The sequence below is a fragment of the Microtus oregoni genome, unplaced genomic scaffold (genome assembly GCF_018167655.1).
Source record: "Microtus oregoni isolate MIOR12 unplaced genomic scaffold, Mior012 000020F_ref0000438, whole genome shotgun sequence".
Lineage (NCBI taxonomy): Eukaryota > Metazoa > Chordata > Mammalia > Rodentia > Cricetidae > Microtus > Microtus oregoni.
The window spans coordinates 35,211,863-35,344,403 of record NW_024543079.1 but is presented as its reverse complement, the minus strand read 5'-3'; the positions used below and the strand labels follow the sequence as shown (position 1 = coordinate 35,344,403).

Sequence of the window (132,541 nt, the reverse complement as noted above, 5' to 3'; positions counted from 1 at the left end):
ATTCAAGATATCTGTCAAAGCAGGGCCTCTGGGGATCTTGGGAGAATAGGGAGATTCTGGTGTAGCTCTGCATGCTGCTGCCACATAAGAAAGGAAGACACACTCTCCCCAGGAACCCCCTTGAAGAGAGCTGGAAATGAAAGAACTCCAGGAGGATTTTAGCCTACAGAGACCAAAGGGATTGTTTAAATGCATCAAACTGCATTTACCACCACCACCACCACCACCAAACACCACTACCACCAAACAAATACCACCACCAAACACCACCACCACCGCCACCAAACACACCACCATCACCATCACCAAACACCACAACCACCACCAAACACCACAACCACCACCAAACACCACCACCACCACCACCACCAAACACCACCACTAAATACCACCAAATACCACTACCAAACACTAGCACCACCACTAAATACCACCAAACACCACCACCACCACCACCGCTACCACCACTTTATATTGGAAATAAATCTTCAAGGAGATACAGTGCGTTACAGAGAAATGAGGAAGTGGAAACGAGGCCTACCCTGAGGACCCAGTCACATCTGGGCGAGCCTCCGGCAGGGGAAGCTGACTAAAAATCCTTTTGAGAGATGAAAAGGGCCCCTCTGGGGGATTATTCTCACGCTAAGAAAAGAACAAAAGAAGTTGGGCCCAGAAACAGAGCCTTAGCTGGCAGAAGAGGTTGAATGGTCAGAGACCCCACAGAGCCTCGCTTTATGGACTCTCCTGCTGAGGAAGGCTGAAGGGACAACAGGCCACCATCTGGCTTGATATTTCCCAGGAAGGGGAAGGTGGAGTGTGCAGTGGCCACAGTGCTCTGCTCTCTGAAGCTGGCTGCATTTCTTCCAGGACGTCCCGCCCAAAGGACTCCTGTCTTTCAGGGCTGAGTTCCTGTCTTCAGTGGGCATAGCCTTCACGGTGCTTCCTATAAGGCAGGAGTTAGTGCTGCTCATGGGCTCCTATTTGGAACCTTTGGTCTCCTCTGAGGGTGCTGTTTTGAGGAAGTCTGAAGGTAGCGACTAGCTGCCGGAAGTAGGCCATTGAGTGCCTTAGAAGGCGACAACCCTGTCTATTTTCTATCTGCTTCCTGTCTTAGAGGAGCCACAGAATTGTCTTTGTCACAGCTTCCTTGCCCCAGATCACTCCTTCCTAAGGCTGCTTGGGCCAGGCATTAGGGTCACAGTGATGAAAAGTGCGTGCCCCAGTTGTTTCTTTGAATGGCCTGTTTATCCTTCCGCTTTTGGTCACCTGGATGTAGCCACTCAACCTCAGACCATGAGACACAAAAAAAAAAGTTTTTGTTTACAAATTATCTCAGGTACTCTGTTATAGCAAACAGGAACCGGGGTAAGATGCCAAGCCAGGGGCTAGAGAGACAGTTCCCTGCCTAAGTTCAGAACTCTGGATTTGTTTATGACTTTTTCAAGGGACCTCTGGGACCCACCCAGCCTTCCCTGTGCCCCCAGAACTCCACCCATGTGGCGCAGTGGTCTTTTCCCATGGCTCAAGTCTGAACGAGCTGGCGCGTTTTAGATTAACAGCTGTTAGCCTGACCCCATTTGTTCTCACAGGCTGGAGAGACCCAGAGAAATCTGAGAAGTAAAGATTTTGTCAGGGAACTCTCCCAGTGTACCTTTCACGGTGCTCTCTTAATTAAGAGTCCCCTTTTCCATGGTGTCTAAAATATTTATATGGTACAGTATCTGGAACCATCCTTGGAGACGGAAGAGGGGAGCAGCTCAGAGCTCCTGATTACCCACACACAGCAGATCTCGCTAGACGTCCACCGTTCACTTGAAACACAGATGGATCTGGTAGGAAGCGAAGAAAGCAAAGAGTCATGGGTAGATCACCTGGAATTGTTCACACCCCCAAAATATGTCTCCTTTCCCAGGAAGTATTTGGGAAGAAGCCTGAAGCCTAAACTCAGAAGTCACCCCGCTAAACAACACGCTTTATCACGCACACAGACCCGAACTGTTTCAAAGCAGAGGGAATGAGCCATAGAATTTTCCTAGGGATCGTTTCAAGTTTCCTTGGCCCAAGGTTAGCTCCTACTGAAGTTTCCCGTCTCCTTGGAACAGCCTTCCTTGGTGTGAGCCCATGCAAATGGAATGAGCACTCCCAGTTGTACTAGCGTTCATTTGTAAGACATCAGCAGTATGCAGGCCACTCTTTGGAAGGTGAAGGACAGGAAAAGCAAGTGTCGTGAAGCCAAGAGCTTTCTAAGAAGCATCTTATACAACAATGCATTAGTGGGAACAGGACAGACTTACAGAAATCAGTCTGCCTCGCCATTCACTTATAAAAACAAAAGTCGCGTGAGCCAGCCTACATGAAGAGTGACTTCAAAGAACCCAGGCCTCTCAAGTGAAGGAAATGAAACAGGTCCAGAGGGCTCTCTCTCACAGGCCCTTGCCTCCCTGGCCCTCTCGCTTCCTCCCTGCTTCTTACACTTCCTCCTCTCCACTCTGCTCCAGTTTGTGACTAACAGTAACCTTTGACCCAGTATCTATGTAGGATTAAAGATCTGTATCCACGATCGGCTCACTCCGACTCTAAGTGCCATCAGTGTGACCAGACATGAGATAGGCCAGTGTTTCCGTGAGGATGAGGGGTAAGCAGAAGGGGAAATAATTTTGAATCTCTGGGAAGTTTGTTGGTTTTCTGTTTGGGCTTTTTGAAACAGGGTCTCACGTAGCATAGGCTGGCCCAAAGTTGCCATGTAGCTGAGGGTGGTCTCAAATTCCTGATCCTCTGGAGTGCTAGGATGATTGGCATGCACTGTCACACCTGGTTTAGGAGTATAGGCGTGTGCCAATGACTTGCTGAACACTCACCTGTTGGCCCTTCTACCCAGGTTTGCGGTCAGGTTCTACCAGCCTGGCACCCTGAATATCTTTGAGAGATCCTGGACAGTGGGTTCCTGGAGTCAGGCTCTCTCATACTCCTCATGCCTTCCCAGGTGCTGTCTTCCTCCATTACTCCCTTACCACTCTCTTCCCTTGTTGCTCCCTCCCATGGTGTTGTTAATAGTGATCTGGGAAGATTTTGCCCAGTGGTATAGCCCACCTACCTACCGTCCCTTGGCCTCTGACATTAAGCATACAATCGAAGGGATTTTTTTATACATATGTTTCTTTTTAAATTTTTATTTATTTTTAATTTTATGCATGAATATTTTTGCTTGAATGTACATCTGTGCACCACGTGTATGCCTAGCGCCCACGGACGCCAAAAGAGGACATTGAATCCCTTGAAACTGGAGTTACAGACAGTTGTGAGCTGCCACGTGAGTGCTGGGAACTGAACCTCAGTCATCCGGAGGAGCAGCCATGCTCTCAACTGTTGAACCACCTCCCCAGCTCCACTAGTTACACACACAGGGGCTTCTTAACTCTCAAAACTTTGCTCAAGTACCACCTTCCCTGGGGAGGGTCTCTGCCACCTTTCCTAATCACTACTGTGCAGTTGGTTGTTTTTCACCCTTTGCTGTTTGGGGGCCACCACCCAGCTTCCAAATAAACATATGGAGTCTTTCTCTTTCTTATGAATTCCCGACCTCAGGGTGGCTTGTTTCTAGCCAGCTTTTTTTTTAAATATCCCATCTACCTTTTGCCTCTGGGCTTTTATCTTTCTCTATTCTTTTTTGTTGTTGTTTGTTTGTTTGGTTGGTTGGTTGGTTTGTGAGACAGGGTTTCTCTGAATAACGGCCCTGGCTGTCCTGGAACTAGCTCTTACAGACCAAGCTGGCCTCGAACTCACAGAGATCCACCTGTCTCTGCCTCCCAAGTGCTGGGATTAAAGGCGTGCACCACTACCATCCAGCTATCTTTCTCTATGCTGTATACCTTTCTTTACTTCTTTGTGGCTTGCTGGTGGCTAAGCCCTGGAGTCCTTTGTTCCTTCTCCTCTTGCTCCTCTACCTTAGAGAAGATAGATTTCTCCTATTTATTCTCTTGGCTTGTCAGCCCTGCCTATCCCTTCTCCTGCCTCGCTGTTGGCTGTTCAGCTCTTTATTAGACCAATCGGGTATTTTAGACAGGCAAAGTAACACAGCTTCACAAAGTTAAAAAAATACAACATAAAAGAATGCAATACATTTGTTCTAGATTAGATACCATGAATGGATTCTCTCATTTACTTTGACTTGGATAAATGTAACCTTGTATGTTTAAAGTAGGAATTTTCCAAGCCAAAAAAAAATTAATTAATTAAACAATTTAAAAGAATGTAGCACAGCTTTCCATCATTAAACAAATATTCCATGGCATAGAATTCAACACATCTTAAAATAATATTTCCTAACACTACCACCACCATTGGCCCTGCTTCCTCAGTGGTCCTCCACCATTTTCACTTTTAGATGCATCTACCAGGAGCATCCTGCCACGCTGAGAACCAGTGCTGTCTGCTGTCCTCATCCTCATCCACCTGCCTGTCGGCGAGCACTCAGCACACAGGTGACAAGGCAGACATGCATTTGGCCGTGTGGGATACTCCCAGAGAGGAGCAAGTGAGTATTCATGAAGGCAATATGTGGACTGCACGGCACGTGTATAAAGGCCATTCAGACCCCCGAAGCGCTACAAGCAGCAGCTCATCCAGTCCTCACAAAGTCTAGTCCCGCTCCAAGTGGGTAAGTGACTCATTCAAGATCCCAGCCGGAAGAATGGTCCCTTGGCACATCTGCTTTCTTCCTCCTGAGCAGCCGGGCCCAGCAGAGAAATGATGCCCGCTGACCCTCACCTAGACTGACACCTGAAACCAGGTGGTGAACCTGAGCTGAGGCTGGCACATGTCCCAGGGTTGGGTGGAGTCAGCTTCATCTCATCCCTGCAGTCTTCCCATCCTTGGTCTTAGGGCCAGGGTGAAAGCACAGTGCCCAGTTATCCCAGGCCAAGCTGTGGGGCCGACAGAAGCTCCCCATCCCGTATCTTCCCCTCATAGCGCTGGCTCTATTTGAAGCTTGACTGTGACGAGAAAGCCTCTGACACTCGCTGGCTCACTCAGCAAACATGTAATTGACACCTGCCATGCCAGAATTGTCCTCAGCACTCAAGAGGTAAAATCCTTAAGGCGTTACAGTCTAACAAAACCTTGAGTGTGTATTCCCGTAGTGAGATAAGGTGCTGAAGAATCAGCAGGTGGCTTGCACGCTTGAGCATCTTGGCCACAGGAAAAGAATTCTTTTGAGCCAATTTAATACAATGAAGTGATAGAGAGATGAGTGCTAATTTTAAGAACTGTACAGAGGACAAAGCTACGGGATTGGGGGGATGGGGGCAGTGCTCCACAGTCTGTGTTTGGAGTAGAAAAGCTCACATATCCCACCTACCATACACATGGCCCCCACATGCATATATTCCCCCCCACACACACTGGGCACATGCACTCACCATATTAATATTAATATTAAAAGTTGGGGGTGTCACTCCACCTCTGGCATTCATCCTTGGGGCACCAATGGTGCGCCAATGGAGCAGAAATTGCCTTCTCAGGCCCCCTCCCCTAGTACTTGAAAATAACTTGTTTAGCAGGATGGTGGTAGCGCATGCCTTTAATCCCAGCACTTGGGAAACAGGCAGGCAGATCTCTGTGAGTTCAAGGCCAGCCTGGTTTACAAAGTTCCAGGACAGCCATAGCTATACAAAGAAATCCTGTCTCAAAACAAAACAAAACAAAAACCAAAAACACAAAAAGAAAAAAATAACTTGTTCTTGAGTGAAAAAAAATGGTGATCAAGGAGTTTTTTAAGTTAAATATATAACAAAAACCCCATTGTAACTAATAATTCAAATAAAAGTTACATGCACACAGAACATATAAACAATGAGACACTGTATATGTATAAATACAGGGAAAGAGGAGAGGTGTAAGCTGCCAGAATTTAGGGGAAAGTGTTGGGGAGAAATAGAACCTTAAGAAGCCAGTGAGAAACTAACGCCGCAGCGATGACCCAGTGAGGGCCATGAGCAGAGAGCTTCGGAGCAGCGACACTGTGAGCAGTGGACTCAGAGCACTGCATGTGACCTCAGGAGAACAATGGCCTCGAGAGACAAGAAGAGGAGTGATGTAGGAGGGTCTTCTGTCTATTTGTTACTTTCATTGGTTAATAAAGAAACTGCCTTGGCTTTTTGATAGGGCAGAATTTAGATAGGTGGAGTAGACCGAACAGAATGCTGGGAAGAAGGCAGTGAGGCAGACTCCATGAGCTCCGGCCCATGATGGACGTAGGTTAAAATCTTCCCGGTAAGCCACCACTTCGTGGTGGCACACAGATTATTAGAAATGGGTTAATCAAGATGTGAGAGTTAGCCTATAAGAGGCTAGAACTAATGGGCCAGGCAGTGTTTAAATGAATACAGTTTCCGTGTCATTATTTCCGGGGCTAAACTAGCCATGCGGGAGCTGGGCGGAACGAAAAGCAGGCCTGCTCACCTCATCACTACAGAGGAGGGGTGGAGCAACGCGGAGGAAGTCCAGCCTTGGCATCCAAACAGCAAGTTAAGAAGACTTTTCTAAGGCAAAGGCTGCCTCGTAGATAGAAATGATGCATTCTGTTCTGAGGAAGCAGGTGTGGGTTTTCTGTTCAGCTTCTCATCAGGACGCACACCGAGGGAGGCCTGCTGTCTGCCAGCTCTCTGTCACGGTGACAGCTCCCCGAGAGAAGGGGTTTACAAGAAGCCTTCTTGGCTGCAGCTTCACGGGATCCACTTGGCCCCTCGGCGTGGGGTTTGTGGTCAGGTAGCATTTCACGGCAGGGAGCGCACGGAAGAACAGGCTGTTCACACCAAGGTGGCCACAAATCAAGAGGAACAGGAGGAGCATAGATGCCACTATTCTCTTGGAGGACCCAGGACCTAGCTTCTTCCCAGCTGTCCTCACCTCTGTAAGTTTCCACCATCCCCCAATGTCCCGATAGCATCTTTAACATACTGGCCCTGGGGATACACTGCAGATCCAAACTATAGCAAATGAGGACAGTAATCTTTGTCCTTTTGAATTCTCCCCACATCCCCAGTGCTTAAATAATGCCGGACACCAAGGATCCTCAATAAACAATACTGACTGAGCTGTTGAAGGCACACAAGCCAAAGCAGCCGTCCCTGTTCTTGTTACTCTACTTTAGGAACAAAAAGTCTTCGGTCACCCAGAACAGAAGTCAAAATGTCCAGTTTTTAAAATCAGCCTGGTGAGATAGCAACACTTAGAGGAGAGAACAGTGCAATTCTCCTGTTCCTCCAAGGCTCCCATAATGCCTCCGGGCAAGAAAACAATACCCAAAGGCAAAGCTGGCTAAAGAGATGAAGAAGCCTATCCGAGATCACAATGAGCCATGCTGTACTTCTGTTAAACAACTGTTAGGTTTCTAGCTATAAGAACAAAACATGAATATTATAAGCCATTGTTCTGACAAGCTGAAATGCCAGGGAAGAATTTGGCATAAGAAGGGGATAAAAAGGTCTGTGAAGAGTAAATGACCCCACCCCCCGAGCTAGCATTCAGTCTGAGGTAGCACCAGAGACCCCTCAGGAGCTTCAGCTGGGGCAGTAGCACTGTCTCTGTGGCTAAGGGCTTCAACCGAGCTGTGCTGGATAAAAGGAGAACAGAAACGGCGGTATGCTAAACTGCTGTGGACAAAGACTTGTCTCACGTGTGCCTCTCACGCTGTCCTTCCACGGAAATGAGGTGGCAGAATGAATCATAGCAGCAGCCAACACAAATACGTGAAAAGGAGAGAGAGAGAGAGAGAGAGAGAGAGAGAGAGAGAGAGAGAGAAAGAGAGAGAGAAAGAGAGAGAGAAAGAGAGAGAGAAAGAGAGAGAAAGTAGAAGCAAACTGGTTTGGTCATGGCACAGCGGAGCGAGACATGTTGGGATGATGGGGACCCTAGGAAGGCAGCCAGTGACCTTCGCTATAGGTCATTTCTGAAGGGCGTCTGTGGACAATGAGCTCCTCGTACTGAGTCCAGTGAGGATCTCAATGGAAAGACTTCTTATCAGCGCTAAGATACCTGAAGGGTGATGCTGCCTCGGGCATCCTCGGTCGTGGTAGAGCCAGACGTCCTCTGAAACTTCAGGAAGTTCTTGGGAGGCAGGCATTCTTACTCCACAGATAAGCCTAGAAGGAGGAAGCTGTATCCTGCAATCCAGATGAAAGAAACGTAGGAAGATGGTATCTGGACCGTTCTGGGGATCACATGGAAACGTAGATATCTTGGTAGGGACTGTGGGGAAGGATGCTGCATTTAAGATAAGCATTCCGCCCACCCAAGCCCAGAAGCCCCTCCTCCCACCACTGCTGTTAAAGCAGAGTCAAAGCCTTGGGCATTGCAAAACTAACTTAAATGACCAGGTTTGCCCAAATTCGGTCATCGTGGCTTTGGTTACAAGATGCACAGGGTTTCAAAGATGAGAATAAATTACAATTTTCAAGTTTTGTGTGTAGCACACTAGAATATTTAACTTGGAAATTCAAGTGCTAGAACAACATGAACATTTTAGCTCTCTCCTGATTAGAGTCTGTGGACAGGTACTAGCCATCACCTAGGTATTGTAATGAACTTAGAACCAGAGCTTGGCATACGCCTAAAATCCCAGCTTACAAGGCTGAGGCAGGAAAATCAGGAGTCCAAGGCTGGCCTCAGCTACAGTTAAAGGCCAGCTTGACTACATGGGACTCTCACAAACAAACAAGAAACAGAAACCCAGAACCAGGCTTCAGCTTCTGTTAAAGAGTCACAAGATGAGCACGCATTCCTCAGGTTGAAGATGACAAACTCTACCATTTTATGCCAGGGATTACACGACAGTGTCTACAAAGAACAAGGCGTACAAGGGACAACCTTGTGGAGCTGCTAACATCTGGTTCCAGGCATAGGGTTGGCAGGAGTTCCTGAAATGAGGAGAAACATTCTAGGCTGAGGAAAGAGTAGCAAGTTCAAAGCCATCCTCAGTGGGAAAGCAGCGTGTGGCCATGTGTGCCTGGAGCAAACAGTGGGAATGAAAGATGTTTTACATGGCCAAGAGTCGAAACCCAAGATGAGCTGAGCTGCGTGTTTCCCATGGTGTTTCAGCCACACGGAATGTTTTTCCCTATGTGTAAATGAGCTTCGGACTCCGGGCTGGCCAGGGAACCGACCCCACCACCCTCTCACGTGGAGTTTTAGAGAAGAGCCAGCTGGGAGGAGTTGCTTGGAGGAAAGGCATGCTTTGTGGGCCAAGAAACCTCGGGAAGAAGCCAAACAGGGGTGGGCAGGACAGCACAGCCAGCAGGATAGTCCATGGGCCCCTTCCAGCCGGCCCTGGAACGCTGACCCTCTGCCAGAGCTGGCCGGATCTCTGCAGTTACAAAGCCAACTCTCAAGGATTCAGCCCTGTGAGACCTTGATTTCTCTCCTCCCTGTCCTGGCCCTTGACCCTCCTCAGTACACAGAGATGAACTATCAGCATGTTCTCTCCCACACTCAACCTACTGGACCTAATCACTTCACGATGGAGACTTCCCCAAGCCTTCCTACTGTGCCTTGATTGAGAACAGGCCTGAGATGTCCAACCCTTCCAACAAGCTTAACCAATTCCTCCCCACACTCCAGTTGCCAAGGATGGAGGCTTCGGAAGCAGATGAGTGACTCTCCACAGAAAATGTAATTGCCAGTGTCCAATCCGTTGGCCATGTTCTGCGGGAACAATAAGCTAGCATCCAGGTGTGCAGGGAGAGTGTCTGAGGACACAGGAGGAGGAAGAAGACGGGTCACTCTTGTATTGTGGGTTATGCTGAGGAGTTTGGGATTGCCTTCATAATGAATGGAATGTCCTTTGAATTTACTATGAGGGTAGACTGGATAGCCTTGAAGTAGAAGCTGGTGTGGTACCATCCTTTATGTGTGTTTGGATAGATGCATGTGTCTAGATACACATATCTATATATGTGTATATATATGTATACATATACATAGATAGATGTATACATGTGTGCACATGAGTATACCCCTCATTCACTTTCAATCTTATTTTTTGAGGTACGGTTTCTCTCTGAATCTGGAGCTCACTGCTTCAGCTAGACTGGCTAGCCATCAAGTTCCAGTCTCCAGTATTGGGATTACAGGTATGTGCTACAGTACCCAGATGTTCACATGGGTACCAGTGAGCTGAACTTAGGTCTTCATGTTTGTGTGGCAAGCACTTCATCAACTCAACAACATCCTCAGCTCCCAGGTAGCATTTTAAGAAGATCAATGAGAGTTCAGGAAACCCTGCAAGGAATTCAAGAAGAACTCTATGGAAGGAAGGCTGTTAACTCTGTGTGCAGTAGTAACTCAGGGTAGTTAGAGCCACACGTTTAGGAAAGGTAGGCCCAAAGAGAGGAAAGGAAGAACAAACTTGAACCTGAAGAGCACATCAGGAAACACTGGCACCTGTGAGTTCTTTCTATTCATCGGGGGGTGACCTGCAGAAGTCAGCAGAGTCCAGGTCTCAGAGCTGCACAAAAATCTGGGGAAGGATGGTGAGGTGTAGCCTAGCCGCATGCCAACGATGCCATGCAGCAGGTTAGGGTACAGCTGCCCATCTTCCAAACATAACATTCAGCTGCTGCCATCTTACATTTCTTTCTAGAACATGCACACACTTCCCCCAAGGCCAACCTGAACCTGAGTCTGTGTAGGGAAGGGAATTCTGGGAAATGTGTAGCTTAGTTTGATTGATGGAGTAGGAGCTCCCACAGAGTAGGAAGCGGAGAACTGAGTGTAGCATAATTTGAGCACGTTCATTGATTCTGGCTGTGTTTGCCATAATGAAGGCTCCTCTGAGAGAGGGTAGCAAAGGGCTTTGCTTCCCTTTCTTTGCACTCATTCTTTGATGTAATAGGCGTATTTGCCTTCTGTTTTTCATGTTCAGATCTACAGGGTTAAATCCTTTCATGCCCAGATCAAGTACTTTGAATATTATGGGGAGTAACCAACAACTTCTGGTTGGATTTAAGGCCAGCTTCACAGGAGGAAGCTCAAGCCTGGTGCTGTAAATCTGCCCAAGAGCCCATCCCATGTCTTGGGAGCCATAGGTGAACCTGTCACTATGGTTTTGCTACATGCCATAGCATCTCACTGCCTTCTAAATACAGATCTCTGTCTGATACATTAGTGCAGGTCTCAGTCCCCATCAGAGAACTGCTTCTGTGCAGGAGACAGAGGTTAACAGAGAGATGCACAACCAAAGTGTAGACAGAAAGCAGATATGGAGTGTTTAGCCACAAGGCTTCAGAGAACATTGAAGAAGAGTAGGCGGAAAGATTGCAAGAGCCAGAGGTCAGGAAGGGCTGTAGCTAAGCAGGGTCTTCCGGAAACAATAAGACCACTGCACTCAGGGACTAAGAGCAGCTCTAGCTGCCAGCACACAACCCGTACAAGATCAAGCCAGTTAACATTCCAGCATGGGCTTCTGGGGCCTGGGTGATGCTGGATACTGGTTTTAGATCATAGGTAAGCGATTAAACGCTTCCTACTTGATTTATGAAGCTACCCTAATTTGAATACTCACATTGAATACAGGAAATGAAGCCAGGAGATTATAGACAGCTGCATTTAGGAACACAACTGTAAAATCTTGTCCTGAGTCTTAGCCATGTGCTGAGACTGGGACACTGATGTGTTTGCTGTATTTTAAGGATAAAAATCTGGTTCGAGTTGGTTGGTGGTGGCGGCACATGACTTTAATCCCAGCACTCAGGAGGCAGAGGCAGGCTCTCTGTGAGTTCAAGGCCAGGCTGGTCTATAAATTGAGTTCCAGGACAGTCAGGCTACACATAGAAACCCTGCCTTCAAAAAATTTTAAAAAAAAAATCTAGTTCAAAATCAGAAATTATCACCGGGTACTTAATTCGTTACAATAAATTAAAACTCAAAACCATACAATAAAAACGTTTAGTGCAGAAAGAACTGCTGGTCAAATACCAATAACTAATCTTAATTATAGGGGCTGGAGAGGCGGCTCAACAGCCAAGAGCACTAGGTGCTCTTGTAGAGGGCCCAGGTTTAGTTCTCTGCACACACATGGCAGTTCACAACCACTTGTAACCCTAGTTCCAGGGGATCTGACTTCCTCGTCTCGGTACAAAGCCATGGCACACGTACATATATGCACAAAATACTTGTGCACATAAAACAAAACTACAGTATTTTTAAATGAATTGCACAGTAAAAAAAAATCAAGAATGAAATTGTAGACTACCTATGTGAGGGTGCAATATTTGTGCAATGCACAAAGACCTCTTCTATTCTGAGACCGGAGCTTTTGCTGGACCTCACCACCAGAGTTAGTAACACACCGTTCGGTCACGTAAGACTGGTGTCCTACTGTGTGCTCGGCCTGTTTGCCTAACCTGCCTTTAAGGGAACAATGCAACAATCAACCTCACTTGCCTTGGATTTCCCACGTGATCAACTTTTACAACCTAAGCTAATGCATAGCTGAAATTTTAAGTTATGTACTCTAAGATGCCCTCAACCTAGAGTAATGCATGCATGTGAATGTGCATATATGTTATTGTAACAAATGCTGGAAACAGCAAATAAGCTGGAAGCAACTGTACAAAATGAGTATCTGCCATGAATCCTGACGACAGTATGTCGATATTGCTTGACAGTGTGTGTTTGTTTGTTATCTGGGTCAGTTGGAGTCAGCGACTTAATCCCTCATTTGTTTCCCATGTGATGCTTTCTGTGTTGTTCAAAAAACGCAGAGCAAAAGTCCTTTGTTGGGGACAGACACACATAGAACAGACAGACACAGACACAGGCAGTGATTTATAAGACCGCATGCAGGCAGGCACGGATTCAGACCCACACAACAAACAGATGGACAGGAAATGGCAGAAGATTCAAGAGAGTAAAGAATCCAGATCTGGGCTTGCTGTTGGTTAAACTACTCCAAGGGGGAAGTGATAATAAATTTCTTTTCCTGAATTCCACACTGATACATTTTGGGTGCCTTGAGGTTGTTATTTGATGTGTGTGCACCCATCCAACCTGGGAGTGGACATATGATCTTTACTAAAACAGAAACCTCACTTCCTGTGGGCACAGCAGCGTTGTTAGCTAAGTGAGTGCATAAGAGAACTCTATGGATTGAGTATTTAACTCTCTCTCTCTCTCTCTCTCTCTTGCAAACACTTCCAGGAACTTATTTACTTTGTTGGTTATTTCTTGGCAAGAAATGGCAATGGATTTCTCATTGGGGGTGGGGGATTGCACTACAGAGTAACTTAAATATATTCAATATACAAAAGATCTCTCACAAAATAAAAGATAGCATAAAAATGGTGGTGGAGAGTATGAGCAGAGGAAGCCCCGACTCCTCTTGATGTTGGGCTGTATGTAACACGAACCCATTTCTCCCCAGGTTGCTTTTCATCGTGATGTTTATCACAGTAACAGAAGAAAGGAAACTCAGACTGCGGGGTTAGGGCAGAACCTGGATACCTCTGCTATAGGCCTTAGACGTTATCCGATGGCATTCTTAGCCTTTGGGTTAGGGAAGGCTGGAAGTCAGTATATACCAAAAGGAATGACCTAACAGTCACAAGGATGTTGCATTACACACAATAACTGGCTATTTAGGGGATAAGAGAGTCCAAGAAAATTTAGATCTGGATCTGAAATATCCCAACTCTCCACATACAGTCAATGGGCCGGGTATAGATGTGGCCGTTTTTGGTTTTGGTTTTCTGAGATCTTAAGTAATTTGCAACAAGCATCACCACTGTTGTAATTCAAACAAACAAACAAAAACTAAAAAAAACACCATGCTAGAGAAAGATACCACGCAACAGAGCTCACTTGGAGGGTTTTTTATTGGGGCAGAGGAAACGGAAACGGGGTGGGGGATGAGGGGGTGGGGGGGAGGCATCACCGGCCTCTGGGGACAGGAATGGCAGGAGTGAGTGAAAGGGAAAGCGACAGAGTGGGAAAGAAAGGAGGTGGGCAAGGCCACCTTATATAAGGGAACTGAGTCAATTTTGACATGAATATGTACTTAAACTTTTAGTGGCTGCAGCTGACGATCCTGTCAGGCCCCTAAGGGGAGGCCATTACAGATGTCTGAATGGTGCGGTGGGACCTCCTTCAGCCAATAGCCTTTAAGATACCTGCCCACTGTGGATGTGGTCTCATGCACTATAAATACAGAGGAAAAGCGTGCCTAGGAAAAGCGTGCATGGGCCTCTTGGCTGCTGGATTCAGTTCCAGTTCTCAGCACACGCAGAGGACTGTGGATCGCTACCCATTCTGTGAGTTTATCCCCAAATACTAAACCTTTGTTATACTCCATTCTGAGCTGTTGTGAAACTCTGTTGTACGCCAACAGAATACTAATAACCACAGCCCAGGGCAACTGTTAAATGTATCTCTCCCTGCCCATGACATTTATTTTTTATTTACTTGGGGGTGGTGACAGGTCATGCATGTGGAGTTGGTTCTCTCCTCCTACCACGTAGAATCTGAAGATCAAACTCAATTACTAGGTTTGGTAGCAAGTAGCAGCCATTCTGCCTGCCTGCAACCCATCTTTTCGTCTTTGCATCTCCACAAACATTTTCTGCAGTACTGGGAAGACAGGACCTTAGCACATAGTATGCAAGAGTGCTAATAAGGAGCGCACACCAATCTTCCTTATTGTTATTATTTGTTCTGAGACAGGGTTTGACCAAGCTGCCAAGGCAGGCCTTGAGTTTTCTATCCTCTGGCTTCAGCCTCTGGAGTAGCTAGGACAACAGACCAAGACTACCAGGCCCAGCTTTGACAAACATTTCTCATTGCCACTTACATAAAGGCACCCACGCAGTGCTGGAGCGTGGAAGTCCCCTAGGCAAATTAGGCACCAGTCACATGAATATGTAGTTAAATGTAAACGTCATGGAGCAAAAGTGAGAATGATGCTGGGGGAGGGGGGCGTGCGTTTTCACCTGCGAGCGATGCTGGTGATGGGGGGAGGTGTTCTCACCTGTGAGTGATGCTGGTGATGGGGGAGGCGTTCTCACCTGTGAGTGATGCTGGTGATGGGGGAGGCGTTTTCACCTGCAAGCGATGCTGGTGATGGGGGGAGGCGTTCTCACCTGTGAGTGATGCTGGTGATGGGGGAGGCGTTCTCACCTGTGAGTGATGTTGGTGATGGGGGGAGGCGTTCTCACCTGTGAGTGATGCTGGTGATGGGGGAGGCGTTTTCACCTGCGAGCGATGCTGGTGATGGGGGGAGGCGTTCTCACCTGTGAGTGATGCTAGTGATGGGGGGAGGCGTTCTCACCTGTGAGTGATGCTGGTGATGGGGGGGGGGCGTTCTCACCTGTGAGCGATGCTGGTGATGGGGGGTGGTGTTCTCACCTGTGAGTGATGCTAGTGATGGGGGGGGCGTTCTCACCTGTGAGTGATGCTGGGGGGGCGTTCTCACCTGTGAGTGATGTTAGTGATGGGGGGGGGGGTGTTCTCACCCACAAGCGATGTTGGGGGGGCGTTCACACCCGTGAGTGATGCTGCTGATGGGGGGAGGCGTTTTCACCTGTGAGTGATGCTGGTGATGGGGGGGGCGTTCTCACCTGTGAGTGATGTTAATGATGGGGGGCGTTCTCACCTGTGAGTGATGTTAGTGATGGGGGGACCGTTCTCATCTGCACTCAGGGTTTATAGGGTCTTGCTGCCCTAGGACCAGAAGATCAGATCTGAAGGAATTAGGACAGTTTCATTACAGACCGAAGTCCAGTCAGGGGAGGGGACAGGTTTCTCAGTCACCCTTCCCAGGCTTCTTCGTAATCTGTGATGAGGTGCAAGATCACATAGGTTGGGCTTGACTAAGGTTACTGCGTTAGTCACTGGTATCTCTGATGTAATGAAATACCCTGGCAAAAGCAAATGAAAGAAGGAAGGGTTTGTTTGGACCCAGAGTTCCAGGGTACAGCCCATCATGATGGGGAACAAGGTGGGAGGAGCTAGATGCAGCTGCTCACACTTTTCCACAGGCAGGAATCAGAAGGGAGCTGGGGATGTGTTGTAATGATGGAGGAAGGTCATTGGTTAAATAAACTGCCTTGGCCCTGATAGGTTAAAACATAGGTGGGTGGAGTAAACAGAACAGAATTCTGGGAGGAAGAGGAAGTGAGCTCAGACTCCACAGCTCTCTTCTCGGGAGCAGACGCCTGAGAGAGATGCCATGCCCCACTCCCGGGCAGACACACGCCATGAAGCTCTGACCCAGGATGGACTAGGCTAGAATCTTCCCGGTAAGACCGGTTCTCACAGATTATTAGAAATGGGTTGATCGGGATATCAGAATTAGCCAGTAAGGGCTAGAGCTAAAGGGCCAAGCAGTGTTTAAATGAATACAGTTTGTGTGTTGTTATTTCGGAGCATAAGCTAGCCAGGCTGCCGGGGTGCTGGGGATGCAGCCCCGCCGCTACTCTTATTACTACATTGTAAGCCTTTAAATCCAGGCATGTTGGCAATCAATATTATCCATCACACCAACTTGGCAAGGCATATTTTATTTCTTTGTCATTTTATATATGTGTCAAGATGCAGATTAGAAGCCAGGTATGGTGCACACATCTGTGATCCCGGGACTGGGGATAGAGAGACAGAATTGCTGCAAGTTTGAGGCCAGCCTGGCTACATAGAGAGTTCAAAGCCAACCTGGCTACATAGTGAATTTGAAGGCAACAGATTAAAACTTTACTTTAAAAAAAAACTTAAAATTTAATATCCATGTACTTGTCAGTCCAGCAGTCCCATCTCTGAGAATGTATTTTAGCCTTTGTTTAAATCTCTTTTGAATGGTGCTTATTGGATTATGTGTTATGATCAAAAATGAAATATAAATATAACACAACTTTGAATAAATAATAGTGAATCCTTGGCAAAGAATATTATAAACCACCATGAAACAGTGAATTCAAGGGATGCCAACTTCACTGTATGGGTTCTCACAAGACACTGCTAAGACCATGCAAGATGTAGAAGTGTTCATAAAATCACTGTAAAAAAGAACTAACCATGAGTGGGTATATAAGCACAGTGTGTGTGTGTGTGTGTGTGTGTGTGTGTGTGTGTGTACACATAGCATAGCTAACAAGATGTTTGCTGGTTATAGGAACATGAAGAAATACATGAATGACACAGAGGTTGTTAACATAAATTACTTGGCAATCAGAACTCAGGGCGGGGGGGGGAGAGAGAGAGAGAGAGAGAGAGAGAGAGAGAGAGAGAGAGAGGTGGAGAAACATACACAGAGAAAAGATGGTGGGAACACTCACTGCATTAAGAAATCAGTGCAACTTAGGTGAGGGCAACACACCTGTAACCGACTTTTGTGAGGTGGAGGCAAAATGATCAGAAGTTGCTACATATCAAGTTCCAGGCCAGCCTGGGCTACATGGGACTCTGTTTCAAAACAAAACAAGGGGCTGGAGAGATGGCTCAGTGTTTAAGAGCATTGACTGCTCTTCTAAAGGACCCAGGTCCAATCCCCAGAACCCACATGATAGCTCCCAACTGTCTATAACCCCAGTTCCAGGGGATCCAGCACCTCCTCTTCTGGCCTGTGGGCAGCAGGCATGCATATGCTACAGAGAGACATGCAGGCAAAACACCCATACACATAAAAAGATTAAAACAATGAAAACACGAATCCCACAAAATCAACATCAGTAATGTTTTATTTGCATTGTGTCTCGGCGCGCACACACACAGTGTCACCATTGGTGAGGTGCCTGTGCTATACCATAACGAGAGAAAGGGCAAGCGGCTGGATTCATGCTCACAATCATAACACTTGCATACTTCTGTGCATATTCTGTACATTTCTGTGTTAAGTACTGTCAAAGGGCATACCAGGTAAAAGCAATGAATCACTGCCTGATACAGTGGGATAATTTTCACTTTTTATGTCTTTGTGTCGATGCATTCATCACAATAAACACATATTGCACAAAACGTCCCGAGACATCTATAAGGAAAGATCCTAAAATAACATCTTTCCTTCTCTTTATTTCTCGATTCAGCCTGGAACTGAGAATGGCCCCACTTGACCCACTGTGGCTGTTCCATGTGTGCAGACGGCTGAGTCTCGCCTGTGGAGGAGGTTGTCGTTACATCCCACAGATAACCCAAGAGCTGGTCAAAGGCTGGGTGTTTGTCTAACAATTCTGGCCACATGATAAAGGATCTGGTTGGTCTAGAAAATGCAGATGAAGTAGAAAGGGACCCTACAGTTCTAGACTTGTATACCCAGACCTAAGTTCTGCCTGCCTAATTCATTTAAACACATTAAAATATAACACTCATGGCTTTATAAAAGTATCTGTGTGTGCCTTCCAGACCCGGAAAGGAACTGAAGACCAATGTAATCTAGTCAATCTGTTCTAAAATTTTATTTTTATGTGTATGAATGTTTTGTCTACATGTCTATCTGTATACCACATGCCTGCCTGGTGCCCAAGGAGACCAGGAGAGGGCTTCAGATGCCCTGGGACTAGAGTTACAGATGATCAGGAGCTGCCATGTGAGAGGTAGGAACAAACTCTGTCTTCTGGGAGAGGAGCCAATGCTCTTAACTGTTGAGCCATCTCTCCAGGCCTGACTCCTGTTCAGTCTTAACCCCTTAAATCCTCCCTGCATCAGGTGTCATTCCCACATTGTAAAGCACAGTGGACTAGAATGTAAGCTAACCTGTGCAAAGCGCCTTAATTATAAACTGGTTGGCCTATTAGCTCAGGCTTATTATTAACTAGCTCTTACAACTTAAATTAACCCATAATTCCTATCTATGTTTAGCCACATGGCTTGGTACCTTTTTTTAGTGCAACATTTTCATCTTGCTTCCTCTGTGTCTGGGTGCTGTGGGAACTCCTTCAGCCAATAGCCTTTAAGATACCAACTTATTTGGGCGTGGTCTCTTATGCTATAAATGCAGTCATAAAGCTTGTGTGTGCATGCACACACGCATTCTCTCTCCTCTGCTTGATTCTGTTCCTATTCCCCATTCGTGCAGAGGACTATGATCTGTGAGTCTATCCCTGAATAAAGGCCCCTTTATTATACTCAATCTGAGCCAGTGTGGGGTTACTTTATAGCATCCATCTTCATCTGGGTGGCAACTGCAGATTGAGCTTTTCCTCTTCCCAGAATTCTCCTAGTCTGGTCACCCTGCCTGTACTTCCAGCCTGGTTACTGGCAAATCAGCATTTTATTAAACCAATATGAGTGACAAAACTACAGGGTACAAGAGCATCGTCCCACAGCACTAGTTGGCTACCACCTCTGCTTTTCATCAATGGGCAAAGACAAAGATTGGGATAATCGTCTACTACTGAATAACAAAACCAGAAGCTGCACCTCTAAGCTTGACTACACTTCATGCCCAGAGCCTGGTCACATGCCACACAACCACAACAAGGCTAGTGAATCTTAACATCCTGAAACTCTAGTGCCGGGTTATTTGGCAGAAAGAGAGGGGGACAGAGCTGGACCCATCCAGACTCTCCCTGGTGCTGAGCAGGACAGTGAGTGTGGAATGACCCAGCCCTCCCCACTGACCACAGGGGAGAAACACATCCACTGAGTCGGGAGTCTGTCGAAGCAGGATCTTGAAGCAGGATCTTGTTTAATGATATCAGGCAGAAACTTACATAGGGTTGTGATGGGAGTGGAGCAGCTTGGGATGGGTTTGAGGCAGAGGAAGAAATAAGAGCCAATAATATTCTGCCACAATAGTGGTGGATGGGCAGAGGCGGGTCTCCAAACTCGAGCCAGACTCAGGAAGTTATACTGGGCCTCCTGAGGCCCAAAACTCTAGCACTATGCAGGAATAGGAAAAAGGATCCTAGGGACACTGGCTGGCTGTCCTCCGGGGAAAGGACATTTTGTGCATGCCTAGCCATGGAGCTCACACAGCCTACAGGCGTCTTCGTCATCATTTTCTCATAGGTAAAGCAAATCAGGATTTTGAGGTTCACTGTCCTGGGAGGTGGGGTTGAAGTTTGGGCTTTGATAGGAGAGTTTTCTTGCTCTGCCCATGAGGGTGTCCTCAGACAGACATTCAGGCAAGGCCCATCGTGGGGCATGTGTGGTAGGAAGGGGGCACACAAGGGTTGCCACTTCTGGACTAGCTTAGGACTGATGACCAAATCCAACCACCAGAGTTATTCCTCTAGTTTGAGTCTGCTTATTCCCTCAGGAGGATGGCATATTCTAGAAGACGGCATCCATCCAGCCAGGCCAGTTATCAGGCAACGGTGCGTGTTGTGGTCTGAGTGTGTAACACCCTCTATGGACTCCTGCTTGGGAAAGTTGTGGAACCTTTTGGAGATATAGCCTTGCTGGAGGAAGTAGGTCATTAGGGTGAGCCTTGGGGTATTGTGGTCCAGCTCTGCTCCCGTGAACTGTCCACTCTCATCCAGCTTCCAGACTGGATGCTTTCCCTTCTAACCCTGAGCCAAAATAAGCCCAACTCCCCCTAAGTGGCTTCCTGTCAGATGTTTTCTCATAGGAATAAAGAGTAACTGATATAGGACAATGCGGGTGCCCAGGTCAGAGGTGGCAATTGACTTCAAGGGATTGGCCCACCAGGAAGCAAAATATTGATGGGTGAATACCGGATAGGCAATTCCCCCTGCCAAGTCCATGGGGGTAGCTCTGACTTGTTTAATGTACAGTATTTGGGATTAAACCCAGGGCCTTCTTAGGCAAGCACCCTATCCCCACCCTATACACGGCAGTATCCCCAGCCCTTTTTCTACTGTTTGTTTTGAGACAAGATCTCATTAAGCTGGCCTTCAAGTGGCTCTGTAGTACACGTAGGCTTTTTGAACTTTTGATCCTCCTGATTCAGCCTGCTGTGCCTGTACCACTAAGCCCTGTGACTTTGGCTGAGAAAGATTTTGGCTACAAACTGTCATTTTAATGTCAAATACAATTGGAGGATATAAAAGGTTTTATGTTAGTAATATGCAGGGCATGTGTGGGCTTTTCCCATAATCTGTGATATTATCAAATATTTGTAATTTTATATTTTCTATTGCTTTGCTGTATTTCTCAGAATAGAAAAGCAAAGTTGATATCCGGCTCATGAGATGATCTTCAGAGAAAATTACCAACAGAACTTACTGCAAATCCTACCACTAACCAAGCTTGGACCTCCTTTAATAAATGCAGTCAGAAAGAAACCCTTAAGAAATGCTTCAGCTGCCAGAAGAAAGGTGTGGCCCTAGCAGCCTCTCCTTTTGGGGTCAGCTTTGATGAGATGGTAGATGACTGGTAATTGCCCAGGGTGATTTTTCACCTCAACTTTTTATTTATAATTTCACATATCCTTTTGTAAGCCAGCACCATGCTCAATATATCTATGGTAGAAGATGTCACTTAAGCTTGGTCAGTCCCCCCACCAATCCCCTAACCTACAGAAGCCTGACTTTTTATAAAGAAAACAAAACAAAAAAATTAAACATATGTAAGACATTAGCCCAGTTAGTTTTAGATTCAACAAAAATGGTTATTTTTTTCTTTATATTGATTTCTAAGACACTATCAATTTCAGAATACAACACCGGGGCCTCTAACAATCACAGCCCGTGCTTCTTCTGCACACCGGTGCTTAGGAACCTGTGTTAAGATCTTGTTACATAGTCAGATCTTATAGTCAGTCTGGCCGTTTGGTTCATGTGTGACTATAGTCCATTTAGGCCTGTTTCTTTCTCTCATATTGTAAGTCTTCTCTTTTCCCCACTACCATCTGATATGTACAGCCTTATTTTGCTATCATTGTGGATTCTTTCCCCTCCTTTTGACTATTGCTTTTTGTGGGGCTACTTACCAAGTTTCTTATTGCTGGCCTACCTATCCGTCATCACACACTTCTGTGTGTGAGGTTGTTTCTCTTCATGTGTAAGGACTTACCCAAAGCATTTAAATGTGAGCTTTTGGCAGCTAAGTTCAGATCTCTTGCCCCACATAGGGGTACACACTTGTCATCTTCACACTTGGGAGATGGAGCCAGAAAGCTTAAGTTTGGTGCCACTCTGAGCTGCACAAAGAGACCACATCTCTAAACCCTGAGAGAGGAAAGAAGAAAGGAAGGGGTGGGGGTGGCAGAGAATGGGCTAGGGATGCAGAGAACGAGGGAGAGAGACTTCAAATACTGATGTCTATTGGGTCCCGTTATTTGGATTTTAGATCAGCTAATTCTTTCTGGAGGCGTCTAGATTGTTTTTACGGATTCTGTGTGCTCAGAGGCAGAGGACAACCCCTGGAGGGCACCTTGGACACTGAGAATGACGACAGCAGGATGTAGCTAGAGCAGAGCAGCTACTGTGTCACTATGTCCTGAGCTGTCGGGGGGAATCAAGGATGGAGACCGGGTCATTCCAAGTTTGCTCCAAGTTGAAAAACATGCCCAGCTCCACCCTTGGCCCCCTGCCCCCAGTTCCTCAATATCCATCCTCAACCCCCACCCCAGCACACCACTACCAACTGGAGCTTGGCCACAAAAGTAGCTATGTTTGGAATTTTTTTTTTTTTTTTTTTTTTTTTTTGCCATTCACATGACCTCTTGGTGTGGATACTGTTTATAATGGGCTTGAAATCCCACGCTAAATTGTCCTCAAATCCAGAATGATTATTTGTCTTTGACACCTGAGGCCTGCCCCTCTACATCCTAAGGCTCCTGCCTCTCAGTGATTCAGGATATCCCTACCCCCACCCATTTGCTGATGTGCATCCTGGAAAGCTGTTGGACAGGACTATGGCTTTAATGTCACTCTATCACAGACTAGATTCACCCGGGCCGGGGGCCACACCTACAGAACTGTCCTCATTGCCTCAACTGGGTCTACAGATCACAAGGGGGCACGGAAGGTTTAAAAGAAGGAAGGTTACTGGCCTCTGGCTTGCTTGGCTGGGCCTTCTCTGGACTCGCCTGCTGCTACCGCCAATTCCCCCACTGCTGTCAGAACCAGTGATTCCAGGCTTCTATCCCGAGCTAAGTGCTAGCATCCTCCCAGGAAGCTTCCAGGGTTATGGCACCAGATTGGGTCTGCTGAAGCACCCCACCTTGTGGACTAAGCAACTACTGGGTTGTTGGCCTCTCCAGTGAGAAGCAGCCACAGCAGGACTCTAACTACTGAGGCACCCAGCCTCAAGGACAGAGCAACTACCTGGCTCTCAGCCTCTCAGGCATGATTCAGCTGTTATTTTAATGTAAGCTGACTTAAATTCATACACATACATATTTCAAATATATAATAAATACAGTTTTTTCCATCCGATAGGTTCTGCTTTTTAAGAACCTTAAAGGACAGAGCTAGTGAGATGGCTCAGCGGTTAAGAGTACTCACTGGCTGCTCTTCCAGAGGTCCTGAGTTCAATTCCCAGCAACTACATTGTGGCTCAAAACCATCTGTAATGAAATCTAGTGCTCACTTCTGGTCTGCAGGCAGAACACTGTATACATAATTAAAACACACACACAACCCCCCCCCCAAAAAAAAACCCTTAAAACATGGGGCTCTTAATTGAATTCCAGCCGAAGAAAGAGGCACACGAGAGCAGAACTACATCCAGGAGCTTTTATTTGTATGGAACAATTTTAAAAATACAGAATAAAATAGCTTTATCTCTACTATTATTCACAACATCTGGTCCAAATATTACATATTTTTAAAATACTTAAACGTTTAATGAAGCCATGTTAGAAAAACAATATGAAATTTTTTTAAAAAACTCCATAAAAGAATTACACATCTCAAAAACAACCCCACCCCAAATACCCTCAGTATGCAAAATAAAAATTAAAAAAAAAAACCCAGAGAGATATATAGGTAAGGTCAGTCACAAAACTCAAATAAAATAGAGGCATCTCTACTGTTCTAAGGACAGTCAGAAACTGATGAACATGTCAAATCAAAGTTGTTAGGAACGGACAGAATAGGATGTCCACTGAGCTGTCAGATGCGTCAAACAGTAACATTGGTATGAATGCTCTAAACACCAGGAAACACAGCAACCTGAGAATGCTAGGTATAGAGTGGTGACAAGGCAGTCAACCTACTAGAAGGATGGGGAGGTGGATGAGGCTGCCCAAAAGGGGTCCCCAGCACTACTGTGCTTTGGGTTCCATGGATGAAAGTTAAATGCTGGCATGTAAGGGACCTTCTTGCACTACTGGGGTTCTGACTGTAGGAAGAGTGCAAAGTAGAAGATGTCCTATTCTGTGCCCAAATCTTAAGGGACTGAGAATAAAGTACGATATGTGAAACCCTGATCCAAGAGATGGTTTCCTGGAGACCAGGGCTCTGTGAAAGCTGAGGCCTAGCTGTACATAACCCAGTGTGCAGCGGACAAGTTTGGGTATGCACAGCTGGCATCCTCAACAACTGGGTAATTAGGCCCCTCGCTAATAGCCATGCCAAGCCTGATACCAGCAGCCAAATGTCTATCCTAAGCACGGCCGTCTGCAGGATGCTGCCTCTCTTCCAGTCAGATGGGCTCTAACTGAGGCTTCACCTCTCAGCACTGCCATGACTATTGATTAAACCTGCAGACTTTAAGTCTAAGTTGCTAATATCAGTGTCTCAGCAAGGACATGAATGAAAGAATTGACAGTTTAGATCCTGATCATAAAATACACACATGGGTAAATAAAGTATACACACATACTAGAGGTTCATCAATGGAGAAATTCTATCAGCACATGACATTGTCATGAAAATTATATCATTCCCTCCCTGGAAAACTGTGACTATTATCCTGGGCAGAAATGTTATTTTACTATATGGAAATACTGTGATATTCATGCATAAATCAAGTTGTCATCATGAAAGTCAGTATTCTACAGTATAAAGTAAATCCTGCATGTGAATTTGTTACAGTGGAGATGGGACACCAGTAGGACCCACAATACTTCACTCCAGCTGGCCTAGAAAAAGCCACCTCTCTTGCCTCGATCAATCCCAATAAATGTTAACACTGGAAACCCTCTTAAGAAAGATTCTGAGCCAGGTGGTGGTAGCATGCGCCTTTAATCCCAGCACTCGGGAGGCAAACAGAGACAGGTGGATCTCTGTGAGTTCGAGGCCAGCCTGGTCTACAGTGGGAGTTGTTCCAGAACTGGTTCCAAAGCTACAGGGAAACCCTGTCTCAAAAAACAAAGCAAAACAAACAAAAAGATTCTGAGCATAAACGTCTCAGTCCCAGTGAATCAAGGCTTAACTCATAAATGAAAATCACTTTACAGAGATTAGTGCCATTTCCCACTGCCTTCCAACTGGGTCTCCGGCACAAGGAGCCGGACAGTACTGTCCTTGTTCTCACATTCTGCTTTCTGTGCTGACACAAATGTTTGCTCTCGGGTGGAGGAAGGAAGCAAGTGTTCACCGGGAGACCTAGAGGTGGAATGCCCGGTAAGGATGCTCACATCTGAAATATTCTGGAACCGCCCATTGGCATACCAAACACAGCAAGTCTCAGCAGTGAAGATAGCTGGACACAAGCAGACAGACGACACATGGCCACCATGTCCTCCTAAAACTCCCCTCTAGGCACACATTTCCTCTGTGTTCTGGGAGACTACAGGCTGCATGGAAAAACCTTACTAGTGGTCACAGGGTGCCAATCACTCACAGCGCAGAAAGTGCACAACTCCATGGAGGAGTCTGATTGCGTTGTTCTCTTTCCTCCCACATCCTGCCCCCTTCCTTCCAAGAATATCAAAAGTTGGCTCTGAAAAAGCAAGAAGAGGAAACCCTGCTTCCAATGGAGATGTTGGCATAACTTCCCTGATCATCTATACTTGGTGAGCCCATGTCCAAGTCTAATAATGACCAGAGCAAAATGTAGCCAAATGGGAAGACTTGGGGTGGCACTCAGCAGAACAAGTGTAGCAGGCAGGATCGCCAACCGTTCTCACGCTTCTGTGTGGACTCCTGCTCCTGCTCACAACAGCAGCTCAATACTGCAGATCCTCAGGCGCTTCCAAACAGAAGCTGGATAAACTAAGCAGAACGCAAACTGAGGCAACAGTGAAGGCAGAGCAGAGCTGTCAAAGGCTACTCACCAGTGTGCTTCCAGAGCACTAATTACTCGAGTAGACATTTAGAAAACATACAAAACTAAATGCAATCAGAAACCCAGTTCTTTACTTAATCTGGAGGAAGATTTTGGCAAAACAATACAGTGGCTCTGAGGTGAGGTGTTATTGAAACCCAAAACTCTCATGGGTCATGAGGGCTGCAGGGACAAAAACAAAGACCTGGCAATATGGTAGTACTAAACCAGCCTAGGGGCTGGGGCAGAGAAACAGAGGGCCACTCAGAGTCACACCTTGCTAAGGAAAGCAGGAATGCCCACTGCCATGCACGATTCAGCCAGGTTCATAGCCACTGAGAGATACAATCTCTTGAAGCCAGGCTTTCCTTTTGGCTTGAAAACCAAAGACAAATTCAATACAAGTCACTTGTCAGCAAGAATTTGTGTCCTAGGTTAGAACACTTCATAGATGGCACCTGGTAGCTGTTTTTCTTACTGTCTTCTGCAACAAAATACACTGGCATTTGGCTAAGGGATCAAATCCTCCCTCTGCAAGGATCAAGATCCAATGGACCTGTGACCTGACAACCCACACAAAGTCTTATTAAGTCAAATCTACCAGCAATGACTTGCAACAGAAGGAAATGGCACATTCCATATGGTGATGCTGTATTACTGTCCCAGGTTCCCTTCTTCACCAAACAAATTCACATGTAACTTGACCCATGTTTCTGGGTTCTGGTCCAGTAGTCAGTTGTGATAAATAGATTAGACATTACAGTATTTACACTTTCATGGTATAGAGCAGTACAAAACACACCCACAACAATGGTCACTGGCCTTCAACAGCCATTGCAAGAAGCTTCCCTGATGGTACACCCACAGCTTTACAAACGCTGGTTCTTTTCTTAATGGGGTAAGGGGTAGAGAACAAGGAATAGGATGCAAGGTTAGAAGTTCACATGGAAAAACACTGGTTTCAAAAATCCACTATAGTCATAACATTAAATAGGAATAAAACACACACAACAGTTCAGGACAGCAGAGCCAAGACGCCCATAGACTTATCTGTGGGCACTCCATACCCGTCATGCCAGCCATCAGTGAAAATGCCAAATAGGTTGTCTCAGCCAGTAAAACAGACTAGTGTGCACTGTGCTGACCTGGGTGGGGCCAGAGTGGTCAGGAATGCCATTGACTCAGGCCCTTTCCATTACTGTCAATCTCCTAGACAGAGTGCCACCCAGGCACAGCTACACAGACCTTATGCATGCTCACATCTGGGCACATGGCAGTCATGTCACTACTTTCAGTCAGGTCAATAGGCTCCTGGGTTTTGGGGACAACATAACCACTCTGACCACGCAGATGTGACAAAGTAAGGACATTGGTGGCCCCTTGGCCAGAGGAGGTCTCTGCAGGGCTCAGGTCAAGTAAAGAGTTGGACATAGTGTTTAGAGGCAGAAACCCCTGGGCCTTGAAGTGGCTTGCAGGAAAGAGCACTGGAAGTCTGCACAGCAGGGAACTGAAAACAGGAGTCCAAATGCCCATTCCAGCGGCAGGACTGTGATTTCAAGTTCAGTGACCAAGGCCAGCAATGGACATGGAAAGGGTAAGGGACCAATAAGGAGAGAAGTGAGACACCATATTGGACACAATCACTACCCACAGACAGGTGGGTGCAACCTGTCTTAGCTCTGAGGTGCAGGATGCCAAAGTAGATATACAAACATCTATCTTCTTGTTACTCAAGAAGGAACGAGATCATGCCTCACTGTGGCCAGGCCACAGAGCACAGCAAAGGCTATACCGTGGCCTGAGAGTCTTTGTCTGAACTCCGGCTGTTCTCACTCTTGCCAAAGCCTTTCCATGTGTAGCCTACAAAGGTTGGGCTAATAGGCAGGTAGCTGAAGCATCTGTATTTTTTAATAATGTTCATGCCAAATGGCAAATTGTAGGACTCCATGCCATCAAGGGACTTGCTCCCTTTGCTCACACCCTTCTTCCATTTCTTGATTCCTCTTTCCTCTGGGGTACCTGCTCCATACACAGAGAAACACAGAAAGAATACTTAATTCCTTTAGAAATGAGGATTGTTAGACAAACAGACACACACACACACCCCATTCTAGAAATCAGACCTGCCCAATGACAGCAACAGAAAACCTGAGAAGCTGAAGATGCTTAGTCCCCAGGGGATCACTAACCCTCTTTGTCAAGGGACTTTGTACTTCATGTCCTCCCTGTCCTTTGAGGTATGACCCAGGCACGTGACTGCTTTCCTGGGTATCATATTGATCCAGTCTCCCGCCTGGTTGTCTAGTCACCTCACCACACCCTCTTCAAAATGTGATGCAAACGCTGCCTCTCTAATATGCCAGCATAAACTACGACACCTGCCTCCTAGAGCCTCCACACTCATTGAAGCTCTTCCTGTTTCGCTGCAGTTTGATGTGGGGATAGGAGGTGCACTGGTTCTTGGGCTCGAAGGTTTTAAGATTTCCCCTTTAAACAATCCACCACTAAAATGTCTCATTCACAAGATTTCTGGGGAGCCCATGGCAGACACACCAGACAGGTGGACTGTCTCACCTGTCCTTGAAGGCAGCATTTGACAATAGTACAGCAGCCATCTCTAAGAGACATACCAGAAGCTCGAGACTGTGCACTGGAGTCCATAAAAGCCCATCCCAGGCTCCAGGCTCAAGTTGAGAAGGGAGACAGAGTCCCAAGATGTACCCGAGCATCCCTCTGCCTTCTCAACATACGCAGGATGATGTGCTGCTCTTAACAGTCATTTGGATGGAGTGTCATCTCAGCTACTTTAGAAGACAGTTTGTATCAATAATACCTTTGAACTGACTTATTCCTATGCCTACTCCTAAGACAGGGTTGTGAGTAGCTGGTACTCACAGGCAAAGGTCACTGAATGCTATTTGTGGTTCTTGTTTCTGTATGGCAGAGTGAGGGTGAGGGAGCCTGGGACTTGGGCTCTGCTCCGGAGAGGCTTGTGTATCTAACCCTGACATACAGCACATACCTGGGATGGTGTTGTCCAAAATAAAAGCCACACAGCCTCCTACGAACATTGCAGTAGTGAGAAGTACATTCAGTACTTGGTCAATCCCTGCTATACCTGGATAAGAACAGAAGCACCATTAAGGGTCATCAACTGTAGCCAGGGCGGGTCTGCCCTTGACTCAGAAAGAGACAGTGGAGTGGACACCTCTGGAAGTCAACACAGGACCTAAACATATAAAATTCTCAGTAGTACACATGCACATACTCTTGCCAATAACATTTAAAGTTACTATGCAAACTTGCAACAATAATTCCATTGCTTCAACAATGGTGTATAGTAGATGAACTGAATAAAATAACATTAATACTATAATAAATAGTGGAGGTATTGAGGAATAGTCTTATAGATGTATAAAAGATTTAGAACTAAAAATGGCTGTTATGGGGCTTTGCAGTTAAGAGCACTAGCTGCTGGTCCAGAGGACCCAGGTTGTTTCCACATGGTGGTTCATCTGTAACTCCAGTTCCTAGGGATCCAGTGCTTTCTCCTGACCACCATGGGTATTGCATACATATATGATGCAGACAAACACCCATACACATAAAATTAAATCTTTAATAAATGGTTGTTGTAATGCTGCAAAAAATTTACAAGTGAGTAACAAAGCAATTACACTATGGGGAGTGGGGGGGGGGGGGTGGCACTGTCTGTGCAAAGTCTCACTCCATAGCTTAGGATGGCCAGGAACTCACTGTGTTCAGGCTGGTACCAAACTCATGGCAATCTTCCTGTGTCAGCCTCCTGAGTGTTGGGCTGACAAAAGAGCCACCAAGTCTAGTTGTTCACGCAACTTTTAAAAATGTTTTTTCTTTTTTCACTGCTGTTGTTTATTTATTTATTTGAGACAGGGTCTTTCTATGTATCCCAGGCTATCCTGAAACTCGCTATGTAAAATAGGCTGGCCTAAAATTCAGGCTGCCTGTCCAGTTAATTTGAGATGGGTATGGTAGCACATGCCTGTCATCCTAGCACTTGGGAGGTAGAGGCAGAAGGATTAAATGTTCAAGGTCAGCCTTGCCTAAATGAGTTCAGTGTCAATCTGGACTACATGAAAGCCTATGTAAGAAAAAAAACTTGAAAGAATAATCCTGAATTATTCAACTGCAAAAATAATGTATCAATAGCAACAGATATTTATTCAGAAGGTTCCTCCTTTGCTCATTCTGCATGGCAGCAGGATTTTATTAAAATAAAAAGTAGGAGCTAAAAAGGTATTCTTTATTTAAAGATCTGTTAATTCGGTGTGTGTGTTTGCCTGCATGTATGTCTGTGCACTATTTGCATGTAACATGACATAAGAAGACTGCTTCAGATTTCCTGGAGCTGGGGTTCAGGCAATTGTGAACTTCCATACACACAGATGCTGGGAACTGAACCCAGGCCCTATACAAGAGCTAAGAATAGCTCACAATAAGAGCTCACACCCAGGGTTTGGTGGAGAGCTGGCTCAGTGGTTAGGAACTGTTTTATTTCTCTTACATTTTATGTTTGAATGTTCTGCGTGTATACCTGTGTGCTGGAAGAGGGCATCAGATCCCATTATAGATGGTTGTGAGCCACCTTATGGATGCTGGGAATTGACAGCTACTGTTCTTAACTACTGAGCCATCTCTCCAGTAGTTAGGATCACTTTGCTCTTGTAGAAAACCCAGGTTCAATTCCCAGGACCCACATGTGGCTCACAACTGTCTTTAACTCCACTCCAGCTCCTGGGGATCCACAGCCTCACCTGACATTCTCGGGCATGAGGCACACACGTGATACATATACATACAGGCAGACAAACCTCATACATGATACATATACATACAGGCAGACAAAAACCTCATATGCATAAAATAAAATATTAAAAAAAAATTAAAAAAAGAGCTTATAACCACTGAGCCATCCATCTTTCCAGGACCTAAATAAGTATTCTTGAATTGAAAATAGAAAGACATATCAAAGTCTGTGAAGTTGAGTTTTAAGGAATTACACAACTTAATACAGCATGAGTCTGTGAAATCAAAGGTTTTACAGAGCCAAAGGAGAGGTAACCATTAAAAAATGAGACCTCAGGGGCTAGTGAGATGACAATTCATTGGGCAAGGGCATGTTTGGTTTCTAGCATGGTGCCTTTCAAGAAGGTACCTTGAATCTTCTTCTACTCCTCTGATCCAGGCTTCTGCCTCTGCACGCTCCCAGTGTACACACATGCAGAGAAAAATTCATATACACAAAATAAAACAAAAGGTAAGCCCTTGGCACCCATACCAAGTGTTCACCTGGGGACTGCTGATCTGAAGACACCCCATAATAATGTCTGTGAGTGGCCCTGGTGGTTTCCAGAGAAATAATCAGAATAAGACTCAGAAGGGGGGCTGGAGAGATGGCTCAGTGGTTAAGAGCATTGCCTGCTCTTCCAAAGGTCCTGAGTTCAATTCCCAGCAACCACATGGTGGCTCACAACCATCTGGAATGAGGTCTGGTGCCCTCTTCTGGCCTGTAGACATACACACAGACAGAATATTATATACATAATAAATAAATAAATATTTAAAAAAAAAAAAGACTCAGAAGGAAGCAACATGCACCTGAGGTTCCAAGGTCTCTTCCAACTACAAGAGCTATTTGTGAATCTATGGCTGAACTCCCAACTGCCCTACCCAAGATTCAAGGCCTCTTTCTCCTACCTGTGACCAGAGGGTTTTGTCTGAGGTAACTGGGAAGAACAAGCCCGAAGAATATGGAGAATCCAAGCACAAACAGGTTCCGGGAAGAATTCAAATCAATGAACTGCAGGTTAGAGAGGCCAACGGCTGTGATCATTCCTGGAGAGAAAAGCGTCAGAACACAGTTCCAAAGTTTACCAACTACGACACACTGACAGGCTATCCCAGAGGCTGAGGCCAGGCTCCCTGATGTCCTTTCTCTGTCCATCAGAAATCAGCTTGGAGACCAGTGCAGTGCCAGAAAGGGAAGGTCCGGGCTAACATGACCACCTGTATCTGACCAGGATGACAGCATCACACATAAGCCTCACACTGCATCTTCTTTAAATCAAGTAGACAAGTTTTAATTTTTTTAACTTTATGTATGTAAGTATTTTTCTTGCATTTATGACTGAATGAAGTGTGAGCCCAGAAGTCATTGTCAGATGCCCTGTAACTGGAGTTGTGACTGACCGTATGAGGGCTAGGAACTGAACCTAGGTCCTCTTCAAGGGCAGCCAGTGCTCTAACTGCTGAGTCATCTCTTACTCTCCCTATTGAAGCATTTTGATTAAACCCACACTAGAAATCTGGGGCATGTCCACAATGACTGTATCTGAGTGGTACAGATCAAACCCAAAGTCGCATAGTGAAAGTGATCAAATTTAAAGGGTTCATTTATAGGGGGAATATCTGAGTTAAATCAATTAGAAAATCTAAAGAGACTAGATTTTTTACCTTAATTTTCATAACATAATTATTTCTATCTTTAACATACATTTGGCTTGGACACTGATGCAAATTCCTAGCTTTTTGAAGCACTGTCTTTTTTTTCCCCCCCTTAAGTCAGGGTTTCTCTGTGCAACAGCCCTAGTTGTCCTGAAACTCCTAGCTGTGCAGACCAGGCTGGCCTCAAACTCACAGAGATCCAACTGCCTCTGCCTCCCATGTGCTGGGGTTAAAGGCGCATGTCATCACTGCCCAATGAAGCATCACCTTTTACAATTTAAAATGAAATTGTTAGATTTACTGCTAGATCTTATTTGCGAAAACATGCCCATTAAAAATTAGCCCGTGTGTATTGGGTGATTTTTACCCCTGTTAAGATGACTACTTTTGGTGGAGTTGAAATCCCGTTTTCAGTCTGCATTTGTGTAGCTCAGTGCTTTGTTAGAAGCTAACTGTTTTCAGAAAAGTATGTTCTGCATGTATTTTTAGGTACACATTTTGAGGGCTGCATTATTTTTGTGTAAAACGCACTGAATCCAGGGAAATCTGGGGATTGAAGCCTGTATATAAAAGCCTGTGTGTTTGATTTTAAACAGCTTGATTTTAAAAAGAATCGGCCAGTGTGAAGAACAGTTGGTGATGGTAGGCCTCTGCATCAGGGGAGCGGACTCTTACCAAAGAGCGTGCAGAAGAGGGCTCCGAGCACGGGGTCTGGGAGGGATGCGAACAAGGCACTGAACTTGCCAACCATGCCCAAGCCTAGCATGAGTGCTGCGCCATACTGGATCACTCGGCGGCTGCCAACCTGTGGGCACAACAGTTGAAGATTACCTGTCATTCTCCAACCCAGACTGGCAGCCCGGGGCAAACGTGATGGTGTCCTGGGCAGAACCCAGAGTACTTTAAACTTTCAGTTAGCAGTGACTCGTCCTCAATACATTACTATAGAGACAACCCAAGAACGCCACTAGTTCTTGCTCCATTCTTCTCTCCACACCTCAGTTCACTGTTGCAGCTGTGAAAAGGTGACCCCAGGGATCAGGAGTTGGAGATAAGATTGCTTACCCACGCCCTAGATATAGTTACTTTTGTTCGTGGGCTTTGGCTGGGATGACCTCCTGGGCTGGAGTCGTCCGTGCAGCAGCTACACTACACATACTATTCCTGCTTCTCTCCCAGTTTCTTCATGTGACTTTTCACCAAGACAAACCCCACAGAAGTCCTTGTGGCTCCATCCATCTTTCCGAAGTCGGATAAACATTCCACTACCATTTGTGGAAGCACCTCCCCTCACAGTGTCTTGCCATAAAAGGGTGGTAAAGTGAGGGGCCTACAAATGGGGAATTCTGGAGCCTTGCTGCTGGTTTGCGTGTCCACTGTACCTCTGACTAAATGACTTGATAATGCAGCTCCTCTGGCTCCCAGGCTCCTTACTCTACCACGGATAAACTGTGTGGTTTTGCCTTAAGGATCAAAGAACATGTTGCGGCTAAAGCAAAGTCAATCACGTCTGGCCTGCGCACAGATAGGTGACAATCCCTCCTCCTAGGTTTGCTGCCTCTGGATCCTTCCTTTGCTCTCTGTCATTGAGTCAACTTTCTAGACACTGCCAGTCCCTTGTTAAGATATTGTTGATTAGTAAATAATCTACGCCTTTGGAGGCGATGGCTCACTTCTATAACCCCAGCACTCAGAGGGTGAGGCAGCAGACTGGGGTTAGTGAGGGACACAGGATGGGTGGAGCAGGGAAAGGAAGAAAGAAGGTAAAAAGAAAACAAAAAGTGCCTGCCAAGGGGAACATAGTCACAGATAATATATGCAACCTCCATTGCCCCAATGTAACCTCTACTAGGACCAAAGGACAGGTAAACAGTGGAAAAGATCATAAAATTGCAGGCTCAATCAAGAGGGACTGACTCATTGATCCCACGAGAAGGAAGCCTCCCATCTGCAGTAAACATCTTTGAGCATCTAAAGTACGCTCGTTTGTTAGACTGGGGATGGACGGACATGAAGATGAGTTTTAAGGCACAGCCCCATGATAAAATTGCACTGTTGTGCTATGTGGGAGCCCAGGAGGAAAGGGGAAAAAATGAGTTGGGGAGAGTTGTTGAATGTTCTGCGAAGTTGAGTAAGATTTCCCTGAAGGAGAGTTGACAGGCAGAGGGACCATTCAGTGTGAAGGCTCCCAGTAGGAATGGGTAGCCCCCTACCAGGCCACAGTGGCCCAGGGATGCCCGCGACAATAGAGCTTAATAACCAAGCAGCAACTAAGCCACTCTTTTGTTCATGAATAGTACCTGAACTACAGATTTTTTGGATCTTCTTTGTTTTGTTTGTTTTGTTTTCAGTGTTTCTCTGTGAAACTCTCACTGTCCTCTAACTCAGAGATCTATCTGCTTCTGTCTCTGAGTGCTGGGATTAAAGGTATGTACCACCATGCCTAGCTTGTCTTGTTTTTTGAGATGGGATCTTGATAATGCAGACCAGACTGGCCTAGAACCTACTCCCTTGCCCAGGCTCACGGTTTTCCTGCCTCTGCCTCCTGAATACTTGGCTCATAAACATGCATATCTATGTCCAGTTTATCCCCGCTGCCAACTGCCCTAAGATCCTGCCCTCCTGTTACCTGCTAGTTACACTAGACCTTTAAGACTCCTCTTATTCTGCCCATTCCCTGGCACCTCTTCCATACCTCCTTGCTTCTTCCTTCATGACCATCAAAAAGTCAAATTTGTATTCCTGGCTTTTCCCAGGTCTTCAATAGCATGTAATGTACCAGAGAAATGATCTTTCCTAGATACCATCTCTAAAAGACACAATATTTGGACTTGAGAAATGGTTCAGCAGTTAAGAACACTGCTGCTCTTTCCAGGACCCATGTTCAGTTCCCAGCACCCACATGATAGCACACAACCCACTTAAATTACAGTTTTGGGGATCCAATGCCCTTTTATGACTTCTAGGGTCAGAATCAGGCACATACATATGTAATAGAAACTAACACTGACACATGGAAAAAATGTAATCTGGGGTGGGCAGACTATGTTTAGGAAGACCATGTTACTCTGTTCCTAGAAATAAACCAAGTGGCAAACAATTTAAGTGACCATATCTGTAACATAGCTGCCACTTGGAACCAGCTACGCCAGAAAGCCATGCTAAACTGATTATCAAGTGAGAAATTCTAACATCTTACAAGCTACCTTTACAGACCAGGGCACAGAGACCAAAGGAGCTACCTGCTGTCACCATGTTGAGAAAAAGTGATGGGGCCAGAGCAGCCCACTCCCTGGTGTCTGTCCTGTTGCCTTCTCTGTGGAACAGGCGGACTACACTCAGCAGAGGCAGAGTAGGTAACTCAACTCTGGGAGGTTAGGAATTCCAAGTCCAAGGAATGCAGGGACTGGATAGAAGCAGCTATCAGCAGAACTGCCCGAAAATGGGGGACACACTACTCCAAGCATGGTTCAATGGCTCAGCCCCGTCTGTCCAGGAGACTGCGACAGTGGCGGTGTTTTCTGAATGTGCTGTCCTCTGCCAGTCACTGAGCATGTGCAATGAGAGTCTTGAAATATGGCCAACAAGACTGAGCAAGTAAAATCTTAACATGAACTTATTTAAGTGAACACAGCTACAAGTGCTCCTGACTGCCGTGTCAAGACAGATGGATCTAGACCTTAGGGGCTGGGCTCAACTCACAAAATCACAGGGCTAGGGTCACACACAGACATTTCTGCTCCAAGTCCCAGCTCCCTGCTCTAAGGCGGATATAGACTAGGGACTCAACAGTGAGTGTCTTGAATGGATACAGTTCTTGCCTGGAGAAATGGCTCCAAAGACTGGGAACAAAGGGATTCAGAGCAACATAAATTAGCTCATGCATTAGTGTTGGTGAGTTGAAGAGATAACCCGGTGCTTAACAGTTGGTATTGTTCTTCCAGCACCCATAGTTAGAGACCCACAACTGCTTATAGCTTAGCACCAAGGGGATCTGACTCTATCTTCTGGCCTTGTGGGAACTGCACTCATGTGTACATTTTCCCCCTGCACAACTAAAATAAACAAATAAGTATGTGCTGTTGGGGTGCCATTTCAGAGAAGGCTTGTATCACTCAAATGCCATTCATTCCCTGGGCCTGTAAAGGGTACTTGCTTCCTTTCAGTGACCTTAGCTGTTCTATGTATCTGTAGAGGTACAGAAGGAGGGTGCTTGATAAACACGAGGTCCTCAGGAGTTTTACAGCCTCCCTGTTTGGAGCTAGTTATTTGCCCATGGGCAGATGCTAAGGGGTTACTAGTTAATACCCGCTTTGTGCCCATCAAACCCTTCCTTCAGCTCCACATTGTTGCCTATTGTAGGCAGCACTTGTACAACACTGAAGGAAGTTCCCATACAGTTCCCTCCCTCCATGCCATGTGCTGGGAGAATGGGCAGTAGATGGTGCCATTGGTCCACCTGAAGTTGAGCTTACACTGGCCCTGCCTCTAGGGGAAGATCAGCAGGTGGGATGTGCTCCTTGCATCTCAACACTGCTCCCTCTCACCTGGATTTGTAACCAAGATGAGTGAAACTTAATATTGGGTTTCTTTTTATCTGGTTATAGAATCTTGCATGAGGCTAGGGGGTCAAACAGGTCTAGAAGGCTTCCGGATTGGGTTCTTAGGTAAGGAGTCCTGTGATTCATGCAGGCTATAAAGAAAAGGGAACCAGTCTCAACAGTCTCTAGTTACACAACATCCAATGGCTGCTGGGCCAGCCAGCACTCCTCAACATCCTGGCAAGCAGCACTGTTTTGTTTGCCTATGGCAACTAGAACATGAAGTTTAATTGCCCGTAATAAATCTGACAGGTCAGGAGCAGACTTTCTCACAGAAGCTGGGTTTTGGGGTGGGACAACTGTACGCTTACATGTCACTATCTAGGGTTGAGTGGGGAGGACTCCGACCCAGGCTCTTCTTCACCGTGACTCCACAGATTTCACTGAGAAGGGGCTCTGATCCAGAGGCCTGAGACTTATTTAGTGTGATGGATGGTTTCTGTAGAGACAGGCATCTCTCATCCAACACGCCCTGCTGAACTGAGGGTCTTCCCTTGTTAGGATGTAATCTCCAGCTTTCTTTCTCATCAGGCACTCCAAAGTGCTTAGAGCAGAGGCCTGACACAGGCAGGTGCTTAGTCAACATCTGGAGACAGCAGGAAGCCACAATTAAACCCAGATGCCTCTTACCCAGGGCGGCCAAGTGAGGTGAGGTCTCCTAACAGGCACTCTGAAGCTCGTCCGGGGGGGGGGGGGGGAGATCACAATGGAAGAGTCACAGGTCAAACCCATCAATGAAATGGACAGACAGCCATTTAACTAGGAAAACATTTGTACCTTTGTAATTCCCAAAACTCCAATATTGGGACTGGAGGATGTAGAGCCATTCCCAGTACCAAATATGCCATCGAGAACACAGGAAAGACCCTCCACAAAAATACCCCTAAAAGAAAAGAAACGGGAAAAAGAGAAACAGTCACTCATGGGAAACTTTGAAACTAGCTCTTAACGTTTGAAGCCTACAAGAATGATGCCCCTTGAGAGGGGTGGGGGTGTTAAGTGGGACAGTGTGTGGACTCTCAGGTCCCTTCTCTGACAGGCTGAGGACACCCCCCATATGCTCAGCAACTCCACATTGCCCATTAGACACGAGTACTTTAAAATAATTTCAATAAAATCAAACTACTGAATCTAAGAGAAGTATGGGCTGTGCTTAGAAGTAAAGTATACCAATTTGATTCTTTGCTATTAAGATAGTTCCATCAGGAAGAAGTACTTTGTAAGCTTGTACATTTTGCTGGGGGTGGGGGGAGAGTAGGATTTCTCTGTATAACCGCCCTGGCTGTCCTGAAACCTTTTTTGTAGATAGGGGTAATCACCTTGTAGAGCAGGCTACCTGCCTCTGCCTCCCAAGTGCTGGGGCTAAAGGAGTGCAGTGTGACCGCCTGGCTTTGAATCTTTTTATGAAAAACTGACACGAGTGGTCTCATCATGTGAAACAGCTCTACTGGAGGGCTGTGAAAGCCTCAGAGAACCCCCCCAAAAGAGTCCATGCTAGTCATGCTGACTCATGTTGGAGGAGCAACAACAGGGAGGGTGGCCTATGCTCCTTTCTCCATATCTTCCTTAGAAACAGTCTCTTAATGACTTCCAGAAGCTAACAAGGTGCAAACCCCACAGCTCATGGGGGACACTCATTTAAAATTCTGGATCTTGGTTTTTGCCTCCCCGGAGCTGTTCTTGTCTGGTTCTGTGATCCATGACTGTGAACAGATTACCTCAAAAGGCAACTGACATAAATCCACCAACAGACCTACAGCGGTTACTATCTGATGCAAGAAAAATGTTGTGCTACCTGCCTGACTATGGCAGTCAGGACTGAATGAGAGAGAAACAGACTTTTCTTCAACTCAGAAATAAGTTCTTTGGGGATAGGGGTCCTTGAGAAAACAAGACAACACACAACAAAACCAAGCAGAGAACAACGGAAACACGTGGTGCCCGTTTCACACTGAGAAGAGATGCATCCACCTCTACAGAAGTCGGGGAGACTGGAAGGAGGGAACGTAGAATGCTGCTCTGTGCCATGGGTGAGACAGCCAGGCATTGAGGGCAGTGACTTGGCCAAAGGTAAATAGCCAATTATGATTTGGCTGCTGTCATCTGAAGCTCTCAGTTTCTACCACAAGACTAGATGAGCATGTGTTCTTGGGACAAACATACCTGTTGATTGCATGGACAGGAGGCGGTGGGGCGCAGGAGAGCCTGGCACAGGCATAGTAATCACCAATGGACTCAATGATACTGGCTACGACAGCACTAAGCATGCCAATGACACCAGCTGCAGAGACGGTGGGCATCCCCCACTGAACTGAGGAGAGAAAACAACCATGAAACTTGCCTCTAGGGGCTGGCAAGGTTTCAAGAACCTCAGAGAACTCTGTAAGATCTGTGCAGGATTCTCAAGCTCTTGCAAACCATTTGCTTTTAAATCTTAAATCACAGCAGATGTCTGGGAAGGTTACTGAGCAGGGGTCTCAGTGAGGGTTGCCCTCCGCATCTTTACTTGAGAAAGCCATCACTAGACTGGAAGAGGTGGGGGATTCTCTTCCTCAAAGTCATGTTCCTAGTATCCACTAAAGTGTAATTCAACACTGCCTGCTATGGTGACACAGAAATTTGTTTTGCTTTTTTTTTTTTTTTTGGAGACAGTGTCCCTGGATGGCCTAGTATTAACTATACAATCCTGACAGGCCTCAAACTCATGACAAGTCTCCTGATCTGTTTCTAGAGTGTGAGTTACAGGGCTGGGATTACATTCCTGGCTTGGAATAGAAATTTGTATCAGGGATTCAGAGCACAGCTGTAGACACCATGGTACAAAGTAGTGGCATCAAGTGAGAAGTTCCAGATACTCAAGTACACCACAGAGTAAATGTGACCCTACCTTGTCACCATTAGGTTTGTTAACTTTTATTTCAGAAAGCAAACAAAATTCCCATTGTAATTTCATCTGAGTATCCACATTTGCTTAATTCTTATTAGACATTTTTCTTTCCTTGGTAAAGGCACATGCCCTTCTTCCTTGAACCATTAGAAATAGTAACCCAGATGCCACACAGACGGAAAATCTGAAACACGGTTCTGGGGCAGGAGCCTGCCCTGTAGCTCTGGGCACTCTGAGACGAACACTAACAGTGTGACGGTTCAAGTTCAAATGAAGACAGGCCTTCAAAGCAGGATGTACAAACAAGGCTGGAAAGTGAGGAGAGTGTTCCTGCCTGGGGCTGTCCTACTCTGGGAGCCAGCAGAGGAGGCAGACACAGCTGGAGCAAGAGGTGCAAGGTGTCAATTCCAGAAGAAGAGTGTAACATCCCCAGAAGGGGTGTCACAGGCTGTACACTGGTGGCCCACACTTTCTCTCAGGGTTGGTTCAAGGACGTTCTTTATCTTAGAACAAGCTTTCTTCTGTTACAGTATATAGACTGTAGCATGATGGTTTCCTTAGAAGAAATCTTCCCTTCCCTGATTTTGAGGGAAGATTTCCTATTATATTCTACATTTTCAGTTGAACATTCCTAATTTAAAAATATAAAATGTTCCAAAATCTGGAATTTTTTTAGAACATGATACCACAAGTATCATGGAAATTTCCAAACCTAACCCTATGTGTTACACTACAGTCAAAACGCAGGTACATGGGGGGCTGGAGAAGGCTTGGGGGTGAGAGCACTGGGTGTGTTTTAAGAGGACCTGGGTTCAATTCTGAGCACCCAGATGACAACTCACAAACATCTGTAATTTCAGTTCCTGAGGATCCAGCACCCTCTTCTGGCCTCCACAGACACTAGGCAGGACAATAATGCAGAGATATACTTGCATGCAAAGCACCCATACAACATTAAAAATAAAATTCACTATTCCAAAAAGAAAATAAATTACCTTCAAGTTGTGTGTCAGGTGGGTGAAATGCAGATGGCCTTCATGCTTAGACCCAGCCTCACTGTACTGGGGATACAGTATGTACAGATTCCTAGTCCAAAACTCTGAATCTAAGATGCTAGGGCCCATCATTTTGAAAAATGGGAATACTTAACCTGCACCACTTTTCATGAAATACATTTTGAATTTTTCTCAGTCTCTGTTTTGCTTTTTACCTGAAGTCTTTAAGTCTGATTTCTAAAAATCCTTTATATCAACATTAAGCTTTAAATATTTAAGTTTCTAAAGACTTACTTTTATTTTATGCATACTATGTATACAAACGTTTTATCAGCATGTATGACCATGCACCATGTGTATGCAGTGCGCACAAGCACCCTTTAAGAGGGCATCAGATCCCCTGGAACTGGAGTTATAGATGGTTTGTGAACCACCATGTGAGTGCTGGGAAGAGAAGCCAGGTCCTCTGAAAGAGCTCTCAATCACTGAGCCCTCTCTTTTAACTCGTTTGTCTCTTTCCAGTCTGTGCACACATTCCTACACACACACACACACACACACACACACACACACACACACACGTACGCACGCACGCACAACTAAGTTCTGGAACTTTATTTACTAATTTGTTTTGAGTCGTGTATGTGGTCTCAACTCAGTCATGCTTTTGCCTCAGCCTCCTGAAAGCGCATATTATCTACAAGGACATGCTGTGCCTGGCTTACCTACTTTTTCAGGGTGTTACAGCAGGTTTTCAGCTTTGGCATTGCTGACATCTTGGGTCAGAAGTCTGTATATTAACATCAATCTTGGCAACCCTTCCTATATTGAAGGCTGAGGGCACAGCTTGTGATATCTGAAAGTGTCCTCTCTAGACTGATCCAAGTGTTGGAAAGTGCGTAGAACTGGGTCTTGCAGATGGGTGAAAGACAGTTCACTAGCTCTTGGCAGCCAAAGGCTGTCCCTGAAGAGAACCCTATGAGCTCACATACTCCCATGGTGATGGCCATGAACCCTGTCTACTAAGTGACACCACCTCATGGATGAGCCCTATAATGCCCCTGCAGAGTCCCTTGCAGGAACAGCTGGTGGCCTGTATTGTCACTAGGTGTCATATGCATGAGCAGGCCAAGTGGATATGCCGAGGCTCTGCTCCATCCTCCCAAGAGACCTTCAATCTCACTTTATCTTGGCTTATAGGTATGTTTATGAACTGAGCACATTTTTCTGGAAATAGGATAGGTATATATAAACACTCTGAGATGCCATGTGATGAAAATGTTATTTTAGAAGGCTAAGCCTGTTAAAGCTTTCAGAAAGTATCAACAACAAAGGGGAGAGCTGCAGATAGTATCACCACTCAGCATGCTTGGAGGAGGTATCTTTGACCCAACCTTAATATTTTTGGCTTTTCTTGCTTTTGGGTTTCTCATTGTAAAATAAGAAAACAAGACAGCTCAAGGGGTGACTGGCTCAACCTGGCTAAGTTCATGCTTCAACTCTAAGAAAACTGAAAATGTTTGGAATAGCATTCTAACCACTGGTTCCCGTGAGGAAGTTCAGAGCTGGGACCCGGAGAATGCTGCATGTGACTCCAGGTGATCCTTTGGGTGCAGATTCATGCTCTGCACAATGAGTTACCCAACACTGGAGCCTAAGCTCCATCTTCCGGCTGCTTGTAAGTGTCAGGTTCCCGCCACAGCTGTGACCAAAGGAAAACTATTCCATAAACTGGTGGGCAGGAGCAGCTAGCTAATCTTTCCATTGTGGCAGCCCTGGCACCAAGTAGCTTTGTGCCTGTCTTTACCAGCAGTGGCCCTCAAATCTTTGCCATCACAGCTCACATTTGGCCAGAGCACCTGCCCAGGATTTCAGAGTCTAATAGGGCCCAGAAGGCCAAGCAGTTAACCTGAGAGGGGAATTGGTCAGTAACTGTGTGTGGGTGACTGACCTCTGGGGACAAGAACTTCCCTTTTCACTGTCTGATTCTCTAATGACCAAAAGGCCACAGGGTTGGAAAGAAGGCTTGGTGGGTAAAGCGCTTGGCATTTGAAGCATGAGGACAGGAGTTGAAATTCCCAGAACCCACACAGTAGTACATATCTACAATGCTAGTGCTTCTTTCTCCAGAGAGATGGGTGGTGGAAAAAGGAGACTCCCTATAGCTCACAGCATAGCTAGTCTGGTGTATGCAGTGGGAAACAACTAAGAGACCCTATTTCCAACAAGGGAAGGATGAGAGCCACATCTGGGACTGTCCTCTGACCTCCATACTCATACACATAAACATGCATATACATACACATAAGTGATTAGAAAAATGTCCAGGTAAAGAGACATTCTCAGATCAAAAAAGGCTTTCCACAAAGTAGAACCTTTTGTCTACTGCCAACCCCTCCCGGTTGGGCCTTTATGATACTTACATGGGTATGGAACCTTAAACCATGGGGCTACCAGAAGTACGCCCTTCCTGGCATCTGTGCGTGCATAGTAGCCATAGTTGGTGCTGTTGGAAGGGAAGACATCAGTCACCGTGAAGATGAAGCACAGCAGCCAGGACACGAGGATAGCCAGGATGATCTGGAGCGGTCAAGGGCAGAATCTTTGTTGAGTAACACATCCCTTTCTACCTGTACCCACCACCCCAAGGCTGCTATCGTCAGGACTATGCAGAACAACTGCTTCAACGAGACTGCACTGAGAGTTATGCAGGTAAATTCACTTTCTCTTTCCAAAGTCTGGCTTGTAAAAGAATGGGCAGCATGCCTGCAGAGACCACATGGGGTCACATCTCAGAGCCACTGACAAGAGTCCTTCTGTGGCAATGCAGAAGAATGTGATCTAATCTTTGAACTGGAACCTTACAGACATCTTGACTTTTTGCCTGTGAGGAGTAAGTACTCCAATGCCATTATCACAGAGATGTAGGAGGGTCTCCCTATAGCCTTTCTTTACCTAGCACCTTACATGTGAACAAAGGCATACTGTGCTAGAGGTAGGGGTGGGGTGATCAGCTACTCACTGGAAACATTTTGAAAAGTTGTAATTTGTATGCAGTCCATCCTTTCTTGGATTTGTAAATTGGGAGAGGAAATTTAACATTTCTGGCATATTGCGAGAATAGTAACACTAGGAAAATCGTCCTGAGAAGAAAAAAAAAATCATAAAATTAAAGGTTGTTATGTCCATGCATTAAAATACCTCAGCTTTATTGGTTACAGGTGTTGGGTTCATTCACCTAAGCCCTCCCTCCTCACTTCAATTTGGAAATGTTACTACGTGGAAAAAGATGTCACAAGCAGCTGGCCTACGATTTCTTGATTGAGTAAGGAGATTAAAGAATGGGAAAACTCACTCCGTGGAAGGGAAATGATGCCAGATAAAATAATACCAGAGAGTATATTTACAACTAGATATCAGCTCGAGCAACCAAGAAACTATTGCATACTAACAGGATTGAAGTGAGTACGCATGCCTACATGCACACTAACAGGAGGGAAGTGTGCACACAAACATATACATCAACAGGAGGGAAGTATGCACACACACATACACACCAACAGGAGAAAAGTGTGCACACACACACACACCAACAGGAGGAAAGTGTGCACACACACATATACACCAACAGGAGGGAAGTGTGCACACACACACATATACACCAACAGGAGGGAAGTATGTACACACACATACACACCAACAGGAGGAAAGTGTGCACACACACACATACACACCAACAGGAGGAAAGTGTGCACACACACACATACACACCAACAGGAGGAAAGTGTGCACACACACACATACACACCAACAGGAGGGGAAGTGTGCACACACGCCTACATGCACACCAACAGGAGGGAAGTGTGCACACATGCCTACATACACACCAGTAGGAGGGAAGTGTGTACATAGTGTGGGAGAATGTCCTGGATTTTGTCTATATTTTAAATAAATGCTGATTGGCCAGTAGCCAGGCAAGAAGTATAGGCGGGACAACCAGACAGGAAGTAAAGGTGAGTGAATGAGAACAGGAGAATTCTGGGAAGAGAGAAGCTCCCTCTGCAGTCCTGTCCAGACACAGAAAAAGGAAGATGTGACCTGCCCCGCTGAAAAAGGTACCAAGCCATGTGGCTAACATATAATAGAATAATGGGCTAATACAAGTATAAGAGTTAATAAGAACCCTGAGCTAATGGGCCAATCAGTTTATAACTAATATAACCTCTGTGTGATTTTCTTTGGGACTTAAGGAATGCAGGAACTGGGCAGGACAGAAACCCCGACAACGTGTACACACGGCTACATACACACCAACAGGAAGGAAGGACATGATCCAAAGCCACCAGGGATCAATTTTACATTTTGAGGTGATTACTGGATACTTTTTCCTACTTTCCTTCATTTTCTGGTTTATTTATATTGAGTATAAGTTACTTTTGAAAACAAGGTAAAACTTCAGTATTCAAGAAAAGCAGACAGCTTCTTGTGGGGCAGCTTCTGTGATATGCTCCTTCCACTCCTTCAACACCTGTCCTAGGAGTAGGACTGCCTGGGTTGACTGCAATACTAATCCAGGGACCCTGACCCTTCCTCATCAGCCTGAAGGCCCAAGTGGCTGCCAAGTAGGAGGCCATTTCTCATCCTCCTAGGTGGACTATATGAAGAAAACAATACAGGGACACAGGATGTGCCGAACCACCTAACTAGGGCTAATCCTCTTATCTCCAGTGGCTTTTTTCACTTGCCACCTAAGGTACAGCTGACAAGAAGAAAGTGTCCTCAAAGCTAAGCTTAAGGATTCCAACTGCTAAGACAGCAGTACCAGCAAAGAAAACCCACTTCCTGTGGAGTCACTTGGGTAAACTGATAACCCATCAACTGACAACTTGGGTCAAGGTTGAAATCATTTATGGGGTCCAAGTCACTTCAGTTCCTCTGGGATAGAATCTACAAAAAACAAACAAACAAAAACAAAACAACAACAATAAAAAAACCAACCAAAACCAACATGGCAACAGAGAGTGGAAAACTGCCACTATCTATAATAATAGCCCATTGAGCCCCAACCCTACCTGCACTGTGCTGTTCTCTTTCCAAATACATTTAAGAGACTTGCCAAGAAGCGTGGGGGAAAGGGGTGGTTAAAAGAAGTGTAGCTTGTGTCTTAGCTGGAAGATGGTGGCACACACCTTTAATCCCAGAGATTAAAGAGTCAGGCGGATCTCTGTGAGTTCAAGGCCAGCCTGGTCTACAGAGCAAGTTCCAGGGCAGGCTCCAAAGCTATAGAGAAATCCTATCTCGAAAAATAAATCAAAACAAAAAGTGTAGCTTGTATCTAAACTGGAATTTCAAAAGAGGGGACAGAGGAAAGGTCCTGAACTAATGGTGAATCCCTACACAGGTCAGAAATGGTCAGAAAAGGGCGGGCAAGGGAAGGTGGTGACCAACGAGTAGCAAAATCAAAAACCAAAGAGGAGAAAACAGATGCGGAACTTGTTCTGGGCTGCACGTGGCAAATGGGGAGGGGAAAGCGTGACAAAGTAGGAGTGTGGCAGCAGAGGAAATGGCTTGGGGGTCTGTGTGCCCGTCCTGTGGAACAGCGAGTGAGGAGGGACATGGGAGAATTAGCTACAGAGTTTATGGGGTGGCTTTAAGCTTGTTGTGGACATCTCTCACATAGAGGACGTCTGTGGAGGCCTCCTAGGGGAGAGTATGGGGCACGAGGAGTTCATTTTCACCATTTCTAATCCTCTAGAAGAATTTCATCGTTTTCCTTTTCTGGTGTATGGAGTTAACCCTCCATATGTGCACACACACTATGCTCAACTCAGCCTTACCAGAAGTGGGCCTGGAAGGCTTTTAGCTCACAGATGGCTGTTGGGTATTACTTTTAACTGTTTTCTCTGTTTTTATTAACTTCCCCCACTTAGGTCACATGGTTTGCTAGCTACTGGAGAGAAAAGGTTACACGTACTTTATTTCTCTTAAAGCTTTTAAAGTCTCTCCATAACGACACTAATCACTCTGCGGTTATCAATACTGCTACTGTTACCAGCTAAATTATTAGCAATTGTTCCAATTTCTATGCTAACTAGGAATCATTTATATAAAATTTTTAGGTTTTTTTTTAAGCTCCTATGTGGTTTTCCCCCTGAATCTTTTTTGTTATGGGCCTAAAATTTTAATATTTTTATAAACACCAGCACCTTTCTGGTAACGCATCTCACTGAGTTAAAATTCCTTAATGGCATCTACAAACACACGCCTGCATGGAGAATGGTCTGACTGACCTTTTGTAAAGTATGAAAATAAAAAGAATACTTGGATACTTTCTTACACCTTGCACACCACAGCGGCAGGCGTGAGTGTGAGCTGAGTTCCAGTCAGACCACATAGACTTTGAAAATAATCTTGATCAGACTAGCTGTGTGGCACACTGCCTCTCTGTGCCTCTGTTTCTTCAGTTGTTAGACATGTAGAACACTAGTCTCAGCCTATGTAAATACTATGCAATGTTCTATGTAATATTATATAAAGCAGAGAGATATGGGAAAAATTAATAGATGCTGCCAATTATTAAATATGGAATATTTCCCAAAACAAAAAAATTGGAAATTTTAAAGTTTTCAAATTTTCATTCATTAGTAAAATTACAGCTTCTTGGGAGCTTTGACCTATGATAGAATCCTTTCACCTACTATATACATTACAGAAAGAATGTGAATTCTCAATCTTATAATTAAAGTCCCATATGTTCATTAGTATACAAATTGGTTGACATCGTCAATGCTTTTGATGATCTAGAGAAAGAAGGCAGGTCCCATGAGAAACTGGCCTTGCCATTGGAATGCATAGCTCTGATATCAGATGAGCGCTCACAGGTCCTCTGGTAACAGTGCTCTACTGCCAGTCCCATCCAAACAAGACAGCTCACTACTGTCTGCCTTTGGAATACCATGACTGTTCTCATGTCTAAACCCTGATCTAAAAGAATCACTTAATTAGCCCTCACATGAACAGAAAAAAATGAAAATGTCTGAACACTTCATCTTCACAGATTGCTTTCTTCTCAAGTTAGTGCACAAGTATCCCACAAGGCTGACCCAACCATATTAGAATGACCCCACCCTGGAGTTCTCTCAGAACACTTACAGCATGGCAATGCCCCAGTGCTTCCCTGCTCTCTCTCCTGCTGCCTGGAAACCAGAGAGGCCAATGAGGGCCACGGTGGGTGTGATGGTCAGCGGTCCAATATACCTCAGCAGAGCCCCAGGAAGGCCAAGGAGACCAATGACCACTTCTATCAATGAGGACATGATGATAGCTCCCTGAATCTGAAACAAAAAAGGGACAGTTTCAGTTTGCGAGTGATGTCAAACACTGAGAACGTCACCTGTAAGCACAACGACATTTCTGCAAGGCTACCAGTCATATATAGCAGCATGACAACTGCAACAGGTCCCGGGGCCCTGCAAAAAGGTTTCTGTGGAGGTGACTGAGGCCTAGCAAATGAATATGACAGCACCGCTTTAGGGCTAGGGCAGAAATGGGCACTGAGGACAAATCTGCCTGCCTTCTCACTGCAAGGTGAGATGGGCAAATCTGTCAGTTCTCAGATGCGCACATTTTCAGTCCAGTCCTGCAGGCTATTTCAATACAGTCAGCTTTAAAAAACCAGCCCCTGGAAAGACATTCAAAAGACAGAGTTGCTGACAGAAATTCTAAAAAGAATGCCTATGTCACATAGAATGACATTTGTACTAAGTCTAAAGATTTCATGGTGACAATACGAATATATACACACACCCATCAACTGATTTTCTGTACCTGAGGACAGCTTTAATCAACTCTACTCAGATGTACTTTGGCCAAAAAAAAAAAAACAAAAAAAAAAACTATGTTGTTTTTTTTCCCCCCCAACAAATAGGTATGACTATCAACTTGCTTGTACTGAGATGTCCATGTTAGTCAAGCAGACCTCTGAATATGCCCATCATGGAGCTTCCAGAGGCAATCAGAGAGTCGGTGGGTGGCTCATAATATAAGGACATTATTGAGAGATGGGCTCTGGCTGGAGGAAGTGGACTGAGACATGCCCTTGGGAACTCTATCTTACCCTGGTCCCTTCTTGCATCTCTTGCTCTCTTCCTGGCTGCCATAGGCTGAATTGCTGTGAGCTGTTCCTTGAACTCCTCACCAAGATAGACAAAGCCTCTGACACTGAACTTTCTCTCTTCAAGCTGTTTTCAGCATTCTAACACAGCAACAAGACAACTAACAGACAGATACAAAGCGGCCAGACCTCTTCTGCTGACAGCCAACAAGCCTCATTCACAGTCACCACCCCGGAAGGAATAAGCAGGCAGGCCTGGGGACTGATGGTATAAAGATCAACAGGGGAAATAAACATTCCAGTAGTTGAAAACAAAAGGGACTTAATACAACAAAGCAACTGCAGTTTCCTGGGCACAACTGGCACCAAAGGTGAGCAGAAACACAGGGACACACGTGGCAAGTGCCCGTCTTTACCTCTTGGATCCGGGGGTGCCAGATGTGCTCCAACAGCTCTGCCGATCCATTCGCAGCTGTAATCTCTTGAAAACAAAAAGAAAAGACCAGGTTTTTCTGGAGTGACACTAATGCTTCATAGCACATATTCATAATAACCATTAATAACTTCTTCATTGTTTTAATTGTCAATTCCTAAATAAAACTCAACCTGCGACAGTAGGGCTTATGCTTGGAGATGGACTCCCACACTAAGTAACCAAATGTACTCGTTGAAAAAGCTACTCGGTTTGCCAAAGGCTGACTGGCGTGGTGCTACCAGCCAGTGCCAGCTTCACAGAAACCACTCTTTGCAAGCAGCTACCTGAAATGCCCAACAGCAAGGCTGTGGGTTGAGGTTTTAAAAACCTAGATAAAGAGGGGCCTTCCTTTTCCAGTTCCTAAATCAAAATCAATGGTCACAAAGTAACACACCTAGGAGCAGAGACAGCAAGGGAATCAGGAAAGCTTGGCTCCTAGACTCTCAAAATAACTATTCTGAGTCCAACAGTTCTGACTTTCTCCAATTCCTTAAGCTTATCAGGTTCTGTAGGGATCTTTGCAATCACTAAGGAAGGGAATAAAAGTCATCTGCAGAAAACCACAGCAGCCAGATCCTTCAAAAGCAAAGATGTTTCAGAGAAGGGATGCTGATGCAGTGAGAGAGTGATTATGGTAAGTCATAAAATCCACTGAAAGAGAAAGGCAGGAAAATAGCACAAATATTTTTCCATCTATCCCCATATTTATCAGTTTCATTGGCAAACAGAAATGAAGTCATTTCTGGCCCTTGCTTGCCCTAGGGTTAGGAATGAAGAGCAGATGTAAAGACAGAAACAGGCACAGTCCACAGACTGGAGCGTTCTAAGCTGCTAAGGGCCAGTACATTCTATGCTCAACACAGGAAGGAACACTATTATTGGCAGGGTGTTCAGGCCCCCTTTCCACCTGCTTTAAAGGACCCCAATGACATATGTGGAAATAACTGCAATTACCTGTGGTGTTACATTTCCATTTATCTAAAGACAGGATGGCTCGAGCAGGGGCCAAAAATGCAAAAGCACTGGCCTGAAACAGGGGTAACCTAAAAGAAACGAGACCAAAACCATGATCACAGCATCGGGAACTACCGAGGTAGTTCACTATTTGACAGCTTAACAGTCTTTTCCATAGACAAGAGCACATGAGTAAACACAGGCACACCTGTAAGGAATCCTACACCACATAGCTGGACCACTAGCCTCTCCGACCTCCCATCCTCCTACTGCTCTAGCCTAAGGAAGTTCCAGGGGACCCCTGTGGTCAGTGCTAACACCCCAACACCAGTCCCTGCTACTGTTTCCTCTCCCCCAGAAGAGGGCACCGAGGATTTGGGCTCCTCTCTTTCCTGCTAAGCTCAGGAGCTCCCTAATAAACATCAATGTATATAACCCTTCTCCTCTCTTTCAAATTCTTATTCATTATTCCATTGCTCTACTATGTGAGTTGAAAATCTGCCCCAGTCACAAAAGACAAGTATTAAAATCATATTAATGATTTTTATGTATCCAGAAGAAAGTTGTAAGTTACAATAAGAGAGTACAGATAATAAATGTTATTTAATCATATCAAATATGTATTCTAACACATTTTAAAGGGTTCAAAATCCTGGTAAACTCCCCATTAAATCTCCTGCCCACGTTCTCAAACTGAATGCAACTAACCAAATCACAGAGAATTTGCTATTTTTACTGGAAACATAGAGCATATCAGCTAAATTAACAGGTAAGAAACTTAATCACTATTTTTCACGGTATTTGAGGGTAAAGTATAAATCCTGCTCCTGCTGTCTGCAGGACTGTGAGGCCAGTTACACATCCTTAGATGCCCTAGGCAGCCATGCCAGTGGCCTAGCTCATGAGGTAGGGACCCAGAAGCTTCCTGATAAGTTCCGCACCAGAGATGAAGACTACACAGAAATGCAAGAAGTCCTGGCCAAAGAGCAGCTGGCGACTGAGCAATCCAGAACCCAGAATGTTCCTTTCTGACACACTCCATTGTTAAAAATGCTATCTGGCCACTTTAACCACAGTGACTACAGTAATTAAGAGCAGGTAGGATGTGGACTGCAAGAGGGAGATGACCTCACAGGACAGCCAGAGGCCTTCCTGCCAGCCACGCACAGGGCACACCCTCCACTGACCATGTGGCTTTCATTACTGGACTAGAGCGATTTGAAGCACAGTGGAAAAGTACATCAAAGGGAAAACAGTCACTGGCTTATGGAAATTTCTCAGACAAAATTTTAGGAATGTACTGCAAGGATAAAGGGATGTTAGTATACCATCAGAAGTGGATGTCATTAACAGTCCGAATAACATCAATTTTATCACAGTTTCACAGATCAAGCAAGGCATCTTGGGGAAACATAACATAACTGTACTTTGAGTTGAATTTTCTGTCTGTCTCTCTCTCTCTCACACACACACACTCTCTCTCTCCCTCTCTTCTCTCTCTCTGTCTCACACACACACACACACACACACACACACACACACACACACACACTCTTTGCAGGTGGGTTCCCATGATATAGCCCTGACTGGTACAGAATGCATTATATAGAGCAGGCTGGCCTCAAACGCCAAGATCTGCCTGCCTCTGTCTCCTGAGTGCTGGGATTAGGGTGTGCGGCCATCACATTCATTGGCTATTCCTGGGAAGTGACAGAAACCAGGGGTGACTCTGAAGACCACTACTGCATCATGCCTCACTCTGACCTTGATCCTGGCACTGAAGGTGAGCATTTTTAGCTGAGACAAAAGGTCCTAAAAGTGAGGTCACAGAGAATCTCACTCACTGACTGGGACTCTGGGATCCTGAGCAGGTGACACCAGAATAAAGTCTCCTAAGACGGGCTGTAAGAGCTGCTTATGTTGGCCTCATGGCCTAGCTGATTTCAGCCAGATACCTGCCTGTACAAGTTGGTAATAGCATATGATTAGTGTGGGCTCTAAAACTGTGGCCACAAACCAGAGACAACATTAAATTCTTCGGAAATGCTACAAAATCATGGGAACAATTAACAGGAGTATCCCTAGGTTGGTGGGGAGAATCATTTCCCAAGGAAATGACTGAACCTGACACAGGAACATCACGAAATCAGTCAATGCTCTCTCTGTTCATCTGTGCCTACAGCACAGCTTCTAATTCTAGGGGATGGGGGAGGGGGTTCAGAATCTTTAGAAGGAGTTTTATTTTCATTTATATATATGCTAGAAGAGAACATGGGATCCCCTGGAATTACAGGTGGCTGAGAGCTGAACCTGGGGCCTCTGTAAGAGCAGCATAAACTCTTAATTGTTCACCCATCTTTCCAGCCCCAAATTTGCATTTTTGAATCATCACTTCAAGGTGTAGCTGATCTTTTCAAAACTCTTTAAAGCCTCAAGCTCCTTGGGATAGATCAGTGGTTTTCAATCTGTGAATCCAGACCCCTTTGGAACAACCCTTTCACAGGGGTTACCTAAACCATCCTGAATTTCAGGTATTTGCATTACAATTCACAACAGTAGCAAAATTATAGAGCTATTAATTAGCAACAAAAATAATTTTATGGTTGAAGATCACCACAACATGAGAAACTGTATTAAAGGGTCACAGACTCAGGAAGGTTGAGAGCACTGTGCTAGGTGTAGGGATTCGGGATTTGTCACTTGATGAACTCACTGACTTAACTGGTTTTAGATTTGTGATCTTCTGACTAGGTCTGCTAATGCTATGCTAAAATGCCAAATACTGAAGTTTTTGAATGCTATGCTTTTACTAATTAATTTCTTACATTTGGGGAAATGTAAGATTGTTTTAAATATGTGGAAGATTCACATTGACTTCTTAATGTATTGCCTGTTAGGGGAGCAATGTCCAGTGTTCAGCATCTGCCTGGCATAAGCACAGCTGAAGCAGATGTGATGAAAAAGCTTCCCACAGTCTTGAGGAGCACCCCTGTGAAGGAGACAACACTCATGGTCATCTAGAAGATAACACTGTGGACAGGGTCTGTCACCTGTCACCCATGCTTGTCATAAAGATTGAAAAGCACTGAGCCACGTGGTGAGGGGCTATAAGGAACCAAGGTAAAGAGGAAAGAGGTATAAAATGGGGGCCACAGGATGGACATGGAGACACGGAAAGAACACAGACACTTAACCTCAGGGGAAGGCCCAGAGAGGGGCAGTGAAGGTGAAAGAGAACCCTCAGTAAAAAAACAAATGCTCAGGGGATTAAGCTCTGAAAGGATCACTGTGAGGGAAATGGGACAAGGAACTGTCACCTAGAAGCTAGTCTCAGGCATGAAGGTTGAAGCAAGCCATAGCGGTCTGTCCATGGCTCTAGGTGTGATCCTTGTCTAACTGACTTCCAAGTCCTTTGCTGTTGACTCAGAGCCTGCTAGCCACTTAACCTCTAATGGCTCTCTTCCATACTGGTCTGCCCTTCCTATCCTGAAGCAGTTAACACCCTGACAGTAAGATACAGCCTTTTCATTCACGATCTTATTCACAGGACCAACAGTAAAGAATTTAAAGAGTTACTTTTAAACATGCTTGAAAAGGAATTATGTTAGAGGAGAATTAAAAAGTTAGGTCTTCCTAACATATTGGTTTGGATTGAGAACAGAGCAGAGAGAAAATGTGCACAACTTTCAGGAACTTTGCAATCAGTAGGGAAGGAGAATGAAAGTCACACTCCAAGGACACCATCAGAGAATGGTCTTTGACAGCTCAAAAGGCCCCACGTCCTGCAGAAGCACCATGAAGGTGCAAACTGTATCTGCCCTGACAGAAGTCTTCACTGCAGAGTGTACAGCACGTTCCCTCCACAACCAAACCTGGGACAAAACCTTCTAATCCCAAATGAACACTGACTTGAATCATCTGGTCTACAGAACAACTTAAAAATAATAATCTTTAAGAGAATCAAATAGGCTTGGCTCCAAGCAAGTTTTATCACTGATCAGCCACTGAGAGTATGGGCTAGATGTCGGTGAAGAAACAAAGTAATGTGCCAGAGAAAACTTTTCGGAACTTCGCAACACTTTGCTGTTGGTTTACTCACCCATCAATCGGCCGTTGGGAAACAGACTACATACCTAAACTATGTTACCCAAACACTTGAGCAAGCAGCAATTACAACCTTCTACATCTCCCAAGAAAAATAACAATAAAACAATAAGTAATCTAATATTCTGGCATAATTATATTTCTCTAGTTCCTAAAGTATTTGCAGTTCTTCCCACACCCAGTACAACCCAAGCCTGTTTACCTTTACCACACGCTAAGCACCCTGGCAGAAGACTGCTCAGTCATTACTCGTGACTGAGTCACACGGATGTCCCACTAGGTGAAGGTGCTTATCTAAGGTGGTGACTATCTCAGCATGTGAAAACGTTTTCTCACTAATAACCATCCGTCAGGTAACTCTTAGACTGTGATATTACTACTAACTTTACATTCTAGCATGAGGTTTAGATATTATGATTCTCTGGCAGTTAAACAATAATTTACTATTTTGAGCAGGATCTTCTACGTAGCCCAGGTTGGACTCCTGGTTTTCCATCTATGTTTACAACTGACATCCTTTGGAGAGAACTGTTTCCCTGTTTGTCCCTTGTATCTTCATCTCCCCTTTCTCTCTCTTGAACATCACTGCAGGCACATGAATTCCTTTTTATTCAAAGTTTTATAACTTGTTACTATAAGTGTTCTTAATAACTAAATTGCCCAAACTTGCCCAGAGGGCCTGTTTAAGTCAATTCCTGTTTCTTCTGAAGGGGCCTCACCACACTCTAGCACATTTTAGCTTTCTGGCCTGAGAGGTTCCAGGTTCAACTGATCCTCTGGGTCCCCACTCTAAGCCACTTGCTCAGAGAAGACTAGTCCATTATACTAAAAAACGGTAGTGAGGAACCGAAATCTGGACACTAAGTGAGCTCACTATTACTTGGGGGGGGGGGGGGGGAGGCGCTCCTTCTAGGCCCTGTGTGCAGTGAGGTAATTAGGAGTGAGATTAGATAAGTAGGAGAGAATGGAGGAGGATAACACCCCGTCCAACCAGCACCTCTGGCACCTCTCACATATCAGATCACTCCTTTTCCTCTGGATAATCTCCCTTCCAAACAATAGCATCAGCTATGTGGGGTACGTTAGCAAGCAGGATGTGGCATGGCTCTCTGCTGACTGCAATGGTGGCTATGGGGCTGTGCACACCGGAAAACTCACCTGGCTGCACATCTTAGAAAATTAAAATGTACTTATCAGATAATGGCTATTTATTTATTTATTTAACCTGTTTTTGAGAAGGGGAGGTCTCACTATGTAGCCTTGGCAGGCCTAGAACTCACCATATCAAGGCTGGCTTCAAAACCAGAGAGAGTTATAGCTAACTTAAAGGTATGAACCACCACACTAGCAAAGAGAACTTTTTAAAAAGCATGTCTATCAGGCTAGAGAGATGGCTCAGTGGTTAAGAGCACTGGCTTCTCCTCCAGAGGTCCCGAGTTCAATTTCTAACAACCACATGGTGGCTCACAACCATTTGTAGTGGGGTCTGCTGTCCTCTTCTGGTGTGCATGAAGGCAGAGCTCTCATATACATAAAATACATGAACAAATAAATCTTAAAAAAAATAAAGCATATGTGGGAAGATAACATATTGCTTAAAGTGTGTGAAGTACTGCAGTTGTATAGCAGTCCGGAAGTGGAAGGAGCTACCTTCCCTCCCAACATTCCTGTTATTTCTGTCAGTTACCAGCGGAGAGGTGGGAAGCATGGAGGATGAGGAAGAGAACATGCAATCTGTGGCATGGGGAATGTGCCAGGCTAGCAGGACCTGACAGTCAAATAAGAAAGGTGCAGAGAGCCAGGTGGCACACACCTTTAATTCTAGCACTCGGGAGGCAGAGGCAGGGAGATCTCTGTGAGTTTGAAGCCAGCCTGGTCCACAGAGCTCGTTTTAGAGAAACCCTGTCTTTTAAAACTTATAAGTGTAGAGAGAACATATAGCAAAGAGTTTCTTAATCCCTGACACTATGAAGATTTAAAACACAACAAAAGAGCAATCTCAGGTAGCACGGTCAGCACCCCAGCCAGAAAACATGCAACTGAGGCAGGAGCGACTGAGGCCTTGGGAGGAGCTAGGTCAAATAACCACTAGTATTTTCTGATAGCCTCTGTCCCATCCAAGTCAGGACACTGCCTGTGTGCCCAGGTGCACACCCACTCCTGTAACATTCATCAGGGACATGCTACCCCACCAGGCTTCCTTCTCCCTTCCAGAGCTTGGGTAATAACATCAGCTCATAGAACTGACAGGGACAGGCACTACCTTGCATGATATTCAATAACATGCTTATTGTTATTTTACATCAGAGGGAATGGTCTTTGAGAAGCTAGCGAGCCTGTCTGAAATCTCAGACTAGGCTATAGCTCCAATGAGGTCAACTAGAAATGGTATCTTTCCAAGGTCATTTCCCTCCAGGTTTGCTCTGACTTCTCATTCACTGTAGCATTTAAAATGCTTCCTTAGTGAAGTAGGTAGTAAACTTTATTTTTGGGAAAACTCTACAACCAGCTATTATGTGCTGCTTAGCATGGCAGAATACAAAGGGCCTAGGATCACTGGCACAGTAATTTTGGTGAAACATTCACCCTGACTCATCCATGCTTCTGGCTCCATCTTCCAGTTCACAACAAGAGATTGTACAGCAGATTAAACAGTACCATGAGGACACAAACAGACGAACTGGGATCATGAGTAGTCGAGGAGACACCTGGCTTGACTCTATCTAAAAAGACGGAATGGGGAGGTAAGGGATCAGAGACATAGCCAGCCAGAGCACCGTATGAACTCAATTAGACCCCGCCCCAGAGTTATAACACACATCTTAGGGACAACCGGGAAAGTTAAGTGTGGAATGAATATTAGATCATATGACAGAATAATTATTTTTGTCAAGTTGATAAACGGTGTTAGAGTTACTCAGAGACCACCATCCCCATGGCAGCTTAGGGTAGGTTGTCATGCTATCTGCAATTTTATTTTCAACTGGTTCACAAAAACTAAAACAAGCACAAGAAACCCTCAGGGAAGAAGAAACATGGGAGAACTTTCAACCTCCCTAGACTAACCACTACTCACCCCAACCATATGGGTTCAAGGTCCCCAGATGTAAGACTTAAGCGTGCACTGCCGTCGGTGAGAGCACCACTTAAGCAAGGCCCCTCTCCCTAAACACACACACACCCTGGCCACAAGAAGCTAATAAAACAAAAGGCAGGAGACTTTCTCCTGCAGATGGTGGCTAATTACAAACCGGATACTTCAACTAGATTCAGGGGCTCTCAGCGAAGGAATCTGCTATGTTCCTTCCTACGCAGGCTTGTGCCTGACCATGAGGAGTCCCTTTGGCAGCCTCACCTGCCCTCCTTTACTACTGGCGATGACAGAGGGAGTGCACTTCCTGGAGTGGGCATGACAGTTCCTCTGCCACATCTGTGAGAAAATCCTTGAGGCAGGAAGGCACGGGGCTTCAGAGAACCTCCCTCACACTAACTCGAAGTGTCCGTGCAGACGGGGGGGGGGGGGGGGGGGGGGGCCTCCAGACACGACGGCTGCAGGCTGGCTATGGGTTAGAGACCCTGAATAACCCTATCTCCACGGCAGGGAGATTTTAAAAGGTTTGATACCAGCTCTTGGAACAAGCTCAGGGTGCAACTAAAACTGACAAAACAAACAACCAGAGTGAGAACTGTTCGGTCTCCATTCCAGGAGCCGGGTAACAGAGACAGTGGAAGTGCAAGGGAAAAGTCAGTACATGGAAGGAGAGGGAAAGGGAAGAGGCATCCTGGAAATCACCTCACCCAAAGGACACGCTCTCAGGAACAAAACAGCCACTGACGTCCCCCAGGTGAGGCTGAGACTCACAACCCCCAGTGGGAAAGACGATGGTCCCCAAAGACAAGGAAGACATTCTTAGGCAGCAAAGCAGGGAGCGAGGACCTGTAGCAGCACTGTCCCACACCTTCTCCAGCCCTGGAGGATGCACCGGCTCTGGGACAGTATGCACCCGAAGGAGGCTGGTACCCTGGGCTTAGCTTTAGGTCTGAGAAGAGACACAGACACATCTGTTTCATCATCTTTGTTTCTCAAAGACCAATTCTGGCTTTCTTTCTTCTTTGGAGACAGGGCCTCACTATGTAGTACTGGCTGCCCTAGAATTCTATATATAGACCAGACCAGCCTCAAACTCAAAGTGATCCACCTGCCTCTGCCTCCCAAGAGCTGGGATTGAAAACGTGCACCACCTTTCCTGAGTTCTATTTTTATAGAACAAGGTAAAGATAGGTTTTCAAGGCAGCAGTAAGAAAGGGAGTCAGACCTAACCATGGACCACTCCTTTCCCTGCTCTCTAGCTTCTGTAGAATAAAAGGCGCATCCCTCAGAGGCAGGGCCCATATACTAGCTGCCCAGTGATGGCAGCACAGGGTGTCAACAAAAGGCAGAAAAACATACATACATACATACATACATACATACCTTATGAACACAGATAACCACCAGCGGTTATTCTGAGAATCTGTCAAGAAATCACAAAAGCTTAACATAAAAACTTCTTTGGCTAGGGAAGCCTGAAAACTGACAAGTAAACCAAAACACAAACCACTGGCAATCCTCTAGACACGGTGCTAGGAACAGCACGGCTCTGCCCCGACACAGCCACACCAGTCTCCCTCCTCCAATGTCCACCTTTGCATCTCCTTTGTGTGAACTGTTTTATGTGATCTTATTTCAAACAGGAAAATTTTAAATGCCTATTGAGATGATAATTCTCAGCACCTGGTTATGGTCCCTATTTCTATCTAGCAGAACCAAAAGGAAGCCCATCTTAGTTACAGTCTACAATTGCCCAAAGTAATCTGCGAAAACCACAATAGATGATTAAGATAAAGGCAAAAACTCATCCAGGAAGCAGCTCCCTCTAACCCGCCCAAAGAAGGCAGTAACCTAATGCCTAAGGTCCTGAGATCCTAAGGTCCCACACTTTTCTTTGGTCCCACCACTGCAGAGTCCTAGTCCTCAGTCAAGTCCTGGCTTGTGCTGGTGAGAGAAATCCTGGGCAGGGTCCTTAAGTTACTGCTTTTGCTTCCATCTCTGCCAAGATGAAAGATACTCCCTCTTCCTCCTGGGCCAAAACTCCAAGTCTCTGGGATATATCTCCACCATGGCCAGCTCTTCAAGTCATAGGCAAGACATCAGCACCGTCTCATGGCCCTATACAGCGTTCTGGGGTATGGACATCAACATATGTGCACGATCCTGTCTGCTTGCCAGCTAGAGTCACTCGTGCCTTCCACACAGATACATCACTAGATATTTACAGGGCTGTCGATACTCTTCCTCTTTTTTCAAAGGTCAAGATGGATAGCACCCAGACCTCAACCACACAATCCCACAGCCCGGGCCCAGCATGATACATAACACCCACTCTTCTGGACAGTGTACCTGGTTCTTAAGACGGAATACCAGACTCCTGATAAAACAGACATGGCGAAGAAGGACACCTCACAGAGCACACTGAACACCCCATGCCCCCACACAGCTGCTATCTCCAGTCCCTAAGTGGGCAGGTGGCAGCATCCTCTCTAGTTTTTCTTGGCTGACTGCCCTTTCAGGGGAAAAGAGGGGTGAACTGCACTGACCAACATTGTTCCCATGGGCTAGTGCCTGAACAATGGACACAAAGGGTGTCCTTGAGACCAAAAGCACTTGCCTTGAGGTCCACTTGCTGAGTCGTCTTATGCAAGGCTGCCCACCAGGTTCAGCAGTCACCTGGCCTGGCCTTAGACATGACGTGGGAATGCAGCTTATACAGGCAGATACAGGCACAAGAAAGAGCTTCCATTACTTCTCAATGTCAGCCAACTCCAACCACTATAGGTTAAGCCAGTTGTTTAGGAAAAGTATTTCCCCAGAGTGCCGTGCCCTGTGTACAAGGTAAAGTCAACAAAAGCTGCTCCACCAAACCTGTGACCAGAGCCTTAAACAGCGACACAAAACACCAGTGTCACTGTTGCCAAGGTTAACCGCCTGGCTTGAATGCTTTGTGAAAGGCCTGGGTTCATCACTTCATCAATGACTCCCTGCGCCTCTCTTTTGGGCCCCTAGAGAGAATACCTCTGACCCTTCTGTTCAGTGTAGTGGCTGCAGATTGTCTAGCGGAATCGAAGAACCCACACCTTGCCAGCCCCATGGCCATGTGCAAACAGTCTCTCTCACTAGCAGACCTGCAAGGGAACAGCCATTTGCCTTCCCACTCCATCTATACCACAACAAGACACTCCAGTTGCTAACTATCACCCGGGCAGGGTAGCCCTTGCGAGTTCTGAGGATTGATTCTAGCACATTAGAATACAGGTCCCGGCTGCCTGCTTATTCACTGTCCCTCTTGCTGCCACTTCCTAGCAGGGAAAAGGAAGCTATATTTGCACTGTCTCCCAATAGATAAAGAGACCAAACCACAGACTTTACTCTGAGGACAATCAGCAGGGCCTTGGCAAGTAGGAGGCTATGCTGTGAATAGGGTTGAATATGGAAAGGAGAGGGAAAGACCAGCTAGGAGCATTTGCTTCCTGTATTTCCTGGCTCAGCTCCATACCCAGGTACTAATAAAGAGATAAACAAGGCAAAGTGCTGGCACCATAAAGGGCAGCGTAAGAAAGTGGGGCAAAGACAGAAGAAAAGCAAGCCACATTAGAAGAATGAATCCGAAGAACGTAAGACTCGTTTGGAGAAATTCAGGGAGAACAGGATTTCAAGAATCTTGGAAGTGGGGGATGAGTGGGATGGAGGATATGCAGGTGTGCTGCACGGGTGGGCCACTGGGACATGCAGGAGGGTGAGGCTCAGAGGCTGACCTGGAAAACTGGGAAAGGCAGAGAACAAGGGACAGCTGTACACCAGGAAGACTGCAGCCTGGGCAGCCCGAGGAGGGGAGTAGTGGAAAGATGGTGTGGGCTGGGGAGTGCAGAGTCACGGTGCAAGAGACCAAATGGGAACTTAGTCAAAGAGACTGGGTCTGAATTACAGGAGAGAACTGGAAGGCATGCTAAAGACTGGCAGTGCCTTGCCAGCCAGTAAGGGCAATAAAAAGGCTTTGTTTCCAGCTTGCACAATGGGGTAGTTCCCTTCGTGAAGAGAAGAAACATGGGGTCCGGTACACCTTGTAAAGGTGGGCTGGAGACCAATGGCCACTGGAATAAGCTGTAACACCAGCTGATCTGTCCAGTAGCGCTGGATAAAGGGTCCAGCTCTTGGTGCTTTGCTGGGGTGTCAATGTCCCACAGAACTCCATCTCACCTGCATCCAAATGTTGTCTGCAGCAATGTAGTGATTCCCACGCAGAAGAAAATGGTCCCGATGAGTTGGCTGGTGGCCCATTGGTCATCCCCCACGCACATGGCATCAGCCAGCAGGAAGGGCACAGCGATTGTGCCACTGAAACACGTCAGGTAGTGCTGCTCAAGGAGAGACAAGGGGGAAAGTAAACCTGCTCTTGCTTTTGCTTGATTTGTGCCTAGCGTTGCTGCTCCCCTGGTATCTTTAGGACATAAAGACCACAGGAAGAATCTCTAGGTGCACAAGTTACACATTCCGATTATGTCCGTTCAGTTTGCCACTTTCCTTTCCCTATTACCCACTTGTATTATGACAGCACCAACATGCATTCAAATCAACAAAAGGAACCACTCTTGCAGTCTTGAAAGACATGCTGGTGAGAAATACAATAGGACTTGATTTCATAAGATCTTGCTTTGCTTGTGTTTTATAGAGACAGGATCTCACTTTGGAATCCAAGGTATACTGAAATCCACTATATGCCACAAGCTGATCACAAACTCATAATCTTCCAGCTTCAGCCTTCTGATATTCAGAGATAACAAGAATGCACTTAGCCCAGCTAATGTGCTCATATTTTACTTTTGCATTCCTAAGATATTAGTCTATGTAGTTCTTTCATTTGCTTTCAGCCCTCTCAGGTCTGGGGATTATAACAGACAGTGAGTTCACAGCAGAAGGCATTCTCTGCCTTGTTCTGTGGTGACACCACTAGGCAAATATTTACCTGTTCCAGTTAGGCAGGGTTTGGGGCACGGTGGCTACAGGAATCCTTCAGAAAGAGCCCCACACTACTCTTCCTTTTAGGACTCCATCCTTACTCCTGTGGCTCTTGAAGATAGCCACAGCATTCACAATTCACTTCCCTTTCTTCCCCTAATTTTCTAGCTCTTCATTTCTATTCTGTAAACTTCTCTTTTTCTTTCCCACAGCTTCCCATTTCTGCCCAAGTCAGAGAAACATAAATATTGACTGCACCTCGGATGTACAGGTGTGTGTGTTCTGTTGAGAGCTTCTCAGAGCAATGCACAATGCTCTGTGCATTGTCAAGAGCAGGAGGCAAAAAAGTTGTTCCTTCCATCTGACTATTCTAGAAACATCTATAATACAAAATCTGAAAGGTGTGCCTTACATTAGGTCCAGGGCACCTGACCTGAGTTAAGTTATGCACCAAGCCCACTCAGCCCTCCAGCTGCAGGGTGGTGAGGAAACCCAGTTGGGCACCAGTTAGAGCCAGGCACATCCAGTTCCAAGTAAACATAGGGTCTGGGCACCAAGAGTGAGCTTCCCAGCACCTGAGAAACCTCAGAGAATTGATCACAGAAATTTGAACAAGGAAATGTAGAAACACAGACCTCAAAACAGGATCCAAACCCAACAGAGTGATGAGAAGCCAGGCAGTGAGTCTAGCGAGGAGAGAGCCCCCTGCCTACCTCCTTTATCAAAAAGTTACTTTAAATCTGAAAGCAGGACAAGGGTAATGAGGACAAGCATCAAATCTACAGTGGATCTTTCTGTCAGCCTTCCCCTCCTGCTGGAGGAAGATACAGCAGACTAAGGCTGGGAGGCAGCAAATTTTCCTTCCTTTAATAAATAGTAAGACCTTCTTCTCATGTCCTGGCTGACAGGTACTTGCCATGACCACAGACTGCTAAGGTCAGGAATGGGAGTTAACATTAATTACTGCTTTCTCTCTTTTCTGCTTTCTTCCTTCCTCTATGTTGCCTTCCCTGCAGCTACTACCTTTTCCTTCCTATTGTATCACTTTTTTTTTTTGTTCCCTGAATATTTCCTTCACAGTTCTTTTCTTCTTCCTGCTGTTTATGAAATTAATGTAGAAAATTCTTATTTACCATTCTTGGAAAATAATTTAAAAATAAATCTTAATTAAAAATAAAACTTGGGGACTAGAGGAATGACTCGGCAGTTAAAAGCATCTATTGTTCTTGTAGAAAAAGGGATTTCAGTTCCCAGAACCCTCATCGGGCAGTGGGAATCCAACACCTATGACCTCCACAGGCACCTGTAGTTGTATGCATACCCAAACACAATACATAGAATTAAAAGAGGGAAATAAAAAAGACTATGGGGGGCACATGCCTTTAACCCCAGCACTCAGGAGACAGAGGCAGGCCAAGGCCAGGATATTCTACAGAGTGAGTTCCAGAAGAGTCAGGGCTACACAAAGGAGGGAGGGAGGGAGGGAGGGAGGGAGGGAGGGAGGGAGGGAGAAAAAGAAAAGTATCTTGAAAATCTAGCTGGTAACAGCACTAGCCCTGGAAAAAGCATCTTACCTGCAAACCCAGAAATATGCACAGGTACCAGGGAGGAACATCTTCTATTGTGTAGATCATATCCGACCTCTGGGGATCCAGACTCCCAGTACTGTCCAGCGTCTCTGCAAGAGAACTCTGGAGTCGAGATGAGAAAAAGAGGGGCTTAGCCACTGCCCAGAACACCTTAGCTCTTTCACCTTAGCATGGTCCTTGACTGCCCCAAACCACATTCCACTGATGCAGCCATTCTATCTTTTAGGCATTGATGCAGGGTTCAAGGACTCTTGTTCAGAGCACTAGTTCTCAGATTGAGGACTGTCTCCCTTGGCATCAGCTCATCCCCAAGAGCACCAAACCTGAGCAGACCTTCTGCCCAAGCTTAAGGACTCAGATTTTGGTTTTAGCTTTATCTAAAATAAATAAATAACTGTATATATAATAAAATATTTCTAATACTTTATGTGAGAGTTTAATAAGATGTTTAAAATGTTACGTATTGCATGCTTTTGAAGGCCAAGGTCACCACAACTAACTCAGCCTACTTCAGCTTCACAGAAGCCTCAAAGAAACCCTGTCTTTCTACACAGTCTTAAAACTGCTCTGGTTTCTAAGTCTCTGCAAATAATTAATTTTATTTCTTAGACTCTGATGTGCGTATGTGTGGTGGTTGGAATGAGATCCCCAGTCTCACTTGAGCACTTGGTCCCTAGTTAATGGCTACTTGGGGAGGATTAGAAGGTGTGGCTTTGCTGGAAGAAGAATGTCACTGGGTGTAGGTTTCTCTGCTTCCTGTTTGTGCTTCCAGATTTGAGCTCTCGGCTGCCTGCTTGCTGCTAAGTCCCCTGCAGCAATGCTCATGGAGCCATAAGCCCTAAATAAACCTTGCTTGTGGTATTTTGTCACAGTATTTAAAAAGTATTTTGCAACCTAGCAAAGTAATAGGAAACAAAATAAAAATGTTCCATCAGGAAAAAAAATTGAGAAGGTATCGTGACTTCGGAAGCCCATGTCTGACGGATCCAGCCCACAGTGTGCTGCTGGCTCCATGCAAGTCATCCAGTTTTCCTTGGAAGGAGGAGACAAGTTCTTAAGGGGATGAATCCCTTTCCACAAACATGCTAGAGTCTTGCTTCATCTTCTACAGTTATAGGTACAGTCTAATGAAGCTGACATTTGACTCAGAACCAGCAGCAGATGTTGGCAGGCTTGCACTGCTGAGTGTGTGGTATTGTCTTTTGAAAGCCATTTCTAAGAAGCTAGAATTTAAATCAGCCACACGGGTGGCCAGCCATACCTAAGAGGCTGATTCCCGATAAAACCTTCCATGCCAAAGTTCAGATGAGCTTCCCTAGTTGGCCTCATTTCGCGAGTGCTATCCATTGCTATGGGAGAGTTACAGTACTGCCTCCCTACCTGCACTGGGGGAAAGGTGAACAGAAGCCTGTGCATGGTGTCTTCCTAACTCTGCTATCTGCCTTTTTCCAACCAGGAATTTTATCTGTTGCTTCCCTCTATAAACTATGAGGATGAGAACTGAATCATTAAGAAATGATTAAAACCAATGGCAATTCCTGAAACACTTGTCTATACTGACAGACTGAGAACATACTGGGCTCAACACACAAGGCAAACTCAATACTGTCACATAGCTTACAAAAGTAATAAAACCTAAGGGAATCTATGTTATACTTTGCCTAATGCCCCCTGAAGTTAAATGTGCTAAAGGCTTCCTTAAGAGTGGCAACATTCTTGCCGGCTGGTGGTGGCGCACGTCTTTAATCCCAGCACTCGGGAGGCAGAGGCAGGCGGATCTCTGTGAGTTTGAGGCCAGTCTGGTCTACAGAGCAAGTTCCAGGACTGGTTCCAAAGGTACACAGAGAAATCCTGTCCCAGGGGGTGGGGGTGGGGTGGCAACATCCAAAGATATTATGGACCTTTAGGAGATGGACTTTATGGGCATAATCTTATCACTCTGGAAAATGGGGCAGAGGATAAAGGCCAGGTTAGTGCGCGCGCCCTCCTCCCACCCCTCGCGCACGCGCGCTCGCTCTCTCTCTCACACACACACACACACACACACACACACACACCCCAGAGATTCTGGATCATGAGAATTTAAAATAGGGTTTCTCTGTGTAGCCTTGGTGCCTGTCCTGGAACTGGCTCTTAAAGGCGAGCACCATCGCCGTCTGGCTGAGAACTGTGTTCCTGAAGTACACTGTGGGACTCTGCTTGTCCCCACCCCGCTTCTACTTTCTGGTTCAGGATGTGTGAGCCCTTGCTCTTATGTACCACCTGCCCTGAAGAGCCATCGTTGGCAATGCCCTAGGGTTGCCCATCTTCCACATCCAGACATTTTAAGCCAGGACATAACTCTCTTTACTTCATTGAGAAATCTGTGTCAAGCATTTTGTTACAGTGATGTAAATACAAAATTATACAAACATGGTTGTGGTGATATTTTGTTTTTAGAATGGCTGCAAAACCAGGCAGGACAGAAAGTTCCATCTACATATCGTCACTCAATTTTTAAAAAGAAAAACAAAAACAAATAATGAACAAGCAAAATGGCAATAACTTTATATATGTCTGTCTGTCTGTCTGTCTAATCATATACATGTGTGCATGTGTGTGTGTGTATATGCAAATACAAGTATACATCTATGATGTGGGATGTCCTTCTGTATGCTGTGAATATGTGCTGCTTTTATTGGATGGTGAATAAAGTTGCTTTGGCCTAAGGCAGGGCAAAATATAGCTAGGAGGGAAATCCAAGCAGATATACAGGTGAAAAGGGGCAGCGTTGAGAGAGACACCAGCAGCCACCCAAGGAGCAGAATGCCAGAGTAAGCATGGTAAGCCATGTGGTGATACACAGATGAAGTAAAATTGAGTTAATTTATAAACTCTGTATTATAAATTTTATAATAAAATTAATAAAAATGAGTTAATTTAAATATAAGAGCTAGCTAGTAATAAGCCTGAACTATTGGTCAGTCATTTATAGTAATATTAAGTCTCAGAATGCGGGATCAGGAAGGATGAAAAGCTTCTGTTCACACATCTATACACACACATATACATACATACATGCACATACATACATACATACTTGCTTTTGAATGTCACATTGGTAGCTGAACGTTTTGGATTTCAGATATTCATCTTAGGCACACTTACCTTTTATTGCTATTTAGAAATGAAAGCTGACACCAGAGAATAGTGGTCATTTCCTTAGAGTCTGAGTCACCTCTGTAATCAGACTTGACTTTCAGTCCTCAAGTTCCTAACCACTGTTCTCAGACATTCTGGCGGAGGCTTGAAAAATGCCTAGATAACGACTCTTACAGCTTTTTACCCTTAACTGCTACTAAGATAATTAAAACCTAGCAATTATGACTCTTCCATTACAAAACAGACATGCAGAATACCCCCTCACACGGAGCTACACTGTCCCAAACCAGAGACATCCTTGGCCCTGCAGAAACATGGGTCAGGCAGTAGGAAGGGCTGAGCACGGGTACCTTCTCTGCGATGCCATTCTCCGTGGTGTAGATTGCCATGAGCTCAGTGTCTTCATTGTCCTGCTCTCCACTGGACGTGGCACCACCGTTGATCACCACCTGAGGAGAGAGGCACCACTGAAAGGCTCTTTCGGCACTTGCCGCTTCACTGTAGGCAAATGTGCTTTTTCCAGAAGGCCTCTCATAATTCTTTTAAGAGCCCTAAAATGCATTTTACATATCACAACAGCAAAGTCTGTTTTTTCTTAAACAAAACTCCAATGTGTATATGGGCTTTATTAAATGGGGAAATGTGCTATGCCCCATAGGTGGAGCTGGGAGAGCCAGAGCCCAGCAGGTAAACATTCCAAAGAAACCTCTAGCCATAGGATCAACAACACCCTCCAGGACAAGGGAGGTGACTGGATAAGCCTGTGTTGCAATGTGGGTGACCAGGTTGCTGCTAAGTGGTGGTGTCTAAGTTACTTTGGTTAAGATGGCTTCTTCAGGAGCCAAAGCAACTGCAAGTCTGCTCTAGAAAGAGGAAAAGTTAGCTCAGAAGAGCAGGCCTTGCACCTCACCTGGGCAGCACGACAGAGCCAATCCTGTTGGCAGAGGTGTGGGTGAACCAGAACCGAAGCTGTGAGCATGGGAGAGTTGTCCCCATTATTCACCTGTTGTGTGGGGACATGGGCAGGACAGAGACCCCCGCCCTCCATCCATCAACACCTGAGGCAGGTGGGAGAGCTGGCCCTGAGGTCACAAGAGTGGGGGAGCTGCAACACTTGAGAACACAGGCCCTGAGGTCACAAGAGTGGTTTGCAATGAACCTTGCAAATATAAAGGTGTATGGATAAAGGGGGGTGGGGAGGAAGTGTTGCAGCCTGACGTGTGTAATTGCTTGGTCACTGGAAGGTAGGAGGACCTACCCATCCTGAGATGAATTCAATGGAGGTCTAGCCCCACGCTATGCCTCCTTTGGTGAGAAACAGTATGATTTATCTGGTTAGAAAGTATTTTCATTCCTTAACCAAGTGGTTCCATTCCTAGGAATTGCTAAAGATACAATACTGAAAAAGAGGCTTTAATCCCAAGAAACTGAGAGAGAGAGAGAGAGAGAGAGAGAGAGAGAGAGAGAGAGAGATACAAAGACAGAAAGAATGATAATTATTTAGTTAGGGGGCTTCACCCCAGCCCCCTGGCAACCATTTTTGGAATGTTGGGCAGAAAATTCCCTTTCAAAGCTCCCTCCCCTGGGAGTTGCCTCAGTCCAAACTCCACCTCAGAGAAAGCCCATCAAATGGTGACCCCCCCCCAGGGAGGGTCAAAAAAGCCCACTAAAAGGTAACCCCTCCAAGGGAAGGTCAAACCACACCCACAGGCTATTTAAACGATCCCCCAGAGAATGAACATGTGGTCTCCCAGTTTCCAGTGTCCCCCTCTCCATGTTTTCCTGAGGGTGAGGGGGTGCCACCTGGGAGTACTGGTAGCCATTGAACATGGGCATCTTCTAATTCGGTCTGATCTGGTCTGATTGGGATTATTTGTATTGGTGGAGAGGTTGGTCGTTTAAAGAAAAATAATAATAACCACTCATAAACTAGTTATACTCAGATACTATAAGGGAAATGACTTTCTTAAGGCTTTTATTTATGTATATGTAAGTTTGTGGGTACCTGAGGAGGCCAGAAGCGGGCATCAGGTTTCCTGAGGCTCGAGTTATGGGCAGTTATGAGTCCTCTAAAAATCAAGTGCTCTTAACTGCTATGGTATCTTTCGAGTCCCAGGAAAGTCATTCTTAACATAGACTCTGTAACATCAAGGAAAACCTCGTGTGACTTAGCTATAGTGGTGACAATGAATCTACATTTTGTTTGATTTTTTTAGGACAAGATTTTGCTACATAGCCCAAACTGCCCTAGAACTCTAATGATACTCCTGTCTTCAGCCTCCCATGTGCTGGCATCAGGAACAATGCCACTCTATCTGGCTCCAAAGATTTTTTAAAAACACAGGATTAGAAGTCCAGCAGCAGAGGCAGGAGTTTAAGGCCAGAATTTAAGGCCAGACGGGTTTACAATGCAAGTATCAGGCCAACCAGAGCAACATAGCAACACAGTGAGAGTCGTGTGTGTGTGTGTGTGTGTGTGTGTGTGTGTGTGTGTGTGTGTGTGTTCATAAATGCCAGTGGCCACGTCAGAGGTGCAGCGGAGGGCAATTGAAGTTCAGGTGTTAGCCTACCAGGAGGCAAATCCCCACTGCCATCTTTCTCGGGCATCACGCATGGTGTGAATGGGTATGGAGAGGTCCCCACTGACTGTAATGGAAAGACCCTCTTCTATTGGGCATTTTTACCTGTGGATTATTATGAAGATGACTTATTCCTAAGATGCACTGTATAATTGATAAAAAATAGTAATAATGTTAATTAAGTACAGTTTTGACTATTAAAAAAATAAAACAAACAAGTGTCACACAGCTAGAACACATGATTTTCTATTGAGGGGCCGTACAGAGACGGTGGCTTAGATTAATAATCAAGAAAACAACTGAATCCCAGTAGCCCAGCTACATTCCATTCTTTTAACCTAATGTTAGATGTGTTCATAGGGCTCGGAGTGCATTATAGCTGAAAAACGCTCTGAAAATAACTTAGACTAGGATGTTCTGTCAAATAGCTTTGAGGGGAAACGTCCAAGAAGATGATCTAAGTTTAGAGAGGCACAGAGTTGAGTGAGGAACTCATTATGGTCCAGGGACAAGAACAAAGTGGCCCAGTTATCATTAGCTGATGACCAAAGGTGGTGATTAATTCCTTATACGCATTTCTGCCCTCAATCTCCTGATATAAAAAACTATTGATAAGTGGTTATGCATTTAAAATAGAGCTGATTGTTTTTCATGCATAAAAGTTTAAGTTTGTGATTCCTTTAAGAGTCCTTATAAGATTACCTTTCAAGATAAGTGATTGGTCCTTTCTTTGTAACTGAAAAATGCAGCCTGCCAATAGAAGAATACCTTGCTCGCTTACATTCTGTTAATCTATAACAAGCTGCTTGGGTATGAATATACATGGGTTCCTGGGGATAATTTTTCACCTGTAATATGTAAAATGTTTAATCGTGTAAGGGATATGGAAAACATGCTGTTTTTCACTTGCATTCATTTTAATCATTCACTTGAAAAATAGAATGTAACCACATTGTAATTTTTATATTGCCCTAAAGATTTTGTTGGGATATATAGGCTGTAAGGGGAAAATGAAGAGAGTTAGAAAGAGTTAGAAGGAAAACATCAAGAATGAGAGAAGGAAATCACTAGGAAAACAAAGAATAGAGAGAAGACAAAAGAAGAATAAAGATAAAGTCTGAAGGAAACCATCAAGAGAGTGTGTGTCTTTTTCCCTTACCTTCTCAGATAAAAAAAGTCACAGTACGGTCAACTCTGTGGACTCCCTCTGAGCTCCAGGCCTCCCAGGCAATGATAATAACTCAGTCAGTACAAACTACATTGGTTAGAAATATATCACTGTAACACAAATTCCACATATAGGAATTAGAGGGGTAGCTCGGTGTTTAAAAGCACTGGCTGTTCTTGCAGAGGACCAAGGTTCAATTCCCAAAATCTACATGGAAAATTCAGAATGAGAGCCTATCTCAAAAACTACAACAACAACAACAACAACAAAAACCCACAAGATTAGCAAAAGACACATATACAGTTTAAATTCCAGCACTGTGAAATAAATACACAATAGAAAACAGTGATGATGGTCTAAGATAAACTATGTGATGCAAAAGAGAGAAAAGGGACTAAACCAACAATTCATACAGAAAACCCCAGACCAACAAGGGAGAGGAAGAAAGCAAGAGAGGCCTGTATAAGGCCAAGCATAAAGTAGGGGCTCACAAGGCCCTACTCCTAGGTGAGGAAAATCGCCAGTTGATGGCTACTCAGAGGAGGAGAGTCAATTTTCTTTAGGGGTATTGCCTACGCTCTGGTGGATGGCTCTATACCAATGGTTCTCAACCTGTGGGTCGGGTCGTGATTCCTTTGGCATGTCAAATGACTCTTCCACAGGGTGGCATGTCAAGAATCCTACATATCAGGTATTTACATTACAAGTCATAACAGCAGCAAAATTACTATTATGAAGTAACAACGAAATAATTTTATGATTGGGGATCACCATAATATAAGGACCGTATTAAAGGGTCACAGCATTAGGAAGGTTGAGAACAACTGCTTTGCACCAAAGCACATACGGCGGCATTAACTGGACTGCAATGTGAAGAAGAGGATGGGGTGGGGTGGGGTGGGGTGGTGAGGGAGTGTGGGGAGGTTCTGGGAGAGCTGAAAGGTGGTCAGGAAATTGACTATACTTGTCTGGGCTACACAGCAGGATGAAAGCGTTGGATGAGACAGGGGGAGAAGGAGGAAGGAAAGGAAAAACCCTGAAGCTGACATACTAACACAAGAAAAATATCTAAAAAAAAACTATAATAGTATCAGCACAAAAGCCAAAATTTAAAACAGACAACAATAACAACATACTCCCAAACATTAACAGGGGTTGTCGTTAATCAGAAGGCCATTTTACACTCCTTTTCCTTCACTGCACTTTGGTAGTTTCCTATATGAACAGAAGTTCTTTGTTCAAGAAGGAGTCGTGAAAAAGACTAGAGTTAAGCAACAGTGGGCCTAAAGTTCCTGGGACTGAGGAATTCCAGAGGGATTTCCAATACACTTGCTTTTGTGTCTAAGGAAACTGAGCCAGGAAACAATTAAATTTCTCATTTGAAAGCAAGTTTTAAAGTCCATGTTAAAAGTCTGCCAAAGATCTTAATTAACACACTGCAACAGAGCAGAATATTTTTAGTACTTTAAGCAAAGGTCTGCTTTAAAAGTATTTCTATCCAGGTACAGTGGTGCATACCTACAATCCCTCAGAAGGCTGAGGCAGAAGGACTGTGGATCTGGAGTCAAACCAGACCAGTGCAAGACCCTACCCAGAAAACAAAAACAAACAACAGACAGAATTCCACATCACACCACAGTTTCTCTGAACACCTGGGTTTGTGGCATTGGTTTGCCTGCACTGGCTACAGCAATATCCATGTTCCCAGTCAAATTCAAATCTGCACTTGAGGCGGCTACAGCATTCCCACTGCAGCACAGCAACACTGCGCCACTCAGCCCCCACGCAGCCTGGGGGAACACACAGGCAACATGAACCTTCCTAATGTAACACCAAGTGACTCCATCAGAGAAACCGGAGTCTGCAGTAGAAAAAGCCATGGGCAAGGCCGCCCCGCTCCTTGGGTACCTCTTAGGGAACAAGGGTGTTGGAACTGGCTGGACATGGTAGTTACACAACACTGTGAATATATCATATGTCTCTGACAACTTTATTTCAAACTTTGTTATACAAACTGTACCTCAAGAAAAAATTTTGAGAAAGGGTCTCAAAATGTAGCCCATGCTAGCCTCCTGACCCTCTCTAGCCTTGGTCTCCTAAGCCAAGGAAAGTAGTGCAACTACAGTCAACCTCAATAAATTTTAAGATCTGACATGATACCAAAACCAACAGATTTTAGCAAGAGTTCACAATCACAACTGCTTTCTAGTCATGTACACATGGCAGATGCTCCTTGAACTAAATGAAAGCTCAGATACTTATTTAACAGATCCTAGCTGTGTCCCAGACAAACAAGACTCAGCCCTGATACTCTACAGGAGATCCGTCCAGAGCGGGTGCCAGGTGCCAGGCTAAGGAATTCTCAGTCACTCCAGCTACAGCAGAGGGTGGGCAGGCAAGCTAACGCCAAAAGGCAGCAGCAGGAGCTGAGGTAGCAGGGGCAGATGGAGGATTAACAACGGTCTGGACATAACCGTCCCACTGAATAAAGCACAAGGGTACAGACTGATGCTCTGAGGTAGATGGGGGCTTTGTGATGAGTACAACTCCAGACCAGATGCTGGGACAGAAGATGTCTTAGCATACACATGGCTCTGGGCCACATGCTGGGGAAGATGATGTCTTAGCATATGCATGGCTCTGGACCAGATTCTCGGGCAGAGGATGTCTTAGCATATATACAGCTCTGGGCCAGATGCTAGGGTAGAAGATGTCTTAGCATACACATGGCTCTTGGTTAGACAACTTAACACCCAAAAGAGAAAAAAGTCATATGTTAAAACCAGTTCTTCATGACAAGTACTGAGGGTGTGTGAGTGTATGTGTCTGTGTGTGTACACGTGTGTGGTGTGGTGTGGTGTGGTGTGTGTGTGTGTGTGTGTGTGTGTGTGTGTGTGTTTAAGGAACAAAGATTAAAAAACATTGATAATTGTGTAACATTTTCACTTTGTGACCTTCTGAACACAATTTTATCAAAGAAACCGAACAGTCTCAGAATGCTCTTTAAAACTTAGAAGACTTGGTTTTGATCTGCACTATTAACATATCTTGTAGGGTGCTGAAGAGATGGCTCTGAGCAGAGCCGAAATTGAGCTAGATGTGGACAGTGGGGTGCAGCCACAGCAAGGATGACTTGCAGGGGTAGATAGGGAATCTGGGCGCACTGGTTCCACATCACTGAGATGAGAAACACAAACAGAAGTACAATTCCCAGCACCCATATGGTGATAAAGCCCACTCTAACTGCTGTCCAGGGGCTCCAATGCCCTCTTCTGGCCTCTGCAGGCACTGCATGCATGTGGTACACAGACAAGCAGGCAAAGCACCCATACATATAAAAGAGAGGTTTAAAAGAAGAAAAAGAAAAACAGTTGTTTGTGGTTCTGACCCAAGTTTCAGGGGCTGTGTCTGGTGATGGCTGTTCTGCCTACAGAGTCTGGGAGCTATGGAGAACAGCTCACGATGAAAGCTAGGGAATGGACCAGAGACTAGCTAAGCTGGCTTTCATAGCCAACCCACTCATTATTCTCTTAATCACATTCATGCATGTGGGGCTTAAGGGCTTGGTAGGCGCCAGACAGGCACTAGTTACCTTAGTGCCATTCATCCCTTTTTATGTGTGTTTCTTTGGGACTGAATGACTGTAGGAGCGGGGAGACAGAAATCTCAGTCAACAAGTTTTAAAACATCAATAGGAGTATACACTTCCTTCCTGGGTTAACTCAACCAAGCAGGTACCCTGAGGCTGGCTGAGAATACAGCCAATGCTGGGTTGTCTCAAAGACATAAGAGGCAATTGATTTTCAATGCCACAATGTTCACTGAAAACACAGATGTTAAAGTCTACCCTACATCTACTCCCAAGAGAAACTAGAAGGCAAGAGATACCCTTACCGGGAGAGTGAAGAAATTTGGGTGCTTTGCATCCTCTTCATATTTGCCTTCCGTGGAACCCCCAGCCTCCGCTGATTTGGAGGTGGTGTTCTTGCCAATGCCCATCATTAAGAAAGTTGAGCAACCGATAAAACTGCAGTGAAGGCTTGTTCACACCAGGAGCTCAAGAAGAGGCAGCTCTTCAGCACCTGGAGCACGGGATTCTCAGACGGAGATTACTGTCATTTCTTATCACCTGCAAGAGACAGCGCAAGAAAGTCAGAAGACAGTGACCCAGCATCAGTCTTGCTACACAAAAACAGTCCAAACAGCTGACAAGATACCACCACTGCTTGTCAAGAACCCACCCGCTTCACCTACAGTCAACCACCTGTTGAAAAAAGGAGCACAAATATGGTGTGAAAAACATAGAACATAGGACGAAGACAACAGCTAAGGTAGACCTCTGACGTGCACTAACCAAGCTTCCTGACAGAACATCTCCAGTGCTGAAAATGTTCTGTACCTGCCCTGTCTAGCAGAAACCACTAGTCACCTGGCAGTTAAACAGTGCCTTGTACTGACACAGAAGTGAATTTTAATTAAAATTTAAGATAATGCAAATATAGTCAATTTGTCATGAATGGCAACACGACTTAAGTAATTCTAAATTCCCTATATATGTCCCAGAGAAGGCAGAAGGCATTCAACATCCAATAAGAGACAGATCCCTAGAATTAAGTGGCTATGCAGAAGCCATGAAAGGCGGCACCAGGATGAGTTCTTAATTGATTACGACACCAAAAATAAGGAAATCAAAGCATGCAGGCTCAGCCACTTATAGCATAAGCCTAAAAGGAATCCCAGATCTTTCTCCAAAAATAGGAGGTAACACAAGAGATGGGAAGGGAAAGATCACCACTACCAAATCCAAGGTGGATATGAAAGTTTGAAAAGTATAAGAGATCACATTCAATAAAGAAACATCCAACATTCCAAACTAAAATAAAACTAAGAAAAATTCAAAATCAGGAAGCTCCTCCAACAATCATATGCAGACATTTTTTTTGTTTTGTTTTGTTTTTTTTTTTTTTTTTTGTTTTTCGAGACAGGGTTTCTCTGTAGCTTTGGTTCCTGTCCTGGAACTAGCTCTGTAGACCAGGCTGGTCTCGAACTCACAGAGATCCACCTGCCTCTGCCTCCCGAGTGCTGGAATTAGAGGCGTGCGCCACCATCGCCCGGCTTGCAGACAAGTTTTTAAAAGAGAAAAAAATTAAAATAGTTTCAAACCACATAGCATAACCGGGACAACACAACTAATCCACCCTGGATTAACGAACATTTGGAAAACTTGTCTTCAGAAATGAGAAAGCACAAGGATACAAGGGCTGGCACATGTCCAGTAAAACATGTCCAGGTATGCCAAGCTTTTTATAAAGAAAAGAATGATTCAAGCAGGCAGGAGTGGGGCGGGGGAGTGATGCCAGATCTGCCCTCCAAAAGTAAAAAAAAAAAGTAAGCAAACTAAAGGGTGTATAGAATGCAAATTGGGAGCTTCCTTTCAGCAATTTCTCATTTGGACTGGGTTGGGGAAAAGGGCACACGAGAACAAGAAAAGATGTGAAAGTTGAGCACTCAGCAGTCTTGAGAGTCCAAAGGAAAACAAAACACTCAGCTTGTTTTAAACCTTGTATGTATGGGTATTCTACCTTCATGTATGTCTCTGCACTATGTGCGTGCCTGGTGCCTGGAGACCCAAAGAGGCCATCAAACCCCTGTTTGTTGGCAACTATGTGAGTGCTGGGAGAGGAACCTGCGCTCTTAACCACTGAGCCATCTCCCAATCCCAAATTGCATTCTTGAACAGACAGAATCCAAGACACCCAGCAAATCTTTCTGAAGTAGCTACTCATTTACATCCTTATGGTACCCACATCTACTTAAAATAGTACTTCTCAACAGGACTGACTGCACTCCAATGGCAATATTTGTATTTGGCCACAAGTGGGAGAGCTGGTTGGGAGGAGGCAGCAGTGCTGACCAACAACCTCTAAAACACAAACCAGGTTCTGAGGAAGGCTTTGGGGAACACGGACCACAAAAGAATGTGGGGCCAGGCAGTGGTGGAGCATGCCTTTAATCCCAGCACTCGGGAGGCAGAGACAGGTGAGTTCTGTGAATCTGAGGCCAGCCTGGTCTATGGAGCAAGTTTCAGGACAATCTCCAAAGCTACAGAGGAACCCTGTCTCGAAGAAAAAAAAAAATGTGGGTGCTAGAGAAATAGCTCAGCAGCTGAGAGCACCTGCTGCTCTTGCCAAAGACCTGGGTTCAGTTCCTGGCACCCACATGTGGGCTCAGAACTGTGTGTAACTCCAATTCTAGGAAATCCAATGCTCTCTTCTACCCTCCAAAGGCTTTTACACACAAATGATACATACAGATATACTCTCACAGGCCCACACATATACACAAAATAACAATAAGAGAGAGAAGAGAATATTAACAGAAAATCAGAGAGAGAGAGAGAGAGAGAGAGAGAGAGGATGAATATTAACAGAAAATCTCCCAGAAACTCTAGCACTAGGGGAAGATTATTAATCAATGGTGTCCCCAAGGCTCCCCTTCCTGCTTCTGGCCAAAGGACAGAGAATGAGCCAGGCTACTTGCTGTCTGGTCCTTGACCACTTGACAGAGGAGTGGTTGAGGGATGATGACGACAATGGCAGTAATAATAGCCATTTTCTATGTTAAGTGGTCATGTATGCCGGGCACATCATGTATCTTTTATTATATAAGTAGCAATTATTCTGGCCTGTGATCATAATCTTATTTGATTTTCCATTGAAGGGATTTGAGCAACCACTGAAACAGTGTGTTCCTGGAGCTACTGCAAGGATATTCATTTTCCAATCAGCAAAACTGATAAAAATTTAATCTTAATATCGCTAAAAATTCCTAAAAGAATGAGCAAGAATGGCTATAAGTAGAGTTGGATATTTGGTACAAGCCTTTAACTCCAAAAGAGATGAAGCCTCAAATATTTGAAATATTATAAAAAAAATGCCTTCTCTCAGCTTGAAACACTAATACAGGGCTGCTGAGATTTAAAAAAGAAGATATGAAAACAGACTGGCTCATTCCAGATACTAAAAAATTCAGACTATGAATATATGATATATGTAGTGGCACTTCAGGGTACATCAGGGAGGGATTCAGTTCACTACTCAGAAAATCAAGGAAAGATCTACGTTTTTAAAAAAAAAAAAACTACTACGTGATTACATATTGGGACGAGGAACTGGTGGCTTATCATTAAAGATTTACGAACAAAAAAAGCACTGGGGAGGCAGAAGCAGGAGGTTCTCTGTGATGCTAGTCTGGTCTACAGAGTGAGTTCCAGGTCAGCTAGGGCATTACACAGAGAAACCCTGTCTCAAACAAACAAAACAATAAAAAAAAAAAGACTGATAGATTGTATAAGTATAGAGAGAAATCCAATAAAATTAGGGGGCAAAGCCAGGCAGTGGTGGTGCACACCTTTAATCCCAGCACTTGGGAGGCAGAAGCAGGTGGATCTGTGAGTTCAAGGTCAGTATGGTCTACATAGCTAGCTCTAGGTAGAATAGCCAAGGATATATAAAGAAACCCTGTTTCCAAAAACAAAACATAAATACACAAATAGAATAAAATAGGGGGCAAAATACATATAAGCGTTCTTACTTTCTAAATCAAGCTTAGAAATGAAGACACCCTAACCCTCAGTGTACAAACAAGCAGGATGGTGCTAGTGCTCAGTCTCCTACTAAACACAAACAGCACAAATGTGTGGGTCTTGTTTAAAGCTGAATGAAATGAAGAGCCACCTTTGCCTATGTTATCTATTCTAATACCCTCAATGAAAGGATGATGAAGAAACAGATACTCATATATTCTCAGTGAAAAATGAGTTGATGAGAAGGTGATTTGGTTTTATGTTTTGTAAGAATCATGGCTGCATGATGGTGATGTCCGCCTTTAATCCCAGCACTCAGAAGGCAGATGCAGGTGATCTCTGTGAGTTCGAGGCCAGTCTGGTCTACAGAGTATACTCCAGGACAGCCAGGGCTACACAGAGAAACCATCTTGAAAAACCAACCAAAAAACAAACAAAACAAAGAATCATGATGAATATTCATGCTCATATTGGAGTCTTGGAACTGAACTTGGGGGCTGCATAAGCTATTTAAAATTTGTCTTGAGAATGTTACTTTCAGCAGTATATTCTAAGACAAAGACTTAGTGGTATGGCAAAATTATGGTCCATTCATTAAAAAGCAATGTCATAGAGCTACTTAAAAAGACTACATAGGTGTTAGAGTGCTCAGCAGTTAAAGAGCACTTGCAGCTCTTACGGGGGACTGGGTTCCTTCCATTCCTAGCACCCATATGGCAGCTTACAACCTTCCTTAACTCCAGTTCCAGGGGATCTGGTGCTCTCTTCCAGCTTCCTCGAACACCAGCAGAGCATGTGGTGCACAGACAACTTCAGGCAAGAAATTCATACATATAAGAAGAATGAAACAAATTAAACTGCACAGAAATCTTTATTCACACTAAAACTGTTCACACTAAAAAGAAAATTAAAAAACAGCAATGTAAAACCTTACACTAAGTGAAAAAAGCAAGTCACACAAGAGGAAGTAGCTTATGTTTCTCTTCTGAGATCAGCTGTCTAGGACAGTCAAACTCAGAAATAAACAATAGGCTGATGGCTACCAGCTTAGTAGGGAAGAGTTGTAACTCACAGGTACAATGACTTCAGTCTAGGCCAAGTATGGTGGCAAAGCCTTTAAACCCAGCACTCAGGAGGCAGTGGCAGATAGATCTCTATGAGTTCAAGGCCAACCTGGTATTCATAGAAAGTTCCAAAAACAGAAGAAGCAGCAATTTCAGAGTATAGCTCACTAGGTAAGGGCAAACTAGTGCTGTGGCTTAGATGTTCTGACTATGCTGGAGACTTGGTCCTCAGTGTGATGTTTACATAGGGGCCAATGGGAGGACACAGAGGACTCTGCCCTTGAGATGAATGGCAGTTCTCCTGGAAGCCCAGCTATTTCTTCCAAGAAAGCTGCTATAACGGAGGATGGAAGTCAAATCCTGCATCCCACTCTGGCTTCCAGTCTTATTATCAAGTGACCTCTCTTCTGACCCTGGCCATGATGTCATCTAGTGGGAGGTGATTACAGTCAGGCAAGCCCATGGCCTCGCTAAAGCCCTGAATCTGGCCTTCCACAAGTTAGTACCATGTGGTAGACCTCTGGTCTCCCAGATGAAGAGAAAAATGATGCTTTCTTTACACTGTGGGTCACTCAAACCAAGTCTCAAAGTCACTGATGTAACTGAGCTCCGCAGACACAGAAGCAAGAGACACGTGCCTGGATGTGCCACTTGCTACGCAGAACACACTCAGAAAAGCCTGACAAAGTGAGTGCGCAGAGCAGGATGCTTGACAGCGGCTACACGAGGGCCCTGCACAAACGTGGAAAGTGCCACTAACAGCAAGAGCAGGCTTTCCCACAAAATCTGCGTGGATTCTATCTCCAGGGACTTCACAGAAAAGATTACTTTTTATACCCTAAGACACTGGTAAGCCCTGTCACTGTCTTGGCTTACAGACTTGTCCTCCATAGAAACGGGTCATTTTACTTTTTTAGTTATTTTTTTTTTATGTGAATAGGTGTTTTGTTTGTAAGTCTGCACATCACATGTGTGTCTAATAGCCACAGAGGCCAGAAGAGGGCATTAGAACCTCTAGAACTGGAGTTACCAATAGATGCTGTGAATTTAACCTGGATCCTCTGGAAGAGCAGCCAGGACACAAAACTGCTAAGCCATCTCTCTAGCCCCCAAAATTTTAAAGAGAAAGAAAAAGCATTTCAAGAGAAGCAAATGAAGCTGGGGAATCTAGGTTCCATGGCAAGCTCCACCTCTGAAACTAGGTTCTGTCTGCAGAGCCCCAGGAGGAACAATCGCTCAAGAAGCCATTCTCCCAGGGCCTAAAAGTGGCCATCACCCTACAAAAGGTCAAGGCATTCACTTATGCTCAACTGGGGGAAGAGGCAGAGATTGTGCACAGCAAAAAGTCAGTACAGAGCTTATTTTGTTAGCTTGTACATACAAAGTCCATCAACAATCTATTTTTTCTCTGTATATGTGCTCATATGTGTATGTACACACGCTTTAGAGGCCAGAGGTTGACAATGAGTTTCTTCTCAATTGCACTCCACCTGGTTTTTCAAAGACAAGGGCTCTCAGCCTAGACTTTAGCACTTCAACTTACGGTGGCTTCCACTGAGCCCCGGGGACACACACATGACTTCTGTACATATAACTCTTTACCTGAATTCTAGATCAAACTCAGATCCTAATGTTTGGCCTCTCCCAAGCCCAACAATCTGTATTTCTGACCTATATGCACATCAGAAGCTTTACTGCCAACTCTGCTGGAGGATTCCAGCAGAAACTGCTATCCCAAACACTATTTAAATAAAACTCTAATAAAAAGTATCTTTTCACCTCCTCATCCTGGCTATTCCTCCCCAGCTCCAGCTGCCATCCACATTGACCAGGTTTGAACTCCGGGGGCCACCTCCTCAGATGCATACCTAAACTGTCTCTTTTTCTACATTTCCATGGCACTTGGCATCAGTCCAGCTTCCCCAGAAGGCAGGGCAGACATACAGTGACAAGGGCATAAAAGGCATTCAGTTTTTAGGGAAACAGCTTTTCCTAAAGGGCATTCTAATCACATGGAGAAAAACAACATCTAACTGCTGTTCTCCGGGTTTATTCAGGGAAATCTTGTGACTGGAATCTGGAAGGGGAGGAGAGATAGGACCAAAATTAAAATATAAATGTAGGGTGAGTGGAGCTGGGTGGTAGGGTGCTTTCTTGGCATGTGCAAACCCTGAGCTTTATCCCTAGCACCTGAAAACAAGCAAACAAAATCAATATGTTGATCGCCAAACATTACAGAAGCCCGTGGAAAACTAACTGTGTGTGGGTGTGCATGGAGTGCGCTCATGGGTGGGAACGTGTGCATACTAGTGAGTGTGGAAGCCAGATGTCAATCTTGGTGTCAGCAATCTTGGTGTCATTCCTTAGGAAATGCCCACCTTGTTTTTTGAAACAAGGTCTCTCATTGGCCTGGAGCTCCTGAGTAGGCTAGACTGACTTGCCAGTGAGCCCCCAGGACCCACCCGCCTCTGCCTCACCAGCAGCAGGACTAGAAACATGTACCAGCATGGCTAATTTTTCACATGGGGATCAGATTCAGGTTTTCATGCTTGTGCGGCAAGCACTTGGTAGACTGAGCCATCTCAATTCTCCTATTTCTATTTATTACATATTAACAATAGAGAAAGAATGAATACGTAATAGATGCATTTCAGATGCAAATAGGATGCTCTTTAACCCTCTTAGAAATTCTGGTAAAGGTTGCTATCTCTATTCCAAAGAAGAGCAACTGAGGCAAAGAAGTTGTTACGTCCTTGCCAAGACCAAAAGTGGACTGGGCAAGGACTCTGAGAACACAAGTAGACATTGTGCTCCTGTGTAGGCTCTGTCCCTAGAGAACAAGGCTTTGCACTTTCTTTTTCTCTAGAGGACTTCTCGTAGGTAGGACTATACTTGCTGTGATGAGACACTATGACCAAAAGTAAACCGAGGAGAAAAGGGTTTATTTGGTTTACAACTCATCACTGAAAGAAATGAGGACAGGAACTCAAACATGGCAGGAACCTGGAAGCAGGAGGTGACGCAGAGGCTATGGAGGGGTGCTGCTTACTTACTGGCTTGCTCCCCACAACTTGCTCAGTCTTCCTCACAGAACCCAGGACCACATGCTCAGGGGTGGCCCCCGCCACAATGGGCTAGGCTCTCCCCCATCAACCACTAATTAAGAAAATGCCTTAAAAACCTGCCTGCCCAGGCTTCAGGAGGCATTTTCTCAATTTCTCCTCTCCAATGACTCTAGCTTGTGTTAAACTGACGTAAAATTAGCCAGGAGACCTGAGTTGGATTTCTAGCACCATGTGGGGCAACTCCAACTCTAGGATGCCCTCTTCTGGTCTCCACATGCACTGCATGCATGTGCACACAATTTAAAATTTAAAGTAAAATCGTTTTTTAAATGAAAAACAGAAAAGAACAAAGCTCTGAAAAATGGTAGCCATTTTGGAACAAGCCAAGGAAGGCCAAGCCCCTGAATTACTGTCAAGAAGTACAGACAGCTGTCTCTTTTTCCAGGTCTCCAATGCCCTCCCCCTCTTTCTAACATGAAAAAGACCTTGGAAGCTAGAGTAAGTTCCAGGAGACGCTATTCCTGCTCCCCTGCTCTGTTGTGCTGGGTTCCCTACTCCATCCTCTCTTTGCAGCGCCACTGTCCTCTAAAGAGGAGGCCATGAGTGAACTCTGGGGTCACCTTCCACTTCTGCTCCCCGATGAGAGGAACTGTGGGTGTCAGAAGAAGCATTTCTGACGTGTCCATCTCTTTCCTTGAACTCTCTCTGTGATATTCTTTGGATCACACCAATCCACTTTGGAATGTTCTCATCTTCTCCTTGTGCCTCAAACATCAAAGCCAAATCTCCTCACAATCCCAGAAGCCCCTCTCCACTTCCTTACATCCCTGTTCACAAGTCTGTCCACTTTTGCTTGATCAACTGCTTCCCCCTCCATCTGTAAATCTTTGTCAAAGCCGTTTTCTGCCCACCTACTTGGACTGCATCTCACCAAGAGTCACCCTTTATCTGTAGGCTCTCCCTAGAGAAGGTCAGGGAAATTCACCTAAGGGATCAATGACAAGGGTTTACAGTGTAATTACCTAAGCAGGGACTACAATCCTTACCCAGGTTAAAACCAATATAAGGTGATAAACAAGGCTCTCTCTAATCTTCCATAAAGGGGAGCTTAGGGAACCATGTTGCCCATTTTATCCTTGCAAGGGATAATGTTCCTCCTTAAAAATCCCTTTTAAAGTGGAATTTTTTTTTTCACAGTGGCATACAATTCTAAACCCAGGCTTTCAAGAACCTAGGGCAAGAGGGCTGCAAATTCAAGGCCAGTCATGGCAACATTACAAGATCCTATGTCAATAATAGTAATAACAAAACAAGATCTACCTAACACTGAAACTGTAATCACTTAGAGTCAGACACCACAGAGATCATGATTTTTTTTTGCTGTACTCAACCAAATATTCTTTTTCTATAGTCAACCAAATCTAAAAAACTTACAAGAATTAAAGAATGAAGTACTCCATTATAAAGAGGCCCAGATCTTCATGAAATGTGTTGTTTGCATTCCTTTTTGTTTATATACTTGCTTTTCTCCAAAGCCCTAAAAGGCTGTAGTAAAAAGGAAAACACACAGAGCTCTGTCACCCAAGCTGGGCATAGAGGAAGGAAGCAAAGCCTGGGTGTTCTGCCCTTACTCTCTCACAAGTGTGAGGGGCATGGCCTTCTGAGAGCTGCAGAAACGCTAATGTTCAGTTGCCAATATTTAAATAATGCCTGGTCTGGCCACACTGGAAGACTGAACATTTTCTAGTAGCACAGCTGCATAGAATTGAACTAGAAACTACTCATCTACCTAAAATCAATCAATCTCTCTCTCTCTCTCTCTCTCTCTCTCTCTCTCTCTCTCTCTCTCTCCACTCTCTGGGTGTATGTGAGCTCTCACAGAAAACCAGGCACATGGCCAGACATACTCACACACAGGTACATACATGGTCACAAATGCACATGCAGAAACAGTCATAGACATGTTCAGACACACAGTCCAGGAAGCCTCAGAACTCATCCCCCAAAGCAGAGCTTCTGTACCAAATAATGGTCATACCTTCAATGGAGCCTCAATCTGTCCACAGAACTGTCCTGGAATCTGTGCGAAAGCCACCACAGCTGTGCAATGCTGTGACTGTCCTGGGATGCAGCAGGAGCGCTTTTAAGGTGCTGAAGTAATTTCAGCTCTTATAACCCACATGAGCTGGCCAAAATTGTATAACTAACCACACCTCCTCAGAAATGCCACTTGTATTACACAACAGCCACCGCCTGGCCACGAACAGTCACTGCAAGCCCCTATTACAGTCTTAAAATCAGTGTTGCAGCAGGCTTCTTCAGAGCAATCTGGATATTCTATTATAGAACCCCAGCAGCTGCTGGGATTGTATTTCTCAAACCCAAACAAAGAAGAGAAATTAAAATCTATCTTTTCAAACAGTTCAGATGAGCAAGTCTGCCCATGTTGCTGCCAGCTCAGTGAAAAGGGAGATTAGTTTTATTCACTGGCAATTTTTCTTTTCCCCAGTCAGGAGCCCAAAGACATCAGATTGCAAAACTCAAAGAATTTCAGTGATGTCAAGGTAGGACCCCATCATTAAACAATAAGCAAAGTCAACAAAAATGAACACTAAAGAACAAACCACACAAATCGAGTCCCTGGGTGTCTGATAGACAGGCTCTAAGTGCACAGCCCCCGAAGAGGAAAAGTCCACACAGGCAGCCATGCGGTCCTCCTTACTCCTGACTCCATCCCAGGCAGGCACAGAGTGGGGCAGGAGCAGGGCCACTCTGGGATGTGCAAGCATCTGTTTCCATCTCCCTTATAAAAGACTGCATTTCCCCACACCCGAGGAAGACCAAACTCAGATGAGAAGCAGGGAGGCAGGATCAGCTCTGTCAGCAGCACTGGACAGCTGAGAAGAGGGGCCCTGGGATAGAGAGAACCGGGAGAAAGCCACCAAAAGTGAGGATAAAGTACGGGGAGAAAAGCCACCGAGAATGAGGGTGAAGAGTACCACTCATTCACATGACCTTGAAGAACTGGGGGGCAGGGGGGTGTTCACTGTGGGAGCAGCGGAGAAGTCATCTGGAAACAGGATGGAGAAGAACTGTAAAGGCTCAGGATGGAAGTGTACACTGCCTAAAAGGCCAAGAACACAATCCCCACGTGTCTACCATCTGAGGGTCAGAACACCCAAGGAGCTGAGCACCGGTCAGAATGCTCTGAGGACCCCAGAGAGGATGAACTGTAGGGAGCTAGAGAAATTCCCAGAACAGAAAAGAGAAATCAGGCTGTAGAGATGGCTCCATGGTTAAGAGCACTGTTCTCACAAAGGACCAGACCCCAGTACCCATACGGCGGCTCACAACCTCCTGTAACTCTAGGTCTAAGCAGTCCAGTGCCCTATTCTGGCCTCTGTGATACATGCATGCATGCAGGCAAAACATTCCCCTGTGGTCATTGCACATGTGATGCACACACATACATGCAGGCAAAAACACTTCTAAGCATAAAACTAAACAAATCTTTAAGCAACAAAAATGGGACCAAGAGATAAACCTAAGATACAGTGTTGAAAGATGCTGACTAAGCTGCTCTGAAAACGAGAAAGGCCAGAAAGTCAGAAGAGAACCTGTGTCTGGACAACCGAACGATGAAAGAGAGGCGGGCCAGGGACACAATGTCTGCTTTCTAATCTAGTTTTAACACATATTTATCACCAATTTTTAGCCAGAGAAAGACCTCACACACAATGGTACCTATGTCATTCAGCCAGCATGTCTGCAAGTGACGCTAGGTGGTAACCTCTACGAAATGCAAACAACCATGTTTCCTAGAGCTGCTCCTCAGAAGCTGCCTCCTTCACTAAGTGCAGTATGGCAGTATTTACTAGCATTGCCCCAAAATTTCATAATAGGAAATGCCACAAGACAGTAAAGCATGAACATAAGCTGCGGAAAGATTAGAACTGTATGTATGCCCAGGTCAGGTGGCCTCCGTGTACAAAAGTCAAACAAGACATTTTTCAGATACCCAGCCTAAAACAGAAGCCAAGGAGTCCCACTACAGCCAAGGCTACATACTATAGACGCTGTCTCAAAACAAAAGAACAAAGTAAAAGTCACTGGATGTGGCTAAAATATCAAATTCATAAGCTTTTAGTCTTTCAGTGAAATAAAACATAACCTATTAAATGTAGGCCAATGGCCTACACTTAACTGTATCTAATTACCACCAAGAGGGTGGGGAGATAAGCAAGGGACTCTCCTAGCCTTGCAGCATGTAGGAATCTGCCAATGTAGGGAATGGCGTTAACATGAACAGGAGGGACCTATGCACAATTTAAAAAAATAGAGCTTCATCCCCAATGATCAGGATCATTTGTGGGAAATGACCGTGAGTCATGTCACAGGAAAGATTTGTAATGCCCTCAAAGGCAGCCTCTGTATCTCTCAGTATCAAATTATAATGGTCTTGTCAACACACCTAGACATCGAGGAAGAGTAGATCTTAACGAGAAAATGCCTCCATAAGGTTGGCCTGTATGCAAATCTGTATGGCATTTGCATTTTCTTGGCTAATGATTGACATGGAAGGGCTCCACCCACTGTGGTCCTGGAAACTATAAGAAAGCAAACTGAGCAATCCATAATAAGCAAGCCAATAAGTAGCACTCCCTCATGGCCTCTGCAACAGCTCCTGCCTCCAGGTTCCTGCCCAGTTGGAGTTTCTGCCCTGACTTCACTGAATGATAGGCTGTGCTGAAATAAGCCCTTTCTTCCCCAAGCAGCATTTAGTGACGATGTTTTATCACAGCAAGAAAAAGACTAAAACAAGTAGCTGGACAGTGGTAGCGTACACCTTTAATCCCAGACCTCAGGAGGCAGAGACAGGTGGATCTCTAAGTTCAAAGCCAGCCTGGTCTACAGAGTAAGTTGCAGGACAGGCTCCAAAGCTACAGAGAAACCCTGTCTCAAAAAAACAAAACAAAAAAAGACTAAAACAATACCAAAACGATACAAAATAACTATAAAGTCCGGGCTAAAATGTAAAAATATGAAACCTCAGCAGTTGAGAATGCTTATTTCTTACAGCACCCACATGGAGGCTCACTGCCACCTGTCACTCATCTCCAGGGTATGTCCTGCTGCCTTCTAGCCTCCACGGGAACCTGCATTCACATGGCGTATACTCACACAGACCCCTAAATAGAAATAAGAATAAATGCATACTCAACAAATAAGCAGGGCTGGAGAGATGGCTCCATGACTAAGAGCACACACTGCTTCAGCTCCCAGCATCAGGAGAGAGGGTTCACAGCCACCTAACTCTGGGGTCAGGGCATCTGATGCCCTTTTGATCTCTGTGGGCACCGGACTTAAATAGAATGCATAATCCCAACATACATAATTTTTAAAACTAGCTATTTAAAAGCACAAATTTAAAAACAAAACAAACAAAACCACTAAAATGACCCTGCAGAGAAGCCAAAAGATGTTAAATGAACCCAAATTCTCCTATGGACTAACTGGAATGAATTCACGCACCTCCTCACACTTCCAGTGAGCTGGACCCACACTGCATGGTGCCGAGGGAGCTGGGCATCCAGCAGTGTCCTACTACTCTTAAGTCTGTGTGGATTTAAAACTCCACTCACGTCTCTCTACGTGGTAAGAGGCAAGTGAGCAGCTTTACTCTTAGCAACTATGTAAGGTTAAATTCAAGACAGAAATAAGAGACAAATACAACAAAAGAATGTCGGAATTGCCAGCATTTAGCTGGGCACGGTGGCATACACCTTTAATTGCAGCACTCTGGAAAGGGCAGGTGGATCCACAGAGCTAGTTCCAGGGCAGACAGGGCTACACAGAAAAAAACGTTATCTCAAAAAAAGGGGGGGTGTGGTGGAGTATGGTGGGGTTGGGGAAATAACCAGAATTTGAGACATTAGAGAAATAACTTTGCTGGTAAAAGGCTAGCTCTGTGAACTTGAAGCCCAAACTGGATTCTCAGAACCCATTTAAAAGGTAAAAGGCCAGGTATGGTGGTGAGCGGTTGTGACCCCGGTTGCCAGGGAGGTGGAGAGAGGAAGATTCCTAGGGCCTGCTGGACAGCTAGTTTAGCCTGACTGGTGAGCTGCTGCAGGAGAGAGAGAGAGAGAGAGAGAGAGAGAGAGAGAGAGAGAGAGAGAGAGAGAGAAAAGCAGAAAAGCGCTGTATCTCAAAGGAAATAGTAGTCTTGTGGATAGCACCCAAGGTTGTTCTCTGGCCTCCACATGCATGTGTGCACATATATGCATACATACAAAATGCACTTTAAAAAGAACTAACTATACACTTGAAAATATCTCATTTTATTAATGTAATGGTATTTTTTTGTTTTCCTTTTAAGAATTAAACTAGAAAGCATACCAAGGGAGATAAGACAAACAAGGTACATTGCTTCCAAATTTAAACATAAGTATTGTTAAGTCAGGAAACTAGAAAGGGGCCCATGGAGGGGGGGGGGGGTAAAGAATAGAGGTAGAAAGGTAAAAGACCACCTGTGATTTGAAAATTAAAGTGACTACTGGGGCAGGAGGGTGCAAACTGAGATGGGGACTGGGAGATAACATGCAAGGGCATTTGGGGTGGGATGATACAATCAAAAAGAAGTATGAATGAAATTGCCATGGGAAATTGTTATTTTGTATGTTAATTAAAATTTTAAATTAAAAAATACTAAAGTATGGGTTGACTGTAACTTTCCAAACAAATGTTACAATACTGACATTTCTGTGCTCTGGTGCTATTAACCTGAGAACATGACAGATTGGAGATTACCAGGTGAACAACATCTATGCTGGCTCCTTAGAGAGAGGGGAGAAGCTGAAAGCAAGGACAGCAAAGCAAACCCATTATCCGCCAGCGCCCTCTGGTGCCATAATAATTAACTGGCACTGATATAAAGGGTTTTTTTTTTTTTTTTTTTTTTTTTTTTTGATTTTCGAGACAGGGTTTCTCCATAGCTTTTGGTTCCTGTCCTGGAACTAGCTCTTGTAGACCAGGCTGGCTTCGAACTCACAGAGATCCGCCTGCCTCTGCCTCCCGAGTGCTGGGATTAAAGGCGTGCGCCACCACCGCCCAGCCAAAGGGTTTTTTTAAAAAAAGTATGAAATACAAAATTTTCCAGAGCAGGAGCCAGGGTTTAGGTAGAGTGCTAGCCGGGCATCTGCAAGACCTGGATGAATCCCACACTGAAGACAAGCCAAAGAAATTTAATTTGGAAATTTCTAACATACAAAACAGAATTAAAATACATTTATTTTGTACCCAACTTACTTTTAACTACTGCTTTCTGACTCATGAAGCAACTTTTGTGTTATCAACAGGCAAATCTTTATCTCTCATTCAATTAAAAATTCAGCTAGTACCTAGGCTCTGAAGCTGAACAAAAAGCTACACAGCCAAATTTTTCCAGTATGTTATGAAGCTAGCTAGACACACCCAGCTCTGGTCAGTGGGACTTGTGGGGGGGGGGGGGGGGGATCATCCCTTCTCATGGCTCTCTTGTCCTACTAGCTACAGGGACCATCTAGGACTAAAGCGAGTGTGTTTAAAAAGAGCATGGGACAGACTGTGAAAAGTTTCCGTTTCATTCTCTAAGCATATTAAAACCCAAACTACCACCTACCCACACACATGCAGACACATTTTATACACAAAGCAATCTGAAGGCTGGTAAAGTGGCTGCCTAGTCTACCTGAGGCCTCAGTTTCAAACCCAGCACAGTGGAAATAAATGAAGAAATTTTATAGTCCCCTCACCCCCACAGCACTAGGATTCACACATACCATGCAAGCACTTCTGAGCTATACCCCAGCCCAACAAACATTTATTATTTAAGCAAACTATAATGGTCATATTTCAAAAACAAAGAAACCACACATTTAAAGTAAATGTAGAAATGAAACCTGGACAGAGAACTGACAAAACCCAATCAAATCTGGGGGTGTGGTGAGGAAAAGCTGGGTTTTCCTTCTGTGGGACGGATGGAAGGTCATAGTGAAGGGCCAGTGTCTGGCTGAGAAGAATGGGTTCACTGTTCACCTTGGCTATCAGACTTATTAAACTGTCTGCTTTGGCACTTGGAGCAGGCCACTGATGGCTGTGAAAGTGTGCCTGCAAGCACCTAAAGAACTCAGGTCACAGGTGGAAATAAACCTCAGCCACGGGGAGCAGCCTCCTTTGCTCAAGACCCATCTCTGTGTCCTGGGTGGCACCGGGCACGAGGGAGAGTGGGAACCAGCATTCACAAGGGGATCAAAGGCCCTCCCCAGTGAGCATGCGCTGAGCATGCATACCAGCAACGCAGTGTGGGTCAACAGGAGAGCAAAAATCAGCTCGTTTTGCTTCTATTATAACTTCATGATTTATCTCAAAAAAGTACATACTGAAAATGAGAAAAGAAAACACTATCTCAGAGTACACAACAATGTGATCGTGACTACACCCATGTTAACTTTCTAGCGTGTGGTCTCTAGGGCTGGAGAGACGGCTCCTTGGCTGAGTGGGCACTGACCTAAAAGACCAGAGAGCAGATTCCAGCACCCTCAAAGAGTGATTCACACCCACTTCTAGCTCCCCAAGGATCCGCAACCTCTGGCCTCCAGAGTCCCTAGACTCTCCTACAACACACACGTAATTAAAATAACTTTTTAGAGAAAAATGTGTGGTGGCCCATGCCTTTAATCCCAGAACTCGGAAGGCAGGGGTGGGCAGATCTTTGTGGGTTCAAGGCCAGCCTAGTCTACAGAGCTAGTTCGAGGACAGTCAAGGCTATAGAGACAAACCCTGTCTTGAAAAACAAAACAAAACAAAAAAGAAAAAGGAAGAAAAAATGGGAAAGAAAGAGAGTAGGGAGCCAGAGAGATGGCTCAGCAGTTCAGAGCATTTGTTGCCCTTGCAGAGGATCTGAATTGGGTTCCCAGAACCCACATGACATTTCACAACCATCCTTAATTCCAGTTCCAGGGGATCTGATGCCCTCTTCTGACCTCTGCAGGCACCAGACATGCATGTGTTGCACATACATACATACATGCCAGCAAAACAGACAGACACATTCATGCATGTGCCATAAAATAAGTCTTTACAAAGAGTATTATGTCTCAATTACTGTCCTTGCCTTGACAAAACACCAGGACAAAGGCAACTCATAAAAGAAAGCATTTTACTGGGCTTATGGCTTCCGAGGATTAGAGTCCATGATGGCAAAGCAGTGGCAGGAACAGCTGAGTGCTTACATTTTAAACTGCAGCTAAGAGGCAGAGAAGGAGCAACAGAATGGCAGTCTTCTGAAATCTCGAAACCCACCTCTGGCACACCTCCAACAAGGCCACACCACCTAATCCTTCCAAATGCTTCTACAATGGGAACCAAGTGCTCAGAAATAAGCCTATGGGGGCCATTCTCATTCAAGTCACCACAGTATATAATCTTCTGATAACTTGATTTACACATATATATGCATGCAAAGGAATAACCCCATCTAACTCTTAACTCAGTGATTCTCACTCTTCCTAATGCTGGGACCCTTTAATACAGTTCCTCATGTTGTAGTGACCCCAGCCATAAAATCATTTCAGTGCTACTTCATAACTAATTTTGCTACTGTTATGACTCAGTGTAAATATTTTATATGCAGGCTATTTGATATGTGACGCACCCCCCTCAAAGAAGTTGAAACCCACAGGTTGAGAGCGGCTGCTCTGCTATCTATAATCAGTCTGTATAGAGGTAGTAGATGCGTTAGCCTAAGCTTTCACACAAGGCTAGAAGAGGAAAGAAACCACGTGCAAGGAACTAACATAACAAGCTTCTGTCAAAGGAGAAAGGAGCTCTTCTGGGAGCTCGGACCAGCACAGAAAAGCTAACAAAACACTAGGCCACAGGGAAACTGCAGAAAAGAAACTGCTAAACTTCAGGCTGGCCAGCAAATCTAAAACAAAATAATGCCTGTCTTCGAAAAGGGATGATCACTAAAAAGACTAAATGAACACACTAGAGGCATTCTCCACACCATGGAGAAAGGCAGGGAACAACTCATTTATATAAACAGTTGGTCTTAATCCTGCATCAGCTGCCTGATTTAAAAACATTTATCCCCAGCTGAAAAGTCCTGACCTGCCTGTAATCTCCGTCATGGCAACCATTACATAACTGGCCATCTTTCTCCTTACCTTTCTTCTTGTACAAGTCACCAGCATTGTTTACATGGGTTCTTGAAACTACCCAATTTCTTTGGTAAATATTTAATTGTCTTGTTGCTAAGACTCAAACTATAAACAGTACAACACTTTTATATAACATGTTTGATAGTAAGGAAGTAAGAGGGTGACGACAACAGCACACAGACTAAACCCAAAACAAAATCCCAGAGGCAGTAAGGTCTTGGCACAGACACCGATAGAACAAGAACGCTCCCCTCATTGTTGAAAACTGTCAGTAGACTGATACCCACATCATTTTGCATCTATGGTCCTAGCTCTTTCTACAGTGGTCCTCAATCATGCTCCTGGCCCTAGAACGCAGCAGGTGTTCTCAGCTGTGAAGCCAAGGGCGGTGTTGTCATCTCTTGCTCTCAGGCAGAGACGAAAAGTCTGTCCGTTTAGGAAGAGCTTAGCATCTCGGGCTCGGCATTGACAGTCTCAGAGCAAATGGAAGGAGATGAGTCATTCACAGATTCCTGACCGTGATGCTGGTCTGTGCTCTGAGGTCAGAATGGACCATACCGGAAGCCATGTCTCATCTAACTGGACAGTCTGGAGTGAATAAGAGAACCACACACATACAAGCTACACCATGAGTAAGACCCCAAAAGGACTCGGAGCCAGTCGTATAGAGTGAGTAGAATCCCAGGAAGAAAGTTCTCAGGAAAGTCTACGTGGGGGTATGAAGAGTCTCCAAGCATGGTAAGCACCAGCCTAACCACAGCACACAGAGCAAAGGGAAAGAAGACAATCCCTTACAGGTCAGAGGACTTGAGAGCCATCCGCAAATGGAACACACTTTGGAAATCCTGAGTTTCAGAGTTCTCTGCAATCATCTCAAGAAGACCAAGAGGTACAAGGCCAGGTGTGGTAGGCTCATGCCTTTAATCCCAGTATTTGGGAGGTAGAGGCAGATAGATCTGAGTCCAAAGCTAGTCTGGTCTACACAGTGAGTTCCAGGCCCTGTCTCAAAAAAAGGATAAACAAACTGGACGGTGGTGGTGCACGCCTTTAATCCCAGTACTCAGGAGGCAGAGGCAGGCCAATCTCTGTGAGTTCGAGGACAGCCTGGTCTACAGAGTGCATTCCACGACAGCCAGGACTGTTTCACAAAGAAATTCTTTGTCTTGAAAAACCAAAATAATAATAATAATCAAACAAGCTAATTACTGTAAGTATGGTTTCCAACATGAACTGTTTCTACAAACCCCTCCAAATCAAAACACAAGCCCTTAAATGAACAATGCTGTGCTGGCATTCCCATGCACAGTCATGGATACTGCCTGTCTCAGAATCCCAAAAACAACAAGAAGGCCATGGAGACAGCTGTGAACTTTATTGTTTAAATGTGAAGGCAAGAAACAGAAGCCTGCATATTTTCAACACAAGTACAATTCTTTCTTCCCAATATTTAAGTATCTAATTTTAGACATGTGTATATGTGCTTGAGTATATGTCTGCACACCACACGCATGCCAGAGCCTACAGAAGTCAGAGAGGGACTGACTGGGCCCTCTAGAACTGGAGCTACAGGCAGCTGTGAGCCATCGTGTGTGTCAGGAACTGAACCTGGAGAATTTGCAAGAGCAGTTTGTATTCTTAACACACTAAATAGCTTCAATCCCTTACTGGTTGAATTTGTAAAAGCCACAAATATTAGGATTAAAGTATGCAAGATTCTTGCAATTGAGGAGTGGCTAGACAAACACATTAGGTAAATTTTAAAAAATTAAAAAGAAACAGAAATAATAAGAAAACGGGTATAGTAACACACATTTTTAATCCCAGTTCTCTATTTGGGAGGCAAAAGCAAGTAGATCTCTGTGAGTTCCACGCCAGTCAGAGCTATGTACATAGTGAGACCCCCATCTCAAAAAGCAAGCAAGAAAGAATGAAGAAGGAAGATATGCCAAAAAAAATGGCTCAGTGGTTAAGAGCACTTGTTGCTCTTTCAGAGCCGCAAGTTCGGTTCCCAGGACATAATGGCTGTGATTTTAGTTTCTCTTCTGGCCTCCACTGGCACCAAGACACACACATGAAACACCGACATACATAGAGGCAAAACCCTAATACACATAAAATAAAAATAAGTCTTAAAAGGGAAAAAGAGACGGGTGGTGGTGGCACACGCCTTTAATCCCAGCACTCGGAGGGGGGGAGGGGCAGAAGTAGGGGGATCTCTGTGAGTTCGAGACCAGCCTGGTCTACAAGAGCTAGTTCCAGGACAGGCTCCAAAGCTACAGAGAAACCCTGTCTTGAAAAAACAAAACAAAAAAAAAAAAAAAAAAAAAAGGAAAAGAAATAAGATGTATTTGATGAAGCAAATCCAAGGATGATATAGACAAGCTGAACCTGGTGATACATTTGACAAATGTCAATTAGAGACAACCAAATATTAAAGAAATTCAATGAAACAAGAGCAGAGAAAATCTACAAAAGAAAATGAGGGTGGGTGGCAACTTGGACTCAAGAGCTGGAGAACGTTTATTTTGCAAGTGTCCTCAGACAGACAAACCTCTACCTTTTGCTCCCAGCATCAATCTTACCACTAGATTATCCTCCCCATAAGGAAAGCTAGTGCAGCTATTCTGTTCTCTTCCTGTCTTTAAAAATGGAAATAGTAGCCAGGCTGTGGTGGCGCTCACCTTTAATCCCAGAACTCTGGAGGCAGAGGCAGGCAGATCTCTGTGAGTTCAAGGCCAGCCTGGTCTACAAGAGCTAGCTCCAGGAGAGGCTCCAAAACTACACAGAGGAACCATCATCTAACAAAAAATAAAAAGAAACGATGTTGCAGTATCATTTGTAACATCAAAACTAACCAAAACTAGGACTCAGCCTGGTGGTGTGTAAGCTTGGGAGAATGAGACCGGGCTGTCTGGGCCACAGAACTTAAGCCCAGGCTTAGAGACCTGGCCTCATTTTTTAAGAAAGAAAAAGAAAATGTGGGAGGGGGTGCTGTGGGCAGAGCCTGGTGGTAAAGCATGTGGGCCATGGGTTTGTTTCATGCACGGGAACAAACAAGCAGACATGCTACTGCCCATCAAGCTTTGAGATAGGAAAAAGTAGGAAAGGTGGGAGGAATGATGGGTTTTTTTAAAGATTTATTTATTTATTTATTTATTTATTTATTTATTTATTATGTATGCAGTGTTCTGTCTGTCTGTATGCTTGCTGGCCAGAAGAGGGCACCAGATCTCATTATGGATGGCTGTGAGCCACCATGTGGTTGCTGGGAATTGAACTCAGGACCTCTGAAAGAGCAGTCAGTGCTCTTAACTTCTGAGCCATCTCTCCAGCCGGAATGATGTTTCTTAGTGATAGGTTAGTGCTTTGATGCCATTAATTAAACCGCAGTGATTTGAGAACACTCCACTGCCATGGCGACCCAAGGAGTCAATAGCAGCACACTCAGCAAAGCTCTGCTAATAAGGATAGCCAAAAGCAAAAGAGCAAAACAAATATTTACCTCCTACCTTGTAATTAATGTTTCAAGACTGAACACGTTTATTTTTTAATCTGCTTACTGAAGGGCTCTGGCAGGCCTTGCCCTTCCTCCATTCCCTCTTTCCTTGCTAAACTGTTAGATTACATTCCTAAAGCTAGCCAAGGTCTATTCCAATATTTGGCCACTTCCTCCTGAGGCTGACTCCCAAATTCCAGCTATCAAAATATTGAAGCCCAGCAATCAGAAGGCCCTTCTGACACAAGTGACAGGTCATGCTGGTGAGAACATGGAGCAAGGGGAACACTCCTCTACTGCTGGTGGGAGTGCAAATTTGTACGGCCACTGTGGGAATCAATATGGCTGCTTCTCAGAGAACTGGGAATCAACCTACCTCAAGACCCAGCTAGAGCACACCTAGACGTAAACTGAGGACGCTCCATCCTATCACAAGGCCACTTACTCAACTATGTTCACAGCAGCTTTATTCGTAATAGCCAGAAATTGGAAACAATCTAAATATCCCTCAATTGAAGAATGGATAAAGAAAATGTGGTTTATTTACACAATGGAGTATTATACAGCTGTTAAAAACAATGACATCGGGGGCTGGAGAGATGGCTCAGTGGTTAAGAGCACTGCCTGCTCTTCCAAAGGTCCTGAGTTCAATTCCCAGCAACCACATGGTGGCTCACAACCATCTGTAATGAGGTCTGGTGCCCTCTTCTGGCCTGCAGGGATACACAGATAGAATATTGTATACATAATAAATAAATAAATATTAAAAAAAAACGATGACATCATGAAATTTGCAGGCAAATGGACGGAACTTGAAAAAATTATCCTGATTGAGGTAACCCAGACCCAGAAAGGCAAACACGGTATGTACTTACTCATAAGTGAATATTAGCTGTAAAACAAAGAATAACCAGGCTATAATCCACAACCCCAGAGACACTAACAAAGAGGGCTTAGAGGGGGCCAGGACAGACAAGAATCTCCCTGGGAAGGGGAAATAGACTTTGTGGGTGGACAGGCAGGTGGGGTTGGGAGCAGGAGGGATGAAGTGTGGGGAAGTAAATACTAGGAGAAATCGGGACGGGCGGGCCTTTAGGGGGCCAAGTGGAAACCAAGTACAAGGAAACTCCACGGAATCTACGAGAGAAGCCTAACAGAGACTGCTAGTAAGGGGACACGGAGCCTGAACTGGCCATTTTCTATAACCAGGCAAGGTCTCAAGTGGAAGGATTGGGACACCAGCCCAGTCACAGAACCTTTGACCTACAGTTTGTGATGCCTACAGAGGAGGCCTAGCAGAATCCTCAAAGGGACCAGAAAGACTCCATCCAGCTACTGGTAGGAGCAGATGGAGAGTCCCACAGACAAACCTTAGCTCTGGGAGTCAGTCCTGCAGAGGAGGGGGAGAATCAGGACCAAAGGAACCAGGTGACAGGGACACTATGAGAACACAGACCCACAGAACCAATTGACTAGGATTCAGGAGCTCTCAGGGATCAGGGAGCCTGTAGAGGTCTGACCTAGGTCCTCTGCATATATGTCATAGCTGAGTAGCTTGGTGTTCTTGTGGGATTACTAAAAGTGGGAGCAGGGGTGGTTGCTGACCCTTTTGCCTATTTATGGAAGCCTTTCCCTTCATCTTCAGGCCTACAGTCATAACTACCTGAAACACTGAAGCAGGAAGCAGGAGGCTCACAAGTTCAAGGTCTGCCTATGCTACAAAGTAAGTTTGAGGCCTGCCTAAGATACATAATAAATTCAAGGCTAGTCTCAATCACTTAATACCTAGTATCAAATAAATCAATAAAAAGTATGAGCTAGGGATGTAGTTCAGTGTTTGAAATATTTATCTAGTGTGTTCAAATCCCAGCACCGCCAAAATAAAATTCTCTGTTGCACAAGATAGCCCCCCCCCCACTCACCCACCAGGTTTCTCTGTGTAACACCGGGCACTCTGCCAGCCTCTGCCACCACCAGCTGGAGCACAAAATATTTTCAAAGACAGTACTTCGGAAGAATACCTATAAAATCAATTTTGCTCTCAGCTGGAATTTCTTCATGGATTTAAACTTCATGCCCTTAGCATGGGGCTTTGATTGGAAACACAAGCATGTTAAGTCTACTCTAAAGTAGTGCTGGCAAGTTTATCAGAGAACATGGCTGCAATTGTCCTAATTGTTAGTTATTGTTGTTACTTACTATACCCACTCATATCTTTACCCTGAGGGTCTGAATTTTTTTTTTCTTTCCTGGTTTTTCAAGAAGGGTTTCTCTGTGTAGCTTTGGAGCCTGTCCTAGAACTTGTTCTGCAGACTAGGCTGGCCTCGAACTCACAGAGATTCACCTGCCTCTGCCTCCCAAGTGCTGGGATTAAAGGCGGGCAGTGTGCACCATCACCCCCCTCCCCCGAACAGTAAAGGGTTTTCTTTCCTGCCAGGTCTTGGGGCACAGAGTGATAAAAGTAGGGGGGTTAAAGCCATCAGGACAGCAAAGCCCCTGTATTAACCACTGTTCCAGGTTGCCCAAACACTACCACAATCAAGATTTAGTAACATACTCAGACGTGTGCTTCTCAAAACAGTTACACTCTGCTTCTGCAGCTGAAGTATGGGTGGCTGCACAGACTCCTTCTATAATCACTAACTGGAGCCTGTGGGAATGAGGACTATCCCCCATAAGCTCGTGTATCTAAACATTCGGTCCTTGGCTGGTGGCACTACTGGAGGTTAGGGAACTTCTAGGGTACAGCATTGGGGGAGGACTTACAGAGGAGTTTCTAGCCCAAGCCCACCTCCAGTTTGCTCTCTACTGTGTATAGCTGGAGATCTCTCAGGTTTGTGCCCTGACCACCTGCTGCCATGCCTGTGCCTTGACTATGGATTCTCCTGAAACTCTAAACCAAAACACCCCTCTTCCTTCTATAAATTGCTTTAGCAACAGAGAAGTAAAATGCACCTGTCCGTACATTTCCAGTACAAACCCAGAGCCAGACTCAGTGGCCATCTCATGCACGGTCAGCCCAGCCCCGCTCAGGGCCTGGCCCAGGAGTGCTGAGACAGCCAACAGTCCGGGCAGACCCACTGGAAAGTCCTAGCTGAGAAGTTTCCCAGCTGTTACTGAAGGAGTTGGTCTGGCATCAGCATTTACCAGTAGGCTAGGGGTAAACAAGCACAGAAGTACCAGTTCAATCAGCCATCATGAGCCTGCCTTTCCCACCCCAATTTCAGGAACACGAGTCTTTAAATGAGTAGCTGAATGGATAGATGGGTAGAAAATTTTTTAAGTAATTAAAATGTGAATGAAGAAATGTATATGTTTCCTTTTTTAAAACAATGTAAAACTTAACAAAATAAAATCTTCCTAACTCTCAGAAAAGAGGCACAATGTAGCAACCACCACTAAAGATTATTCAAGAGGTATAACTGGGTGGAGGCTGAGCACTTGCTGCCAGAACCTCTGTGAGCAGCAGCCAATTGTTTCTAACTGCAGCCCTCTTCTGGGCCTCCGCAAGCACCAGCACACACAACTCACACAGACACATACAGAAAAAAATAAAAACATTTAAAGTAAAACTAAAAAGTATATGGATAGAAGATGAAAAAGTAGTTTTTTTTAAAATTGCTTGCTTATGTTTTCAAAAAGTGTACTGTTCTTTGAGATGTGCAGGCTACACAGTTAGACCCTACCTCAGAGAAACATTAATACATACATGTATGTGCATGCACTGATAAGGACAAACCTCAGGCTGCTTTGAAGTGGGAGGAGGAGCATAAGATTATGAGTCCACAGATTCAATGCAATGCCCATCAAAATCCCAACAAAATTCTTCAAAGACCTCGAAAAAATAGTACTCAACTTCATTTGGAAAAGCAAAAAAACCAGGATAGCCAAAATAATCCTGTGCAATAAAAGAACTTCTGGGGGCATCACAATCCCTGGCTTCAAACTCTACTACAGAGCTACAGTACTGAAAAGAGCCTGGTATTGGCATAACAGTCAGGAGGACCAATGGAACCAAATAGAAGACCCGGATATCAATACACACATCTTCGAACACATGATCTTTAATAAAGAAGCAAAAAATATCAATGGAAAAAAGAAAGCATATTTAACAAGTGATGCTGGCATAACTGGATATCAACATGTAGAAAAATGAAAATAGACCTATATCTATCACTATACACAAAACTCAAGTCCAAATGGATCAAAGACCTCAACATAAAAGCCAACCACACTGAACCTTATAGAAGAGAAAGTGGGAAGTATACTTGAAAGCATTGGCACAGGAGACCACTTCCTAAATATAACCCCTGCAGCACAGATACTGAGAGAAATGGGACCTCCTGAAACTGAAAAGCTTCTGTAAAGCAAAGAACAGGGTCAACAAGACAAAATGACAGCCTACAGAATGAGAAAAGATCTTCACTAACTCCACATCAGACAGAGATCTGATCTCCAAAATATACAAAGAACTCAAGAAATTGGACACCAAAAGAACACATAATCCAATAAAAAAAAATGGAGTACAGACCTAAACAGAGAACTCTCAACAGAGGAATCTAAAATGGCTGAAAGACACTTAAGGAAATGTTCAACATCCTTAGTCATCAGAGAAATGCAAATCAAAACAACTCTGAGATTCTATCTTATACCTGTAAGAATGGCCAAGATCAAAAACACTGATGACAACTTATGCTGGAGAAGTTGTGGGGAAAAGGGAACACTTCTGCATTGCTGATAGGAATGCAAGCTGGTACAACCCCTTTGGATGTCAGTGTGGTGATTTCTCAGAAAATTAGGAAACAACCTTCCTCAAGACCCAGTAATACCACTTTGGGGTATATATCCAAAGGATGCTCAACCGTGCCACAAGGACACGTGCTCAACTATGTTCATAGCAGCTTTATTTGTCATAGTCAGAACCTGGAAACAACCTAAATGTCCCTCGATGGAAGAATGGATAAGGAAAATATGGTACAGTTACACAATGGAGTACTACACAGCAGAAAAAAAATATCAACAGCTTGAATTTTACAGGAAAATGGATGGAAATAGAAAACGTTATTTTGAGTGAGGTAACCCAGACACAGAAAGACAATTATCACATGTACTCACTCATAGGTGGTTTTTAAACAGAAAGCAAAGAAAGCCAGCCTACAAACCACAATCCCAGAGAACTTAGACAACAATGACGACTCTAAGAGAGACATACATAGATCTAACCTACATGGGAAGTAGAAAAAGACAAGATCTCCTGAGTAAACTGGGAACGGGAACATGGTGACCTTGGGGAAGGGCTGAAGAAGGGAGGGGAGAGGCAAGGAGGGGAGCAGAGTCCAAGCCAGGCAGTAATGGCGCACATCTTTAATCCCAGCACTTGGCAGGCAGATCTATCTCTGTGAGTTCGAGGCCAACCTGGCCTCCATAGTGATTTCCATGACAGCCAGAGCTGTTACAGAGAGAAGCCTTATCTTATAAACCCAAAAAGGAAAGGGGAAAGAAAAAAAGATTGTGAGACCTTCCTAATTTATACAATTCTGAAGACTCTGAATTATTTTCTAACATGTATATGCTTCTTTTGATATAGGGATATATCGTACTTGACAGGTAGAAGCTGGAGGATCAAGAGTTCAAAGGTCAGTCAGGGATACAGGAGACTCTGTCTCAAAAAAAAAAGGCTAAAAGTATTAATTTTAAAATAAGGGTTCCACAAGGGCAAAATTCAACACTCACAATTAACAAGATATCACTTTAGCACACAAATTACATAAAAATCTAGGAATTGCAAATCAAAGTCCTAGACATTTTACAGACGTATTTGGGGAAGTGTTTAATGCTGACTGGAAAAATGAGTAGAAGGACTGGCTTCCTCCTCTACTAGGCAAGGATCGGAGAGCAAACCACAGAGCTGGGTCACAAGTTCTAAATGCAAATCAGCATTTCGAGAAAGGAATCTCTAAAGAAGAGTTAACAGAAGTCCAGCACCACAAACCAACCAGGCATGGACACTGAGCGAATGCCCTTCCACCTAGTCTCCTCCCCGTGCAGCATCCTCCAACCACAAGGTCACAGGCCTCAGATCAAAGTGGCACTCCTAGAACAGACCAGGACATCTCTGAGCATGGGGTCGTCCAACTCTCTCTCCCACGAACGTTTGAGCATCTACCTCTATTGCTCATAGTAGGTTTGGTTACAAAGGAGTCTTTAATCCCAGCACTCGGGAGGCAGAGGCACGCGGATCACTGTGAGTTCGAGACCAGCCTGGTCTACAGAGGTAGTTCCAGGACAGGCTCCAAAGCCACAGAGAAACCATGTCTCGAAAAACCAAAAAAAAAAAAAAAAAAAACAAAGGAGTCACAAGGTTAAGTAAGCATCTCTAATCAAAAATCCCAAATCTGCTAACAAAAGTACACAATTTACACCATGAAACTTTAGGGGTTTCTTTCTTTCGTTTTTAATAAATGTTTTCATTTATTTAGTTTCTCCTCCCTCCTCTCTTCCCATTCCACCCCCCCACTTCCTGTCTATCCTGCCCCCCACCCACCCACTTCTCCATTCAGAAAGAGGCAGATCTCCCATGGGAGTCAACAAAGCAGGTCATATCAGGTTGAGGCAGGACCAACTCCTCCTGCATGGAGGCTGGGTGAGGCATCCCTGCATCATGAAAGCCATCCATGAAGCTTTGTTTAAACCACAAAACTATTTTAAAGTATTGCATAAAGTTACCTTGAGGCTATATGTATATGAAGTATACAAAACATAAAATGAATTTCATGTTGAGAGCTGGGTCTTACCCTTAAAATCTCACTATATAAACTCACCATTTAAAAAAAAAAAAGTAGCAGAGGCAGGCGGATCTCTGTGAGTTCGAGACCAGCCTGGTCTACAAGAGCTAGTTCCAGGGCAGGCTCCAAAACCACAGAGAAACCCTGTCTCGAAAAACCAAAAAAAAAAAAAAAAAAAAAGTAAAATACTTCTGGTCCTAACCAGTCTAGAAAAGGGATATTCAACCTGCGCATGTTGCAGTTGCCAATCTTTGATTTCACACAGAAAATACATAAATAAAAATCTCCAAAAAATATGGAGTAGAAATAATACAAAATTACCATCAATTACTGACTCTCACCATCATTTCCCTAAAGACATTTACTGTTCAGAAGCAAGAAGAGAAGTCGGCATCTCTCAGCTGCCAGGTATGGCATCAACTTAGCAGACGAACCAGTAATCAGCTGACAAAAATACCACGTCATGATCTAGATAACAAGACCCAAAACGCATTTAATTTGGATTAAAGCTATGCGCCTGAAAGCAACGCACACTCAGCACAGACCAACTCTTCAGGCTTTTAAGGACTTAGTGGAGAGACACCTTACAGCTGCAAATCTGAACAAAACAGGAACTTCTTTTTGTTGTAGTTGTTTGCTTGCTTTGAAAACCTGAACAAGTAACTAAGTGACTGCAGAAAATGACAAAAGCAAATGACTGCCCCAAAGCAGGTGCCACTTCCCAAGCTCCCCACAAGAAGCAGTAGACCACAGAAAACCGAGCTCACAATTCAGCCACTGTTTCTTCCTTCTAGAAACAAGCTTTGAGAATATCTGGACCCAGTCTTGACTCTTTTGGTCTTCTTTTAGAAACTGTGGGTACTTTACCCATATTTTCAATAAGAGTTAGTTAGGGTTTTCTCGCTCACTTGTAAAAGCTCCTTTGCTGTATTGCTATTTCTAACAGGACGTAAAAAACCACTTAAAAATATTTCTACGTCAAATCAAGGATAAACCTTTCTAACACTTTCAGGCTTAGTATGACCTCCGCTCTGAAAATCGGCCACTGAAAAGTAGCCACCATTTACAGTTAAACACTTCTGGTCAAAAATAAATCTAAACGTTTCTTTAAAACTTTCTGTTGTTGTTGTTGTTGGTTTTTCGAGACAGGGTTTCTCTGTGAAACAGTCCTGGTTGTCCTGGAACTCACTCTGTAGACCAGGCTAGCCTCAAAACTCACAGAGATCCTCCTGCCTATGTCTCCCAAGTGCTGGGTGCTGGGGTTAAAGGGCATGCCTCCACTCACGGCATATAAATGTTTTAGATAAAAACTATAAATCTAAAACCAAAAAACAAACAAACAAGGGCCAAGCGGTGGTGGCACACTTTAATCCCAGCATTTAGGAGGCAGAGGCAGACAGATCTCTGTGAGTTCAAGGCCAGCCTGCTTCACAAGAGCTAGTTCCAGGGCAGCTAGAACTGTTACACAGAGAAACCCTGTCTCAAAAAGACCAAAAGGAAAAAAACCAACAACAACAACAACAACAAAAACCTATAAAACCTATGGGCTAGAGAGATGGTCTGGGGTTAAGATCATGGACTACTTTTTCAGGACCTGGGTTTGATTTTTAGCAATTAGGTCAAGTGGCTCTCAACTGCTATGACTTCAGCATTGCTGTTCATCATCGAAGGAAGTCAGAACAGGAACTTAGACAGGGCAGGCTCTTGGAGCTGATGCACAGAGCATGGAAGGGTGCTGCTTATTGGTTTGCTTCCATGGCTTTGCTCAGTCTGCTTTCTTATAGAAAGCAGGACCACCAACCCAGGAATAGCACCACCCACCATAGGCTGAGCCTCATCAATCACTAAGAAAATGCCTGAGAGTTGGATCTTATAAAGGCATTTTTCTCAATTGAGGGTCCCTCCTTTCAGATGACTCTAGCTTGTTTTTTTTTTTTTTTTAAGATTTTATTTATTACATATACAATACAGTGTTCTGCCTCCATGTCAGAAGAGGGCACCATATCTCATTGTAGATGGTTGTGAGCCACCATGTGGTTGCTGGAAATTGAACTCAGGACCTCTGGAAGAGTAGTCATGTCCTTAACCTCTGAGCCATCTCTCCAGCCCAGACTCTAGCTTGTTTTTTTTTTTTTTTTTGATTTTATAATGGTGTGAAACAAATTTACTTAATATTCTAACAACTAGCTTGTTTTAAATTGACATAAAACTTGCCAGGACAACATGTTTAATCTATTATTACAAATAGTATAATATATTCTCATCTCTAGAAATATGGAGGTAGAGAAAACTAGGGCTTCACCATCCTAATTATAAAGACCTAAGTAATAAAAATACAATTTATATTCTAGGCAAAAATGGCAAAGATTAAAAGTCTAGTGGCAATCAATTATCAAAGTCAAACTTGGTAACACAGTGATCCTGCTTCCCCTTAGTGAACTGCACCTTCACTAACTAGTCAGCCTTCAATCACACTGAAAAGGCCATTGTGTGTGCACCAGCCAAAACCTAAAGTCTTTCCCAAATTGTCTTAGCATGATCACAATTAGAGGATGGGCACATTACAGTGACTCAGGTCACTGCCCAAAACCAAAGACCTGGAAATGGTCCTGCCCAGACCACAGCAAGGGAAAAGGCAAGCACAGGGCACTTGGACATGCTGCAGTCCCACCGTCTCCACAGGGCAAGGGAGGACAGAGAGCTGGACTCACTCTGCTGGCAGCCGCTCACCAGTTGCTCAGGGAACAGATGTAGACCTGTCCCATCTCCTTTCTCAACTGACGGAAGTGCCACTCTCAGCTCTCAATAGGATGCAGTGTCCTGCTGGATACCTGAAAGCCACAAACAGGACCTCAGAGTCAAAACGGCCAGCAAACATTAATCCTATTAAAGACATGGTTCCAGAACGTGACTGCTAAAGGAGGCTCCGTTCAAAAACAAAGCACGACAGACAGCATCAGCCTTCTAGGGCTAGTTTCTAAGCAGGAAGGCAGTTTTGAAGTTTATTTTGTCATTCTACTGGAGCAAAATGGATTCAAAGAGAGCACTCTAATGTCAACCCCAGACAAACCTAAGGGACCCAAACTCAGACCAGGAATGTTAAGTGTGGAGACCACACCTGGTGTCCCTCTCTCATTCTCTGGAGTAACAGACTGTAGTCTACCTTACTTTCACTGCAAAAACACCATTGGGGGAAAAAAAAAAACTGGGAGTGGGTCGGATCAAGACTCTCTAGTTAAGAACACTAGCTTCCAGAGAACCCAAGTTTGTTCCTAGTACCCATGTGGTAGCTCACAACCAAATTCCAGTTCCAGGGATCTGGTGCCTTCTTCTGACCTCACTAGGCACCAGGCATGCCTGTGGTGTACATACATAAATAGAAGCAGGCAAAAACACTCATACATATAAAATAAACTAAATCTAAAATAAATGTATTCAAATTTCTAAGTTCAAGGTGGCAGCTGGTTTTTCCATGCATATTTTAGTAAACAATTAAATTTGAAATCTAAAATATACTTTAAATAAAATCGTGGTCTGAAAGATTTTTCTTCATCCTTTAAAAAAAAACAGAAAACAAAAAAAACGGTTTTGGAGGAAGGAGTTATTTTGAAGCAGGGTCTCATTATGCAGCCCTGGCTGGCTTCAACGGCAGAGATCCACCTGCCTCTTGTCTCCCCAGTGCTCCTCTTGTCACCTCACTAAACTTTACTATTTGAAAAACAACATTCTTCTGCCAGGCAGTGGTGGCACACACCTTTAATCCCAGCACTCAGGAAGCAGAGGCAAGCGGGTATCTTGAGTTCCACAGCCAGCCTGGCCTATGGACCAAGTTCCAGGACAGCGAGGGCTATACAAAGCAACTCTGTTGTGGGGTGGATGGGACACAATATTTCTAATTTGAAAATTAAACTAGAGAAAAGTGATCTTTAAATAAAATTTATTTCTCAAATGCATCATAAGATTACTAGAGAAGCTGTAGAAACCAAATGTTTTATTAAAATACTAATATTCTTGATATAGATATATAGAGAGAGCTATTATAAACCACCAAGAAAAACAAACTAAGAAAAATTGGGAACAAATAAGCCAAACAAAATATAACTGCAAACAAAATCATTAAAAGTGCACCAGACTGTGAGTTCGAGACCAGCCTGGTCTACAAGAGCTAGTTCCAGGATAGGCTCCAAAACCACAGAGAAACCCTGTCTCAAAAAACCAAAAAAAAAAAAAAAAAAAAAAAAAAAGTGCACCAGAGACTGGAGAAATGTGATGGCTTCGTGGTTCAGAGCACTTTCTACTCTTGCAGAGGACCTGGGTTCAGTTCCCAGCACCCATGTAAAGGCCTGGCAGGCATGTAATCCCACCACAGAATCCCTATGACAAGCTGGGAGCAAGATTTTTTTTTTAATTTTATGTGCATTGGTTTATATGTCTGTGCGAAGGTGTTGGGTCCCCTGAAACTGGAATTACAGACAGTTATGAGCTGCCGCGTGGGTTCTGGAAAAACAGTCAGTGCTCAACCGCTGAGCCATCTTTCCAGCCCTGCAAGCTCTGGCAGGAGAAGCTGCTCCAGTATAAAGTGGTGAGCAGCTGAGGAAGAAATTCAGTCACAGGCACTCACACACATGCATGTGCACATACATGGGGAACATTCATATACACACATTACACACATGCAAATAATAATAAAAATCCTTCAAACTGCAAAAGATGCCCCTTTCAAAAATTTAAATAACCAGAAAAATGCACATAGATTTTCATAAAATGCAAATCCCCATTGTATAGTGTTCACCATGGCAAGAAAAAGTGGGGGGAAGTCAAAGGTTCAACAGAAGGATTTGTCATGTCAATTGAGATGCATTGCACACAAAGAAGCTGTTAAAAATCGAGCTGTAAAGAAGTATTTAGTCACATTCCTAAGGCAGAATGCTAATGGCTTAGTTTTTTTTAGTTTTTTACGTTAATTTCTTTCCTGAAAAGGAGACCCCGCGCACCTTAGCGCACTTAAAGGTGAGAGAACAACTTGTCAAAGTCAGTTCTCTCCTTCCACCGGCGGGCATGGAGACTGGCCCCAGGTCATTCGCTTGGTGCAAGCACCTTCGCCCACCATGCCACCTCACTGTTGTCTGATCGCTGTGTTGGAAGTTATATTTGATGGGTGCATTTCCACATACACGGAAAGTTTACTTTCAAATACACCGTGAAACCCTGAGTGTTCAGTGAGTTAAAGCAAGGAGCTACTTCACCACAAGTCTTGCATTTCATCACTGCGAGCAGAAGGATGCCTGTCTCACTTCCAGAGAGCCTTCCAGTAATTCTGACCAACAGCTTCAGTGTTCTCTATAGGACAAGTCCTAAAAATATCTGTGACCTGCCAGCATATTTTTTTCAATCCATTTCTTTTTTATTTATTTATTATGTATACAATATTCTGTCTGTGTGCATACCTGCAGGCCAGAAGAGGGCACCAGACCCTATTACAGATGGTTGTGAGCCACCATGTGGTTGCTAGGAACTGAACTCAGGACCTTTGGAAGAGCAGGCAATTCTCTTAACTGCTGAGCCATCTCTCCAGCCCCTCAATCCATTTCTGATTACAAAAAAAGAACAAAAAAACAGGAGAGGAGAGGAGAGGAGAGGAGAGGAGAGGAGAGGAGAGGAGAGGAGAGGAGAGGAGAGTCAGATTTTGACACCCTCCAGGGACTACTCGATCTGCTTTCTACACAGATCAAGGACAACTCTACATACTCATGAGAACTCAATTTGCAAAATCATTTCATTTATTGGGAGAACAAAGTCAGCAACGTTGGTGGCCACACTAAATTAAGAGATGGCAAACAGCCAGCTATGGTGGTGCACGCCTTTAATCCTAGCACTCAGGAGGCAGAGGCTGGTGGATCTTTATGAGTTCAAAGCTAGCCTGGTCTACAAAGCGAGCTCAGGACAACCAGGGCTGTTACACAGAGAGACCCTGTCTGGGGGAGGCAGGGAGGAGCTGACAAACAAAGCAGATATCTAATTCATACACCAAAGAGACAGGGGCTCCACGGTTAGTAATGCGTGTTTCCCTCCATTCCCATCATCAATCAACTCTGCAGGGCTCTGAAAGTCATACATGTCTGAGCTGTAGCTCCTTTAGAGCGCTGGTTCTCAACCCTGGCTGCACAATGAAATTGCCTGGAAAAATCTTTAAAACTCCAATACTCCAATGAATGTAGAAACTGCATCTCAGATTCTGGGGTGAGACCAGGCATCCACGGTTTCTCCAAATTCCCCAGCTGATTTCAGAGTGCTGTTAAGTTGGGGACCACTGATCTCAAGCACCTTTTTTCAAACAGATAATGAACAACCCATAAGGGTGATGGTTGGGGGTGGGGGAATAAAGCAATGACTGAGGGTCAGCAAATTTTTAATTCCTTTTTTTTTTTTAAGTAATTCTTGGTACCACCACCAAATCTGATCTACCAATTCCATGAAATCACTATCAAAAAATCCCATCTGCCTTTTTGGCAAAAGCTGACAGACTAATCCTCAAAGTCACATAAAAATACACAGGTCCAAGAATAGCAAAAGAACAAAACCAGAAGCCTGCTTTTTCTCCAGCTTCAAAACTGAACAGAAAAACATGGTAATTCAGACAGGGTGGTATAAGGACAACATATAAACTAATGGAAGGAATATAACAGAGAACCCAGAAATAAATCCTAACACAATTCAACAGGGTAGAGAGTAGTCTTTCCATCGAGTGGTTCTAAGACAACCTGAGTTAATATAAGACTTTCCTGGGAGATGCACAGTGATACAGACATCTTGTAGGAAAGTAGGGCAGTCAAAATGAAATCTGGAAAACGTATTTTAAGACTTGATGGACACTGAAAGAAATAAAAGTGTGAGATTTCAATCCTGAAAAGAAATTTTAAAGAGTTTAAAACATTTGGTACATCAACCTTAATCAGTACTGAGCAAGTAAACTCAACTGGTATCTGTCATGAGTAATATTATAATGCAGATTCCCTGCGCAGTCAAAGGGCTTAGAAGAGCTTCTACTCCTAATCAGCTTGTAATCCTGCAACTGTGGACCCTAGATGGAGGTGTTGGGGAAGGGAGCACACACACCAGAGAAAGCAGGAGGGACGCCAGGCCACAGGGTGAGCATCCCAGGAGCTCACAAGGGGCTTCAGCGATGACACGGGAGCCTCAGGAGCAAGGGGGTGGACTGAGAAGGGAAAGGACAGAAAGCTGCTGCTGTGCATATATACTCAGCCTATCTGCACAGGGAGAGACAGAGTCCCATAAAACTCCTCTGAGGAAGAACGTTTTCAAAGACTCTGACACAAAAGGGCAAGCAGCTACACAATATAATGGCATGAGCTAAAAACAAGAAAGCCCCTGGAATGGACCTGAAGAGAAATATAACTAATTCCTCCTGGCAAGAAATGTAGAGTCGGCCGGTTGGTGGTGGTACACGCCTTTAATTCCAGCACTCGGGAGGCAGAGGCAGGCGGATCTCTGTGAGTTTGAGGCCAGCCTGGTCTACAAGAGCTAGTTCCAGGACAGGAACCAAAAAGCTAGAGAAACCCTGTCTCGGAAAATCCAAAAAGAAAAAAAATGCAGAGTCATCCTCAATCCAATAGGGAAGGTGAACTTACTGGAGAACTACCACAGTGACCAGGACCCTACCAGGATCCCTAGAAACTCTAAGGGGCTGGGAAGGTGGCTTGCCATGCTCAATAACCTGGCTTCAATTCCCAGAACCCACATGGTGGTAGGAACTGACTCACCACAGCTTGTTCTTGTAAACAATTTTAAAACCCTCCACTCTTCCTTGGGCTGGCAGGGGTGAGGAACAGCTCGACAGCAGAGGGTCTGAGGCAAGGTCTGTGTAATTCAAGCTGGCTTTGAACCTTATATATATCCCAGACTGGCCTAAGCCTCAGCCTCCCAAGTACTGGGATTACAAGTGCAGCCATCTTTCTCAGCAAAAGTATTTTTTGAATATAGGGTAGAGAGATGTCTCAGTGGTTAAGAGCACTAGGGAAGACCTGACACCCTCTTCTGGCCTCCACAAGTACTGCATATGTGTGGTAAAACATGCATACAGGAAAAATGCCCATATACATAAAATTAAAAATTTAAAAACTCTAAATAAAGGACAACAAACTGAAATCTATTGACCTTGTTTGGTGTTTGTTTGTTTTGTTTGTTTGTTTTTTTTTTTCGAAACAGGGTTTCTCTATAGCTTTGGTGCCTGTCCTGGAACTCACTCTTGTAGACCAGGCTGGCCTCAAACTCACAAAGATCCGCCTGCCTCTGCCTCCCGAATGCTGGGATTAAAGGCTTGGGCCACCGCTGCCCAGCACCTTGTTATTTAAAAAAGTAAAGAAACTATGCTTGTTCTCTTCATGGAAAGAACAAGTCAACATTATAAAGGTACTTTAGGGAGTGGCTCAATGGCAGAACACTTACCTAGAATGTGCACAGTTCTTAGTTCAATACATAGCAACACACACACGTTGACAAGGCTCTTCAAACTAACTTGTGTTTACATTTAAACTGTTTTGAAATTCTAAACTGAAAAACACTTAATTGCAAAAGCAAAAAAGAGAGGGAGGGAGGGAGGGAGGGAGGGAAAACACTTGAGGCCAGGCATGGTGATTCATGCCTTTAATCCCAACACTCAGAGACAGAGGTAGGAATATCTCTGTGAGTTTAAGGCCAGCCTGATCTACACAGTGAGTTTCAGAACAGCCGGGGCTATAAAGAGAGACCCTGTTTCAAAAAGAAGAAACACAGACAGACAGACACCTGAGGCCAGGGATATAGCTCAGTTGGAAATGTTTGCCTACAGTGCATGAAGTCTTCATTAAAAAGCATAAAAACCCGTGTATAGTGGTCCATGCCTGCAATGCCAGCACTCTGAAGAGGCAGGAGGCTCAGATGTTAAAGGGCATCCTCAGTGATACAGGCCAACCAGGGCTACATAAGACCTCTGCTCAAAAAAAAAAAAGTAAAAAAAGGTTAGGTAAACCGGTGAAGGCACTTGCCACCACACCTGATAACCTGATTTGATCCCAAGGACCCAACAGTGAAGAAAACCAATTCCTTCAAGTTGGCTCTGACCGCTACACAAACAGCTGTGACAAATGTGCATACATACGTAATAAAATCGATGCTTTAAATGTTTAGCGACAGAGGCAGTTAAGTAAAGAACAGAAAGAGGGATCAAATAGCACATCCCATGGCAGGTCCAAGGACTTAGAACCGTGGTTAAGTTAGATGAAGTCATGAATGGTGATGGAAAAACAAACTGGGGGCAGTAGGAGGGAGGTCCCTTACTTCATACTGTACTCCAATACAAATACCTGATTAATTACAAACTTTAAAAACCAACAGAAAATAAGAATGTATACTTATGAGATATTGGGTGTAAAGAACTATAGAAAGTATTTTAAATCAAAATTAAAGAGTCTACAACTTTCGGACTTAAGGACAAAAATGCAAAGGCAATAAATAGCCTTTTCTCATTCATTTCTCACACAGAGTGGCTGAAACGAGCAAATGCAACACTGGGTGCCAGGACTGGGAAGGACCAAGTGTAACACTGGGTGCTGGGACTGGGAAAGACCAAGTGTAACACTGGATGCCGGGACTGGGAAGGACCAAGTGTAACACTGGGTGCTGGGACTAGGAAGGACCAAGTGTAACACTGGATGCCGGGACTGGGAAGGACCAAGTGTAACACTGGGTGCTGGGACTGGGAAAGACCAAGTGTAACACTGGATGCCGGGGCTGGGAAGGACCAAGTGTAACACTGGATGCCGGGACTAGGAAGGACCAAGTGTAACACTGGATGCCAGGACTAGGAAGGACCAAGTGTAACACTGGGTGCTGGGACTAGGAAGGACCAAGTGTAATACTGGGTGCTGGGACTGGGAAGGAGCAAGTGTAACAGTAGGTGCAGGGACTAGGAAGGAGCAAGTGTAACACTGGGTGCTGGGACTGGGAAGGAGCAAGTGTAACAGTAGGTGCAGGGACTGGGAAGGACCAAGTTTAACACTGGGTGCCTGGACTGGGAAGGACCAAGTGTAACACTGGGTGCAGGGACTAGGAAGGACCAAGTGTAACACTGGGTGCTGGGACTGGGAAGGAGCAAGTGTAACACTGGGTGCCGGGACTGGGAAGGAGCAAGTGTAACACTGGGTGCCGGGACTGGGAAGGACCAAGTGTAACAGTAGGTGCAGGGACTAGGAAGGAGCAAGTGTAACAGTAGGTGCAGGAACTGGGAAGGACCAAGTGTAACACTGGGTGCCGGGACTGGGAAGGACCAAGTGTAACACTGGATGCCGAGAGTGGGGAGGGAACAGAAAACAGTTCACAGTGGGTTTTAGATAAAACAAGACTTGAAGAAAATGTTCTAGCCTTAGAGACTTGGACACTCATACTCCCCCACATCGCACATTTGTAGAATATTTGGTAAAGCAGTATCATAAAAGCTAAAGAGCTCTTGATAAAAAGAAATGTATGAGCTCTGGGATTCTGTCAGCACTCATGACACCCTCCATGAAGTAGGGTCGGCAACCCTTCCTTACAAAGGGCCAGACAGGAAATACTTGCAGGTTACATGGTCTACAGCAGTGGTTCCCAACCTTCCTAACGCTGTGACCCTTTAATACAGTTCCTCATGTTGTGGTGATTCTCAACCATAAAGTTATTCTCATTGTTACTTTATAACTGTAATTTTGTTACTGTTATGAATTGTAATGCAAATATCTGATGCACAAGATGTCTGATATGCAACCCCCCAAAAGGGGTCTTGACCCACAGACTGAGAACCTCTGGTCTAGAGTAAGCATGCCCATGTTGGAACAAAACTTTGATAACCAGCATCCTAGGAACTTACTTGCTAGAAATGCACATTCCCAGGCCCTACCCTGACCTTCTGAATAAGACACCAAAGTGTGGAATCTACCACCTTAGACTGAAAAATGGTTGTGGTCAATCCCAGCCAGGAGATACACTTCTGGGGACAGCAAGGGATTTTGGCCAGCACTGCACGAAAACAGCCAAATGAGGCTGACACCCAACTCATATAGGATGTCTGAAACACTGCATTCACCGTCAAATGCATGAAGCAAGCTGTGCTTTCAAGTCCAAAGCAAGGTAAAGAAAGAGCTGTCACACACAAACGAAATGTAAGATTGAACTGCTCAGTCAATTTTAATTAAGTCAATAAATCATATATCTATCTACTTGAGCAAAGAGAAGCCAGTTTAAAAAAACAAACAACAACAACAACATCAAACCTGAGTGATGAGGTAGAGGTGAAATGCTATGGATAATTCCTATTCTAACAAAAGGTCTCTAACAGGCCTACTACAGCCTCCTCCCAGCCCATTCACCACGTAGTTTTAGAGAAAGCACCTCTACGCTCTTTTCTTTCTTTTCTTTCTCTTCTTTCTTTCTTTCTAGTTTTTTGTTTGTTTGTTTTGTGTTTTGTTTTTCAAGACAGGGTTTCTCTGTATCCTGGCTTTCCTGAAACTCACTCTATAGACCAGGCTAGCCTCGAACTCACAGAGATCCACCCACCTCTTCCTCCCAAGTGCTGGGACTAAAAGGTGTGCAGCACCACCACCTAGCTGAGAATGTGCGTCATAAGTACATAAATAAGTCACCTACTATCTTCTGGTGGCTTTTCAGCCATCGCGCTTTTAGCTGCTCAACTGTACCAGTGTGTGCTTCCTCTCATGGTCCTCCTCACCTTTCCCCTTTGCTCACCATCACCTCTCCATAAGTGCCGTCAGACCCATCAATCTCAAGTCCCTGATAGGCATCCCAGATCAAAAAGGCAGAGTAGGATGATAGTCTAATTTGAGTTTGGCAACAGACTCAAGAGACTCTGCTACTCACTGGCACTGTGACCATGAACAAGCTGAAACCTCCAAACCTCAGCACTCCCCACAGTACAATGGGCACAGTTAACTCCACAGGACTAAATTACAGCAATGCCACAATGAATGCTGGGCACAGCACCCAGTACACAAGAGCTACTGGCTTCTCCGCTCTCTTCATACCACCAGGAACAAGATCTGGAAGTAGAGTTCTATCAAGTGCCCAGAGTTTTAAGGGTCATCTCAGAATTCACAATCAGTAGTTACCCTAGAGATACGGATCAAACATAGAACAGAATCACCCTGTCAGTGGTCACACTAGTAATGCTGACCTCAAGTGCCCAACATATCACCTATACCTATCAGCACAAACACCATTCCACTGGCCACTTCGTGGGTTAGCTGCCTCGCCCTTCTAGGGTCCCTGTTATTGCTTAGACAGGTTCTGATACCTTATTTAGCTATGTTCACTTTCAACTGCAAAAATGGGAGAACTCAATTAAGATACACACACATACTTTAAAAAAAAAAAAAAAAGGCTAGGCTAGGGAGATAGTTGCTGCTAAGGTAAATTCCTGGGGCTGGGTGGCCAGTCAACCTAGCCTACCAGGCCAGTTCCAGGCCAGTGAGAGACCTTGTCTCAATACATAACAAATAGTAGCTGGATAAGTGGAAACATAGTTAAAAACATGGGCTGCTCTTCCAGAAGACTAAGGTTCAATTCTCGGCACTCATGTGGCTCCTAACCCCCAACCCCAAAGGCAGATATGTCTCTAAGAACATAAGTGGTCAGTGCACCTTGAGAGGTTAACACTGGCTGAACAAAGTGCCTAACACCTCAACCACAGGAAATAAACCACTTCTGTTCCACCTCCAGCAGTCAAAACACACTTTCTGGGAAGATGGCTCAGTGGTTAAGAGAACTGGCTGCTCTTCTAGAGGACCCAGGCTCTATCCCCTGAACCCATATGGCAACACTCAATCCCAGGGGATCTGATGCCCTCTTCTGGCCTTCAAGAACACTGCATGCATAGATATACATGCAGGCAAAAGACCTATCCACACAAAATAAAAATATGACCTCGAAAATTAATAATACAAATACTCAAATAAATGTGAGCAGTACCTGAGGAACAATATCAAGGTTGTCCGTTAGTCCATACATGTGCATAGACAAACAGACATTTGTGCAGGGGCAAACACACACACAAAGAGGAAATGGTCAGCTACCTGGGAAAGGGTATTACCAGGTACTTAATGAGACGGACGTCTAGATATCAGACGCCTTGGAGGAACTCACAAGTGAAGGAAGCTTTCCTAGCCGGGCACTAGACAAGACTCCTCTCCTTCGTGGAGTTAACTCCCAGGAAGGCTGAAGACTGTCTACACTGAGAGAGAATTAGGGTACTAAGAAGATACCGGGAAGATTTACATTTCCAGACAGGAGGAAATTCCATCACCCTCATTTCCGGACTTGGGTTGACAGGTTGGCACTACAACTTCGCTCACCGTGAACTTGCCCCGCGGGCATCTCAGCTGCAGTCACTTTCTGTCCAAGCATCAGGCCTGAAGCCTGTCTTCCTCTTCTCCTTGCTCCTTTACTTCTCTTGTGTCTCCAACCCTACTCTTCATTCTCATCGTCTCCCCACAGTAAATCACCCTGCTTTGACCTCCCCACCACTTGAGACCTATCCTATCCACACCCATTCTCAAACAGCGACGGCTAGACTAAGTGTCCTTGCTGTAAGTAGTACCAGGGCTAGGGGTTCTGTAGTAGAACACATGCTAACATGACAGAGCCATGGGTTCAATCCCCAGCATGAAAATTAAAAAGACAAAGCTATCTGACTCTGCTATGGAGTAAACTGTTTCAGTCTCTCAACCAAACCCATATATTTATCAGAAAATGGCTGGCATGAAACTCAGTTGTACAGCATGCACAAAGCCCTGGGTTCAAGTCTTAGCACTGGAGTGTGGAAGGAGAGAGAAAACACTGAGAAAAGGGCGTGTGAGTGAGCACTCAACGAGAAAGTGGCTGCCTATGAGCCAGAACCTTGACTCTGGACTTCCTAGTCTCCAGAACTGTGAGGAATAAATGACAGAGGTATTTTTGTGACAGCAGTTTGAGTCCCCCTGGCCTTTTTGCTCCCATGCCCACACCAGATTCCACAGGCCTTCTAAGATTCTTTGGAAATCCTATTTTCTGCTCCTACACTAGAGAGTACCACACTCAGAAATCCAAGTGCCTCAAAACTCTCCATCTGGAAAGGAAACTCTCCCTGCATAAAAAACTTCCCAGCTGACCATAAGAATACAGTCCTAAAAAGAGTAGTCACTCAACAATGTATTTTTTTTCCAACAATGTATTAAGTGTTGTAAACGCCAGAAAGGCCAGGCCTGGTGATCAGGTAAAAGGAAATTTATGCAGGAGTTCTGTAAGCCCAGAGTTTTGAGGCCAGTCTGGGCAACACAGCAAGATTCAGTGTCAAGATAAATAATGAAAGGTACAAGCTGAAAGCAGAGCTTAATATGAAACAGCCAGCAACCTAGAACCCATGACAAGATAGAAACAGCAAAGCCAGGAAGATGGCAATCCCAGAGAGTGCACAAAGGGCTCCTTTAAACCCAGAGGAAGTAATGCAGGCTTAACCAGGAACAAGAATGATAGACTAAAATAACTCAAAGACACCCCCCACACCCCCCCCCCACCTTCTGAGCAGAGAACTGGAGGAGCAGCAGGGTAAACGCATGAGTGAGGAACCAGACTCTGGAAGTAAAGCCTGTAAACAGATTGAGGGAAGGCTTATCTGTAGGCACCACACGGGGCCACAAACGTGGCAAAAAGAAACCCCTGGGGCTGGAGAGATGGCTCAGAGGTTAAGAGCACTGGCTGCTCTTCCAGAGGTCCTGAGTTCAATTCCCAGCAACCACATGGTGGCTCACAACCATCTGTACTGAGATCTGGTGCCCTGCTCTGGCGTGCGGGCATACATCGAGGCAGAATGTTGTATACACAATAAATAAATCTTTAAAAAAAAAAAAAAAAGAAAGAAAGAAAGAAACCCCTGAAATAGCTCAAGAAGCAGGCCAAGGAAGACAGGGAAGATGAGGTTTTAAGCAGAAACAGAGGAGCAGAAGAGACTCGAGGAGCTGATGCCAAGGCTGCAGGAAAGGAACCCTTGTCCGCAGGTGGAATTAAGAAATCTGGCAAAGCCGGGCGGTGGTGGCGCACGCTTTTAATCCCAGCACTTGGGAGGCAGAGGCAGGCGGATCTCTGTGAGTTCGAGGCCAGCCTGGTCTACAAGAGCTAGTGCCAGGAAAGGCTCCAAAGCTACAGAGAAACCCTGTCTCGAAAAACTAAAAAATAAAAAAAAGAGGAAAAAGAAGAAGAAATCTGGCAAAAAATAAGCTGTTCCTCTTATCTGAGATGAGAGGTGACCCTCTTCTATTTCTATTTAAACATCCAGATTCCCTGAGATAACATCTTTGCCACTTACAGCTAGAATAAAGTGTTATCCTGGAGCCTGTTGTACATTGCAAGAAACTTTTGTAAAATAATAATAATAATAATAATAGTAATAATAATAATAGATAAATAAAATAAGAAATACAAAAGCATGAGAGTAAAAGAAATGAGGTTTTTTTCAAAGCTTACATTTATAGGTTCAAAGTGCCATAAAGATAAATTACTGGTGATGGCTTCATTCTCTTAACCAAAACCAGTGGGATCGAGTCCAGAACCCCAGCTGGAGCCCAAGGTTCCTTTGGAACACTGAAGAGCACGACAACAGCAGACACAGTACTTCCCATAACCAGCAAACAAAACGTGAGACCTCTCGAGTGCAAACGCCTTGGTTTAATTCAAGGATGGTTTGTTCAGTCGCAGCTGGCACCTAACTAGTGGGAGAATGGGTGACGGGATGGGGCAGGCTACACTAGCTTACCCTTCGGACAAAAAGCTTACTTCTAAACTGCGAAGTCTGCTAGACTGCTATACAAATGAGGCAGGTAGTATGGCACAAAAACTACCTGACCATCCACAATGCTCCAATCAAACATTTCTTTTTTATTTTACTTTTGAGATTATAATTACATTTCTCCTTTCCCTTTCCTTCCTCCAGACCCTCCCATATACACATATGTATATGCTCCTACCTATAACCTATTCAGTTACTTGTATGTTTTCAGGACTGACAATTTGGCACTGGACAACTGATGTGGGATTCCCTCTGTATGCTGTAAATATCATTGGTTCATAAAGTCTTGAGCCCGTGATAGGGCAGAACTTAGGTAGTTGGGGAAAACTAAGCTGGGAGAAAGGAGGCAGAGTCAGGGAGAAGCCATGTGGCCCCCACCAGAGATAGACGCCAGTTAGAATCTTGTGAGGCAATAGACAGATTACTAGAAATGGGTTAAATTAAGATGTAAGAGTTAGCCAATAAGAAGTTAGAGCTAATGGGCCAAGCAGTATTTTAAATAATATAGCTTCTGTGTGGTTATTTTGGTTCTGGGCAGCCGGGACGAACAAGTGGCCTCCTCCTACAAAATGGCGCCCACGTGGCCAACTAAAATTCACTTAAAACCTGAGAAAGTTTAAATAGGAATTCTAGAAACACAAAAATACAGAATTTAACACAGTTTCTTGCGATTTGCTGGCGGCATGCTGCAGCTCCTTTAAAAGAGGTTTTCTTGATTCAGTGGTAGCAGAAAAAAAAAAAGCCATGCCACTTTAAACTTGTCGGCTTTCTGGGCTGTGCCGCCAGAGTTCCTTTGGAACTCTGACTCTTTCTAGAGGTCCAGCTATGGAGCACTTGAATGGAGTTTGTGGACCTGGGTGCTTGTAGGCCTACTTGGGAAAGTAGCTGAGACCATACCCACAGCTCAGCGCCCCCTGACCTGGGCAGGAGGCAGGACCAGGACTGCTAGGAGTGCACAGGCAGGAGAGCCTGGAGGATTCCTGCCACCATACACAGAGGTGTTTCCAGGCCTCGCAATGCTCTGTATGGAAGATTTAGCTATTACTCAGATAAAAAGGGTTTATGTGCTACATGCTTAAAGTGCTGAGTGTGGCTCCTACCTGTAGATCCCAGAGCTGGCAGCAATGGTACCTCCACCATTTTGAAAGCTGAGAGAGGCAGAGACAGCATCCAGAGCCACTGTAACTGAGCTGCTTACCATTTTAAAAGCTCTTCAAGACAGTTAAGAATTACAGATACACAATAGGAAAGATTCAGACATAAAAGACCTCTAAATGAGTCACAGTGTTGGATAAATGTACACAAGCTTGGGGGAGAGAAGAAAAAGAGTACAGAGAGTTGGAAAAGAAGTAAATGGTCTAAAAAAAAAAAACAAAGGTTTTAAAGAGACAGAGTACAGACAGTCATAGATTAAATAATAATAAGCCACATAAAGATGGAAAATACAGAGTCTGGAAAAATATATATATATATATTATTGTGTTGTCTTTAAATTTTTTTGACTGTGAAGGAGCTAAGTAACAAACATATGTATTTTTTTTTTTTTTCGAGACAGGGTTTCTCCGTAGCTTTTGGTTCCTGTCCTGGAACTAGCTCTTGTAGACCAGGCTGGTCTCGAACTCACAGAGATCCGCCTGCCTCTGCCTCCTGAGTGCTGGGATTAAAGGCATGCGCCACCACCGCCCAGCCCAACATATGTATTTTAAAGGTATCTTGATTTCAGAATTTGAGTCTAAGGATATGTTGCTTTGGAAAAGAGGTTCTTCTTTTGTTTCCATAGAGGATGAAAACCTGTGGAATCTTCCCAGACTAATGTGGTTTGATGGACCAAGATCCCCTAAAAGGTTGCTATGAACACCCCCCAAATTACTTCACCCAACTGCTGACTGAGATAAACCTAGCACATAGGATACACCATGAAAGACCTGATTAACAGCACCCCTAATCAGCAGGAAGTAGCCCAGAGAACTATGCCCATATTCCCAAATATTGTTTATAAATATTCCTTTACATTTAAAGGGGGATATGCTATGGAGATTTTCATTGGTATGGATCTTGGTTTATCGATACAAACTTAAGGTCAATTTTGTTATATATTTCTGCTCCTGATTAAGGCACTGTGTTTGTGCAGCTCATTTAAAAATGGAATGTATAATTAAAAAATTTAGGTTTTACATAATCATCTATAATAGTCAAGTTTGTAGTCATGTTAGTTAGATTTTCTAGATGTACAGAAATGTATTTCAGATGGATAGGGATTCTTCAAATCTTTCAAAGACTATAGAATATGGCATTTAAAATGTTTTATTTTTTATTTATTTATGGTTTTTTTGGTTTTTCGAGACAGGGTTTTTCTTATTTTTTTTTTTTTAAAAATATTTATTTATTTATTTATTTATTTATTATATATACAATATTCTGTCTTGTGTATGTCTGCAGGCCAGAAGAGGGCACCAGACCTCATTACAGATGGTTGTGAGCCACCATGTGGTTGCTGGGAATTGAACTCAGAACCTTTGGAACAGCAGGCAATGCTCTTAACCACTGAGCCATCTCTCCAGCCCCCGAGACAGGGTTTTTCGAGACAGGTTTTGGAACCTGTCCTGGAACTAGCTCTTGTAGACCAGGCTGGTCTCACAGAGCAACTCACAGAGATCCGCCTGCCTCTGCCTCCCAAGTGCTGGGATTAAAGGCGTGCGCCACCACCGCCCAGCTTTAAAATGTTTTAATAACTTAGGACTTTTCATGACAATGAGACACATCTGGTCCTGGCAGCACCAATCTACTTCAAGAGGAAGATGGGCATCAAAGAGGCTCCTTATGGAGTTGTTTAGCCATTTGGGCAAAAAAAACTGCTCTTGCCTGGACTGCTTGATGAACTGGACATGCAGGACCCGCAGAGAAATGACTGCTGAACTTAACTAAAGGTGAGACCGTCCTTTGGGGTTCCTGCTTCATCAATGAGTCTGCCAGACATTCTGCAGCACACAAAAGAAAGTGACTGACAACCTGCCAATATAGGCGGGACTGTCTTTGAAATTTCCTGCTTCATGGAAAAGTCTGCTGGATACTATGGGCCTGTAGGCTGAAGATGGATGGCCCAACGGTACAGAAGAACTTTGGGTGACTGTCCAGGAAGCAAGTTGTCTCTGTCATTTCTAGAGTTTTAGAAGTTACTTACAATGTACTTCCCGTTACTTAGGTGATATCATATCCTTCTTAAGTCTTTGATGGAGCAGAAGACTTTATAGTTATAATTATAGTTTTCCTTAGTTATGATAAAAGATAAAGAGATAAGTAGATATAAATATTGTAACCATAATTCTTGGTTGATAACTGTTTTGTTGTATGAAATTTTACTATGCTAAAGTTAAAAATCTTCCTTTTTATTTAAACAGAAAAGGGGAGGTGATGTGGGATTCCCCTCTGTATGCTGTGACTATCATTGGTTAATAAAGAAACTGTCTTGAGCCCGTGATAGGGCAGAACTTAGGTAGTTGGGGAAAACTAAATGCTGGGAGAGGAGGCAGAGTCAGGGAGAAGCCACGTAGCCCTGCCAGAGACAGGTGCCGGTTGGAATCTTGCTGGTAAGCCACAGCGTCATGGCGATAGACAGATTACTAGAAATGGGTTAAATTAAGATGTAAGAGTTAGCCAATAAGAAGTTAGAGCTAATGGGCCAAGCAGTGTTTTAAATAATACAGTTTCTGTGTGGTTATTTTAGTCCTGGGTGGCCGGACTAACGGGCGGCCTCCTCCTACAGACAACCAGTTGGTATGCTCTTGCCTAGGGCAACTCTCCTGCTCCCAGCTTTGCTCGGGTTGCCTAGAGTTCTTTACACAGGGTTGAGGTAGCATGGGCTTTCCCCCATCCACTTTGGCACGTCCACCGGCTCATCCTTCAGTTCACATTTGGACAGCCACGTTGGGTCAAGGACTCTTTTCACTGTGTGTCTGTGGTTTCCTGGAGTGTGTGTCTGTCCACGTGTATGCAGTGCTCACAAGACAGGCCAAAGGAGGGCATTACATCCCCTGGGACTGGCGTTAAAAGGTGATGGTGAGACATCATGTGGGTGCTGGGAATTAAGCCCAGACCCTGTAAAAAAGCAGCCAGTGCTCTTAACTGCTGAACCATCTCTCCAGTCCTCTAGGCAAGTACTTCCATTAAGATTTTTTTTTTTAACTTTCTTGCTGGACATAGTGGTAACTACCTTTAGTCCCAAGCCTAGAATATGGCAGCTCTCTATGGCTTCAAGGCAGCCAAGGGTACACAGCCAGACCTTGTCTCAAAATAAATAAATAAATACTTTGTGTTGTCTTACAAGGCTAAGTCTTGCCCTTCATCCCTTGCTGGCTTGGAACTTGTGAGCTTCCCACCTCCACCAGCTGGACTGAGTGGCTAAAATTATACATTTACATCACCACACCCAGCTTAATCGTTTTTTAGTAGAGGTTTAATCTCAGGGTAATGTGCCACTCAGAAAACTAAATACCAGGCAGCTATCTGGAACAAGGGGGAAAGAGGCACAACTTTAATCCAGGGCTTAGGAGCTCACGGTAAGTCTGAGGCCAGCCTGGAGCAAGTTCAGGTCAGCCAGGAAAAAAGAAACAAAAATCCTGCCACTATAGAAAGCCCCTCAAACACCTACTTTCTTTCTTTCTTATTTATTTGTTTGGTTGGGTTTTTTTTTGTTGTTTTTTTTTTTTCAAGACAGGGTTTCTCCGAAGCTTTTTGGTTCCTGTCCTGGAACTAGCTCTTGTAGACCAGGCTGGCCTCGAACTCACAAAGATCAGCCTGCCTCTGCCTCCCGAGTGCTGGGATTAAAGGCGTGCACCACCACAGCCCGGCTGGTTGGTTAGTTTTGAGGTAGGGTTTCCTCTGTGAGCCCTGGCTGTCCTGAAGTCGCTCTGTGGACAGGCTGGCCTTGAAATAAGAGACACACCTGCCTCTGCCTGGGGGGGGGGGGGGGCGGACGCCATGATGACGACACACCTACATGCCTACCTTCCCGGGTGGTAGGGGCAGGTGGATCTCTATGAGTTCAAGGCCAACCTGATCTACAAGAGCTATTTCCAGGACAGGCTCCAGAACTACTGAAAAACCCTGTCTCGAAAAAAAAAAAAAAAAAGACATCTGGGGTGGAAATGCCCAGGTATACAGAGAAAAGAATCAGTTAACAGTAGGCAAAGGACATTGTCTAGAAAGCAGCTAGTTACCTCCTGCCTCAATGTCTGGCTGGGAATACTGAGTGTCTCCTTTGAACTACCAGATGCGTCCTGAGCAAACTGACACGGTGCACGGCCTTAAGCGCCCAAATCTATAACTTTTGGTGTAGTACTACATTCCATAATGACCCTGATAAGGTCAAGTATAACCCAGCACAGAATCCTGAACTTCTAAGAGGAAAAGGCCTCTCGTAAACTTCACCTGAGTCAAACGCCTTAAAGGAACAGGCCAGCAAAGTCCCGTACTAAGATGAAAGGCAGATGCGGATAACACGTTCGGAACATGTGAGGCCTGAGCCCAATCAACAGCGCTCACACACAAAACACAAAAAGGTTTTAGTCACCTTGGGTCTAGCTCACTAGAGTAAAGAGGAAACTGCCTGGGGGAAGTCACAAGGCCGGTTAATGACAGCTCAAATCAGGCTGTCTCAGGACTCAGATCCCAGATCCTCTGGCCGCCTGCGTTCAGAAGACCCAAACGTCAGAAGGGATAGCATCCTCACCGTCCCGTTTCCCAGCGCCGCAAAAACTAGACTAACAGCCACTGCAAATGCCCCATCCCCAGGAAGCCCCCCAAAGCTAACTTTCTTCCCCCCCCCCACCGCACTTGCCCTCGCTTACCCTTTGCGCTGACAATCAGGAGTTTCCCACCAGCCCAGATTAAAGCCCCTCACCCTGAAAGAAGGCCGAGTTCCTACAGGCTACCCAGCTAATGGGACATCTCCGGCCAAACGATGGAGACAATTCTTCACCTTCGAATTATCACGCTCCAATGTCAATTTCTCTGTCAAGAGTGGCGGCAACAGGGCGACCCGGGACCCCCGGGGGCAGGCCAGCGGGAAAGGTCGCAAGGTCGGAGCAGCAGCATCTAAAATTACTCGGTGTCGCCTCCGCAAAGAGGGAAGGAAGCCAGCCTGGAAAGCGCACCACCATCCCCCGCCCCTCGGACTGACCCTGAATCCCCGGGCTCCGGGATGCGGGGCGCACCACCTGGGGAGGGGCGCACAGCGAGCCCCGCAGCGCCCCGCGTCCACGGCGGCCGTCCCGGGGACACCCGGCTGGGCAGCAGTTAGCGCCCGGGACGCACGGCCTGACGCGGCAGCCGGGGCCACCGGGCCGCGCGAGCCGGCGTGGGGGCGCAGGCCGCGCCGCGGGTGGGTGACAGCGCGCGGGGGCCGCGCGGGCCGGCCTCGTGGGCGCGGCGGGCAGCCGAGGCCGCCGGCAGGTGCGGCCGCTGGCCCGGCGTGGGGCGTGGGGCGCGGCGGCCCCGCTCTCACCTGCCTGCAGCTCGCGGAGCTCGCGTCCCGCCGATCGCACCGCTCGCGCCGCAGTGCCTGCCGCCGCCTCGGGTCCCCGCGGCAGCCGCCTGCAAAATGGCGCCGCGGAGGGGCGGGCCGGGGGCGGGAGCGGCGCAGCCGCCCGCCCCGCGCGCCGGCCCCTCCCCGCCCGACCCCCGGCTCCGCCCGCGCGCTCCGGGGCGCTTAGCCGCAGACCCTTCCCCACACACCTGCTTGGGGCCGGCCTGGGAGGCTCGACGCCCACCCGGCCTCTCCTCCGGAGCCTCCTTTTAACCCTGCAGGACCCCGAGCCCTGCAGCAGCCGCGGGGTGACAGGGAGCGGGTGGCAGTGCACCCGGCCCAGTGAATAACGCGCTTTAAAGCAATTTCACGGCTTATCCAATTGGGGTTCGGAACTCACTGGGGAAAAGATCCTCCTTGTTCGTGCAGACGCGGGAGCAGACACCCTGCTTGATTTCTCCCGGGCGTGTGCTCTGATCGAGCGGGTTTGGGGGGCGGAGGCAACCTGCGATTCTGTATTTCTCAAATGCCCCCAGGGGATGCCTGCTGGATGGGCGCTTAAGCTGTTGAGTCGGGAGGCCATGTGTCAATAAACTCATAACGCTTAGACCGGGCAGTCTTGCCCAGAGGGCCATTAAGACTCACCAGCTGGGTACCACCCCCAGAGGTGATGAAACAGGGGATTTCAAGTGTGGCTTCAGAATTTGCATCTCCAGTAAGTTTCCAGGTGATGCTGCGGGCGGTGGTTTAAGATACTAACTTGTGAGGCACTGCAGAAACCACGTCCTTACCTCCACCATAGAAAATAAAAATAAATAAATAAATAACCCTAATAATTAGCTCTTTCTTCCATCTTCCATCTTGAAACCACTGTCTTGGTTGTTTTACTAACCGAGTAGTTCCTCACATCTCCAAGCAACTCCTGAGAGCCGCAAAGAATGGTGGACCGCGTCTGACCTCACCTGACAAAAACAGACTTTATTACTGAATTATTCATGTTTGACAGTCTTGAGGACTGGCAGCACACTCATCAATAGGGGCATACCATAACCAGCAAGGACTGGCATTTTATAAAGTAGGCGACTGCACCCAAGCTGAATCTTTGAGAATCGATATGTAATTCTCTAGATCATCTCACACTAAAATAAAGCCAGTGAGGCTTGGTGGTGCACACCTATAATCCCATCATTTTGCAGGTTTAGGTAGGAAGAATATGAATTTGAAGTCCGCCTGGGCTACTTAGTGAGACCCCTGGCTCAAAAAACTGAAAAGCAAAAGTTGAACTGTAAAATCCAATACACCCTGGGAGACCAGGTGAGTGCTTCATCTTCACCGAAGATGGAGAAAGGAAGAGATGATTCTGTGACCAACATCAGAGAAACACAGAAGTACTATCTCACAAACAACTCCTTCTATGCCAGAGTTTCCAGACACTTTTTAAAAAATAACATTGTGTCCTCTGCTCAGCAAACAGCGTGGAACCTTCTGAAATAGAGGGGCTGAAATCAAGATCCCCTGATCCTTTCAGTTTATCCCTTTTCTGGTTTTTATTTCATTAATGTTTTTTTTTCCCCATTTTTCATTATCTCCCTCTCCCTCCCTCTCCATTTACACTTTTACCTGTATCCTAAAACACCGCCACACTTCCAGGGTCCCCAGCTCCCAATCTTCCGGCCTCTCCTCCTCCCCCACCCTCAACACTCAGCAAGCTCTTTAAAGCACCAGCAGTCTCCCGCTTTCTCTGCTTTCTCCGACGTCATCTGTGACCTTCTAAGTACCAAATCCTTTCCCCTGTTTACAGTCCTTTTCTTCTTCCCTGGCTCAGTAACATTCCATTGACTACCCCCTCCAGGAAACGCTTTGACGTGATAAAGCCAATCAGCCTTTCCCACTGTACCATACTTGCCCTCCATCCAAGTTAGTGATGGGAGGATTGCTCAGACTTGGGGCTCCAGAGATGCTCTTTCCTCCCCAGTCTCCCCCCCCCCTCCTCCTCACGGTTCTCTTCTTCCCTTGCCTCTCTTTCCAGGCCAGTCATTTCTCAAGTTCTAGACACACAATTCTGACGTGTCACCAGACAACTTCCCAGATGTCCTCCAGAAACTATAAATATACTGTTTGGACCCACAGAGTCTGCATCTACAGCATCAAAATTCCCAAGCAGTGGAGTGATTCCCAACTGGATAGCATCAGGATGATAAAGGGTTGACTTTTCCCTTCGTCACCCCCTACACACTACACGTTATTTACACGGCATTTGCATTATATTGGAATTACAAATAGTCTACAGAGGTTTCTGTAGGCTACACGAAAACAGCATGACATTGTATATAAAACCGGTCAGTCCCCTGTGTTCAGAGGACGGTGGCCCATCTCTACTATCAGACTCATCGAATATGATTTCTATCTGGGTTCTCATTTTGCCACCAAAAACAAAAAAAAACAAAAAAAAAAAAACCTGGTGTTGTCTTTGACTCTGTGTCCAGACACCTGCAGTCACTGAGGAAGGTGTTTTATGACAGCAGAGACACAGAGTCTCACTTGTTCTCCCCTCTCCAACCTCATGACTTAAGAATTGCCTCCTGCCAGGTGCTGGTGGCCAATGCCTTTAATCCTAGCCAGCATTTAGGTGGCAGAGGCTGCCAGATCTGACTTCAAGGTCAACTTGGTCAATAGAACGAGTTCCAGGACAGCCAGGGCAACATAGAGAGGGAAACCTTGTCTCAAAAAAAAAAAAAAAAAAAAGGTGGCCCCCTAAACCCATCTTTGTTATCAATTCAAAGCACAGCTGACCATTTGACATCCCTTCTGAGAATCCTTCGGGGCCCCTCAGTCTAAATAATGACCCAGCAAAAAGAAAAAGAATCTAAACTCTTCTCGGACATAACAGTCAAGACCCTTGACCCCTTGACTTTCTAATCTCATGCTTTTCTTTTCTAGAAAAAGTACTGCATTCTCCTGCTGGCCGACGGGAGTTGCTATCAACCCTGACTTCAGCCTTTCCTGACTCTAATGAGGACCGAATTCGGTCATGCACACAAAATATTTACTCAGCCCAGCAACATATGAGCATTTTTTTTCTTTTTCATATAAGCATTTTTATCATCATCATTAATTCAAAAATGACCTGAGCATTTTCCCTTCACGTCTCTTCTCTTCTATTTTCCTTTCTTATACCAGGAATTACAAACAAGAAACTGCGCCCAAACTCATTAACTTCTCTTTTTTTTTTTTTTCTTTTTGGATTTTCGAGACAGGGTTTCTCTGTGGCTTTGGAGCCTGTCCTGGAACTAGCTCTGTAGACCAGGCTGGTCTGGAACTCACAGAGATCCACCTGCCTCTGCCTCCCAAGTGCTGGGATTAAAGGCGTGCGCCACCACCGCCCGGCTAACTTTTCTAAACTCAAATCTACAGAATCTATCAAGAATGTTGTATGTTCTGGTTAATTTGATTGAAATTCCCCTCATACACTGGCTATGTTATTTTTTTGAGCAATGACTGTAGCTTGTGGCTAGTCCATCTTCATACAAACTTTTCAATATTATTTCTAATTTCTCTGGAGTTTATATAAAACAAACTTTTTCTGGAAAAGGTCAAAAAGTAAAATGTTTTATATTTTATGCAAAAACAAATTTCTGTGCTTTTTGGTTTTGTTTTTTAAGGGAATTCAAAATACAATAAGAATAATTAAGTCACCGGGCAGTGGTGGCACACGCCTTTAATCCCAGCACTCGGGAGGCAGAGGCAGGCGGATCTCTGTGAGTTTGAGGCCAGCCTGGTCTACAAGAGCTAGTGCCAGGACAGGCTCCAAAGCTACAGAAAAACCCTGTCTCGAAAAACTAGAAAAAAAAAGAATAATTAAGTCTATTAAGTATATTCTTCTCCTTCGGGGAGGTAAGGTGTGGAACCCAGGTCCATGCGCATACTGGACAAGTGATGTACCACTGAAATAGAGCCTCAACCCCAGACTACAGTGTTTGGGTAAGATTTTTACTTAGTTTGGAGTTCACCCATAAAAAGCATTCTTGGCTCATACAAAAGCAAACAGTTGATCCTCCATTTGCTGAGCCTCCATCTAGGCCATAACTCCCAACTTGGAGTTATCTCTGCAGGTTAATTCGGGCAAAATATTCTTTTTTTTTTTTTTTTTTTTTTGGATTTTTCGAGACAGGGTTTCTCTGTGGTTTTGGAGCCTGTCCTGGAACTAGCTCTGTAGACCAGGCTGGTCTCGAACTCACAGAGATCCGCCTGCCTCTGCCTCCCGAGTGCTGGGATTAAAGGCGTGCGCCACCACCGCCCGGCTCCGGGCAAAATATTCTTAACTTTGAGGAGATCATACTGAGTGATGGAAAAAGGTCTCAAGGCCCCTTTACCTAACGCTGGGCTAGTGCTCAGAAGACGAAGAGCTCACACACTCACTTGGCTTTCTGTCAACAGAGCTCCACTCTGCAGCCCAGGGCAGCCCTGCTCTGTGTGAGCTGCCTGAAATGATCTGTTTTTTCAGACAAGGTTTTACCACATAACTCTGACTGGTTTGAAACTAGTATGTACATCAGGACGGCCTCCGATTCACAAAGACCTAACAACTTCTGCCTTCTAAATGCAGAAGACCACCTCACCACTTTTTTTTCTCCTTCCTTCCTTCCTTCCTTCCTTCCTCTCTCTCTTCTTTCCATCCTTCCTCTTTTTTTTTTCTTTTTGTTTGTTTTCAAGTTCAACCTTATCCATTGCAGCAATATTTCAACTAGCAAGCAAACAAAAACAAACTAAATGTTTTTAGCAACAAAAAAAAATGCTGAAAACAAACTTGTAATCTCAAAATTCAGAAGCCTGAGGCAGGAGGAAGAGTTAAAAACAGCCTCGGCTACAAAGTGACCTATGTGTCATTGGGTTGAGAAGTAGTCAATGGAACTGTGATGATGTAAGCATTCTGTCCATCATAGGCCCTTTTCCTGCAGATCCCCGTGCTTTCTTTTTTTAAGTTGATATATAATTCACACACCATAATATTCTCCATTTAAAAATACAATTCAGTGATATAACCATGAAGCTACTGCTTCATTTTAGAGTGTTTTCAGGTCGATAATCTCATTCCCCTCCTCTTCCTACAGTCCAGGTAACCATATGATCTTCTTTTAGATTTATATATGGTAAATATAGAATAGACTCATCATATATGATTTGTTTTGGGATTTTTTTAAATATTTATTTATTTATTATGTATACAATGTTCTGTCTGTGTGTATGCCTGCAGGCCAGAAGAGGGCTCCAGACCTCATTACAGATGGTTGTGAGACACCATGTGGTTGCTGAGAATTGAACTCAGGACCTTTGGAAGAGGAGGCAATGCTCTTAACCACTGAGCCATCTCTCCAACCCTGTTTTGGGATTTTTTAAGGGGGCAAGTGATGTTGTTTGTTTGCTTCGGCTACTGAGTGCTTAATGTAGTTAAAGTGTGCACAGCCATGCCCTGCCCTTTAACATTCCTAATAATACTATCTTTTTTTTTTTTTTTTTTTTTTTTTTGGTTTTTCGAGATAGGGTTTCTCTGTGGCTTTGGAGCCTGTCCTGGAACTAGCTCTATAGACCAGGCTGGTCTCGAACTCACAGAGATCTGCCTACCTCTGCCTCCCGAGTGCTGGGATTAAAGGCGTGCGCCACCATCGCCCGGCTGCTAATAATACTATCTTAAAGTGAACCCATGTTTTGGGGTTTTTTTTTGTTTTGGTTTGGTTTTGGTTTTTTCGAGAAAGGGTCTCTCTACGTAGCTTTGGGGCCTGTCCTAGAATTGGCTCTGTAGACCAGGCTGGCCTCAGACTCACAAGAGATCCACTTGTCTCTGTCTTGAACCCACATTTTGAAGCCATCACCCCATCTGGCTCCAGAATTTTCCCCTGCAATTTGAAATTCTATATTCTTCAAACGCCAGTGCCTCCCTCACTCCCCGCCTCAGTCCTGTAAACCACATTTCTTTCTGTATGAATGTACCTGCTCTTGTTATCTCGTAAGTGGAGTCAGATAATTCTAGTCTTTCCTTTCTAATATTTTTTCACCTATTTTAATATTTTCAAAAATCATTTCTGTTTTAGGATAGATCAGAATTTTATTTAAAGGTTGGGAGTTTGGGGTTTGGGGTTTGGTTTGGTTTCATTTTGTCCTTGAGCTACAAGCCCAGCCTGGCCTTGAACTTGCAGCAATCCTCCTGTCTCTTAAATGCTGTAATGACAAGCAAGCATGTGCAAACACAACCTTTTTCCTCCATTCTGTTTTAAGACCTGAAAATATTACACTGTATTGCTGAGCCATGAAACAAACAAGTGACTTGGCAGCACCTGGTTGTCCTCCAGGAGGACAGTCCAGTGCCGGAAGCCAAAAGGCAGTGTCCTCAGGGTACCCGTAGCAACTAGGAGTGTGAATGAGAAATCTGCACGAAAAAGCCAGCAATGCCCTTGGGAAGAAGATAAGACTAGAGATCGGAGTGCTGATCATCTGGATGGGGATAATCTGTCCAGATAAGGGTCCAGCCTGGGGCAAGCAGAGGAGAGGGACAGTGATTGATCCCTGATCTTTGAGGACTGGTGATTTTTCTCTGCCAAAAAGGAACAAAAATTTAGTCATTAGTATAATTTCTCACCTTACCAGAAGGACAGAGATTAATTGCATCATTACAAGTGGAGGAAAAGGGAAATGGACTCTCTTATTAGAATATGACTTGGCGAG

General features: G+C 44.9%; 1 protein-coding gene across 7 annotated transcripts; it reads right to left on the bottom strand.

Annotated features, from left to right (window-relative positions):
- Nucleotides 1–23,607: 23,607 nt before the first annotated feature.
- Slc23a2 (solute carrier family 23 member 2) lies at nucleotides 23,608–127,474 on the bottom strand. 7 transcript variants are annotated; one of them, XM_041670211.1, is made up of 17 exons: nucleotides 125,801–125,880; nucleotides 106,145–106,264; nucleotides 75,134–75,368; nucleotides 67,843–67,941; nucleotides 64,337–64,453; nucleotides 62,004–62,161; nucleotides 50,606–50,694; nucleotides 49,593–49,657; nucleotides 48,216–48,397; nucleotides 44,086–44,206; nucleotides 43,487–43,643; nucleotides 39,345–39,492; nucleotides 37,959–38,064; nucleotides 33,256–33,385; nucleotides 31,834–31,971; nucleotides 29,120–29,215; nucleotides 23,608–28,116 (listed from the first exon to the last, which is right to left on the bottom strand). In XM_041670211.1, the coding sequence occupies exons 3-17, from the start codon at nucleotides 75,239–75,241 to the stop codon at nucleotides 27,884–27,886; spliced, it is 1,947 nt and encodes a 648-aa protein (XP_041526145.1). In that variant the 5' UTR covers nucleotides 75,242–75,368; nucleotides 106,145–106,264; nucleotides 125,801–125,880; the 3' UTR covers nucleotides 23,608–27,883. The 7 variants fall into 7 exon arrangements, with proteins under 7 accessions (XP_041526145.1, XP_041526147.1, XP_041526149.1 ...); XM_041670213.1 differs by having other exon boundaries at nucleotides 106,164–106,264; XM_041670215.1 differs by lacking the exons at nucleotides 106,145–106,264; nucleotides 125,801–125,880 and adding an exon at nucleotides 127,442–127,474.
- Between the last annotated feature and the right edge of the window lie 5,067 nt (nucleotides 127,475–132,541).

Bases quoted from the DNA above. Each gene is read 5' to 3' on its own strand.
- Slc23a2 (XM_041670215.1), bottom strand. From the start codon at position 75,241: ATGATGGGCATTGGCAAGAACACCACCTCCAAATCAGCGGAGGCTGGG. The intron at 44,207-48,215 runs GTAAGTGTTCTG...TTTTCTTCTCAG, and splicing joins CACTGGGGCATTGCCATGCT to GACGATTTTCCTAGTGTTAC. The intron at 39,493-43,486 runs GTAAGTATCATA...TTCTCTCCTCAG, and splicing joins GTTTAAGGTTCCATACCCAT to TTCAGTGGGGGATGCCCACC.